The 137244-nt window shown below is 41.5% G+C and overlaps 1 protein-coding gene across 1 annotated transcript; it reads left to right on the top strand.

The window, feature by feature from the left end:
- Positions 1-34753: 34753 nt before the first annotated feature.
- Positions 34754-113732, top strand: Pth2r (parathyroid hormone 2 receptor). The gene is made up of 13 exons (XM_051153725.1): positions 34754-35093; positions 49921-50023; positions 59118-59228; positions 59344-59459; positions 66449-66546; positions 68378-68567; positions 69157-69310; positions 75437-75497; positions 80735-80798; positions 97357-97451; positions 108943-109081; positions 110962-111003; positions 113340-113732. Exons 1-13 carry the CDS (start codon positions 35019-35021, stop codon positions 113730-113732), a joined length of 1641 nt encoding a protein of 546 aa, XP_051009682.1. The 5' UTR covers positions 34754-35018.
- The last annotated feature ends 23512 nt before the right edge of the window (positions 113733-137244 follow it).

The following is a 137244-nucleotide window of genomic DNA, read 5'->3' as shown; positions in this document are numbered from 1 at the left end:
ACAAAGGCTTTTGAGTCTGGTTTGAAAAGCCAGCTCTGTTTTTTCTCTGTTTATTTTTTCTGTCTGACTGGTTAGGCTATAGGACCCCCTCATGTCCTGTAGGACTAGGAAGATGCTTTTCCCTGGCTGTGATTGCATTGTTTCTGTGTTTCTTTTTGGTTTCAGTACAACACACATAGCTGAGCTGAGCTTCAGGGGAGTAGCTCCAGCTGGTAACATGGCATGCCCATCTTCTCTTGCCCCTGACTTGGAAAGCAGTTTTGCTTTTTAAAGTATTGTTTCTGGTACTTTGGTGACTAACCTTTCTTAAGCAAGAGCTACTGTTTTGAAAGCTTGATTTGTTCTTTTAAAATTAATGTCTGGCCAGTACTAATGAAGGGTAAACGCACAGTTGAACTGTTTGGGTGGTACAAATGTGTGACTCCTGGCTGCTGCAGTTAGCCACTACCATGTATATGTACCCATATATAGTGTCTTGAGTGCTGTGGATCGAATGGCTCTTGCTCCCTTTCATGGCCTAGAGAAAATTAATGCTGAAAGTCGTGAATAGGGAAGAAATCTTATGCTCAAAATGTAATATGAATTCCAAAGTAACTGATAATAACATGAGAAAATTATGTCAACATGTTGCTTTGTATAAAAATATTATTTATAAATATGAAGTTTTTGATGACATAAAAATTTGTTTAAAAAATAGAAGGGATTTAATTTTTTCCTATCTACCGAGGGAAGAAATCAGAAATAAGCTGTTGTAAGCCCTTTTATAGTCGACTGAGTACTTTATAGATTCTCAAGATTTCCTATGGAATGTCTGAGCAGTGATTTTTTTTTTTTTTTTAAGCTTTCGCATCTGTGTAAATAATGTTATTCATACCAGCGTTGGCTTTATGGCCTGTGGTTTTTTTGGCACATTAGCCATTAGCAGTGCGCTTCTGTGGAAGTGCCAAGGAAGAGTGCCTGCTTGTGGAAAGCTAGCTGAGTTTCGAGTGTAAAAATTGTTGTGAGTGAGCCTGGTGGTGAATCTGACCAGGACATTCATTCTCCCAAAGTGGAAGTGACTTATACAGTATTCAAACCATCCTGTGCAATGCCTTTTTTTTTTTAAGTTGTTTTTATAATGGGTGCAGTTTATTATAGGAAAAAAAAAAAAAGGAAATTACAATCATGAGCAGTTTTGTTAATAATGCTTTGTCAGTTTTGTAAAAGAAAATGTACATAATGTCTTTCACAGGTTTTAAACTAGAGGAAATAACATTGTAAATCACAGTAGCATCCTAATTTAATATTAAAAGCTCAATATTAAAAACACTTAATGTATTATATGTATATATTTCTCTAACTTTGTTTCCAGCTGTTTTATATGATTGCTATGTTATTTAAAGATAACTACCCTGGTCTTTTAGAGACTTGTACTGTAAATAAAGAGGACCTGTAATAAACTGGAATTTACATACTCTTCTGAGTTTCCGGTCTGTTTGAGGCAACTAACAACGTTATTGCTGCCCCAACGTTAGTGGGGAAGTGCTGCCCAAACTGTCCTCACTTGCCTTTGTTTCTAATGGGAGGATTGCAGTGTGTGTGTGTGTGTGTGTGTGTGTGTGTGTGTGTGTGTGTGTGTGTGTGTGTAACAGCCTTGGCTATCCTGGAACTCACTCTGTAGACCAGGTTGGCCTCTGCCTTCTGAGTGCTGGGATTAAAGGCGTGCCACCACCCTTGCCATCTGTCTCGCATTTTGACCAGCAGTGGCCATGGCTGTATGAGCCTTCCATTCTTCCCGTTTGCACTTTTCTTGGTATGGCATTCAAGGAAGTGAAGCCCTTTTCTGTACTGGATTTGGAAAGTCTGTGGGTGGGGCTACCTCATTCATTACTTCACCATGAACTTGAAGGCAAATGACTGTCCTGGCTGAAGCTGAACCCATCTTTGCCTTACTCATAGTTGTGGTCTTGAGGCCATGAGGGCAAAGCTGAGAGTAGAGCTGGGTAGAAAGGTTTGCACTGAGTGTGCCCAAGACATGGCTCTGGCTAAGCTGTGTGGGGAAATCACAGACCTAAAGTGAGGGCACCTCAGGCCATGGCTGCTTTGCTCTTGCGGATGGGAGAGGTGAATGGCAGGAAGAGGCACGGGGGTTCTCAGGTCTTTAGCAACCCAATGTCTTTTTTGCTAAGATTTATAAGATTCCTGGGTTAATGCTTAAGGATATCAAGGAGTTTTTAGGTTTATCTTAGCAGTTGTATAGTATAGTGAGATATATAGAACAGAATTGACCATCTAAAACAATTTTAAATTAAAATTCAGTGGTGCGAAGCACACTTCTCCTATCCCCCACATCTCAGGTTTGTAGGAATGTGGTTACTCAAGTTACCGCATATGAATTATTTTGAGACTGTCCTGTTTCACAAATAATGTTTACCTCATATAAACCACATGTTATCCACAGTTCTAGCACAACCCAAATACCTGCTGTTCCAACATTCCAAACCCTAGCCATCTTAATTAAGGTGATGCTAAACCTGACCTACTGTTAATTCTCTTATTACAAATATCTAGTAGACTTCTGTTTTACTTAGGGTTTCTATTGCTGTGAAGAGACACTGTGACCATCGCAACTCATAAAGGAAAACATTTAGCCGGGCAGTGGTGGTGCATGCCTTTAATCCCAGCACTGAGGAGGCAGAGGCAGGTGGATCTCTGAGTTCAAGGCCAGCCTGGTGTACAAAGAGAGTTCCAAGACAGCCAAGGCTATGTAGAGAATTCTGTCTCAAAAAACCAAAGGAAAAAAAAAAAAAAAGGCACCATTTAATTGGGGGTGGCTTACAGTCCGTTGTTGTCATGGTGGAACACTTGGCAGCATGCAGACAGACGTGGTATTGGGGAAGCTCAGAGTTCTGCATCTGAATCTGAAGGCAGCAGGAAGAGAGAGTGACACTGGGCTTGCCTTGAGCATGTGAAACCTCAAAGCCCACCCACAGTGACACACCTCATCCAATTGGCCTGGGCCACTTCCTGCCAGCCTATGCAGGCCATTTTCATTCAAACCCTTTCTTAGAATGGATTTATGAAAGTGTACAGTATGCATAAAGAGAGGAAGCCACTCTGTTTTCCTGTGGTAGATTAATTTTATGCCAGGAAATGTCCTGGTATAAAAGTTCAAGGCTGGCCCTCCTCCTGGGTAAGTAAAGTAGGTTATGGGGCAGCTGATCTGTTCTGTGCCACCTGTTGGCTTGCCTGGTGCCGTGATTGTAGATGGAAGGGCACACTGACTAGTGTGGCGTGGTTGTGGAATATGACATGCCTGGATAGTTACTAAGACCAAGCCGAAGGCTCTATCCGCCAGGCATTTTGTGGCTTGCTTTCCTCTTCCAGCCTCAGGAGCATTGGAAGTGAAGATGTGCCACCGTGGCTAATGCCATTAGACCATGTAACCTGACACATCCCAGGTTCCACATTCCCTGGTCTATACACAACATTGGTCTCATTTTTATTTGATGCAAGGTATATAGAGGAGTTTCACCTAAATGGTCAGGGTGACATGGCTATTGTGTGGTGTGCCTCACCAGGCATCTCTCTTCCAGGCTTGCCAGTTATAAACCTGGGCAGGTTCCTTCATGCAAAAGGCAATGCTGCATAGAGATGCTTCTGGAAGGACATAGGCACCTTCATGCAGTGTGACTCCTCTAAGCCTATAAGGAGTGGCTCCTTGAAGAGCCAGGGAGGTTACAGCCAAGCTAAGGCCTGAGAGGGCAAGAAGGCACATTTCTGACCAGGTTCATTGTCAAATTCTGTTGAATCTAACAGTTTTCAACAGTCAACTTCCTTGTCTGCAAATTCCTGAGGAGCTTGTGATTGCACCCAGTGTTTTCAGGTTAAGGTAATTTCATGACTTTCTGGTAAGTGGTTGGTGCTTTCATTTCCTCTATTTAAAATAATCGCATGAAGCTCTTCACAAAGCTGGGGTGCTTGCTATGGAGAGAAGACTTGAGCTGGAGGTTCAGAGGGAAATCAGCACAAGTTAAAGAGAAAAGCATCAATGTGATGCCTTGAGCAAGTCCTAGAACCGGTACAGTACATGGCTGCACCTCATTTTGTCTGATGTATGGTAGGAACTGGACACCATCTGCCCTACGTGGTTTACACAGAAGGCGCCCACGCCCCTCCTTAGTGAGTCTTAGTGAGCAGTCAGCATACCTGGGACACAAGTCTCAAGTACTACAGAGGGTAACCTAACTTGTGACTGCCATGCTTCCAAGGCCTATCTGGCCAAATGGAACTCGTACACCTTTACTGTGGAAATGTCTTAGGGTTTGCTTTTTCTAAACAGTAAGTTACAGGCTTAGGGATGCAGTAGATGAATGCGGTGCCCTGGAATGACTATTAATATGCCAGTTTGGGTTTGCCTTTTTCATGCTCCCTCTCACCATGTGGTGTCCTGTGCCACCTCAGAACCCTGCAGAGTTCTAAACAGGGTAAAGACCTTAACCAGAGGCCCCTTGACTTCAAACCTCCTTCCCTTGGAATGTGAGGTGAGTAAACCATTTTTTTAAAAAATAAATTGTTCAGTCTGTATTATTCCAGTTATAGCAATGGAAAATGGCCTATGACTTTGACTAATGTATTGCTTAAAAACAAAAAGCAAAAACAAAAAAAAAAACCCGAAAAAAAAAAAAAAAAACCAAAATGCAAACAAAAAACAAAAAAATCAAAACAAAACAAAAACAAAAAGAAAAAACCAAATACCCACAAATAGGAAGGGCTGGTTATATCTACTATCACCCAAAAAACCATACTGTGAAACTCAGGGAGAACTAACACTTTAGTCAATAATTACTGGTTTTGGCAAGTATGGCCATTGTACATAAAAGAAAGGCTCAGACACAAGACTTACACACAAAGGCAAAGGTTCTTTTGTCATATGTCCTGATGGAAGCGGCAGGACGAGATGCAGACAGGAGAAGGGAACTGACAAGCCACAGATAGAAGCATGTTAACAGTTACTTTCCCAGTCTCAAAGCCTTCGCCTATTGGAAGACTCCCCAGCTTTCCCCATGTAAATCAATATTCTTGATTTGTTAATCTGTAAATAAAAACATGACAGTACTATTACTGTGGTATCCTGATTTCTTGATTGCCACTTGCTGCTTATTATGTTGGAAAGTTCTAGTTTTGCCAGGAAAAGTTCAATTTGATAGCATTGTCTGCTCTCCTGTGACACACAGTGACTTGCTATACATAAAAGCTGTCACTGCTCAGAGGGTTGCAGTGCACAAGGATTTGGTTGCATGGCCATACAGTGGCCACTAGAGGGCACTAAAGCACTTGCTTCCAGGACTTGCACATTGGAGCCTCAGGCAAAGAAAACCCTAGTAGGCCAGAGGAGCCTGTCCACAAATCCACTCAATTCCAGTCCTTATTCTTTAAGATTTTGTTCTCACGAATTTTCATTTTCATGTTGGTATGTAAGCCCCAGGTCCTAGTTTAACTATAATGCTTGACATATAAGATAGGCAGAGAGTTCAAGGCCAATCTAGGCTATATATTAAAATCCTAGCCCCAAAAGTCAAACATTAAATAAGCAAATGAAGTAAAACTGTCAGACTAAATGTGTTTCCTAGAATAGTTGTTTTTCTGCCTGCCCACTGTAAATGTAGCTACTTCTAAGAAAGGTACCCTGCATATTTTTTTTAAAACTCTACCATGTGATTTATATATTTGCTGTCTCTATAACATTGAAATAGTTGATCCAAGGCTGTGTGTGAAAATGAGTGGACTCTATTGTAACAAGAAGGGACCCACCTTTAAGGTGTTGGTTTTGAGAGTTAGTGGGCAGCAGGATCATTTATTACCCGCCATTGTTATCATACTAAAATGTTCTCCTGTTCAAAGAACCGACTGGTAGGAGGCTATAGTAAGGACTAGCTTTATGTGCTACCTGTTTCCTCATCCACTGTGGCCTGGCAAGGTCGCCCTACCAGGGGGAAGTGATCAACGTTGGGGGGCCAGGGTCTATGTCAGAAGTAGTCCCTACTCCACATATTGTGGGCCCTTCAAGGAGACTGGGCTGCTTATCAACTACATCTGAGCAGAGGGTCCAGGTCCACATTGCACATGGTCCTTAGTTGGTGCATCAGTCTTTGTATTGTAGTGTGGTTTATCCTGTATTATGTGGCTAATATCCTCTTGTGAGTGAGTGTATACCATGCATGTCTTTCTGGGTCTGGGTTGATAGGCTGAGGTCAAATGTTAGTTGAGGAGGGCTTGCCTTTCTGAGGACCAGGGAAGGGAGGGGGAGGGGATGAGGGAGGCGGAGTGGGATCAGGAGGCAGTGAGGGAGGGGGCTACAGTGGGGGTGTAAGTGAATAAATTAAAAATAAAAAAATTAAAAAGGAAAGAAAGCTTTATTGAAATAAAATTACTTTTTAGTCAAAAACTTTTTTTTTAAAAAAGACTAGCTTTAGCCGGGCATGGTAGGACACGCCTTTAATCCCAGCACTTGGGAGCCAGAGGCAGGTGGGTCACTGTGAGTTCGAGGCCAGCCTGGTCTACAAAGTGAGTCTAGGACAGCCAAGGCCACACAGAGAAACCCTGTCTCGAAAAACAAAACAAAACAAAAACAAACAGACAAAAAGCCTAGCTCTATAGGAATTTAAGGAGCATCTACAGTTGCCCCTTGGTGAGGTTGTTTCCAAGACCCTCCTACCTCAACAGAGAGCAGACTCTATAGGGCCCTAATTCTTAATGGCAGAGTGTTCACAGGGCAAGGATTTATGACCCGAGGCCAAGTGACTGCTGTGTAAATTTGTTTCCTTATAGTAAACAGTGCCGGGGGAGGGCTGTATGTATTTAGTGCAAACACAATATGTGTGATCTGTGGTGGGTCGAATCCTCGGATGTGGAATCTACAGACACAAAGCACCTGCTGTCCTTTCAGATTTAAAAAAAAAAAAAAATCTGTTTTTTGACTAGTTTCTTCATTCCTGCGACTTAATAGGATTGTCCTCACGATTCCTGTTCTGAAGGGCAGGTCCCTTCCTGGTGGCACGATTTTGGAAGGTAGTGGAAACTTTGGAGGTGGGGGTGCTGGCTGGAGGAAGGAATTTACTGGGGGCATGCCTCTGAAGGGTCTCTTGTCCCTGGGCCCTTCCTCTGTTGTATCCTGCTTCCTGGCCACTTTGAGGCGGGAAGCATGTGCCACACTATCTTGCAGCCATGATGTTTCTGCCTCACATCAGGCAGAAAGCAAGGGAGGCGGCTAATTCTGTGAAACTGTGGCCTCAAATAAACTGTTCCTCCTCTGAGTAGGCTGGGGCTGTGATTCAGTGGTAGAATGCTTGCCTGCCATGGGCAAGGCTTGGGTTTTTGGGTTCAGCCCCAGCACTGAAAGGGTGGTGGGGGGTGGAGGGGTAGGGGGGTAGGGTGGAATGGGGGGGGGGGTTGGGGTGAGGTTGGGTGGAGTGGGCAGAGGTAGGGGTGTCAATTTGTAAAAAGAGTCTAGAGAATGAGGAAATATTTGCAAATCTCAACTACATAAAATATTTATATAAAACCTTACCTCTTGAAATTGTTTTCTCAGGTAATTGTCACCGCAATATAAGGCTAGACACTTCTTAAATGGTCAGTTCCCAGCAGACCTCTGGCCATCACTGCAACTCCCATCTCTGCAGGGCCTCTCTCCCTTGAACTTGAGTTGCCGGATCTCTCAGCTCAGTCTCTGTGCCCAGGAAGCAGCAAATTTGTCTATAATTTCTCTCCTCTGTGAAGTGTAGCTGGAGACTGCTGTTTTGAGGTGAAAGGGTCAGTCTGGTTCTTGTTACTCTGTCTTGACCAGACGCAAATGACCACTGGGGATGGGATTTTGTAACGCTTATATCTAAATGTGTTGAATATTTAACGTCTTTCTCTGGCGAAGTGATAGTTCTTTTTAAAATCGATTTTTAAAAAAAATCCAGTTTCTTCTAATTGAAGTGCCGTTTTGGGCAACAAATCAGAATCTACCATAACATAATTAGATGAAACGTGCTATTGAATTTGTGTTTCCAAGAATGTCCACACAGAGTCAGGTGGCCTTTCACCGACTGGCAGCAAGGCTTGGTAGGTATATTTAGAGTTTTTTTTTTTTTTTTTTTTCTCACTTAGAACTTGATCAGTTTCTCTGCTGCGAACATACCACTTCATCTCAGAGAAGCCACCTGGACCGTTCCAGGCCCACAGACTCTAAGTGCTGTTAGCATCCTCGGGGATACCATGTAGACGGGATGCAGAAGGAAAAGCCCGTCCCATGCCCGTAAAGTGCTTCTGCTAGCATCTCTTCTGATGGGTCACATTTATGCTTAGGAGCTCAGATGTGCCTTTTCCATGCTCCACACCAAGTGCCATATGTAGGAACTTCAAGCCTTAGCCACATGTCCGAGGGTTGCTCTTCGCTGGTCTCTTGGATGAGAGGGCAGTTGCAGGGGACAGTGGAAGAGCTGGATGGGACGTTGCTGAGAAATCCAAACTCTCCTGCTATGGTAGGAGGTGGACACTTAGCCTTAACTGTGACCCGGGCGTGGCAGCTGTCAGTGACACATTCTGTCTGTGCCACAGAACAGAGTTTTGTCTGCGGCTTTCCATAAACATGGCTTGTGGTCTTTGTTTTTGGTGCTTTTCTGTCCTGCAATGTTACTAAATAGAACTTCCCCTTAGGACAAATTAGCAGGTGAATGTTTTACTTCTTTAATTCTAAATTCTTTGTTTGTTTGTTTTTGTTTTTGTTTCCTTTTTGTGTGCGATTCCATGACATTTCTCAAGCTTGTACTGTGCATGTGTGTGAGGACAGGCAAATTCACTGGGAAAATTATCCACAGAACTGCGCTTTTCAGATACATTATTTGGGGCTACACTTTGCTTCTAATGAGTGCCGTGAACCACAGAAGACCTGAGTTATGCATCCTAAAAGCTGTTCTTGGGTCAAGACTACATTCACTTACCTAGCGATATGAACAAGTTGGTGATTTTGAAATTTTTATGCCTATAGTCATGAGATATGTGTTCTAATCCTGATAGTTATTTTTGCTACATTCAATGGCTTTAAATATTGCAGATTGAGAGTTGACCGTTTCTACTTTTGCTTCAGAAAAATGTGCGTATATATGAACAGAGCTTCCTTGTTTTCAGAGGCAGAATGTCAGAATAGCAACTCAGTACATTTCATTATATCTGTGTAGTATTTCAATACATGAGTATTGAGTTTATTGGATGAACTTCATGAATTTGTCTTTCGCTGCCAGTCCCTCTCTATGGACTTTAAGGAGAGGAAGGTTTAACTTGGGTGCTTAATTTCAAGCATCTCCCATGGAACAGGTAAGTCTCTGAGGAGGAAGACCACCAACTATGGTAGGAGGATAGATAGCCAGAGTCCCTAGGGAAGACTCATTGTAATTCCACCCTAGGCTCCCATCAGTAGCTCCACCCTGTCTTTTCTATGTTAGGTCTCAAATGACCAACTGAGGTGCCTACTTAGCATATCAAAGCAGATCTGGCGGGGCTGGAGAGATGGCTTAGAGGTTAAGAGCACTGTCTGCTCTTCCAAACGTCCGAGGTCCCGAGTTCAATTCCCAGCAACCCTGGTGGCTCAACCATCTGTAATGAAATCCAGTGCCTTCTTGTTGTGGGCAGGCACACATGTGGTACAGAATACTGTATAAATAATAAATAGATCTTTAAAAAAGAAAAAAGCAGATCTGGCAGCCAGGTTCTTACAGGGCCTGACTGGCACACCCAACCCACTACTCTAACCTGCTCCAACCCAGGGGCCGGGTGCCCTTCCCCCAGCTACCCTTCCCTATCTATATAATCCAGCGATTGTGGTCACCTAGCCCTTGTTGGTCTCTATTTGACTCTCCCTTCTCTTGTCCTTCTGGACTCTCCCTTCTGTCCCTCTGCCTATGCTCTCCCTTTTATCTACAATAAACCATCTCTTTCGCCATAGCTAGAAGCAGTCATGCCCTTCCTTTTTATTTCTTTTTTCATTTATTCTATTAATCAGGAGGTTTCCTGACTCAGTTGTTGTTGTTAGTTTTTTTTTGTATGTACTAACATTTCTTTTTACCTCTTATTGAACAGGAGATAGTTATGAACCCCTAGGCTGCCTATGCACCTGTTTTCTTTTTCAAATAAAGGGCCAGCAAACAGTTCTTCTCTGTGTCCTCCATGTTGTTTGGCCAAGTTTCCTGATTGTCACGGGCATTACTGATGGACACATTCCTGCTTTATGCCTAACATAACTCAGTACAGGCGGGCTCTCCCACAGCACAGCAGTCTGAGGCCATTGGGTTCGAGGACTGTCGAGTAGTACAGAGGCTTCATATCGGATGGTGTTGATGGCTCCAGTCAACTTCCTTTTCTTGGTCGCTGTGATTTCCATAGGAGGCAACAGAAGGAGGCAGTTTGTGTATGAACTGAGACCAGCTGGGAGCCTTGAGCAGTGCTGTAAAGTATGGCTGGGTAATGTGGGGAGCCACAGCTCTCTTCTGAGCCCTGGCTAGGTGCTCATGTCCCTGGCACTTCTATGGGATACCTGACGACATTTTCTCATGAAGTCAGTTGAGGTTTTTAACTGTTCAGTCCAGAGAGTCTCCAGCCCTCCCCTACCCCATAATAAATGCCCATTCTATACCTAAGACATGGTCTGCTTTACAGTGTGTAAAATGCTAGCACACACTATTTAGTCACTAATAACCCTGAAAGGAATAAATGAATGCTTCATGGGCAATGCCCCCATGGTCACAGCATGGCATTTCACCATGACATTACCATTTATCCTTTGTTTTGGTGTTTTTTTTGGGGGCGCTGTAATGATTGAGTTTCTCAAGATAATATAATGTTAAACAATACTGGCTAAACTCCTAGGAATGTATTTTATTTTATGTTATATAAAAGGATGTTTGCCTGCCTTAGAGGTCAGAGTTAGTCAGATCCTCTGAACTGGAGTTACAGACAGTTATGAGCCACCATGTGGGTGCTGGGAATTGAACCCAGGTCCTCTGCACAAGAAGTCAGTGCTCTCAACCACTAAGCCATCTCTCCATCTATTTTAGGATTTTTTTTTTCTTTAATGATGTAAACCATTATTTTCAAAAATATTACAAAGGAGAGCTGGGCAGTGGTGGCACATGCCTTTAATTCCAGCATGCAGGAAGGCGGCATGCTGAGTTCAAGGCCAACCTGGTCTACAAAGGTCAAGGACAGCCAAGGCTACACAGAGAAACCCTGTCTTGAAATAAACAACAACAAAAAACAAAAACAAAAAAAACAAAAAAAAAACAAAAAAAAAAAAGAAAGAAAAGAAAGAAAGAGAAAAGAAAAAAAGGAAACCAAACAAGGAACCCTGAGAAGAAATTTTATTACCCATATTAATTTAGGCTAGCTCATAATTTAAACTGAAATGCTGGATTATATTTCAATGTGTTTTGTAAATATAAATAAATAAAATATGGTCTAGTAAACATGTACTTTCTATCACATAGCCTTTTTCAAAGCTGTACTGAGCAAAAGTCTATTGATTTACTGTCTCTGTGTGTGTGTGTGTGTGTGTGGTGTGTGTGTGTGTGTGGTGTGTGTGTGTCCATGTAGGAATAGAGGGGTCTGGAGGCTCAGGTCAGGGGTCTTCCTCAATTAGTCTCCATCGTATATCTTGAGGAGGCTCTTTCAGTGAACCAGGATCTCATCAATTCAGCAAGATTCTCTGGCCCACACAGCCACAAGCATCCTCCTGTCTCTGCCTCCTCAGCACTGGGATTACAGCCATGCCCTTCTGTCTGTACCTGTGCCCCTTACACAGGGCCTAGGGATCTGAACTCAGGTCCTCATGCCTGCAGAGCAAGTGCTTGGTCAACGGAAGCATCTCGCCATCTTAGAGATCCTGCCCTCAGTTGGGTGTGGTGGTGCAGGCCTGTAATCCCAGTACTGGGGCGGGAGGCAGGGGCCGAGGCCGAGGCAGAGGCAGGCAGATCTCTGAGTTCGAGGCCACCCTTGTCGACAGAGTGAATTCCAGATCAGCCAGGGCTACACAGAGAAACCATGTCTGGAAAAACAAAAACAGAACAAAAGAAATACTGTCCTTTGGGGGGAAAATGTCATCTTACCACGTGAATTGATTGATCAACAGAAATTCATTTAAAATACCTAAGTTGATTTCTGAGGGAATGCAGAGTTTTTGCTGTTATTTTTAAACTTGTTCCCAAACCCACATAGGCAATTAAGATATAAAAGAAGAAAAAAAACCCCATATGAATTGTCTGTTTAAACTAGCTTCCCCTCGACAATACATCATTTTATTTCTTGACCTCTCACAACAGCAAGCATATAATTCAGTCATCTTCCTCTATGGCGATGGCTCTCAACCTGTGGTTGTGACTCATTCTGTGGGGTCAGATGGTCCCTTCACAGGGGTCTAAGACCTTTGGAAAACACAGATATTCGCCTTATGACTCATAACAGAAGCAAAATTATACCTACAAAGTAGCAAAGAAAATAATTTTATGGTTGGTGCCACCACAACATGAGGAACTGTACCAAAGGGTTGCAGGGTTCAGAGGGTTGAGAACCACTGCTCTGTAGGCTCTGTTTGTGTGGTGGTCGGAATAGGTATGGCCCCCACGGGCTCATGTGGTTGAAGGGCTGGCCCGTAGCGAGTGGTGCTATCAGGAGGTGTGGCCTTGTTGAAGGAACTGTGTCACTGGGGGTGGGCTTTGAGGTTTCAGATGCTTAAGCCAGGCCCAGTGTGGCATTCATTTCTGTTGCCTATGAATCAAGAAGAGGAACTCTCAGGGCACACTGACATGCCTGGCTTGTGTATATGTGTGTGCACATGTGTTTTTGATACATGTGCAAGTATGTATACGTTAGTGTATGTGAGTGCAGTTGCATGTGTGCTAAAGGAGGTCAGAGGCCAGCTTGTAATGTTGACCTCCTTCCACCTTGTTTGAGACAAGGGCCTTTTGCTGTTTCGTCATGTGCTACACTAGCTGGCCTGGGAGCTACTGGGCATTCTTCTGTCTCCACTTTCCAGCTTGTTGTAGGAACACTGGGATTCAATATGCATGCCACCACGACAGGCTTTATGTATGTTCTGAGGATGCGAACTTAGGTCCTTCCTCATTCTTACCCTGCTTTGCCCATTGTCCTAAGGCCATGCTTGGCTTTCTACTACGCGGTTCTGGAGACTGAACTCAGATCCTCTTGAGTGTATGGCAGGCACTTTCTCAGCTGAGCTACCTCCTTAGTCCAGAGGCCACAGCTTTACAGCTTAGACTCTGGACTTAGTGGAGTATTTAATGGCTAGTTCATCCTTTGTTCTTGTGTAGATAATAAGTGCAGTTTTACAAACATAATTTCTTTCTGCTTATTAGAAAGCTATCTACTACACTGAATATTGTCTAAGGAGTGGATCAATGAAGTTGGATGTTATATTTTAGTAATTAAAGTAGCCCTTAAATTTCACCCACAGAGACCCATGGTAAAGGGTATTTTATACAAAGCCAAATAGAGCTATGGTTTTCAACACTGGAAAAATTCAACCCAATCAAATTTCCTGACACCACTGGAAATTTCTGCTTCTGCCTCTACTGCTGTGTGAGCATGTGCAAGTTATGTGACCAGAGAATCTCTCATTCTTTTTAAAAAAAAGATTCATTTATTTATTATTCTTATGCTGTGTTCTGCTTGCATGCACACCTGCACACCAGAAGAGGGCAGCAGACATCACTATAGATGGCTGTGAGCCACCATGTGGTTGCTGGGAATTGAACTCAGGACCTCTGGAAAGGTAGACAGTGCTCTTAACCTCTGAGCCATCTCTCCAGCCTTAATCTCTCATTCCTAACTTACAGGACAGCCGTGTGGGCCCAGTGAGCCCATGTGTAGAGTTTGCTGGCATAGAATAACTTCCAGGTGAATGTCATTTTCCATAACAAGTTCTCATTTAGCATGTGAATACATGGTTTGAAGGCGGCCTCAGGGAGGTGCATAGCAGAGGACGTGGTCCACAATGATGTAAGGCTTCCTCCATTCATAAGATGCTCGATTGCCAACGATGGCAACGATGCTATTTAATGTTTAGGCATGCCATTTTCTTTGACTTTATAAAATCTCTATCAGTAAATCAGGTAATGAGCTTTTCTCATGATTGAGAGGGTAGTACTTCAAAGGTCACTGGAAATACGCTCAACAGATTCTCCAGACACCATACATACATGCTCTTATCTGAATGATCTTTGCTTTTTCTACTTGAGCACTGCACACTTACCCTATACAGCCCCAGCCTTCTGCTCCTATGTTCTTGACCCTTCTGTTATCCAGTAACTGAAATGGGTTACTGAATTTGAGTTTATTAAGAGGTGGGACTCGTGATGAAAGCACACACATTTGTTGTCTTCTGTTCTTTTTTACCTGGCACTAGGATCATCTCTAGAATGAGCTTTCTCGCATGTACCCGACCCAGTGCCCAACCCCATCCTGTAGGCGCCATTGGCTGGTGTACCTCAGCTCCCCTCTCAAGGACTGGCCATGAATCACTTCATCCGCTGCACATGTCTTTCTTGGCCCCACATTTTGTGGAGAAAAGCAAGGATGCTCCTTGTGTTCTAGAGCTGCGGCATAATTTAAGAAACCAAGGTACTGAGGAGGTCACTTAGGAAACCGACTCCTCAGACACAGCCCTATGTCCTCTGTGGCATATTAAATAATGTATTTACCCTGCTTTCCAGTCATATGTGCTAGTTTAACACTTTTGTTACTACGTATCAGCTCTGTGATGTCAGGTCTCCTCATCTGTCCTGTACAGTTAATAGTGTCTAACACCCAGGCTTACTGTGAGGATCAATAAAGTCTATTTGAGCCTCGCAGTTATTGCTACATGTTCACTATCTCCCATTTTAGGCATTTACTAGAAACTGACATCTCTTTTTATAATTGGTAGCAATAAAATATATACTCTTATTGATTTAAAATTTTTTATAATAAAAATATTCTGCACTTAAATTTTAAATAAATCACACTCATGGATCAATATATTACCATGCCTGGAAGCACAGTATAAGGACGGAAGCCTTTATTAAGAATATCCAGAACATGGAAACAGCCTAAGTGTCCCTCAGTAGAAGAATGGCCTAAGAAACTGTGGTACATTTACACTATGGAATACTACTCAGCTAATAAAAACAAGGAATTCCTGAAATTTGTGGACAAGTGGATTGATCTAGAAATTATCATAATGAGTGAGTTCACCCAGAAGCAAAAAGAGACAAACGATATATACTCACTTATATCAAAACACTAGTCCAAGGGATACGTACCATGAACAACTTTACTTACCAAGAAAGTGGGTCAGAGGAAAGGACATCCTATTGAGACTTTAGGCGAGAGTAGCATGGAAGAATGGGGAAATAGTAGGTCCCACAGGGTCCTGGAAACCTACAAGAAGAACTTCATGACAGGCAGGTCTGGATCCTGGAGTCCTCCTCAAACTAAGGCACCAGCCAAGGAGAATATAGGCAGTAAACTTCGAACCCCTACCAAGACCTAGCCGACAAACATGATATTCTCCACCATTGAGTGAAGAGTGAGATCTGACTCTCACACGAACTCTGGTGCCCCTTTTCTGACCACGTCTCCTGGATGGGGAGGCCTGGCGGCACTCAGAGGAAGGATAGCTAGTTACAAAGAAGAGACTCGATATTCTAAGAGCATATATAGGGAGAGGAGGTCTTCCTCAATCACAGATATAGGGGAGGGGAGAAGGGGGGAAGTGGGAGGGAGGGAAGAATGGGAGGAAACAGGGGAAGGGCTAACAATCGAGATGTAATATGAATAAATTAATAAAATTAAAAAAAAAGAATGGCTAGTGTAGAGACTGGACCACAAATGCTATTCCTAGCTTGTTTAACCTTTTCCCCAATTTTATTTGGATCCCTCCAAAGGTATTATTTGTCCCAAATCAGCCAGAAGCAACCTTAAGAGAATGACACCCCATTTCCTTTAATAGGGGGGTCAAGTAGGTTTTTGGTTGCTTTCTTGGGCTATAGATGGCTATTTTCAATGGGAGTTGGTTATAAGTTATTATTGGTCTTATTTAGAGAGAAGACAAGGTTGGACTCAGGGACGTCTCTCTTTTCATTTGTCGTCCATTCTTAGGTTTGGAAATAGGTGTTGAAAAGAAAGAAGGGGGGAATTTAGAGATATATAGGGAAGATAGAACAAAAAGTAGATTAGTGAATCTACTTCTCAACTTAATGCCTCAATTGCCACTCACAAGGTTGTTATTAATTTACTGGTATAGAATTTTGTGTATAGATGCAATATAAATTTAAAATAGAATTCAAATGTAAGATTATTCTTCACACATTATATGTATTTCTACTCTGATATGAGGTATTGTACCCATATAACTCAATTATAATACCAGGTTTACTTCCAATACTTTGAAAGTCCTATTGCAGGCTGTTTAGGATAAATAAGTTATATAAGTTAATTGTTAGTTGATCAAATCATGGTCATGTCAATTACTAGTCTATTTTTATCACAAGAATATACATCTCAGATGGCAACAGATAGATATGATTCTATAGAAAGATAAAGTAAAATAGTTAGATAAGATCTTCAAAAACCTCAGAGGCATACAGAATATGGCTTTTAAAAATGTTTTTATGCGCTGGGCATGGTGGTACATGCCTTTAATCCCAGCACTCGGGAGGCAGAGGCAAGCGGATTGCTGTGAGTTCGAGGCCAGCCTGGTCTACAAAGAGAATCCAGGACAGCCAAGGATACACAGAGAAACCCTGTCTCAAAAAACAAAACAACAACAACAACAAAACCAAAAAAGAAAAGAAAAGAAAGAAAGAAAAATGTTTTTATTATTTTAAAGATTCACTGACAATGAGACAGGTTAACTCTTGGCAACACCCAGCCTACCTCAAAGAGGATGATGAGCATCAAAGAACCTCCTTACGGAGATGGCTTCAAACATGGCAAACAAGCCACTTCTACCACAGACAGAATTCTGCCTAAAAATGGGCAAGCTTAGATGCAGTCAGAGTTGACTACCAAACTCTGCCAAGACAAAGTTCTCAACAGTTCCTGCTTCACAAATATGTCTGTCAGATATATTGGGCCAGAAGGCTGAGGATGATGCTCCAATGTTATAGAGAGTTTTGGGTGACTGTTCAGGCAGCAAACTGTCTCTGTCTCATTTGGGAAGTTGCTAACCTGCACCCCCTGTATACTCAGGTAATTAATGTTATTCCTTCTCAAGTCTCTGATGGGGATGAAGACCAGATAGTTTAGTTTTACAATTAATCTTAGTTGTTTAGGGGTTAAGATGTTTTTAGGTCTAGATATATGTTTTAATTTGATAATGATGAGACATGACAGATACAGACTTACATTCAGAATTTTAGATGCACCAAGATAGGAAAGATGTTTTCTTCAAGGCTGCCAAATACAAATAGCCAAAACACTAAGAATGTAACACTTATATACTTCCTGATTGTGTCATGGTTCTTCTTGTTATAGGTAGTTTATTGTTTATATGTGCAATAATATAATGTATATGTAAAAAATATTTAATAAAAATGTGGTTAGTGAAGGTAGAATTCTAAGATGACTCCCAAAGGCTTATATTCCTTTTCAGCCAATGCCCTCTCCTTGAGTGATTTGTCCTGACCAGTTGACACTGAGGTAATCAAAGGAGAATCATCGTGGTTAGAACTAATTAAATTTTTTTCTAGAAGTGGTGGTGTATGCCTTTAAGTCTAACTCTTAGGAAGCAGAGACAGATTTCTGAGCCTGAGGTTACCTTGGTCTACAGAGTGAGTTCCAGGACAGCCTGAGGTACACAGAGAAACCAAGTCTTGGAAACAAAACAAAAGAAAACAAAACCCACCTCTACCCCAAAGAAATAAACAACTCTCAAAACTGAATCTTAATAAAACCAGGACTCTTACAACCAGAATGTGGTGGTAATGGAGTCTTATCCGTAGAACATGTGTAAGCTGATTCTTGGATCTTGGGTAGGAATTTGCCAAAAAGCACAAAAGTGAAACAAAGGTGTACCCAGTGTCTCTGTCCCATTACTAAAACAGAGATTCAGTAGAGAGGTACAGACAGCCAAGGAGACAGGGTCTCATTATATAGTCCAGGCTGGCTTTGAACTTGCAATCCTCCTGCTTCAGTCTCCCAAATGCTTTGATTACAGGACTGAACCACCAACCCCTGCAGGTCTGATCTTTTTCTAGTTTTGTTTTTGTTTTTTGTTGTTGTTTGGTTTTTTTTTCAAGACAAGGTTTCTCTGTGTAGCCTTGTCTGTCCTTTACTCGCTTTGTAGACCAGGCTGAACTCACAAAGATCCTCCTGCCTCTGCCTCCCCGTATGCTGGGATTATAGGCGTGTGCCACCTCCCCAGCTGCTCTTTTTCTAATTAGCATAATGCTCTGCTTGCGTTTCATCTGAGTTGATGTTTGTGTCTGTTTTGCTTTTGTTGCACTGTCTTGCCGGAATCCACCCAGTGTGCTTGTTCATATGTATTCACAGACATGTAGCTATTCCTATGTTTCATTGTTCAGAATAAACTTTCTGTACAACGTTCATGTGCATCTCTGTGCAGACACCGACATTCATTTCTCCTGGGGAGGAAGTGCATAGGAGTGGAGCATGCCCGCTGGAGCGTACAGGGAAGTCTAGCTGCAACGCAATAGAAGCTGCCAATTTTGTTTTCCAAAATGAGCGTTTCAGATTAGCGTTTTTAACAACAACAACAAAAAAGGAGATGCATTAACTCTTTTGACACTAGAGTCTAACAACAGTTCCTCAGAATGTCCGTGTGGGGATTGGTGGGTGACACATGGAAGGTGTGGACGAGGCAGGTCCATTGGAAACCTCTGTTTTACTTTCTCCATCCCACCGTGCTTCAGGGTTTAGTCTTCTGTTTTACTCAGAACTAGACTGATAGCCCGTGTCTCTGCTGGTCCCTCTTCTTAATTAGTGATGGATCTATCAGGACAGGGAGAATTTAAACGACACCAGGAGTTTTGAGTATTACTCAATGCCCAGGGACAGCAGTGTGTGTCACCCCAGCTGCCAACTCAATTTGGGGTTTATCAGCCTAGCACTGCACTGCACTGTTTCCCATGGTTCACGTCACGCCATTACTGTGCCCTACTTCAGAAAGCTGGGCCTTCTGCACTGATTTGACTCTGAATCCCCCGCTTGGTTTCCCCTTTGAACCCTAATGGTTAAGTGCTTTCATAATCAATCTCTTCTGATAATGGCACGTGTGCACTGGCAAGTTCACTTTTCCTTTATTACCCCAGTGGGCAGTTCTCCACCCCTCTCATTGCCTCAGTTTCCTTTTATTTTTTTTTAAACAAAAAATAAACACAAAATATTGGGTTTCCTTATGATGTGGATACTATGGACTCTGTTCCTCTTCACCCTCTTTCTCTTTTCTCTTTTCCCTTCCTTCATCTTCTTCCCTCAGTAGTCTCGTGTGTGTGTGTGTGTGTGTGTCTGTGTGTGTGTGTCTCTGTGTCTGTGTGTGCGTGCACGCGTGTGTGTGTATGTGTGTGTGTCTCTGTGTGTGTATGTGTGTGTATGTATGTGTCTGTGTGTGTATGTGTGTGTGCATGTGTGTATGTGTATGTGTGTGTGTGTGTGTGTGTGTGTGTGTATGCGTGCGCACGTGTGCACCCCATGGCATGAGTTTGGAGGTCAGAAGGTAACTTTGTGCAGTCAGTTCTCTCCTTCCATCTTTTCCCTGGTTCTGGGGCTGAAATGCAGGCTTCTGCAGTAAGTATCTTCTCCACTGAGCCATCTCACCATCCACAAGATATCTTTTTGAAGAAGACTATGCATGTGAGAGGATATGCAATGTTTATTTTTTTGAGTCTGACTTAACGTGTTTAACACAATGATGTCCAGTTCCAACTATCTTTCTGAAAAAAACATGCAATTTCACTTCTTCTCTGTGGCCAGATAGACCTCTGTTGCGCATATTATATTACATTTTCATTATGTTTGTCTGTTGGTGAATGGCTAGGCCTGTTCCATATCGTGGGTAAGTTTCCTTTGGGTATATATCCAGAAGTGCTGATGGCTCAACTTTTATAGGGAGCTGTGTATTGATAAAATAGATACATTTTCAGGCTTTGAATATTTCATTAGGATCATAAACTACTATCCAACTGCATGTGTCTTAGCATTATGATGAGTCCTGGGTCACCTTCAGACCCTTCAGTGTCTCTGCACCTGTGCTCTGCCAATGGGGAGACCTCTCATATGCTAACTTTTAGCCTTTGTACAAAGCCTTGTGGACTGCAGTCTCCACTCTCTGCTCCTGACTCAGAATGAGTTCCTCAATATCAGTTTAGTTCAAAAATATTAATTCACTGCTGTCATTATGTGCTGGCTTCTTTAAATACACACAATTTATTTGGGGGATTTTTCTTTTTAAAACAAATTTATCTGTGCCTCTTTCCCTTCCCCCTCTCGCTTTCTCTCCTCCCCTCCCCCGTGTGTGTGTGTGTGTGTGTGTGTGTGTGTGTGTGTGTGTGTGTGTGTGTGTGATGTATAAATGAGCATATGGAGGCCACAAAAGGTGTTTTCCTCTTGCCCTCCAACTTATTTGTTGGGGCATGGCTCACGGTTTCAGTTGGTTGACCCGCCAGACAGCTGCAGAATCTATGGGCCTCTGTCCCACCGTGTTGGAGTTACATGCACTGTGCCTTACTCTTCCATGGGTAATGGGGATTCTTACCTGGGCTTTCTTGCTTACATAGCAGGTGCTCTTACCTACTGAGGCAATTCCCAGCCCTGGAAACTTTCCTTAGCTGAACTGTTAAGTATTTTAGAAATCATACAGTCCCATAAAAATGAAACATAATATAGGAACTCCTCAAAGAGAAATGCTTGCCAGGCATATATAGCACACTGGATCTGTCTCCAATGCTTAAAAATGAAATAAAAATTCATAAGCAAAAATTGTACAAACATTTGAGAAGCATCTTGCTTCCACTATACCCAGCTTTGAACAGACAAAATTCTGTGCTTTAAATAATGACAGAATATTATTTATACTTGTTGGTAATAAAATTACCAACTGAGACACATATGAAGAAAGGTCTCTCTTCTGTCCTGCCTCAGACACAGACATTTGAGCATTGGTCTTCACCACATTATTTGGGCGAATTAAAAAATACTTTTATCTGTCTGTCTGTCTGTCTATCATCTATCTACCTATCAATTATCTATCTGTCTATCTATCTATCTATCTATCTACCTACCTATCGTATGTTTGTGTGTCCACGCACCCACAGCATGTTGCATTTGCAACTGTGCCAGTCAGAGGACAGCTTATGAGAGTCAGTTCTCTCCTTTCATCATGTGGTGCTGGGTATGGAACTCAGGTCCTCAGGCTTGGCAGCAAGTACCTTTACTTACTGAGCCATCTTGTTAGCCCTTGGGAAGTAATCGTAAGCTCATATGTTACTACTCTTTGCTCTTGATTTCCTGTTTTTCTATAGGCATTAAAAACTCCAGAAGAGTGGCCGGGTGGTGGTGGCACACTCCTTTAATCCCAGCACTCAGGAGGCAGAGACAGGTGGATCGCTGTGAGTTTGAGGCCAGTCTGGTCTGCAAAGCAAGTCCAGGACAGGCAAGGCTACACAGAGAAACCCTGTCTCTAGAAACCAAAAAACCAAAAAAACCAAAAACAAACAAACATACAAAAAACCAACCAACCAAACAAACAGAAACCTCCAGAAGATATTCAAATCATCAAAATTTTAATTAGCTCCATGTATCTGCTTAAGAAACTATTCTAATGTCCTTTTTCTGAAGAATGTCAGATTTTGATCAGCTTGTCACTGTACTTGTGTTGCTGATGTCGTGTTAAGTCCTGAGATATGCTCACATAACTTGCATTGCTGTGTGCACATATGAATCAACACACGCACATTCATACACACATGGGATGCAGATTGCTACATATAAAATACTGATGGAGTTACAGTGTGCTGCTACAATCAATCACATCTATGTACCATAGACATCTGGACTGTACCTATGCCAATATTACATTGTAGGCTTTTAGCGCTCCTGGCACACTGCAGTGAATCAGGAATTGTGTGTGTGTACAAGGGCAGGGATGGGAAAGAGTGACTAGGCGGCTTGTGATTGCAAAATCCCATAGACTGGATGGCTTAAACAGAGACACTTATGGAAGTCCAAGGTCCAGTGTAGCCGGTTATGTTCTTGGTCTTCATTTTGCGGGTCCTGCCTCAAAAATTGCAGCTTTTTCACTGTATCCTCATACAGAGTGCAAAGGGAGGGACAGGGCATCCGAGAGAGCATTTTTCTCATACATACCAATCCCACTATGGGAAGACTTTTTATGAATTACTTATCTCTAGAAAGTTCAACAGCCAAAGCCCATCGCAGTGGGGACGAGAGCTTCAATGTGAATCTCATGCGGACGTACATGCGTTCACTTATACAAGTTACTCTGAAGTCTTAAGAATGTGTTTGTATATGAGAGGTTATTAATAGCAAATATTTAAATTGTACTTTACAATTTATATTTAGAACAACTAGGTGCTAGGTGAACAGGCTGCACTGCCAAATGCCCATTCAGGAATGCTCACCAAAGGCAGTCACAAGCATCCCCAGTGGGCAGTCCTGATCCCCACACTTAGTGTACCTTATCCTTAAGAGTAGTTTGTTTCCGCAATGCGACTCCCTTGAAGAAACTAATTTTTTTCTCATTTGCAAGTAGTTATCAATTGGAGATTGCTTCTGGGTTAGAAATTGGGCGTGTGTCTATTCTTCCCTTAGCTCTAGGAGCCCATCTGGAGCAGGTTCTGTGCGTGCTGCCTCAGCCTCTTCACAGGCAGTTTTAACTAGCACCTATACCAGGTGAGAGAATACTCACCCAGTGTCTGATGTTCATTAAGAACCCAGCAATATAAGCAACAGATGGCACATAGGCTCCTTGGACCACATGTATAAAAAGATTATTTAAACTTTTCATGAATATGTTGACTTGAATAAGTGACTTCGGTACTCGTGTCTGTTTCCCTCTCAGAATTGAGAGATTCTGATGAATAGTAATTTGGGTGTTTCTGTTGTGAGAACATCTTTATTATTTCTGAGTTTAAGCATTAGAGTATTTATTGAGCTAGTAGAAAAGACTAAGTTTCTCACAGCTTGTTTTCTGTTGCCCAGAGCATTAGAAGTATAACTTCTAGAATATATACATATATTATATATATATATAGTATAATTTATAGAATGAGGTACATTGCACACACATACACACATGGATGCATGCACACACACAGTGTCTATTTGGGGAATGTCTCCAGATTACACATACTTCTTGATACAGCTCCCTGGTGTTACACACCATTTCATTAAATTTCTCCCTTCTCATTATTTTTAGCTCTTGACAATTGTTATGCTTAATTAACTCGATCAATTGTGGATTACTGCCAGTTACATTCGCAGGAACATAGCACTTTATTAATCTTCAAAAATGCCAAAAGATAATAGAAGTGCTGGAGGACTGATAATTAAATGCATCTTTTAATTTCTAGCCTATAAATTGAATTTAGAGTACGTTAGTTGGAAGGTTTTCATCAATGTACACACTCCAGGTTAGTGTATCTCCCCCACTGAGTCCAAGTGTGGCATGCCAGGGAAAGCAGTAAGTCATGGCTAACAGCTACGTGGTATACCAAGTGTGAGATGCTTTATCACAAGCCACTAATAAACCAAAATTTAAGAGCCTTGAAGATTTTTCAACTGCCTAAAAAAAAAAAATAGTGTGTGTGTGTGTGTGTGTGTGTGTGTGTGTGTGTGTGTGTGTGTGTGTGAGATCTTCTATGATCATTCTTCACCTTATTTTTTTGAAACAAAGTCCCTCACTGAACCTGGAGCTCCTGGGCTTGTCTTCGCTAGCTGTCCATCAGTAGCTTCAGGGACTGGGCTGTCACTTGCCTCTCTCATTCCCCAGTGCTAGGATTAAAGATGCATATTGTCACCAGCTTTTAAAGTGGTTGGTAGGGATCTGAACTCAGGTCCTTAAGCTTGTATGGCTTTATTCAGATGTACTGAATGAACAGCCTCTCTCTCTCTCTCTCTCTCTCTCTCTCTCTCTCTCTATATATATATATATATATATATATATATATATATATATATATAAAGATTTCTTTATTATGTATACAGTGTTCTGCCTGCATACACACCTGCACAGCAGAAGAGGGCACCAGAACTCATTATAGGTGGTTGTGAGCCATCATGTGGTTGCTGGAAAATTGAACTCAGAATGGTTGGATGAGCAGCTGGTGCTCTTAACCTCTGAGCCATCTCTCTAGCCCGCAGCCTCTAAATGTTTTCTTCACTAGTGTTTTGTTACATCCTAGCCAAGTATCGGTCACAATAGGTATTTGTTGGAAAAATGAAGACTTTGCTTTTAATAGTACCTATGACAGAGAATCCACATTTTCCTTGGTCTCCAGATATCACATCTTCACTTATGTAAAATGAAGAGGAATGATTCTAGATTTTATGTGTTCCTAGAGAGCAGTTTCTTCTTCCAGTCTAAAAAACATCTGCTCATGGAAGTTAATTGGGTCCTTGATTCTTAATGTACTTTAAGCTGCACAAGTCACACAAAGACTAAGTTCACCATCTTAGGTATCCCATTAAAAATGTGATTTTTAGATGGATGTGGCAACACCTGACTTTAATTACAGCACTCAGGAGGATCTTTGAAAACTCAAGGCCACTTGGTCTACATACTGAATTTCCGAAAGCTGGAGCTACAGAGTGAGACCCTGTCTCAAACAAACAAACAAAAACCAACCAAACAAACAAACCAAAACCAAACCAACCAACCAACCAACCAACCAACCAACCAACCAAACATAAAGTTAGCTTCTTTTTCTCCTTGAGTACAAAAGGCACAGAGCCAGATATGTCCCCCATTATCTTTAGTAAATGGCCATACTTTGTTGTGTTAGAACAAAATCCCAAATATTTGATTTTACAAATAAAGACTCAGGAGCCAGATGCTGGTCTGAAAACCTGCCAGCTCAGCGAGGCAGAGAAAGCACCCAGCTGACCTTCCTACTCCACCACAGTTCCAGAAGAAAGAAGCCTCTTCTCCTTCTCCATGCTGTCTGAAAAACCCTTTAAACCAAATGTCTCTTCTTTCTACTTCCTGTGTGCCTCTCTATCCATTCTTTGGGCTTCCTCTCACTCTCTATTTTTTCCTCATGTTCACTTCCTGTCAACTGGTTGCTTGGTTGCTTTCTTGGCCTCTTGACCTCAAGTTAACTTTATTTAATCCTGTTTACAGAAAGCTCTTTAATTAAAGGTGTGTCCTAGGGCTGAGCCACACCAGAACTACTTGTTTCCAATAGACAGGTTTTTCCAGTTCTCAATCTTGGAGTTCACTGTGGAATCAAATATCCTACAACAAACAATATTTATTAAGTTTTAAGAGTATTGATTGAGTCCCTGTTAATTAATGTCCCTTACAACTCTCTCCAAAGATATGATAGAGCCCTGAATGTAGAAGTTAAATATACCTCATATCAGGAAAGCAGGCATACACTCTTAGGGGCTCAGGGCCATTGGTCACAAGTGTTCTGATTGTGAGTTTTGACTTTTATAGTAGCTGCTGTCAGTGGTCCAGTTATTTCCAGTAGAGATGGTGAGTTAGTGAATGAATTAGTTGTGTTTTCAGGCTTAAAGAATCAAGACGATGGAGTGACAAGAACAATTTCATGCTTATCATTAAGGCTTTACTCTGTGTCTTAGACACATTTATGCCATTACTTATGAAGACAAATTACAACCTGTATAGAGGAGCCTGTTCTTTGGAAATAGACTGTTCTGGTAAAACTATTTGAATATAGTTCTTTCGTCCCCAAATTTGGCCAGTAGCATGAGCAAGGCCCTTGGCTGCTTCTGGAATTGAGAGTCGAGTCTTTGGAACACTGAATCCTGGGGCGTGTTTGGCCAGATGGTTTAGCTGACAGTGTGGTCCATGGTAAACGTGTGTTCTTGTTTGGGGTGAGGTGGAAATGGGATTGGACTTTGGTAGGTGAAAAGAAATCTCTAGACACCAAGGCTCTAGACAGGAGCTTTCTCGGTTGACAAGGGTTTGTATAAGTTGTCTGCCATCATTATCTTGAGAATGAAAGACCGAGGACATTTGCAACAGCATGTGGTGTGGAATAGCATGCTGCGTTTGGCACGTAAGCATCTGCCTTGGAAACCTAAGCAACGCCACCAAGAGAAGATGCAGTTAAGCCTGGTTCTTCCTGCTCTTCATCCCAGGAAAATTTCCCCATGTTATATTTACTCTATACCTTTCAGTGTGATGAACCACAGCAGTGCAGCGAGCACAACAGCTCCTGGCTGAGTTCTCGCTGATCATCCACCCTGAACGTGGTAATCCTGGGCCTTCCCAGTGCTTAGCGTTCATGGAGAGATTCCCTTGACATCATCTCCCCCTACCCCCGTAGAGAGGAGAACTACAAATGTTTATGATGATATTCCCCAGCTGCTCATATTTATTTTAGCCTCTCTTCAGCCTTAAACCTACTTTAATTGTCCTGAAGAAAATACAAATTTTCAGTAGGTTTTCAGTTTTATCGTCCTAAAACCCAAACATGTTGATTGACCTGGGGTTTTGCAGATCATGCTGAAATATAGATTAATAAAAAACGCTGTTATCATGGTTAATACACCCTGAGACTAGCCACGCACTTGTGTGTTTGAAAACAGAATAAAATATGAGTTCTAAACAGTGATGCCTCCATTCCTCAAATGTCACCTGTAGGTTGACTGTCACAGACATTTCTTTTTGTAATATGTTGCCAGAATGTCCTGAGAAATGCTGGAGTATTGCACAGTTATTACGTTAGTCATCTGTATCTCTCTCTGGGACAGAGCACAGTGACAGCGTGTGTCAGCTTACCCTTCAGTGCTGTGTGGTTATAGTTGTGGGCATAGCAAGAGCTATTTGCATTGCTCTTTAGCATGCTTGTTTAGATGGTCTATCTTGACCAGGTAAAAATTTCTATCTTGACTAGTAAAATTTGTGCTACTCAGACCACTGTGGGATGGGTTAAAGCAAATTATAGTTGTGGTTATTTTGGTATATATTTTTTATATTGCCTATGACTTTCAAATTATTTATTTATTTATTTATTGAGATAGGGTTTCTCTGTGCAGCCTTGGACTTACTTTGTAGAACAGGCTGGCCTCGAACTCACAGCGATCTACCTGCCCACCCCCTCACCCCTTAGTGTTGGGATTAAAGACATGTGGCACTGCTCCTACCTAGCACTCTTAAAGCAGCTTTCATTGCTTCATTTTAACCCAGAGAAATGTACATTAGAAATGGAAAGAATCAATCAAAAGTTTATTTATTTTGCTTTTTTTTTTAAAAACAAGGTCTTGCCGTAGAGGTTAAACTGCCCCAGAGGGCACTATGTAGTAAAGGTTAGTCTGGAACTCATTTCGTTTTTCTTCAGCCTCTCAGGGAGCCTGCTCCTATCCATAACTGAATATCACTAATTTTAATCTAAATATTTTATAGTTAGATCAGTAAGAATTTAATATATAATTTCTAGGCATCATTTCTATCATTTCTTTTATTTCTAAAGTGTGTTTATATATATATATATATATATTTTAAACTAATTTCTTTATATTTTTTATTTTTATTTTTTATTTTATGTGCGTTGGTGTTTTGTTTGCATGTTTATGTCTTGTGAATGTGTCAGATCTTCGAGTTACAGGCAGTTGTGAGCTGCCATGGGGGTTCTGGGAATTGAACTCAGGTCCTCTTGAAGAGCAATCAGTGCTCTTAAACCGCTGAGCCATCTCTCCAGCTCCCACATGTTTATATTTTCCTGGAGATATGATTTATGTACATTACTGTCAACTAATCAAGAAACCATTTTGTCAGGAGGTTTGGTGTGTAGGCAACTATGTACCCAGATGAATTTATACATTTTAAACTTTTCTCTAAAAACAGAAAAGTTTTATTTGTGTAGAAAATAAAAGCAATTTTCATAGCAGATCTCAACAGATAGTTGACAATTGTTAACCTCATAGTTTGGAGCTAGAAACCAGCTGGATTCAATACAGCCAGAAGACCTGGTCCATAAGCATTATATTCTTTGGTTCAGTGAGCTCCAGACAAGTACTTGGGAGCTGTAATGTAACACACGTTCTGGTACGATCTTCTAGACATAGGTGTATATACTCTATGGGGAAATCACCCATATTCTTTTGTTCACAAAGTTTCTTCAAGGTCTCATTATCAATTCCAAAACCTGTATTGAGCATCTATTTTCTCCTCAGTCGTCAATTTGGCAATCTCCTTCATCTTCAAGTCCTCTTTAGCTTGGCACCAGCATGTTTGATTGAGGTGAGTTAAGTAGAGCTTGTTTCCTATAAAAACCATCCTGTTTCCTCCAATGGTACCTGTTTTAACATAGCTGACATCATTCTAATTTTTTTGGTGTCTGTGCTGGCTAACTTTATGTCAGTTTGACACAAGCCAGAGTCATTTGGGAAGAGAAAACCTTAATTGAGAAAAAACACGCCCCCACCAGATTGGCCTTCTGGCAAGCCTGTGGGGCGTCTTCTTTACTAATCAATGAGGAAGGGTCCAGCTCAGTGGGCTTGGGGGGCGGGGTCAGTTCCTGCCCTGGCTCCCTTTAATGATAGACTGGGATGTGAAGGTGTGAATGAAATCAACTCCTTCTTGTCCACAGTTCTTTTGGTCATGGTGCGTTTTTTATTTTTTCAATGCAACACAAAGCTAACTAAGACAGTATGCAAGACTAACAAAGAATTTTAAACATATTGCCTTTTTTTTTTTTTTTTTTTTTTTTTTTTTAAATCTGTCATCTCTTTGACCTCCCAAACCAGCCAGACAAGTCCTTTTAGGATTTTCTTCCATATCCCTCAACTCTGCCCTGTCCTGTCTTTTCCCTCGTATCATTTTCTTTCTCAGAGGCCACAGCTGCCTTTCCTCCTCCACACCGACTGATCTCCCAGGACCCGTCACACTCGCCCAGGTTTTCCATTGGCAGGTGTTCTTCCCTGCAGCTTGCAGGGCTCTTCAGTACCCATCGCTCCACACACAGCCAGTTTCTATATTCAGTTCTTGTACTTCCTCTGGAATTCCTCCCTCACCCACATAGGAGAAAGAGGATGCCCACTGTTTCCAGGAACCCCTCTCACAGGCACACCGGGGACAGAGCAGACACATTTTCTTTGTGTTCAGCAGGTGTGTCGTGCTTATGGTTAAAATGCCTTCTTTCGGATCCCTGCTTCCTCTCCACTGGGACCCGTTGCGTTCTTTGTATTTAGTTAGTTGATCGCCCCGTCAGAGTCTTACTGTTCTAGAGCAAGCCCTCACGTATACCAAAGTGATGCTGTGTAGCCTTGCCTCCAAATAATTCCTCTTTGACCAATAAAATTCGTATACCTGGGCAGGGCAAAAGAGCGATAGGCAGGGCTAAGGTTTGTGGGCTTGGAGGACTGAAGGATCATGGGAAAGAGATCAGACAGAGATAGGAGAGGAGCAAAGAGAGAGCAGAGTGGCCATGGAGTAGCGTGAACAAATAGCACGTGGCTGGGAGGAGCCTGCTCTGGGGATCAGTGATTGATTGAAGGCCACACCTATTAACTCTTTCAGACAGTGCTACTCCCTGGTAACCATCACAACTATGAGCTTGTGGGGCCATGCTTACTCCAACCATCCCAGAAGCCCCAAACTAACCTGCCTTCACTCCGTGCCACACAGCTGGTTTTTAAGGTACAATATTTTGTTCATGTTGACAATTTATTCTTTATATTAAAACCATTAAACTTCATTGTTTATCCCTATTTACATCTTATAGTGATCTTTCGGGTCTACACAAAGTACCTCATATAAATTGTTTGGCTCCTTAAGTCTTAAAAATCAGAACCAAATTATCTTCTTCAAGGCTTCCTGAACATTTTCTTTTAAAGTGTAATAAACAAGTAGATTGTTTAGTGTTCGTTCTCAATCTGTCTTCATATTAAAGGACTATTACTTTTGTAATCTAGGTTAACTTCTCATTGCAGTGTTTTTGGGTACGTTATTGGGAGCATATGCCTGTCTGTTGCTGAAAGACTCAAAATAAATTACCCAAGATATGTCATACTGTCTGAAATGTGACTAATCCTTCAGTTGAGCGAGAATCTCTTTCTGAGAGGTGATTTGATTGGGAAATTATCTCTGTGGGGGAAATGAAAAATTGAATGAGGAGGCACTTACTACTGCTGTGAAATTCCTGACAAATGTTAAAGGCATCAGAGGGTAGGAAGTCAAAATGGTAGTGAGGGCTGAGATCTCCCCTTCCTGCTGTGCTCTGTCTGCAGGTTTTCTGCACTGAAGTTTTCCTGTTTAAATGGGTACCACCACTAAAGTAGAACCTTAGTTTACTTATATTTTATGGTTGTTTATGGATCAAGTTACTCTGTTGATATAATATTTTTCAGAGTTTATGCTTATCAAGGTAATTTTTAAGATAAGAAATCCAGAGTGTGAGATGTTATTTTGGTTAGCCATTTTATCTCTGGTATAGGCTCATTCAAACATATTTTCCACATAAACTTCCTTTCTTGGGGGATGATTCTTTATCATTAAAAGTATTTTATAACAGAAACATGCTGGGAGATATGCAGGAACATTTGAAATCTTGGAAGCTGAGTGAGTTTTTTCAAGCACTGATATTCTAAGATCCATTGTGTGTGAGGGGCTGGACCTATGTCCTCCAGAAATTCTTGACAAAGAATGAGTCAGCTCTGAGAAAGCCATAGGATTTTTGAATGTGGAATTGATACGGTGAAAAAGTGAGTTTTCTATTCGGTCAACACTGGACAGGACTCACTCCTGGCTGCAGTGCTGTAACAATTACTTAAACCCACATGACTCTCATGGTCTATGCTAGTAGACAGACAAGCTCTTTACACCATGAGGGCAAGAGTTTGGTGGTTGTTGGCATCCAGTCCTCTCTGGGGTCTAACACACTGCCTCCAAACTCCATGGCAGAAAACACAGCCATCATCCGGTTCAAAAGGCTAGGATTAGGGCAGAACTGATGCTTCCCTTGGCATTAGATGCAGCGGTTGAGGTTGACTTAGGGGATCAGTTTATTGCCATTTTGAGACACTTTATATAAACGAATGTTTTGCCTGCATGTGTCTGGTGCCCTCGGAGGCCAGGAAAGGGTTCTACAGCTCCTGGAATGATGGATGTTTGCGAACCACTAAGTGGGTGCCGGGTACTGAACTCCACTCTTGTGGAAGATGCTGCTCTTAACCGTGGAGCCATCTCTCTAGAGAGGGTCCATTGTAACTGGGCCTGTCTGTGGCTAATGGTGCCACTGGCCTGTGGATGGAGATGCACACATCTCCATGAGCGGATGGAGATGGATCAAGTCGGTTGTCTCTATTCGCTTCCTCTGTGGACATTTTCCATTTCCTTGCAGATGGCCGTGAACGTCCCATCATGAAAGTGAATCCTGGAGGTTAAAGTTGGAAGCTGATACTTTTCTAAGGCCAGGCTGAATTCCACTGCATTTTAGAGCCTGAGGAATCAAAGGGCTAAATAGTGAGGAGGCTCAGACCCCCAGGTCTCAGTGGGAAGTGTCTGTCAAAAGATTTGGAGGACATGTTTGAAAATTACACACGGAGGACGCAGAGGAAACAGCAGCTAGAGGAAGGCTGTCTGAGGAGAGCAAGCTTGAGTTGCTGGGTGGGTTGTTAGCCAGGAACAAGAGCAAGACACGCATGCAAAGTTTACGGCAAATATGGATTGAAGGGAGGGGTGCCAAATGCACTATTGTCTAACTTCTTAATTTTCCTCAGGCTTTATCTTAACTGAGGTGGTGCCCATGCTCACTGGTTATGTCCTCTAATCCCCAAGAGAGAAAACTTACGCTTTGCTACGGCTTCCTTTTCATTATGTTTTCTAGAGCTACAAATTAATTACCGAGTATTTCGTAACAGGCTTTGCAAATCCCTAATTACAAATTGAATTTGATAGCTTAAATGAAGGTATTCACAGACACCAAGCATGCTGTCATTTGTGTAATTCTGCCGAGTCTATGACAGAAGTTTTGTTGTCATGGTCATTATCTCACTTCTCACAGGGGCACCGTGAAGCAGGCCGTCATTTTTGACGGCAGCCTTTCCAGGTTAAATAGAGAGAAAGCCTGTGAGCTACACACATCAGTGTGGATCCCAGACAGAGGCTCTTCCCTTGAGGAGGCCCCTTTCCCTACGCATAGATATACCCTGCCTCTGCCTCCCAAGTGCTGGAATTAAAGGTGTGTGCCACCACCTCCTGGCTAGTCTGATATTTTTAAAATGTTATTTTTATACTTAAGAGCCTCCAGTTCATCATTGAAAGAAAAGACAGCATGTTTCTTAGAGAAATTGTGGTTCAGGTGCAAAGAATAAAATACATAAGAAAAATTACTGTCTTGTCACATCAGACAGCAAGGTAAGCATTATGAAATGCTACTGTTGGGTCAGAAAATATGTAGAAAGAAAATGAAGAGGATTTCAAATGCAAAGATTAAAAAATATATTAATAAAACAAAATAACATCTATAGGTGAAACTATATTAAATATGTTTAAACTGATGAGTTTATAATGAGACTAGAGAGAAATAACAGATCTGATGTAATGATAACAGAAAATCAAATTATTATTCTAAAACTTAATAAATGAAGATGATATAAGTAGAAAAAAAGAGCTTCCAGATTATTTGAATTTTGCTGCTTGGAAAATCATGACTTGTGAAGAGAGGAGCTGTGGTAGATCAAGAAACTGAAGTTGTGTGTATCGGCCTATGTGTCTGCATACCACAAGATAAAATATTAAACGTATAGTAGGCGTGACGGACCTCTGGCTCCCATTGCCCTTAAGAGCTTGAAAGAAGTTGGCACCTCAGTCCCACAGAAAATCTTCCCATGTCACTAAAGACAGTGTCAGAATCTTCTGGAGGACTTCCTGTCCCTTTGTGGTCTGCCTACCTGGAGACATACCTTTATGACTTAAAAGTCTTCTCTCAGAGGCCCGAATCCTTTGGGGGGAATACAGTTCCAGTTCCTTGAGTTTAATATGGAGGGTGCCACTCATATTTTGATTAATGAGAAATTATTTTGTCATTTCAGAAGTGTTACTTTCTTATGTTGACAGTTTTTTGGTGTCCAGTGTAGGGCAGCAAGGGTCCTTCATGGACATTAGGTTCCTAGTGAACCTGTTAAATTTCTATTAAATTAATACCTTAAAGATGCTAATTAAAAATTATGGACAGTATAAAAGAATGAGAAATTACATTTGGTAAACCGATTCTACATTTTTCAGTTTATGCAAAAACCAAATATGCAATATCTTGGCAAAAAAAAAATCAAAAGAAGAAACTATAAAATGACACATTAGCTCAGTGGTGGAATTGTACTTTTCACCCAGAGGCCCTGATTTGATCAATAGCATTGCAAAACACTGATAGATTAAGATACATTAAAAAGAAAAAACCTTGGCACCCATTAAAATACTAAAAGTTAAGGCGAGAATAAAGTTGTACAAGCATCACAGCCGTTATATCATATAAAGAGACAGAGTATTGTAAATATAGACAGTATTTTCTGTTCACCGCAGTTCTTTGCCCATCCACAGATTGAGGCGTCACAGCCACTGCCACTGCCGCCACCACCACCTCTACCACCTCCACCACCTCCACCACCTCCACCACCACCACCACCACCACCCTACCACCACCCCTAAGCATAACACATACACTTACTGAATTTTTCACTTGAAGGACGCTGCATTTTAACCTCAACTTCCCTAGTAAGGGACCAACTAAGGAAGTGGGAAGCAGAGCTTTGTGAGGTGGTTCAGTACTGAAAGGATCTCGCGAAGAGGAGCAGCGCTCCAGATGAGGGATCCCGGAGAGATGCCCTCACAGCTCCTGCCACCGGAAGTTAGAGTGCGAAGAACGGTGAGAGCGTCGGGAAAGAGTTAGCCAAAGAGCTAACGGTTTTGGAGTATTTGCTAAGCCTTCGTTTTGAGCGCACATTTCTTAGGGCGGCATTAAGACGATTGAAGGCAGTTCTCGACAACGGACACAAAACTCGATGTTTGAGGGCAATCACGACAGTGTTTCAGTGAGTCTCAAGAAAAGGAACTGCATTTTAATGTGCCAGCTCGTCCTGATCACAATGTGTCTTCAGAAACTAGCAAAAGACCAAACCCAAATACACACACACACACACACACACACACACCACCCATCCTATACCTGCCAGCCTCCAGCCCTCCTTACTCCGGGCATATCACTGTAGTGAGGGGAAAATGAATGAGAGAACTTGAGAGGATTGTAGGTTGTGCAGGCGCTAGCTGCAGAGACTGACCCCACAGACCTCAGCAGCCTTTCTCACCCTGGCTTCAGGGTGGCAGATGGTCAGCACGCATCTGGGCAGGAGGAAAGTTTTGGGCTACTGCTCTGAGGACTCAAGGCGTTCCCAGAGATGGTTTGGGGACTCAGAGCCCAGTTCAGGGAAGCAGACACAGTGAGAGTCAAGCCTGGCTGCAGCCCCACCTCGGGAATCGCTGCCTGGTCTCAGGGCTTCTGGGTTGCGGACTCAGTGACTAGAGAAGGACGCGCCTGCATCATCCGCCCCCCTCCCAGCAGCTGTCCTCGGTGGAAGGCGGGACCACCAGAAGCTGAGGCATTCAGGACCCGGGTTCCCAGACTCTGGGGCTCAGGCAGCCCGACCCCTGAGCATCCTGGCTAGTGGCTCCCGCGCTCTAGCTACCCACCTCTGCCTCGCTCCCCATCACAAGTTTGCCTCTTATTGGCCAAGTAGTCGAGTCTGGGATACAGACACCACTTGTGCCTTGGGCAGTTCTGGACATGGCCTGGCTGGAGGCTCTACCCTACGTCTGCGGGTGGCTGATTCTCGGTGACTGTCTCCTGGTCGGAGCGCAGGTAAGAGCTGGGGCACTGGTGCCTGCTTACCCAGCCCAGGATGCAAGCCTGGGCGCGCTGGCTCTCTCCAGTATCGCGCTGCACTGCACACGCTTGCAGCCTCTTTGGGCGGGAGGTCCCAGCTCTGGGCGTGGACCAGCGTCCTGGCATTAGGGATACGGAATGCAAGGAACGCACGGCTGGAAGTCTTCCCGGTAATCCCTGGGATACTCTTTCAACCACCCGAGTCGTTTCTTGTCTGTTGTCAATTCATCATCATGTTTGAGAACTTAAAACTTCTAGGATCGATGACACAATGTGAAAGTGTAACTGTCTTTCTCTGGTACAGAAGCGCGAGTTTAAGCAAAGGAGCTAGACAGAATAAATACAGTGTTAGATACAGCTCGGTTCTGAGTAGTGGGTGTAATTTTTCCTATAGCTATTGCCGCTTAGAGGTTTTCTGGGAGATCTTTCATAACAGACCGCTAAAAGGCACAGTTCACTATCATTTATCTTTCAAGTCAAAGAATATTTAAGGTTCATAGTTATATTGGTTAATTTTTTTCAGATGAACTATGACAGTGATGTGTGTTCTGAGGTTTGAGTCCTACGATTTAAAACCGAGGTTATAGTTCTTCTATTCGGTAGAGGGCGCACGTTGAGCGTTAAATAAAGATTCCTTTTTTTTTTTTTTTAATCGACAAATTTAAAAGCACCCATGTAAATATGTTTCCGTGGGTACTTAAAACGACGTTTTTGACTTTTAAATGACCAGCTTAAGTTTTAATTATTCAGAAAATACAGTATAAGAAACTAATCTTCCGTAGTCAAGTCGTAGCCACATAGAATCAGAAGGTATTTCTAGGAAATACTTGCCCCGAGAAACACTAGTCTTTACCTATGATCAGGATGTTCACGGAGACTTATTCTGCTACGAAACCCAAATGAGTGGTTTACCATACAGTGGGCACTTAAAAGTCGGTTCTCTTAAGTTTGAAAGAGGCTTCTAAATGAAAAGAAAGAATATGCATGGCTGGGGAACCCTTCTAGATTGGATGGTACATTTCCCTTAGTTAGAGAACCGTGGTGAGTCCCAAGGTGCCTCCTGCATGTCTATCTAACAAGGTATTTGGATACTATGTTAAAATCACTATATACGTGTGTAAGGGGAAGATCTGCTCTTTTACTCACTGTTCTAGGTTTCTTAAAAACAAAACAAAAGAGCTGGAAGTGGTGATGTACATCTGTAATCCCAGCATGAATATTTCATTTGCCTTTTTTTTTTAGCAGTTCCCGTATCCCCCAGCCTGGACACTACAGTCTTTTTGTCTAGGTACCCATTTTTTTGGGGGGGGGGTTGTTCCCTGTAGTGTAGACTTTTCAGAAGAGGCTCTGTACTCTGTCTACTAGAGGCAAGGGCCACCATCTTGGTCCTAACTATGATAGCAACAAATATTTGTAGATATTACCAGATGTCTTTGGGTGTTGAAATTCCTCCTGTTTGGTGTTTGGGAATTATTTTTTAACATTGATTTTTTTCCCCTCTCTCTTTTCCTTCCTCTGTTTCCTTCTCTCTCTCTCTCTCTCTCTCTCTCTCTCTCTCTCTCTCTCTCTCTCTCTCTCTCTCTCTCTCTTTGTGTGTGTGTGTATATAGGAATTCATAAACCTACAGCATGATAACATTATATGCTAAATTTTGAATTTTAAAGAAAAACTGTAGTTTTAAACAAGTTGTCTTTACATATTTATATACCTTTTGACCTTCAGTTTTTCATCTTGAAAAGAATTATATTGGATTATTTTTATTAAAAATTTTGGTAATTCTTGACTTATTACTTTATGAGTATTAGATATTCTGAAATTTCATTAGTTAAATGGAAGAATAATAGAGATGAAACGCATTGTGGGTATTATCTATCCAAGTGTTACCTGCTCATTTTATTTATTAGCTAAAGCACGAAAGACAATATATATGAACCTGTCTTGATTTATCTTTGGAGTGCCTAGTAAGTGACGAATATATTTCTAGCTATGCATATATTTTTAAAATTATAAAATAGTGAGACAACAGCAAAGAAGACTCATCTAAAAAGATCAGTCTGGTACAGAATAAATGTTTAAATTGTCAACTGACATTGGATCACATCACAAAATAGATAATACAGACCAGTGCTCATCAATTCTTACAAAGGAGTAGCCTTGCCGCAAGGCACAGCTCAGTTCCCACACATTCATACCTTAGATGTCATTATGGAGCCCAGCAGTGCTTGTCTTAAAGCCAGATGACCACACGCTGGCAGGACCGCCATATGAATATACTTTGTGTTTCCTCTACTGTGCCAGCGGGCCTCCCTGGAAACAGCCGCTGGAGTTGAGATAGGAGTATGGAGGTTTGCTGAGGGGGTGGGGGAGTTACGCTTGTGAAAGATGAAGGGACCAGGAACAGGAGAGTTCAAATACAGTGGTGGGGTCAGACTGGTGCACAGTGTGTGTTCTGGGACGGGGATATAAAAGATCACTGCATCTAGGAAAAAAAAAAAAAAAAAAAACCTCCCAGAAGCTCCTGCCATGGAAGGAAATATGTAAAAATCAGGACAGTACCTGCTGTGAGGAGAGAACACTGGGCAGATTCCACTTTCCCGCTGCCACTCTGAATGGGGTGCTGGCGATGCTGTGGACACCCTCCAGCGGGAACCTTCCATCACCCCGTCTGCTGTAAATCCTTGTGCTCAGACCTACATCTCTCCAGTTGAACTGTCCCCTTCTGTGTATCAAGACAGGTGTCTGTGAACTCTGCTGATCTTCCCTGAAGAGTCAGTCTTCCTGGCAAGTCAGAACAAGATAGCCCATGACTCTGTTTCATTCCCACAATAGCTCCATGAGACAGGCACCATCAATACGTACATTTTTTATAGATGAGGAAAGTGGGCGACGAGATTTCAGAGAATGTACAAATGCAGATAGCTGCCATTACAGCGCATGATCTATACTTTGGCTTTTAGCACTGCCACCCCCTGCTGGCCCTCATTGTGGGGGTCAGATGGTGCAGCTCAGCTCATTTATGCACATGCCCTGCCCCCTCTGTCCCAGAAACGGTACCTCCAGAATTTCTCACCTTGATCTAATAATGAGCACCGAAGCAGGTCGGGGCTGCTATAGAGTTGGGCACAATCTGAATGTTCATAATAGGGTACTGTGCACAGCAAAAAGCAATGGGTTAAGTATGTGCTCACCAGCAGGATGAGCTCACCACACAGGATGAGATGTCCACAGAGAAGGACAGAGAAGCCTCCAGAGAGTGAGAAGATACCATTTGCATAAGTTAAAAGGGATATAATGCAAAGCACTAATGCATACCGTGTAGACATGGTCAGACAAAAGCGTGTGTCTCACATAAACATATGCAGGAGATAGAGAAACGGGAGTGAGAGATAAGGGAGGAAGTGGACAAATCAACACAGGTGGTCACTATACCCTGTGCTCCTCAATCTCTGGGGGCAGCTGTAAGAAACGGTACTACCCAGCAGGCATCGCTGGTAGGAGGGACCATGAGGGCTATGGGCAGCTAGAATGTTCTTCCTGTAGCAAAACCAATGTGTTGATTATCTTCCCACTGTGCAGATTGCTGCACGCCCTGATGCAGCCAAGCAGAGACTAGCTGGGTTGTCCTTTTCCCTCCACCCATAGCCAGGACGCTTTTCATTTGTCTTCTAGTTACAAGGAAGCCTGGAACACTAACTCTAGGCTATTTCTTCAGCCCTAGCAGCCCAGTGTTAATTTACATCGATCTGCTGCCTCTGCCTCCTGAGTGCTGCGATTAAAGGCATGCACCACCACACCCAGCTTATTAAGAGTATTTGATTAATATATGAGTCAGAATTTTTTAGAGGAACAGAACCAATGGGATGAATGAATATTTAATAAAGAATTGTTGTTTCTTTGTTCCTTATTTATTTATTTATTTTTTTTTGAGACACGATTTCTCTGTGTAGCCCTGGGTGCCCTGGAACTCACCCTGTAGACCAGGCTGGCCTTGAACATACAGAGACCCCCCTGCCTCTGCCTCCTGAGTGCTGGGATTAAAGACCACTACCACTACCTGGCTCCTATTAAAGAATTTTAAAAGTCAGTGTATGCTAAAATAGCAGCCACAGCTGAGTCACACTGTGAGAGGCAAAGAGCCCAGTTCTTGCTTACTTCTTGAGGCCATGTGCCTCACTAGTCCCAATCTGGTGTTGAAAACCTGAAAGGTTCACGGTGTGCCCCTTGCTCCTCACGTTACTAAGGAAGCCTGGGAAACACTGCCTCTGATACCAGCAAAAGGATGGCCACCATTGACAGGGTAAATCAACTGAGCTATCTATCAGGGGGAGGTGAGTAGCCTTCCCTTGGCCACACCCTTTGTATCTGGGCTGCTATTAGAAGGTTCCACCCACAGTCAGGGTGAGTCTTCCCACAGCATTTAAGGCAATCAGGACAATACCCCACTTAAGGTTCCTTTCCAAGGTGGCTGTCATTTGTGGCAAGTTCCTATTAAACCCAACCATAAGATCGACTTACCTCTTTTATCCCGAAGAGAAGTTAGAATCATAGGGTCGTTATAAGAGTCTTGTTTAGCAGAAGTGGTATAGTGGGGATGCACTGAAGATGGCAAAGCTGAATCCCACCATCTCTACGTTCATAGTGTCTCATTCAGTGAGAGCCCATTCTATTTGCAAATTCCGCTAGACTTGCTAAGGGTTTTCTTCATGTTACACAGTTAAGTGTGCAACCAGCACAGTTTTATGTCAAAACCAATATACTTGCTCTTTGTATAGATTCTAGAAAACTGAGAGTACCTCCCCTAACTAAAATGCAAGTGACAATGGAGGACAATCCAACTCAGCAGGTGCCTCTCTTGCTCCAGTTTGTGAGAATCCTCGAGGACAAAGTCAAACACTGGACCCTGTTTCCCCAAAAGACCATGTTTAACATTTTTAGAAATGCTTCTAAATTTGAATCAATGCTTAAAGCAAACTTGAAGTGATGATACTTCAGCAGGAGGGAAAATAAACTTAAGCCATGCCTTAGTTTCTATACACAGGCTACCTCTGTGTATTGTCCTTTTGTCTATAAAAAGTCTGGGTCCCAAATCACACTTATACCTCATAATATTGTCAAATGTAACATTTTACCCTCATTTGGACCTGACTTTGCTGACAACACATAGATCTTGTCTTTCAGAAGCCCTTGCCTGTTTCTGCAACTGCTGACTAAATTGCTCAGACATAATCTATTCTAAGAATAATTTCTCTTTGGCTTCTTCCCTTTCACTCATAAAGGCTGACAGTCATATCGTATATTGGAAAATGGGGAAACTAAGGCTTAACTCCTGGGATCACTAGTTTAAGATTTTTTTAATGTATTTATTCTCTCCCTCTCACCCTCCTCCCTCCCTCCCCTCTCTCCTCATCTCTCTCCTCGCCTCCCTCTCTCTCCTCGCCCTCTCTCTCCTCTCTCCCCCTCTCTCTTCTCCCTCCCAGCTCTTCTTTCTCGCTCTCTCTCCCTCTCGCTCTCTCTCCTCTCCCTCACTCTCTCTCTCATCCCCTCCCTCTCTTTCCTCTCTCTCCCCTCCCCGCCTCTCTCTCTCCCGTCCCTCCCTCCCTCCCTCTCCCTCCCTCTCCCTCTCCCTCTCCTCGCCCTCTCAACCTCGCTCTCTCCTCCATCTCCTCGTCTCTCTTTCTCTCTCCTCGCGCCTCTCTCTCTCTCTCCCTCTCTCTGTGTGTGTTTCTCTCTGTGTGTATGTCTATCTGGGTTGAGTGTATGCACACATGTGTGTACAGATGCATTGCCCCTGGCTACACCTGTAGACGTCAGATCTCCTTCTCTATGACTCTACACATCTTCCTTTGCAGCAGGGTTCTCCTTAGACTTAGGAGGCCTTTCATTGTCTCTTCTAGGTCAAAAGCCGGCAAGCCCCACAGATCCTCTTTCCCTACTCGGAGCTGCGGTTACAGGTGTGACTAGGAGACCTCCCTTGTTGTTTGGGTGCTGGAGTCCAAACGCCAGTCATAACAGTTGCCTAGCGCACACTTTGATTGACCGCCCTAGCTTTACTTGGTTCACCTTTTTGAAAGGCTGTAGAAAACTATTCAGTTTACAAGGTCCCAGGTTAAGCTTTCTTTGCGTTCTTAATTAATGGTCTCAGTTGTTACTACAGTGGGTATGCAGAGTTTCCATGGTTATATACAAGTTTATGGTTTGGTGACCGTATCATTAATAGTGATTTTAAATCGTTGTTTCTGTTCGAAATTGACTTTCTCATCGCCTATTGATATCAGCCACATCAGGTTTTCTAGTCTCTACGTTCCCACGTGCCCTGTGGCAGATGTGTTGCTTCAGGGTGACACTAGTTACAAATGTCTTGGCCACTGGCCACTGATGCTCTTATGTGCCCATCTATAATTTTTCCCACACTCTGACTTTCTATGATCTCAAATTCTGGCTGCTAATAGCCTGAAGGAAATGGTTTTCTTGACAATTTATCATGTCTCAAATTAGGTCAACACTGTTTGGATAGTTGTAACTATTGTTTGGTTGTCATTTCCAAATGCAATGAACTCCACGGTGCATATCAGAAAATCAGAATCACCCCAAGTAACAGAGGGAGCACTGCAAAGTGTCCTGGGAGTCCGTGTCTTCCCATATGGGAACTGCCTTTCAACAAGCATGTAGCCGGCTACAAAACAAGAAACATTTTGCTCTGGCTTGTTACTAATTATTGCCCATCACATGCATGCACGTGTGCACACACACACACCCACCTACCCCCCCACACACACACAGAGACAGAGAGAGAGTGAGAGAGAGAGAGAGACAGAGAGAGACAGAGAGAGAGAGACAGAGACAGAGACAGAGACTGACAGACAGAGACAGAAAGAGGGGGGTTATAGAAGGCTGATAATTTGAAATTGTTAGATTGTGTTCCAAATGAGCTGAGGAACAGTATTTTAGATCTTGAGATGCCTTGGGCATGCTCCCTTGTGATGCCATCATAACTTCCAGATACAGCTGCCAAGAAATAGCTGTTATAGAACTTCTAGAACTAAGCCATCAGCTGACAGCCTTGGGTACAGGCAAACATCACTGATGTGCAGAAAGAAAACTTGGGCTTTTAGGAGTAAGGGTGTCTAAGAAATAAGCACTTGGGAATGGTGGAGTAAATTAGGTCAGCATGGAATTCAGTAGCAGAAGAGCCGCTCTTTAATAGCAGCTTTATTGATACACTAATTTTGAAAAAGGTTCACACGGGGAATATTGATGAGTTCGATCATGTATCACTTTCATATTTCTGAAGTGTTCTAGTACTGAAAAAAATTTACTTACCCATTTTATCTAATTAGCCACCTTGAATAATTTTCCAACTAAAACCAAAGGAACACTCACTTTACAGAGTACATTCTTGATATAAATGGTGACAGCCACAGCTAAGGACCAGTTTATAGTATATCTTATATAGTTGTGTGTCCTTATAGCATTTCCCTTAACAATTCCCTAGGCAGTAGCCATTATATGATTTTTTAAAAATATATTTTGCATCTTTCATCAGTCAGTGAAGGCAGTGCATCTTTTCTTTCAATTATTTCCACTCTAGTATGTGATTTTGAGTTGTTAGAACTTAAATTCTCAAACTTTATTTCAAAAAGTTTATTCACTTAAACATAAATTGGCAAACTGTTGTCTGACAGCCAAAGTGACCTGCCACATTCTTCTGTATAGGCTGAGAGCTAGGAAAGAGTTTTATGTTTTTAATATTTGAATAAAGATGGAAAGAAAGCCCTAGGTTAACATCAACAGAGAAGCATGTGACTCTGCGTGCTGTTGTATGGTGCTTTATGAGTGGCCCCTGATTTCCGTGGTCTTCCACTTTCAAATATGTTAGTTCAAGCCAATCTCAAGTCTTAACTAAGGATTTCATGTAAAATACCTGATCAATGCTCCTTAAAACTGTGAAGGTAATTAAAAATGAGAAAGTATGGAAAACCTAAGAAAATGTCATGTGTTGTACTGTGTATTTTGGTGAGATGCTGGAACATAAGACACTGATGACCAGAAAGTTGTGGTGAACACCTGCTGCACAAGCATGAGGTCCTGAGTTCCGGTCCAAGACATCTGTGGTAGCACATTTGTAACCATAATGTTGAGGGAGTAGAGACCGGTGGACCCCAGGAGCTCACTGACAAGGCAGTCTAACAGACACACACACACATACACACTACCCATGCTTACACATGCTTACACGTATTTCTCCTAATGTCTCCACCGCTTCCCAGCACTTCCCTTGCTTCTCCCCTAACTGGAGAACCATGGTTTCAACACATGTCAATAACATTAGCATTTGGGAGACATATGAGTTCAAACCATATGCCTTGTTCCTGGACTATGTAAAACAGTTATGTCTGACAGGGTTAGCAAGATGGAATCTTGCTGTTAAGTTAGGACAACTCATCCCAGCGTCAGCATCCCCAGAGACTGACATCAGCTCTCCTGGTTTTCAGGCCAGTAGGCTTTGGCTGAACTACAGAGTGAGTTCCAGGTCAGCCAAGGCTACCTAGAAAAACCAAGCCCAAAGCAAGCCCAAAGCAAGCCCAAACCAAACCAAACCAAACCAAACCAAACCAATACAGCAACAACAAAAAAGAAGACATTAGGTTAATATGAGAATGCTATATAAAAACATAAGAAAACCTGTATGAAGAATATGTGTGCACATGTATGAGTGTTAACTAGTAACAATATATCAATATTAATTTATCACTTATAACAACAAATATATTCTATACAAAAAGAGAAACAGCATGGGGCTAGTTAAGAACCCCATGTCAGCTTTTGTAATTCACATTTTTTTCCTCCTGATAATCTAAACCTCAAGAAATTTAAAAAAAAAAGTCTATATAAGGGCAGGGACTGGGGGGCAACCTCAGGAAGCAAAGTGACCTGGAACTCACTCTGTAGACCAGGCTGGCCTTGAACTCAGTGTTCGAAGCCTGTCACTGCCTCCTGAGTGCTGGGATTAAAGGCATTCACCACAACTTTTTGGCTCTTTAGTGTCTGATGTTCCAGCATCTCATCAAAATACACAGTACAACACATGATATTTTCTTAGGTTTCCCATCCACTGTCAATTTTAATTATCTTCACAGTTTTGAGGAGCATTGATCAGGTATTTTACACAAAGCCCTTGGTTAAGAGACGGAACATTGTAGAATAAGCACAAGGATTTGTTACCTGAGAGCCAGAGACCCAGCGGAGTCTACTGGCCTGAAAACCAGGAGGCTGAGCGTGAGATGAGTTGTCCTAGCTTAACAGCAAGGTGGGGGAAATAGGAACTCCCTTTTCCTGTCTTTTACTCTTTAGGGCTTCAGCAGGTTGTATAGTGCTGTGGAAAATAAGAAGGCTATAAATGGTTACTATTAATAGCCTATTGTTATTTTGGCAGTTATCATTCAAGCACTATCATGTCAATAAACGACACAGGCACCTGTTAGATTTTTAATAAGCCTAATTTCACCTGGGGCTGGGCAGATATTAACCCCCTCAATTACCCTGTTATCTCCCAGGCCCACATTGATGCCTCTTGCTCTAATCATTCCTACCTGGGCTACTTCCCATCCAAAATAATATGGATACGTGCGCATGCTTTCCATCTGGGTCGCTTCTCTCCAGCCACGCCGATCCTCAGAGCAGGCTCCTCCCAGCCATGTTGTCTTCCCATGCTAATCTGTGGCTGCTCTGCTTTTTCTTCTCCTCTATCTATCTTTTCCTTCTCGGTCCTCCAACTCCTCCAAGTCTGATAACCTTAGCTCCGTCTATCTCTACTTTGCCCTTCCCAGGTGTAGGTATTTTATTTTATTGGTCAATTAGGGATCATTTGAGGGCAAGGTTACACAGCAGCATTTGGGGTATGTAATAGTCTGCCCATAAAAGACAGCAAACAGACCTGGGGAGCAAAATAATTAACAATTAAATACAAAGCACCAGACCACGCTGTAACAGTCTGAGACTCACCTACCCAGGGGAGGACAGGCTACTGGGTCCACCAATTTAAATGCACCTGAACACATCTTCCCAGAGAAACCAGAAACAGTGTTTAGTTTGGACACCTCACGGCTCATTTAACTTGACAGATGCAATTAATTATCTTAACAGTCAGCAAGGGAATTAATATCTTTAGTCATTTCCAGGATTAGTCAACTTTGGAGTGTATTATAACCTTCCTAGGTTGTTATATCCAAGAACGTGAACCTTATGAGGCAGATGTTTTTGCAAAAAGTATAGAATATTCATATTTCAAACATTTCATAATCTTGCTTTAAAAATAACAGTCCTACGCCAAATTTTAATAATAGTCATGTGGCAAATGTATGAGGATGAGTCATTAATTAAAATTATTAAAAAATACAATAGTAGGGCTGGAGAGATGGCTCAGTGGTTAAGAGCACTGTCTGCTCTTCCAGAGGTCGTGAGTTCAATTCCCAGCAACCACATGATGGCGCACAACCATCTACACTGGGGTCTAGTGCTCTCTTTTGTAGTGTAGGTGTACATGCAGACAGAGTCCTCATATATATGAAGTAAATAAAATTAAAAAAACCCACAATAGTAGTAGGCATATAATGACTGTATTAGCTATAATAGGATATGGGTTTTGTTGTTGTTGTTGTTATTGTTTGTTTGTTTGTTGAGACAGGGTCTTATGTAGCCTAGACTGACTAGATGAAATCTTTGTATGAAGTCAGGATGACTTTGAACTTCTGATCCTCCTGCAGCCTCACCTGGGATTGCAAGTGTGCACCACCACGCCTGGCTGATGGCATGCTGGGATTATATCCAGGACTCTGTGCACGCTAGGAAAGCACTCTACCAACTGAACTACGTTCCTAACCCCAGTGTGATGTTTTCATACATGTATACAATATGTACTTAACCAAATCCAAGCAATTAGCATGCCATTACCTCTGATATCTGGGTAAGAACATTTAAAAATCTCTCTTCTATCTATTTTGTTTGGAAGAAATTTTATTTCTTTTTTTAAAAAAAATAACTTTTTGTGGTTATTAAAAATTTACATACGTTTTTAAAAAGTACTAAAGAAAAGCAATGTATTCTTCATCCACCTTATCCAAATGATAACAACAAAATTACAATGAGACATCACAACTGAGATATGTTCAAGACACAGAAGATACCCCCAACCAAAGAAAGAGGCCCCTGCCTTCCCTTTCCACCTCGTCTCTGATGTCCTACCGGGTCTTCTCTGTGCAGCTCATATGGTCTTGGATGTGTGAGGAACACGGTCAGCGTACCAGGGGTCACACCACTGAAGAAAACGGTTTCTCCCTTTCCCAGCATTTATCGACTGGTAGTAGCCCCTCAGATAGGAGTGGGACTTTGGACCCGCCCCTGCTCCTCTCTGGGACTTTGTCTGGCTTGAGCTTGTACAGGTCTTGCGCATGCTGTCACAACTGCTGCTGGTTTATATATATATGCAACTGAGCTGTCTGGAAGACTGTTTCTTTGTAGTCATCCACTGCCTCTGGCTCTTACACTTCCTCCTCTGCAATGGTCCCCGGTGTTGCATTTAGCGCTGAGCATCTCGTAGGTTTTCCTTCTCTGCTCCTTGACTAGTTGCACATCTCTGTGCTAGTTACCCTCTACTACAAACAGAAGCTCCGACAATGGGAGTCAAGAGATAAATTAATCTATATGTATATGTCATCAAGAGGCAGTTTAATACTAAGTACATTTAGTAGATTGATAGTAGTAGGTGTTTCCCCTAAGGCTTTGGCTTCTCTTGCCACAGGTCCCATTGATTATGCCAGATACAGGTTTCCTCTTGTGGAGTGTGCTTTAAATCCGATTGTAGAGTGGTTGGCTACCCCCCTGATGCCACTATTGCACCAGTGGGCGTGTCTTGATGGGCCTGATGTTACTGTAGCTCACAGGGTGAGTACAGAATAAGATCGGTGGTTGTTTTCCTCCTCTGTTAGTGTGCATAGAACCTCCCAGTACTGTGAAAGCAAGACAGAAGGGATGAACGTCCCAGGCGAGTTCCAGTTGGATTTCTCCGTGTTCAGCCACATACTACCTTCTGCCATAGGGTTTTACTGTCAAGCTCTGGATGGTAACCAAGAGCATTGGCAATGGCCTGTAATATGTGGGAATCTACAGGACCTTATTGGCCAACAACTCCAAAAGGGGTAACCAATTCCTGGCACTGGGCTTTTTGTTTGTCTATAGTGTCTAGTAGGGACAGTGCTGCCTCTTCTCCCCTCCTCCTCCTCCTCCTCCTTCTTCTTCTTCTTGTTTTTTGAGACAGGGTTTCTCTGTGTAACCTTAGCTGTCCTGGACTCTCTTTGTAGACCAGGCTGGCCTTGAACTCACAGTGAGCCACCTGCCTCTGCTTCCCCAGTGCTGGGATTAAAGGCGTGTGCCACCACGCCCAGCTTGCATTTCTTTCTGTACTCTGTCCTCCCTTTTTTCATTCCATTTAATGCTTCCTGCTCCTAGCTTGCCAACATGATCTTTACTGACATACAGTGTTCTCTCCTTTTCTCTCAAACCACTGTGGAAGATTGTAGGGGTGCCTCCTGAGGTCTTTGCTAGGACACATGTTAAGGCTCCCCACAGATGGCTGTTAATTGGTTGGGGTCAGACTACTAACATCTGTGAGTTTTCTGTCTCGTCAGATGCCCTTTTCATTTCTTGGATGCAGAAGCTTTTCTTGAGGCCAGTTTATCCTTGTTGGTGTTTCAGAGTTCCCAACTACTTTAACTACACACTAGTGGTGTGTGAGTCAGAAAGAAAATGCAAGTAGTTTTCCACTGTGTCATTCTCCAGGATCTGAGGTCTGGCCTGGTGTACTCTTTTCTCTGAGCCTCTCAGAAGCTTCTTAATGTTGTCTGTCTGTCTATCATCTATCTGTCTGTCTGTCTATCATCTATCTACTTATCTATCTACCTACCTACCTACCTACCTATACACCCTATCTGTTTGTCTGTCTGTCTGTCTATCTACCTACCTACCTATATACCCTATCTGTCTGTCTGTCTATCTATCTATCTATCTATCTATCATCTATCATTTATCTATTTATCATCTATCTATCCACCCTTTCTTTCTCTATCTATATCATTTATATACATCTAGCTCTATTCCAGGGGTTTTAGTTGTGGTTTCTTGGAGGAATAGGTGAATGTGTGTCTCTTTTATTGTTCCTAAAGTTCCAGAGTGATTCCTTTTGAATATATCTAGTTTATGACATCATATCTACTTGAAAATGGACTACACTTGATATTATAATTATTGTAATAATGAGGGCATTAATATTATGACATTAAGAATTGATATTTATATTGACAACTTTATGAACGTTCATGATAACAGACACTGTCAAATCAAGGCCTCTCTTAGACCTTAGGTCTGTCTCTGACATCGGAGTTCAATTTTCTTTGAAGTTACAAATGATCACAATTGCTCAGAACAAATGACTAATATTGTTTTGCTAAATGTAACACTTTGTTGTGGATGCAAGTGTTGATTTTGGAGTAATAGACTCTGGGGATGAAAATGGCTCCTCTGTTCTAGCCAAATTGTCATTTTTGTTTCACTTTAAGGCAAGGAACAATGCTTGTACAAATGTGCTCAATGTCCTGGATATTGTGTTTTTTTCTTCCTTCATAAAGCATATTATTTTTATATAAAAATAATAAGTATGGATCAAATGGTTAATAGATATGTGTATGCATATCTTACTGTTATAAAGTCCCCAGTTTTAAAGCAGGGAGATGGATGGAGATCATTTAGAATAACATATTCTTTCATAGATAAATAAACCCAAAGTCAGATGTTGCATGTTATATCTAGGTTTCACTAATAATTTTTCTAATAGAGGTAAATTTAGTCTTCTATTTCTATGTAACATAACTCCTATGTTGTAAAAGAATTAGTAATGTATTGTGCCTTCACAATATGCATTTTTAATACTTATTATTTCTTCTAGTTGCATGATCATCATCAATATCATTATTATTATTTTGGGTTTTCAAGACAGGGTTTCTCTGTGTAACAGCCTTGGCTGTCCTGGACTTGCTCTGTAGTCCAGGCTGGCCTTGAATTTACAGAGATCCACCTGCCTCTGCCTCCCAAATTCTGGGATTAAAGGTGTGTACCACCATCACCACCACCACACCTGGCTGTAGTTACATTATTTTTAACATAATTATCTAATCACATTTTAGAGTTTCTTTACATTTTCTGGTATTGCATTTAAAATTATCCAAAAAGATAATGTTGATATAGTTACCCTTTTATTACTGTGACCAAACACCTGACAGAGCAAACTTAAGGGCGCACCAGTTTATTTTGGCTCATAGTCTCAAGTGATTCAGTCTATGTGGTTACTTGATCCCTGTGCAATCTGGTAAAAGAGTGTGACACAGCCATGTGGTGGGACAGAAATGTTCACTTCAAGGCTAACTGGAAAGCAGGGATCGGATAGGAAGTGGCTCTGGTTAACATCTTACTAAGAACCTACTTCTGAAGTGACCACCTAACTCTTTCAGCTTACCGCATCTTCTAGTTTTGTTTTGTTTTGTTTTGTTTTTGCAGTGCCCCCAAGTAGCACCGTCATCTGGGAGCGAGTGCTCTGTTTGTGAGCCTATGGAAGACAGTGGATGGATATTCAATCTACAATAGTGTATTCTGAGAAGGGACTGTTTCCGATAGCTTGCTTGGAAATGGAATAACAAGAGTGTTGCCCTGCCTTTAAGATGATGGGGAATGACGGCATTTTCATTTGCTTCCACAGCTGGATTCTGATGGCACCATCACGATAGAAGAGCAGATTGTTCTTGTTATGGAAGCCAAAGTGCAATGTGAGCTCAACATCACAGCTCAGCTCCAAGAAGGAGGTAACGACGATAAGGAGCCTGCCTTTTCTTTGTGTTCTTCTCTTTTATCGTCATAGAAATTGCAAATGTTCCTCTTTAGTGTGTTTTCCACGTGGAAGGTATGCAGAAAGAACAAAGCTCTCCCACCTCTTTATGTGTACCCTGCCTTTCCTATGAAGGAAATGACTTGTTTGATTAGTGAGTTTGGGAGTAGGAACTGGGCATGTACATGTCTGGCCTCTCTTTGGATTTGTCTATTGTGGGAAACAAGCTTCTTGGCTTGCCCTTGACCGTGCAGTAGCTGGGAGGAGGAGACTGCCCCTGTGGATAGCATCCACAGTCTCTTAGGCTGTGATCGCAGCTTGGACCAGTCCCTAAGCATGTTCTACGTAAACTTTTAAAATAAAACGATAGTTTAATTTTCAGGAAATTACCATCTCCTTAGCTTTTGAGTCATTTCTCAATTATTTTTAAATTTGGGTCAGAAGTGGGTCTTGATTTACTGAGCCCCCTTAAGTCCCAATTAACTGGGTGAAGCAATGTCTTTAAAACTGTGCTTTGTATAGCAGGTTAATATCTGCTCACACAGGTTTGAAAATGTTCACAACTTTGCGACTGATCTTTTAATTTTTTACGATTAGAGAATGTAGCTGCATGATGGTGACTTATCAAAGTGTGTCGAGACTTAGTGGCCCTTGCTGTGGCCAGTCTTGATGAGTGGTCTATGTCATTTTCAAAGGAAGGTGTGCTCTCCAGTTTCCGCCACACTGTTTTGTAGAAACACCAGCATAAGCGCACCTGTTATGCGCTTCATACGTTCTGTATCCAGAATGATCACTTGATCCGTTATTTCTCAAGATACAGGCTTTTAGACTAGTATGATGGCGGCTTTGTCATTAAAAAGTTTATTGGATGTTTTTTTCGATTAATATACTTTGAAACTATGTTATTAAATATATCCATGTTTAGAAATTTATTTCCAGTGATTAAACATTTTATCAACATAAAAAAGCTTTCATAACTCTAGAGATACTTTTGATTGGAATATTAAAATTATATATATATAGTTAAACAATCATATTAAAATAATAACATTTAGTCAACACCTATTTGTTTTTTACTTTGTTAGTTTAGTATAGCGCTTCCAATCCTTTAAAAATGTTTTAGAGTGATATAATGTACACAATGTTTAAGCTTACCATTTTATCTACATCTGTGCATGCTGTTCAAATCCTACGTATGTTCACATTATTATGTATCCACTCTCCAGGAAATTTTCATCTTGAAAATTTATAATAAATAATATTTTTTAAACAAGCACTTATAATTCTCATTATTTTATTAAATTATCCATACATTTATATTTTAGGAATATCTTTTTGTTCTGTCTACATAGCCGGGGACTTGCTATGTAGATCAGGCTGGCCTCAAATACACAGAGACCCACCTGCCTCAGCCTCTCAAACATTGGCATCAAAGGTGTGTGCCACCCCCACACCCAGCCAGGAACATTTTATGTAAACAGTTCACACACACATTTTTCTTTATTTATTCTGATTATCTTTGTCTATTAAACAAATAATTTAGTCCAGATACCCAGGTTAAAAATTTTTTTTTCAAGACAAGGTTTCCATGTGTAGCCTTGGCTGTCCTAGACTCATTTCTGGACCAGGCTGGCTTTGAACTCACAGAGATCTGCCTGCATCTGCCTTCTTGAGTGCTGGGATTAAAGATATGTACTACTATGCCTGGCTTTCTGTACTTTAATATTCTTTGAATTTCTTCTTATTTTCCTAGACATGCATTTCAAATTCTGAGTTTATGAATTCGTGTTCCTACAGATTTTGCTGGTGAGCCGTACTACTACTACAATGGCACCTTATTTCCTTATGTGCCATCTGAGAAATCGTGACGAACTCAAGGTCTTGATTGATTTTCCTTTTACAAGATACCTAAGGAACCATTGCCTTGACTTTAGTTTAACTTAAACTTAATCTAAACTCAATTTAGACATCTTACTGAGTATGGGCTTATAGGTACAAATTTTTGGATTAGAGTTTGTCTCTCAATGTTTCTTATTTCAGCTGTAAATCTAGCTGAGTTCGAGAAGGGCCAATCTCTGTTGGGAACGATGGTTTTGTTTTACATTTACTCACCAGTGTTTAGGGACTTCTTACTGGCTTTATAGCAGGAACTCCCATATAATTTTATAGCCTTATCATGTCCTATGCTTATCTTCCATTATTCAAATACAACAACAACAACAACAACAACAACAACAACAACAACAATAAATAAAACTAGCAGGTTAGTGGCAGCGTCTGAGATGAAATCTAAATACGGTGATCAATGACTCTGCAGAATAATTTCTGGCCTCATGTTTACTCCTTTTATTTTATTGTACATGTTACAGGAGACAATAAGTTTATATTCGTTTGGCTTTTATATGTGTTTTACAAGAGAAGTGTTCTGAAATGCCACTTTGAGAGTACCACAAAGGGACACATTCAATTGATCTTTAAAGAACACTCAGATACACAAATCTATTCTCAAGAAGTAACACATGGAGGAACCTGGAAAGATTATTATTAAAATTCATGAGGAACAAACAAGCTGTTTCCTGTGATGACCTGTTGACCTGTAAGATCTTAGATTTCCTAGTCTATCCCAATCTTCTGTGTCTCTCTAGAAGTTGTATGAGCGTTACTGTGTGCCTTCAGGGTGGTCCTCCAGTAGTTACCACTGAAAACCACGGGTACGATGGTATTCCCTGCCCCTGTGGCTTTGATGGTTGCATGAGAGTGGAGATTGCCCTTCAGATGGTGCATAAGTTTAACAGCAGAGACATTCAGAACTGTGTGACCATGCAAACATCTCAGCCAGTGAGGGGTCAGGCAGTTACCTGGCTGCATAATCATCACTTCTTAAAAGTAAAGGAGTAGGAATTAAGTGGATATCGCAAGAAATCAGTCAACCAACCAAGCAACCAAGCAACCAACCAACCACCTCAGGAAGAGGGATTAGGGCAGCAAAGGTTAGTAAGTATAAATCAGTCACAGATTGTAGAAATGTCACACGAAGAAGTATAAATTATTTGGATGTATTAAGTTGTGCAGCTAGCACGTGGCACTTGTGAATATATCCATTATATGGACGAGTAAATAGTAAAAGAGAGTGCTCTTGCCTTAAAGTCTTTTTCATACAGAAATATTGTAGAATTAAATGTGTCAAATTTGGCTTACCTTTCAATGAAAATGCTTAATTATATGTAAAACAACTGAAACTCATTGCACTGTAAAGTTGTTAAAAACTAGACTGACATTTTGAAATTGTTAGATAACTAAAGAAAAATTTCATTTTAAATGATCTTAAAGTTGAAAGGCAGATATAAAAATATTTAGAAAGGGGCTGTTAATGCTGAGTATAATATTTATAAAACTATAGCAAAAATAAATGAACTAAATAAGTACTAAAATACCAACAGCTAGCAATTCTTTGTTATAAGCATATAGTATTCTTTTTCGTTTCTGAAAAACATTTGGGACTAATTAGATTGCCCAGTGGTTAAGAGCCACTCTTGCCGAGGACTTGAGCATCTTCACAACCATCTGTAACTCTAGTTCCAGGGCTCTGATGCTTTTTCTTACCACTGCACACATGTGGTTCCCATTCAAGCACTCAGACAGAAAGACAGACAGACAGACACACACACACACACACACACACACACACACACACACACACGAATTATTTAAAAACTTTATAGTAAGAACATAAAACTTTCCAAATGTTTATGAAAGGAAAGGGAGCTGTAAATACAAATGCCTACTCATAAAATTATTGAAAATTTAAAAACAAAACCCCAAAGGTTTCCTTCCTTTTTGTTCTCCTTCCAAGTATGATCTAATTTTGTTTTGAGTAACTCAAGAGGTAAAGGATATGACATGGATTTTTAAAAATCTAGAGCATCCTGTGTAAACATCATGACTGAACAAGCTTCAGTAATAATTAGCTTTGCTTGGGATGTAGGAGAGGGTCAGAATTATAATTAGTGGTGTTAATTTATAAAAAAAACTAGTGTGATGAGTCATTGGTAATTAGCTGTGTGCCAAATAATTGAAGTGCTTCTCACCTGATGACCAAGGAGGAGACGTTAACTGAGAGCTCCACACAGGATGTTTGAGGTCTAGCCTTCTCTAATCCTTCCAATCTTTTGTGCATATTTATTACTCCTATTGTCAAAGAGCCACCCAAGACATTAGCACGTTCTATAAGAATATTGTTTTAAGGACTGCTGGTTTTCTGAATTTGGGGGAGAGCTCTATGGCTGTGCTCATTCACCCTATGGGGCGGCATCTTGTAGAAACCATAACACATCCTCAGAACCCAAGAAAATTCCTTTTCATGACTGTTTGGATACTGAGTAATTGTGCAATATGCTGACGCATGGATGTTACAGTTATGTACAGTGTTTAATTCATCATGTGACCTGCTTTCAAATGTGGCACGGGACATTGCAGCATGCATTTTCCAGATAGGAAACAAGACCGTGCTTCCGGGTCCAGTTTGTGTTGGTTGTGAGGTGCATTATCGGCTACTTATTGATGGGGCAGTGGTGTTGGCTTTCTGAGGCAATAACAAATAACCGGGATAAATAAGCTTATGCAGAAGAAAGGTTCATTTTGGATCAAAGTTTTGGCTTTACTCCATGACTGGTGGTCTCTGTTGCTTTGGGCTCATGATGGGATAACATGGCAGAAACATATTATGGAGCAAAGCTATTCAACTCCTGGAAAGAGGAAGAACCCTGGTCCTTCTATCCCCTCCAGGGCATGTTCCCAATTACCAGAAGATTCTCCACTGAGCCTCACACATTAAAGTGACTAAGCACAGGAGACTTTGTGGGACATTTAAGATCCAAACTTTAGCAGTAGTTCAGATATGAAAAGATACATGACTTCCTAACAACAAAGTAGATTGGCAGGGAGTCATATGGAATTCTAGCACCTGTAAAAGTAACTGATGGGTGAGATTGAGTCACCAATCACTGTGAGCAACAAGAAAAGCAAAGGATTGCTACCACATCCAGCAACAGCAGTAGCAGCAATAGTAACAGTAGCAGTAGCAGTAACAGCAGCAACAGCAGCAGCAACAGCAACAACAGCAGCAGCAGCAGCAGCAGCAGCAACAGTAACAGTAGCAGTAACAGCAGCAACAGCAGCAGCAGTAGCAGCAGTAGCAGTAGCAGCAGCAGCAGCAGCAGATGCTGTAGGAAGCAGGGCAAATGCAATGGTGCATCAGAAGCCAGAGGCTGTGGACTGCAGTCCTGGGTCACCTGTGGTATGTGAGGTCAGGCTGTGATTGTGTGAGGGAAGTGAGGCTGTTTCCAGGAAAATGTTCTCTTTTAGAAGAACAGTGTGGGCGAAAGAAGACATTTTCTTTTCTCTCTCTCTCTCTCTCTCTCTCTCTCTCTCTCTCTCTCTCTCTCTTTTTCTTTTTAAAAAAAACATCTCTTCAGCAAGACACAAAACAGATCAAATGTTTGTTTCTATGTGACACGGGGACACTGACAAGTTACTTCCAGGTTGATGTTGGATTATTATAAGGGATATCAGTGTTTGCATGAAGTTGTATTGGGCAGACTTTCAAACCAAACAATTGGATATGACAGGTGTTAGCTAGTACTTGTGATAGCCCCTTATGATAACCACTGCTAGCACATAGTGGTTGTTATGTGTTGGCTCAGCTCCTTAACAATTAGGCTTTATTATGCATTTATTAAACAAAAGTATCTTCCTTCTAACCTGACTACTCTAAGCAAGAGGGAAAGGAGGTTAAAAAGAACAAGAATAAACCTTCTGAGTCTCAGTTCCATGAGATGAGTCCCTGGGTGTCTCTGGGCTTGTATGCAGATCCTCTCCTTGACCTAAGCAATCTGCCCCTCGTGGTCCTAGCCTGTGGTACTCTCTCTCTCTTTCTCTCTCTCTCTCTCTCTCTCTCTCTCTCTCTCTCTCTCTCTCTCTCTCACCTCTTCATCTCCTTCTAGTTGGTCCATAACTTCCAGAGCCTTCTCTGGTTCCCTCCTCCCATTGATGGTCGATTTGCAATACAATAATAGCCCTGTTGGAGTCCCCTGTCCTTTTTCTCAATTCCAGACCCGGGATGGCTCCTCTCAGTCCATCACAATGTTTATCTCAGTGGGGTATCCGTGGTGTTTTGGTACCTCAAAAAAGCCTACCAAGACTGCTTTCACTTTCCTTCTCCGGGCAAAGCCTGCCAAGATTGCTTTCACTTGGGCCAAGTCACATTCCTTCCACAGTTCCGTTCTCTGTGTGCTATGCTACACAGCCAAAAGGGATGCTGTAAATGGAATTAAGCTTACGCACATTAGAATGTGGAAGTTATTCTGGATTATCTATTGACACAACATAATCACCTGGGCCTTGAAAACTGGAGGAGGAAGGTGGCAGCATCAGTTGGGCTGTAAGAAAAGAGGAACAGAGTAGGATTCCAAACGTGAGAAGGATCCATCCAGTCTACGCTGCTGACTGTGACAGTGGAAGAAGGAGGGCAGCGGCCAGTTATGTGCACTGCCTTCAGAGGCTGGACAAGTGCACTGCTAACAGCCAGAAAGAAACCAGCTTTACGATGGAGGAACTGAACTCTGCCAACTACTGGAATGAACTAGAAAAGGTGTGCGCCATCAAGGTCCCGGGGAAGAGAACACAGCCCTGTCAGCTCTTGGCTCTGCCTTTGCGAGTTCACAAGCAAAGGCTTTACTGAGCCAGGGTTCAGACCTTGTTTAACACCGTGAAATTTGTCACGGAAAATGAATGCGGCAATCATAGCAAGTGTCTCTGTTGGGGACGTGGGGGTGTGATGTGGCTGACAAGCTTTCTTCTTGGCACATCAGTATATGACCAAAGGAAATGAGCCCCGGAGAGCAGAGCACTGTCAGTGAGCATTTGTTAAACTCCACTAAGTGTCAGGGGCTGTGCCAGAAGCATGGCTAATGCATGAGACAAAACAGACAAAAGAGCTCAACTCTCAGGTTTCCTCAATCTGTGAGTTAAGAAAACAATAGAAAAAAAAGACCCATATAATATTGGGAGGTGTTGAGAACTGTGAAGGAAAGATGGCAGGAGATGGGGGAGGGGTGAATTGGGATGCAGTCTTACATTGGGAAAGCTTACTCTGAAGCTGACATATGAGAAAGTCTGAAGGATGGAAGGGAAGGAGTATTGAGGAGACGAGGAGGAACAGCATTGAAACCCAGGAAGAGCAAATGGGCTGAACCTGAACAAGCTGGTGACATATCCTTGGGGAAGGCAGATCCTTGGGTCTTCAGAAGTAGACTGTGGCTCAGTGAGGTGGGTGGTGGGGAACATTGGGGACTAAAGTGATAAGAGCAAATGTGGATGTATCATTGGTACCAAGTGTTGAAATCAGGTAAGATGGAACACCCAGGCACACAACAGAGAACAGCAAGTAGCTTTACCTGCTCAACCGGCAGCAAGGACAGGAGACACCAAGGGCTCATCATGAACCTGTGGCTTGTGGCTTAGCCTTAGGAATCTTCTGCGTGTGTGTAGACTCTCTACTGAAGATCTACCATTCTCCCAAGTGCTGAATTGTAAGACTCTGATTGGGAGAGTCTATACTGGGAAGCAACAAATGAGAGAGAAGGCGAACGGGTCGATGCAAAAGCAAGAGGCTTTATTGTTCTGGCACGCTGGGGTCCACCTACACACAGGACTGAGGCGACCCCTGAACAGAAGAATTTTAGGGTTTTTATATTCTTAGGCTGGGCAGATTTTGGTCACAGTTGCTGGAGGGGAGGGATAGGTGAGGCTGTGGAAACTTTGCAGTTCCTTAGGCAGGTTGGATGGAGACTGAGTCTCTAGGGAAGTTGCTTTATCTCAGCTAATCACTCCGGTGGAGTTTCTGGAAACTGCTAGCAGGTCTAGCTTATGGCAGTGCGTGGTCATTCCTGGAACCCAGGAAGAAGTGAAGTCATCTGGAGACAAGTTCTCATACAGAACATGGTATTAATTGCAGAATATAAATTACATATAGAATATGGCATTAATTTTGCCCCTACAGAATCACCCTGGAAAGCTCCCTACTCTGGGATGGAGAAAGCAGGGGACACATAATATGTTGTGGGAACTTCCTGTGTCTGAGCAGGACCTGCACACAGTCTGGTCTTCTCTACAGTCTTTGGTTCTACCCTAACATGTCGCATTCCCACACTTTGCACAGTTAATCATCAGAAGCACAGGGTAGTGGTGGGGAGAGCTGTAGAAAACTGTGAGAGAGAGAGAGAGAAAGAGAGAGAGAGAGAGAGAGAGAGAGAGAGAGACAGAGAGACAGAGAGAGAGAGAGAGAGAGAGAGAGAGACAGAGAGAGACAGAGAGAGAGAGAGAGAGACAGAGAGAGAGAGAGAGAGACAGACAGAGAGAGACAGAGAGAGTTAGGGGTAGGGAAAGAGGAGGAAGAGAGGGAGGAGGAGGGCGAGGAGAGAGAGAAGATGGCATAAGAATGGCCTGCTGAAAACCCACCCAGGCACGCTAGCTGGAGGTGTGATGGACTTAGAGCTTGTAAGAAGGATGAGATGGCATTTGTCTTGAGAAGCATAGAGCTGCTGTGATTACTGTTTCTGAGGTGAGCACAAGACTCATACTGGTAAAAAGAACCTAAATCTTGAACCACTTTTGTGTATCAAGTTTTTCAATAACGGTTTAAAAAAAAAATCTAAGGTAAAACTGTAGCTACTAGTGAGACAGTTGGAAGAATTATACCACAGCTGTTCACAGTGCCTCCCAGTGTTTCTTATACATTGTCACTGTTTTTATAGTGAGTATCCTGGTATGATTTAGATACTTTAATTTAGCAGATCAAAGATTCCTGCTAATGTGCCCATGAAGAGACCAAGCAGGTGATTTTGGGGAATATTTGCATCTCATCTTTTCCGGTTTAGTTTCCAAACTTGTCAGATTTTATTTATTTTTTTTGTTTTGTTTTTGTTTTTGTTTTTTTACATTTTGCCCCAGGGACTGTTTTGAAGGCGTTTGTTCAATATTATTTTCTTGTCTTTATTTCCTTTTCTTACCAGAAGGCAATTGCTTCCCAGAATGGGATGGACTCATTTGCTGGCCTAGAGGAACAGTGGGGAAAATGTCATCTGTGCCATGCCCTCCTTATATTTATGACTTCAATCATAAAGGTAGTGAACTTTTCTGAGATGATTGATTGCAAGCAGACATTTACTCTTTCTTTTGGTGTTTAATAACAGAGTTTAAGGGAACTGTGCAATCTCAGCATCTTTCTTGTCTTTCCAGGAGTTGCTTTGCGGCACTGTACCCTCAATGGAACGTGGGATTTTATTCATAGTTCAAATAAAACATGGGCTAATTATTCAGACTGCTTTCTACAGCCTGATATCAACATAGGAAAGGTAATAACATTTCTATGTTTGTGAATCCCCAAGGAACTCACAGGACATTTTTACACAATTTTTGCTTCTTAGCCATTATATACAAAAATCTTTTTTATTTAATGACACAAAGATCATGAAAGATTAAAACTGCTGGTAGAATCTTTTTAGACTTGAACCTTTCTGCTGTTTTCCTTAGGTTAGCATTATCTGGTACACACACACACACATCACACACACACACACACATCACACACATGTACACACACAACACACAGTTTATTATATTACTTTGTTATATTATATTATTCTATATGTTATAGATATATACAAATAATTAGTGGTAAACACAATTCATTCTTGATTACCTGTGAATGGCAAATCCAAGCTCACTGTGAAGGATCTTTTCATTTTAGTGATGTATAGTCCATCGCAGACGATTGCCATTGATAATTTCATTTTAAGTGACAAATCAGAGATGTAGATGAATACTGAGCAAGAGTCAGCATATAGGTGTTTCAGTACAATACCTTAATTTCACAGATGGGAGTCAACTATGAGGCAGGGGAACAGTGTGGGCCCAGGAGACAGCTGATGGTGGGCTCAAGGGCTAGACTCTGGTGTCCTGGTTCTGTATTGAGTGGTTTGATGTAGCAGCCATGCGTAAGTGATCAAATGTTGTATTCAATAGTTTAAAAGTCACAGTTAAGTTCCAGTCACTTAGACATGGTGAGCAAAAGTATGTGATGACACACACCTCTGACGCTAGAGACGAGGGTAGTAAACTGATGTACAAAAGCCTTGATGAGGTCCGTAGACCAGGCCATCATGCAGAAACTCTGTTTGGAGAAAGAGCCATAGGAGGAAGTGTTGGATATGAAATTTTGTCAGCTCGGTTGAAATAGAGCTTTCTTTCTTCTTTTCCATGACAAAGTGTAACCTCCTCCCCCCAGTGAGCATGATGGTAATTTTCAACCTTTAGTTTTGTACTTCCAGGTTGAAACTTCTTAAATAGGTGATGTGAGATTGCTGTACACTTTACAAGGCAACTCATGCCGACACTGAGGCAATTAATATGGGAGACTACAAAATCATTTTCAGTCCTCGACAGAGAAACAAAAACAAACAACAAAACACCAATGCGCTAAAAGTACATTTAAAAGGCCAATAAAATGACTTGAATAAGTATGAAAAATAAAGGGGTTAGCATTCACTGACAAATCGTGTGCTTGGTGGCAATCTTTTCTTGTGCATTAAAGAATGACAAATGCACAACTTTCACAGTTTTTACATGGCCATTCATCAACATGGCTTTTATTAATACAGAACTCTAGCCTTTCAACCATGCCTTCTGATTACAGTGCATTCTAAGAAGTATACTAGTGAAGGATGGTTAATAAATCCAAGATAAATACTATTTATTTTTCTCCCATTTTCATGTGTATGTGTGCATGCGTGTGTGCAGGTGTGCACGTGTATACTTGTGTGAGCATGCATGTGGAGTCCGGAAATAGGTGTTAGGTAATCCCGGGTCACTCATCCACTTTGTACATTGAGGCTAAGCCACTCAATCAACCCGAGAGCTCTTCCATAGGTTGAGTTCTTATGCTTGTCCAGTAGGTGCTTTAAACACGAAACCATCCCTCAGTCTCCAGATATATATCCTATTTCATATAAAAATTATTTGAAAGTTTACTAAGAGATATAGAATTTTGTGAGTGTCAAACAGTTTTATTTGCTTAATAAAAATGCAGAGGACTGGGATGAGGGCCAGGCTAAAGGGCTCATGACTCCCCAGCACCCATGGAAAAGCTGGGGGCAGCAGAATGTGTCTATAACCTGAGTGCTGTGGGCTGGAGAAAAGCCAGATTCTTGGTGCCTGCTGGACAAACCACACTAGCCAATCAAGGTGAGGTCTAGGTGAGAGGCCGTCTCAAAAAGATTTAGACAAATAACATTGCCAAAGAAAAAATGTAATCAACAAAAGAATAATTAAACCTAATTGCTTGAAAAAAAATGGAGAATGCGAGAAGACGCCAGCACTGACCTCTGACACTGATGCCCACATGCATGGATGAGGTAACCCCATTAGATATACTACAGAGCAGCATCTTACAGAAAACATCCTGTCAGCCGTCTCTTGTCTAACGTCTGTATGCAGCTTAGAATACAATTAGCAACTTATATTAAACATCTCAAAGGGTTTTCACCTGTGTCGTCCATGCTACAATGACAGGGTACAGTCTCATGGCAGAGTTCCTGGTCTCCTGGCTCTTAAAATCTTTCTGCCCACTCTTCCTCCATGTTTTCTGAGCTTTAGGTGCGGGAGTTGGGCTGTAGATATATTACCTGGGGAACGGACACAAGTGGCTGCCTAAATAAAACCTGAGCAATTCCAGCACCAGTTGATTGTTACTGTAGATGGGGGAAAATCTCCTGGGGCCCCACTCTTAGATGAAGAGCTACAGCCATCAACATCTCCTGAGAGAGGGAGGATTCACCTTCCTCAGGGATGGTTGGTAATCTCATACCACATGGTCAGCCTTAGAAACATACACCTGCAGGCAACAGCACTGGATGGCACAGCAGGATATACACATACATATATATGTGATACACACACACACACACACACACACACATATATACATACATATATATATATATATATATATATATTTTTTTTTACATCAGTGGTTAAAGAAGAGTAGGCCATGAGTTTGAGGGGAAAGTGGGAGGGATATGAGGCAGGAAAGAAAGGGTAAACGCTATAACTACATTTTAATTAAAATATATATAGAGAAATAAATTCTTAAAGGGTCATATCCTTAAATGTCATAGCTTACTTCGAAGACTGATTATAAAGATTTGAAGTAGGGAAGTTGAATAGAAAAAATAATATTCACCAAATGATTAGTTGTTGTAAGGTATATTATGAATAGTTTAAGTTGTACTTCCAAATAAATAGTTTATAGAAATCCAGCAATACAAGCAATGGATAAATTTTGTTTTTTTTTCTAAAGAAAGGAGCGGCCCCTGGGACCATTTGTCTGTGGGTCTGCAGCAGAAGGAAGCAAGGATGTCACAGAAGCGGATAGAAGAAAGTAGGAAAGGATAGGAGCTTTCCAACCAACTTTTAACAGATAAGAGCTAGCATAAGAGCTTAGGATCCCGAGGACTCAGCCCTAGTGACAGTGAGGCCCCTTGGGCCCTTTACCATGAATAGCACTGAAGCATGCCAAAGGCTGGGCGCTGTGAAGGATAAGATGACAAGTCTCTTGAGATACACATAGGGCTGACACAGATAAAAAGTTCACATTATCTGAAGTCATGGGGACAGAGGACAGAAAATGAGAGAAACCCCTTGAGGCACATGAAACTCTCATTAAGTAGATGATGACTGTGTAGCAGGCTGGCCACAGAGGGGGGCGGGGAACCAGCCTTCAGCCACAAAAGTACAAGGCTGTGGCCTCACAAAGGAGCTGAAAAAGGTTGTCATTTGAAGCAAGAGTGGTTGCCCGAGAAGTGTCGCACAGCAGCAGGAAGAGAAAAAGCCCCTGAGATGCAGAAAGGATGTGAGGGTGGTGCCTTTCACTTATTTTTAGCTGTGGACATTCTAGCAGAAAAGAAAAAGAAGTAAAAAGGCAAATGATTTGGAAAATAAGCAAGATTGCTTGTAATTGTGGATGATATAATCTTATAGAAAAACCCCAGGATCCGAAGAAAAAAAATTACTAGAACTAATGAGTGAGTTCAGTAATGTTCGGGCTAAGAAAAAAAAAAAATCTTCACACTGAATGACAGCTTCCCTACATTAATAAATTAGCCAGAAAGAGCAACAAGAAAATAATCTCACTTCCATTCACCAAATGACATGAAATAATTAGAAATAAATTGCTCTAAGGGACTAAAGAACTGTACACTGAAGCTACAGAATATCGATAGAAGAAATTGAAGCTACAAACATGTAGAAAGGCAGCCAACATTTGTGGATTGTATGAATTAATATCTTTAAATGTCCATAATAACCAAATTGACCTACAGATTCATTCCAGTTCCTATAAAATTTTCAGTGTCCTTTTTTTTTTCTTTAAACAGAAATAGATGAAACTTCTAAAATTTGCATAGACTCCCAAAGGACCGCGGGCAGGCAAAACTCTTTTGAGTGATGACAGAGCTAGAGCAGTTACCCTATCCAACTTTAAAACACATCACAAAATGTAGTAACCAGGGCTGCGTGACACTGGCATCAGAGCAGACATGCAGACCTATGGAGCAGAATGGAGGCATGGAAAGCAAATCTGCATGCTCATGGCCAATGAAGTTTTGAGAAGGATGCTCAAAAATACACCACGAAGAAGAGGTGGTCCTTTCAATGAACGGCGTGGGGATGCTGCTCACCGCTGTGCTGAGGAACAGAATGACTGTTATCATGTATACAAAAAGAAAGTCAAATAAACGCGCAACACCTGAAAGAGTAAAACATAGACAATAACATCAGTATAGACAAAGGAGATCTGTGCAACCGGAGGAATTTTGGACAGAACGAATAGACGACCTACGGAGCGGGATAGCACACCTGAGAACTAGAGGAGACTGCATCCACCATGGTGTGGCAGATCTCTAATGCCAGCATTTGGGAGAACGGGATAGCAGGATTGGGAGTTCAAAACCAACCTGGCCTATGTAGTGAAGGCCCACCTCTCTGCCAAGGGTATATTAAAATACATAGCTTATTTCATAAGCTACAGATGTGAATAGACATTTCTCAAAGGATAATACGCAAACTGCCAACATATATGGGAATGTGTTAAACATTACTAATCAGAAAAATGTAAATGGTTCATCATCTGAAAATGTAAATTAAACCTACAATAACAAGCTGTGCGTGGTGGTGGCACACGCCTTTAATCACAGCCATTGGGAGGCAGAGGCAGGTGGATCTCTGTGAGTTCAAAGTGAGTCTAGGAGACTCTGTCTCAAAAACCTAAACAACAACAACAACAACAACAATCCCTACAATACAGATACCTTGTATCTGTTAGAACAATTATTACCAAAATGACAAAAAAAATTGTAAAAGCTTAATCAAGGGGACCCTGGAAGACTGTTTACTGGTAGGAGGCAGGTTAATACAATCATTATGGAAACAAGTAGGCGGTTTCTTATAAAATTATTCCAGAAGTCCCACTACTGGGCATATACCCAGCCCGTATAGTGGAGATGCACATGCCCACTCATGTGCCTTGTAGCATTATTTGATTGTCAAGCTACAGAGCAGCCTCAGAGCTGCCAGGAAGGAAACGCTGTCAAAGCTAACAAGAGAAATATCCATATTTCATCAAGCTGGATTCAAAAAGTACCTTTATCTATTTATTTATAATTTTAAATTTAACTTTAAATTAAAAAATATTTTAAAATTTCTTATGCAACAGATAATAGGTTTTCTATAGTCTATCTTTCCAACAATTGGATTAAATTGACATTTACAGAGTACTCAAATAACTCAAAAGTCATATCTTTCGGAGCACACATTGAAGTTTCAACAGGATAGAATTTACATTAGTCTAAAATGAACTCTCCATAACTTCCTTAACTGAAATCCTAGGTATGTTTCCTGATTCTAAAATTATTAATGAAAAATTAAAATAATAAGCACATGAACAACTCACAAACAGTTGAAAATTACATGACTCATGGCAAAGTTCACATTGAAGAAATAAAAGTCTGAAGTATGTGAAATGTCAAATGTGAATTTATAAAGAAAGTTATAATGTTGATGTCTTAATTAGGAAACAAGATCATTGAACAGTCCGAGTTTTTCCATGCAGGGTACAGTTTCCACATTCAGCGAGATAATGTGATACCTAAATCAAACATTGAACAAAATATACAAAATAATAAAATAGAATTCCAAAGACACTCAAATAACACACAAGAGAAGCAAGAATGTTTTTAAATGAAAAAACTACCATGTGATATAAATAATGATGTGCTTAGCTTCATTATGACAGTATATATAAAATATGCTCTATATACACAAAGCAACCGATATCATTTGTTAAAATATGATCCAGCTGTATACTATTGATAGGAAACTCACTCAAATATGACAATATACACATGCTATGAATGTACCCTGGACATTACTCAGCAATAAAAATATCAAATGAGCAATGAATGTGACAACTTGGATTCATTTCAAGGGCTCTGTGGTTAATTTTTTTAAAAGTCTCAGTCAGCTTACGCCAACACCATGAGAAGAAAAAAAATCATGTAATGGAAAACATTTTGAATTTGCCAGGGCCTTGGATGTCGGGGAAAAGGAGAGGAGGCGTGGCCATGTATGAGCAGCATCTTTGCACTGGTAGATGGCTTCTGTTCTTGATTTCAGTGGTGTCGTAAAGATGTTTACGTGTGACAGGGTCACACAGTTAAATCAGTCAGTACATTGCAATAATGTTGCACTCTCGGCTTGTGTATCTTAGTGTAATTATGGTAGATATAACCATTAAAGGGTAATGAATAGAGGGTATGTTAAACCCCCTCCTATTTACTGTATCTTTCCATTTTCTGTGATTCTACCATTTTAAATAAAAAAGTTTAACAGAAAAGGAAATATAAGACATGTAACAGTATTGAAGATTATCGACGACAGTATGTTGACAAAAGAGCATACATTTTACAATTTTTTTTTTTTTTTTTAAGTCTAAGAACAGTTTGGAAGAATATGAAGCGTGCGAACAGAGACAGCTAATTTGTGGTGACAGAAATTGAAATCACACTTGTGCGTGGGTGGACAGTGGGTGGCTTCTTCCCCACTAGAAAAGGGTACAAATGAACTTGGTGTGTCAACACTCGTCAAGCAGCTTGTCTTAGATTTGTCTGTCTTATCTCATGTAAGTTGCAGCCCATAAAAGCTAGAGTGAACCAGACACAATATTTCAAAACGGAGGAAACTGTTTTGAACTATTTCCTTTTACATGTGCTGACTGTCTCTTCCCCTACAGCAAGAGTTCTTTGAAAGCCTCTATGTCCTGTACACTGTCGGCTACTCTGTCTCTTTTGGTTCCTTGGCTGTGGCCATTCTTATCATTAGCTACCTGAGGTGAGTGGTTCCCAAGTGCTTTCTTCCAGGGGGGCTCTTGTGCCCATCTGTAGGGCACACTCAATGCACACAGCCTGCGTTCTCTAACTTTTTCCTATAGGCGTTTATTTGTGGAGTGAGACAGGGTCTCATATAGGCCAGGCTGGCTGCAGAGTCACAGTGGCTACTGATGATCTGATCTCCATCCTCCGGCCTGCACTTACACAGTGCTGGGATTACAGGCTAAATACCATACCTGGCTTATATGGTCCTAGGGACTGAAGGTAGGGCTTTGTCAGTGCTAGGTAGGCGTGCTGCCCACTGAGCAACACCCACACCCCAATTTTCAGCTAGTTATTCATCTTTAACAGTTCATTTCCATGTTTTCTAAAAACTGAAAGCATCACATGTGTGATTCCTGTAGGCTAATAAATCTTTATCCCAGTATATTTGTTTGTAAAAGTCGCTGGTGCTGCATGCAATTTAACAAAAATATTCACTCATGGCAAAGTTACTTATTTTCCCCAAATCATTTGGGTACTATTATATACATACAAACGTATGTATCTAAATTATTTGATATCAGCGCATAAAACGGTATTACATTTGTGACCAACAAAATTCTATATAACTTAAATTGGCACAAAATTGTGACCAACAAAATTGAACATCTCCAGAGAAAAGCATATACAGGGTGGTTATACTAACACACACACACACACACACACACACACACACACACACACACACACACACGAGTTGGCTGAGAGTCTAGGAATTGATGAAAGCAGTAGGTGGTGTGATAAGTGCCCTGAGGTTGTACACAGTGACTCACACAATGTGAACTGGTTTTGGAGGGTAGAAAAGGGAAAGGGAACGTCTCTTACTGAGACCTCAGTGATACCCAAGTATATGGTGGAAGCAAAGAACAGAGCAGGTAGGAGTAATCCATGCATGTTTGAGTCAAGAAGTCTTGGGTTATCTGAGAACCCAGAATGTCTTTTCATTTAGTGAGCATGTCAGAGACTCCTATTGATGGAACTCAAATTAAGAGAAGAGGAGAGAGAGAGAGAGAGAGAGAGAGGGAGGGAGGGAGAGGGAGGGAAAGGGAGGGAGAGAGAGAGAGAGAGAGGGAGGGAGGGAGGGAGGGAGAGATGGAGGGAGAAGGGGAGAGAGAGGGGGGGGAGGGAGGAAGGGAGGGAGAGGGAGGGAGGGAGAGAGAGAGAGAGAGAGAGGGAGGGAGGGAGGGAGAGGGGTAGAGAGAGGGGGGGAGGGAGGAAGGGAGGGAGAGGGAGGGAGGGAGAGAGAGAGGGGGGGGAGAGAGAGCGCACATGAATACTATATTGGCACTGTACTATAACATATGCATGATAGTTTAACACAGCAAACATTGGGCCCCAATGGTGGTAGGTCAGAATATATTTGAAATGAATACTTACAAAGTTACATTTTCATTTCAGATCCAAGTCTGTCTTTCCTTCCTTTCTTCCTTCCTTCCTTCCTTCCTTCCTTCCTTCCTTCCTTCCTTCCTTCCTTTTTCTTTTGTTTTTTTAGACAGGGTTTCTCTGTGTAGCCCTCGATGTTCTTCAACTCACTCTGTGGACCAGGCTGGCCTTGAACTCACAGAGATCCACTTGCCTCTGCCTTCCTACTGCTGGGGTTAAAAGCGTGCGCCACCATGCCACTCTCAATCAAAGTTATTCTGTTAGAAATCTAGTAATCACCTCTCACTTTTGAGTTTACCATGTTTTCCTTCAGTGGGGAGGCGTTTGGGCATTTGGGTTTATTGGGGTGTTTTCTTCCTCTGTTCTAATTTTATCCAACCTAAATAATGAATGTTTTCTCTGCACAGACGATTGCATTGCACTAGGAACTATATCCACCTACATTTGTTTGTGTCCTTCATGCTGAGAGCCATGAGCATCTTTGTCAAGGACAGAGTGGCCCAGGCTCACCTGGGAGTAGAGGCGCTGCAGGCTCTGGTGACGCAAGGTGACCTTCAGAATTTCATCGGAGGACCGTCTATGGACAAATCTCAGTATGTACGTGTTCTCATTTCTTCTGACTGCAGAATTTTTATAAACAAGTTTCACGTCATATTCCACCAAACATTTATTAACTTGTTTTGCCTCATCTTTAAATTAGTTGGGTTTAGATAGATCAGCCCAGACCAGCAGACTGATCAGCCTGTCCACAGATCCCTCAGAAGTGCGATGTTTATTGTTTTTAGTCATTAATGTTTGGTACAGTTTATTTTGTTGTGGTCACATGAAAGGTCCAGAATGAAACAAATTCATTATAGAAACGTGACTAATACTAATATTTTTCCTCATTTTTATCCTCTTCGCTGATGATTATCTTATTTTTATAAAAAGAAAGAATTATGAAATTGGGTAACTGCTGAAAAGAAAAGATGTTATTTAGAAAGCAGAATCAAGTCTGTAGTCTGGAAAGTCCTATGTTAAGACAACTTGATTCTGATCCTTTCAAGATTTTTAGCGCTCTCATGAATTAAGACATTTTTTTGATTATCAGAAGGTAATTGGAAAAATTACTTTTTAGTGGTCTCAGGGTAGCACCCCAGCACAGCAAAATGTCCTAATTCAATCAATTCTGGTTCATTTGTGACAGGTCGGATGCAAGATCGCTGTTGTGATGTTTATTTATTTCTTGGCTACAAACTACTACTGGATCCTGGTGGAAGGGCTCTACCTGCACAATTTAATCTTTGTGTCCTTCTTTTCGGACACCAAATACCTATGGGGCTTCATCTTGATTGGCTGGGGTAAGAACTCAGAAGATCACCTTCCCTTTGACTCATTCTGGGATTGAGGACATTGTGCCTTGTCCGTCACCAACGTTCCCTCAGCCATTTCCCCAAATGAATCCAGCCCATCTTACCTTATTTCTTTCTTTGTTTCATTACTCTGTTAGTGAAATACATTTATCAAAATTCATTCTATCATTCTTCTAGGAGTAACAAACTTTTCAAGCTTGAATTTTGGTTAGTATTTCTAGGCCAGATTATCTCTAGAACATTTTTAGCTGTACTTGTTCAAACCTTCCAGGCCTGTGCCTTGTGCCTTTTCTGCTCTGTCAATGATTTCCTCCTAACAGTTTGGAAGCTTGAATTTATAGGCTACAGCAGTGTATCTCTGATTTGTATTTCTAGGTCAAATAAGAAGCATGCCATAAAAGCATCTATAGCACTATTTTGACTGCATTGAACCCATAAAATTACAAACTAATTATGGAGCCTTACCATTCTTGGAAAGTGATTATTCAAATTGCTTTCAGTGGAGTAAATTTTAAAACGTGATATTTAGCTCACACAAATGATTTACCAGGACTGGAGCAATTACTGAATCAGGCAGGATCTCAACATGAGACAGAGAAAAGGATACTGTGTACTTGTTAAGGTTTCAGGGAAAGGAAAACCCAGAGGTGGTTAAGAGAGAAGCACCTGAAGATTTAACAACTGCAAAGTGACCTAAGTTGCTGCTTTACTATTTGAATTATGAGGAACTCAGTATAAGAGAAAGGCACAATTTAGTCTCAGGACTAAATTGGAACACTTTTTTCCAACAATGAAGCAGGAATATTCCTTTGTCCATTTTGACTTAAAATTGACACAGCATCTGAAATGTGAAACTTCTTGTTAACTCACTTGAAAGTCTTTAGGATGACAAAACATAGCGCTGTAGTCATTTTGAAATGATGTTTGTGGACCGAGTTTTGTTCCTGAAGCCAGCTTGCTTGCTTACTTTTTGAATTTCTCCATTGATCATGTTTATTATAAGTTCATTTTCCTCTAATTTCTTATGGCTTGATAAGAAACAGGTTCTGGCCTCCTCACTGGCTCTTTATTTGAGCTGTGAGTCCTCAGGGCAGTCTGCCTTTGCTCAGTTAAAGGCGGGGTTCACAAATTTTGGGAATTCCTCATTTTTAATAGCTGAGTAGTATTCCATAGTGTAAATGTACCACAGTTTCTTAGTCCATTCTTCTACTGAGGGACTCTTAGGCTGTTTCCCATGTCCTGGCTATTATGTATAAAGCAGCTATGAACATGGTTGAGCATATGTCCCTGTTGTGTGGTAGGGCATTTTCTGGGTATATTCCAAGGAGTAGGATGGCTGAGTCTTGAGGAAGCCCTATTCCTAGAAATTATCATAATGAGTGAGTTCACCCAGAAGCAAAAAGAGACAAACGGTATATACTCACTTATATCAAAACACTAGTCCAAGGGATATGTACCATGAAAAACTTTACTTACCAAGAAAGTGGGTCAGAGGAGAGGATATCCTATTGAGACTTTAGGCGAGAGTAGCATGGAAGAATGGGGAAATAGTAGGACCCACAGGGTCCTGGAAACCTACAAGAAGAACTTTATGACAGGCAGATCTGGATCCTGGGGTCCTCCTCAAACTAAGGCACCAGCCAAGGAGACTATAGGTAGTAAACTTCGAACCCCTACCAAGACCTAGCCGACGATCATGATACTCTCCACCGTTGAGTGGAGAGTGAGATCTGACTCTCACACGAACTCTGGTGCCCCTTTTCTGACCACGTCCCCTGGACGGGGAGACCTGGTGGCACTCAGAGGAAGGATAGCAAGTTACCAAGAAGAGACTCGATATTCTAAGAGCATATATAGGCGGAGGAGGTCTCCCTCAATCACAGACATAGGGGAGGGGAGAAGGGGGGAAGTGGGAGGGAGGGAAGAATGGGAGGAAACAGGGGAAGGGCTAACAATCGAGATGTAATATGAATAAATTAATAAAATTAATTAAAAAAATAAAGTCGGGGTTCGTCACAGAGAAACCTTGGAGACTTGATTTCAGATCTCCCTACAGGAGACAGAAAAAAAGGATGAGAGTTTCCTCTTTCTATGCCAGTATAGGTTTCTAACTACTTTTGTAATTTGCTCACAATGATTTTTGTCATTGGGATGGTGCAATGGTAAATAGGCCAGGTCCTTTGAGATCTATGTTTCATGAGGGAGGCTTCTGACACACACTAAAGAATACAGGGTCCTCACAGATGTTGATGCATAGGTATCTTTTACCTAAAATTAGACTGATTTCATTAACACAATAATACTCAATAATAAAATTTGTAGCTAGTCTATCGTTGGACTTTCTCTTTGCAACTCTAGTTTGTTTTTTTTGTTTGTTTGTTTTTTTGTTTTGTTTTTTTAGTTCATGTTGCAGCCTGATTACAGCCCCCTTCCCCCTCTTCTTTCAGTATCACCCTCACACTCCTCCCTCATTTCTTAATCTCCTTATCTCCAGGGAAGGGGAGGACACCCATGGTTACCAACCTACCGTGGCACATCAAATCAGAGCAGAACTAGGCTCATCCTTTCCCATTGAGGCCAGACAAGGCAGCCCAGCTACGTGAAAGGGATCCAAAGGCAGACAACAGAGTCAATGACAGCACCTGCTCTAATTATTAGGGGACCCATGTGAAGAATAAGTTGCACATCTGCTACATCTGTGTAGGGGGCTTAGGTCCAGCCCATGCACGCTCCTTGGTTGGTGGTTCAGTTTCTGTGAGCCCCCGGGGACCCAGGTTAGCTTATCCTGTAGTTTCTTGTGTCCTTGACCCCTCTGGCTCCCTCAATTCTTCCTCCCACTCTTCCACAAGATTCCCCGAGCTCCACCTAATGTGTGCCTGTGGGTCTCTGTTTCCATCAGCTGTAGGATGAAGCTTCTCAGAAGACAGTTATGTTAGGTTTCTGTCTACAAGCCTAGCAGAATATCATTAATAGTGTGAGGTCTCGCCCATGGAGTGGGTCTCAAGTTGGGTCAGTTGTTGGTTTGCCAGTCCCTCAATCTCTACTCCATATTTATCCTTACATTTATTTTGGCAGGACAAATTTTGGTGGAAGGTTTCATGGGTGGGTTGGTGTCCCCCCTCCCTCCACTGGAAGTCCTGCCTGGCTACAGGAGATAGCGACTTCAGGCTCCATATCCCCTGCTCCTATAAGTCTCAGCTAGGGTCACTCCCGTAGATCTCTGGGAGCCTCCCCCATTCCAGAGATTTCCCTCCATCAATTTATATTTTGTCTCCTAGACCTCCCCCCTCCTCAAACCTGATCCTTACCCCCACTCCCCTCCCCACCTCCTCTTCCACCCAGTTTTCTCCCTCCATGTATTTCAGATGTCTGTTTAATCTCCCCTTCTGAGTGAGATTACTTAGGGTCTGTGGATTGTATATTATTATTCCATGCTTTATGACTAATATCCACTTATAAGCGAGGAGTACATACCATACATGCCTTTCTGTGTCTGGGTTACCTCACTCAGGGTGATCTTTACTAATACCATCTATTTGCCTACAAATTGTATGTCTTTGTTTTAAATAGCTGAGTAGTATTCATTTGTGTAAATGTACCACAATTTCTTTATCCATACTTTGGTTAAGGGGCATCTAGGTTGTTTCCAGTTTTTGGCTATTACAAAGAAAAGTACTATGGATATAGTTGAGAAAATGTCCTTGTGGTATAGCTGGGCATCTTTTGGTTACATGTCCAGGAGTGGTATAGCTGGGTCTTGAGATAGAACTCTTCCAAATTTTATGAGAAAGCACCAGATTGATTTCCAAAGTCTATGTACAAGTTTGCACAAGCAATGGAGGAGTGTTCTCACTTCTCCACATCCTTGCATGTGACAGCATGTGCTTTCACTTGAGTTTTTGATCTTAGCCATTCTGACAGGTGTAAGATGGAATCTCAGAGTCATTTTGATTTACATTTCCATGATGTCTAATGATGTTGAGTATTTCTGGGTCTTTGACTTGATTCTATTTATCAACCTGTTTGTGTTTATACCAATACCATGTAGTTTTTATTACTATTTCTCTGTAGTATAGCTTGAAGTCAGGGATGGTAATGCATCCAGAAGCTCTTTTGTTGTACAGCATTGTTTTAGTTTCTTGTTACTTTATTTTTTTATTTTTCCATATGAAGCTGAGGATTGAGCTTTTCAGGTCTGTAAAGAGTTATGTTGGAATTTTGATGGGAATTGCATTGAGTCTGTAGATTGTTTTTGTCTTATTGCTCTAGCTAGAACTTCAAGCACTATATGGAATAGATATACAGAGAATGAGTAGTTTTGTCTTGTCCCTGATTTTAGTGGAAATACTTTAAGTTTCTCTCAATTTAATTTGCTGTTGGATATTGGTTGCTGTATATTGCCTTTCTTGTGTTTAGATATGTGCCTTTTATTCTTCTCCAGTACTTTTAACATGGAAAGGTGTTGGGTTTTGTCAAAGGCTTTTTCTGCACCTACTGAGATGATCATATGGTTTTTTTTTCTTTTAGTTTGTTTGTATGGAGGATTACATTGATGGGTTTTCATTTATTGAACCATCCCTGTATCCCTGGGATGAAGCCTACTTGATCTTGGTGGATGATGCTTTTGATATGTTGTTCTTGGATTAAGTTTGCAAGTATTTAATTAGGTATTTTTGCATCAATGTTCATAAGGGAAACTAGTTTGAAATTCTTTTTCTTTGTTGAGTCTTTGTGCCCTGTAGAATGAATTTAGCAAAGTTCCTTCTGTTTCTATTTTGTGGAATAGTTTGAGGAGCATTGGTTTTAGCTCTTCTTTGAAGGTCTGCTAGAATTCTTCACTAAAACCATCTTGCTTTGAGCTTTTCTTTGGTTAGCAGACTCTTAATAACTACGCCTTCATGAAACAGAGATCTCAAAGGACCTTGCTTATTTACTCTTGTACCATCCCAATGACAAATCATGTGAGCAAATTAACAAAAGTTGCAAAAGAAAGTTGTAAACCTACACTTGCCTAGAAACAGGAAACTTTTATCCTTCTTTCCATACTCCTTAGGAATATCTGAAATCAAGTCTCCAAGGTTTCTCTGTGATGAACCCCGACTTTAACTGAGCAAAGGCAGACTGCCCTGAGGGCTCCCAGCTCAAACAAAGAGCTGGTGAGGAGGCCAGAACCTGTTTCTTATCAAGCCATAAGAAATTAGAGGAAGGGGCTGGAGAGATGGCTCAGAGGGTAAGAGCACTGGTTGCTCTTCCAAAGGCCCTGAGTTCAATTCCCAGCAACCACATGGTAGCTCACAACCATCTGTAATGAGATCTTGTGCCCTCTGTACTTGCAGATAGAACATTGTATAACATAATAAATAAATAAATAAATCTTAAAAAAAAAGAAATTAGAGGAAAACAAACTTATAATAAACATGATCAATGGAGAAATTAAAAAAAAAAACAAACAAACAAGCAAGCTGGCTTCAGGAACAAAACTCCGCCCACGAACATCATTTCAAAGTGACTACAGTGTTACGTTTTGTTCTCTTGACATCGCTTGCGTGTGGACAGATGCCTCTGTTTGGAGTCAGAATCGGAGCCGAGGAAAGGTGAAGTCACAGCCCTTTTGGTGCTAGAACCTGCGGGCTGCTTCTCCTTACTGTCTGCCTTTAGAACGTGGCGGTGTGATGCTTTCAAGGCCACAGTTTCTCCAGCTTTTCTCGTTCCTTGTTGCCTCGCTCCTTCAAAACAGGCACCTGTGTGGTAAAAAGGTCAGAGTGTGCCACCCTCTGCATGCCTGTGGCTCTGGGGCACTTCAGTCCCCTCAGAATGTAGTTTCCTCCTCTATCCCTGCCACGAAAACGTGATCAAACATCACCATCTTCAGACCCCCAGGGGCAGTTTGCCCTTTGTGTGTCGCGCCACTCATTTCTCAACCCGATGAGATGGCATTAGGGGCACGTTTCTTATTGACAACAGTATTTTTTTGTGTATCTATTTTTTCCCCTCTCTTAACCTCTAATATTATAGTCACATGGGGAGAAACAAACAAACAAACAAACAAACAAGCAAACAAACAAACCACGAAGACAGTAAATATGGGTTCCAAATCTTTTTTTCTGGTTACAGGGTTTCCAGCAGCATTTGTTGTGGCCTGGGCAGTGGCACGAGCCACTCTGGCAGATACCAGGTTAGTGGAAATCAAAACCAGGTTGGGGGTTTCTGCGGACTCAGGCTTTCACTTGGGTTCTTTTTCTGGATGATGTGGCCCTTTTGCGGGGTGGGAAGTTGGGGTTGTGGGGTGGTGGGGTGGGGTGGGGTGGGGTGATTCTGGTGCAGTTGCCTGCGTGCAATCGTAGACTTCAGTGTAGTACCTGGAAGCTCTTTAGCTCCTAGGTTGGAGGACAGAAAGGCCTACAGAATATGTCCCGACGTTGAACTTCCTAGTTTATGTAATGAATTTGAGATCTACCACAATCAAAACATGCCTGTGCCCCATCCTTCGTAACCCCCACACTCAGCTTCTCAGGTTTGCCTTCTGTATGTTACTCTGTGTGAGGTGCTGAGGCATCGGCCCAGGGCTCGTACTTTCTAGCCACACAGTGTAGCACTAAAATATACCCTCAGCCCTAGAATAGTCTTTTTTAGAAAAGCTAGAGCTCTTGATTTTTCTCTGCACCTTGGCTATTCAGAAATAAGCATACCAGACTGACTTTCAAAAGGTACCTGGAAACACTATTCGAAGTACAAAAAAAAAAAAAAAAAAAAAATCTCTTCTAGACTTAGATTCTACCAAGTGTTATTAGTCCAGGAGAAGCTAAGCTAGTTGATAAAAATCGCAAAACCAGTACTTTCTATCACATGCTTTGGTTTACTTACAAAACCAGAAACACTTTATAGAATACTCATGACTGTTAATTTTTAAAAAAGATTTATTTATTTATTATGTATACAGTGCTCTGCCTGTATCTATGCCTACAGGGCAGAAGAGGGCATTAGCTCACATTTAGATGGTTGTGAGCCACCATGTGGTTGCTGGGAATTGAACTCATGACCTCTGCAAGAGCTGTCAATGCTCGTAACCTCTGAGCCATCTCTCCAGCCCCATGATGATTAGTTTCAATACCGACTTGCCCTAACTTAAACTCACCGGAGGAGAGAGCTCTCACTGAGGAGGTGTCTAAATTAGGCTGGCCTGTGAGCACGCCTGTGCAGGAGTCCCTGAACTGATACCGGAAGACTCTGATGACTGTGGGCAGGACAATTCCTTAGGCAGGGGTCCTGAACTATATAAGATTAGAAGAAAGCTAGCTGAGGACCTAGCAAGAAAGCAGGCAACACAGGCGCATTTGTGTCCCTCTGACCATGGATGTGCTACGACTTGGGTTCCTGCCTTGGTTTTGCCTTTACTCATGGAGTTTAACCTCAAAATGTAAGTCAAATAAACTCCTTTCTTTCTAATTGTTTCTTGTCGGGGCAGTTTCATCACAGCAACGGTAACAAAACCAGAATAATCCCTTACTACTTTATTCTAGCCCCATTTAGAGAAGATAAGGGGTGCCAGTGAGCGAGGGTGCCAGTGAGCGGGGGTGCCAGTGAGCAGGGGTGCCAGTGAGCAGGGGGGCCAGTGAGCAGGGGTGCCAGTGAGCAGGGGTGCCAGTGAGCGGGGGTGCCAGTGAGCGGGGGTGCCAGTGAGCGGGGGTGCCAGTGAGGAGGGGTGCCAGTGAGCGAGGGTGCCAGTGAGCGGGGGTGCCAGTCAGTGGGGGTGCCAGTGAGCGGGGGTGCCAGTCAGTGGGGGTGCCAGTGAGCAGGGGGGCCAGTGAGCAGGGGTGCCAGTGAGCGGGGGTGCCAGTGAGTGGGGGTGCCAGTGAGCGGGGGTGCCAGTGAGCGGGGGTGCCAGTGAGGAGGGGTGCCAGTGAGCGGGGGTGCTAGTGAGCGGAGGTGCCAGTCAGTGGGGGTGCCAGTGAGCGGGGGTGCCAGTGAGGGGGTGCATGTTACTTCTTTGTTCTACTTTAGCTTCGTCCTTCAGAAGGAAAGATGGGATGTGCAGGTGAGAAGGCAACAACAAATGCACTTACACACTTTAGGATTCGTACAATTTCCAGCTCGTCTTACCTCTTCTATTTTACTGAATACAGTAGAGAGGAGAGAGAGAGAGAGAGAGAGAGAGAGAGAGAGAGAGAGAGAGAGAGAGAGAGAGAGAGAGAGAGAGAGAATGGTACAGGTTTCCAGTGTTGGAGAAATTAATTCCTACTTTCTCGTCAAACCTTTGGGTCTGATACAACTTCATTTCTTAGAGTGTTAAAAATCTATTTAAAAACATCTGAACAGAGTCTAGTTCCTCAGCTGTGCATGTTGTGGGGCATTGAGAAATTAATCTAAAATAAGAAGTTATAGCATTTCCTTGAAAATGTCTGAAATCTCATTTGCCTCTGTTATTATATCAAAAAGAAAATTTGGATCTTTGACACTCTAACTGAAGTTTTTGATACATTTAGAGACAGCTGATTTTTGACCTACTTCCAAATATAGTGATTTTTGTAGAACTAGAATCGCATGACTGAATCTCATGTGTTAGGAGGCTCGATGGTAAAATGTCATCAAGGCAGAGAAAAAAGATTGTGAGGATATTATTAAATGCTCAAAGCTGAAATGAAAATGAATGGAATCCAAAAGCCTTGCAGCTGGTACATCAAGACTTTTGTCATAGACGAAAGATTTGAGGGCGGTGTGCTCTGTGATCTGTGCAGCTCAGTAGCAATCTCTTATATTTCCTGTCTATTGAATAACGTGAAAGACAGAGGCTTGTGCATAATGCTGGAAATGTTCAATTCGGTGTTCAACGTGCAAGCGTGACAATTCTGTGTCTTGACTTCTATGCTAGTAGGATTCCAAGGTCATTGCCTATGCAGATTTCAGCTGAGTGGGACCAGAATTAATTTCATGTAGGGGTCTGGTTGGTCTCTGTGTTACAGTCTTGGAACAGAATACATGCAACTGATATATTTTGGTACCAGCATAGAAAGCTATATATGCACTTTCATATGTCTATTCAAAAGGAGGATAAAATTGCACAGCAGCATATAAATTACATTATTTTGTGAGATGAATGTGTTAGTGTTTTTGTCCCATTTATTGCTTCTGTGACAAAATGCCAGACAAAATTAGGGTTTATTTTGGTTGATAGTCTCGAGCATACGGTCCACCATGGTCCAGGATCCATGGAGGTGGGGCTTGAGGAGGCTCATCATCACTTCTGTCTCAGGATGCAGAGAAGGATGGATGTGGGTCCTCTGCTTGCTGTCTCCTTTCTACTTAGCTCACGACTCCAGCCCATTGAATGGGTCTTCAGAATTCAGTCACCCAATTGAGAAATGCACAGATGTGACCAGAGATCTGTCTTGCAGGTGATTCTAGATCATACGAAGCTGATAACCACTATTTGTCATTACAGCTTTCTGTTACTGTGACAAAATACTCATGACAATCAAAAACAGAAGAAAGTTTATATTTGACTCTTCAGAGGTTTTAATCTATGATTGTTCAGCCTTGTTGGGCCTATGTTGTCCATCAAAGTGAGAGGAGCCACTCACTTTATGGTATCTGGGAATCAAAAAGAAGGGGGGCAGAGGCTCCCAATTTCTCCCTCAATGGCATTCTGTTAACAATTCAACTTCTTTCACTAAGCCCCACCTTGTAGAGATCCCATCACCTCCCAGTAATGCTGTACACTGTGGCAAGGCCTTTAACACACAGGGTTTTGGAGGGTAATATAAGATCCAAAATATAGCAATAAGGGAAAGTAAGAATATAATGTTTGTATTCATTTGGAAATGCATAGACACTGTCAACATATTTAACAAAATAATGAGAGGACATGGGGAAGGTGGAGGTGTTTCAGTACCTGTCTTCTAGTTTTCAAATTTGAGGTGAGAATACATTACTTGTACATTAAAACTTTGCTTTAAAAATGCATAGTTGTTAGATATGGACTGAAGATATTTTACCTTGTAAAAGATGTCAGAATAGAATTTCATTGTCTATAAGTTATAAGGTATTATTTCTTGATAAGTTCATCATCTAGAATTTGAAAAATTAATGTTATGTTCCCCCAATTTTTTTATATCACTTACTAATGGTATAATCAGTAGTGAATTTTGTCAGACAAGAAGAAATGGAAGCCTTTTATTTACATGTCTGTAAATTTAAAACAGTTGTTCAAGTGTTGCACCAAATTTTCAAGTATAAGTAATAATAAAAAAAAAACTCTCTGTACTATGTAGTCTAGTATATGACTTTTACCAGTACAAACCAGATTAGCTGAGGTTGGGTTAAACATGCTTTGGATTCAATGTAATTCAATGTAATTCAAATAGAACAAATATTTAATTGCCATCTGTTTTCTATATAGTATTCTAGGCACTTAGGGTACCTCACAATACCCCTTACCATCTCCCCATACTGATTTCTGCTCATGTATTACTTACATTTTAGTTAGAAATTAGAAACTAATTATAATAGCTAAATTGTTGGGCATTTTTATTAATGTTATTAAAATAAACTGTAAAAGTTAAATATAAAATCATGGGTCATACACAAACGTGAAATGAACACCTGCCAAAATTTCTAACACCTTATTCAATGAGGAAGTAGGAAGATGTTAAATTGGTTCAAATGAGAAATCAATGAACCACTTACATTCATGAAATTTAGTACTGAAGACTTACAAATGAATGCAGAAATCAGTCAGCATTCAATAGGACACTAATGAGTTACAGTTCATCAAAGACAGCTGAGTTTTTATTTTTATGGTAAGAACTATTTGTGCTCAATTTTTGGCTGTATTTCTATAGGTAGTAAGCTACAGAATAAAATTGCTCTTAATTATGAGGTAGGTTATTTTGGGGGACTAACAACTTTTTAATTATCATGGCTCATCTTGATGCTAATTAAAGCACAGCACTGTTGTGCCACACTTAGGCCACTAGTTGTTTTGAGGCTTTAAGAACAAGGCATTTACCCAAGCACTACAGAAGAAACCCTCCAGTGTTGTAACACTCATATGCAGGTTTCCTCACAGTGAGGACATCGGGACCTGAAGTGTTTTCACTGGCCTGGATACTTCAGGATAAGACTTTTTAAAAACTGTATTTGTGGGGCTGGAGAGATGGCTCAGAGGTTAAGAGCACTGACTGCTTTTCCAAAGGTCATGAGTTCAATTCCCAGCAACCACATGTTGGCTCACAACTATCTATAACGAGATTTGTATACATAATAAATAAATGAATCTTTAAAAAACAAAACAAAACAAAAAAGCTGTATTTATTTCTCCAAAAGAAGCTGGGACAAGAATCAATTCTCATTTATTTATTTTGCCAGATTTATTCATTAAGGTTCTTCTTCTTCTTCTTTTTTTTTAAATCTTAGGTGTTGGGAACTTAGTGCTGCAGACAGGTGGATTTACCAGGCTCCAATCTTAGCCGCTATTGGGGTAAGTTTAAAAGTTTGTGTAGCTTCAACAAATAGTAAGTGAACAAATGAAATCGCACCTGAAACCCTGGGCGAGTTTGCTTGTTGCTGTACTGTACAGTAGGTGTTAGGAACTACAGCTGGGAGAGTCAAGGCTGCGGGTCAGACCTCCTGCTTGTGCCTGATGCCAGGACTGGTGCAGAAAGTGTTTGCCATTCTTTCCTCGCCCCCATGGGACAGTTCTGAGGCTTCATTACACATAATGACTATTTACAGGTGTGGGGAATTAAAAGGCCTTAAATTAAAGCCCCGCCTCCCCGCCCTTTCACCAACCGCGTCTGGCGTTAATGCTCTCAAGATCAATGAGTAAATCGAGGTGGTAAGAAGGAAAGGGTGGAATGGCAGGGCAGAGGAAGAAGAGCATTGCCGGAAGCTTCTGTCTGTCGCACTTGTTCCATGGAGACAGGTGGTTCCCCAGCAAGAAGAACCAGTCTTTCAAGACCCCGCCTACTAGGTAAACTGAGCAAAAGGCCAGAGCTGGTGCATACTGCGTGAGACCCTATATGGTTTTTTTTTTTTTTTTTCTTTTTCCGAGATAGGGTCTCTCTGTGTTAGCCTTGGCCGTCCCAGACTTGCTTTGTAGACCAGGCTGGCCTCGAACTCAAAATGATCAGCCTGCCTCTGCCTCCCGAGTGCTGGGATGAAAGGTGTGCGCCACCACTCCCATCTGAGACCTATGTGTTTTAATGTTTCTACTGTGTATCGCCCCTGGGATGCCGAGGAGAACAAATTCACGCAGCTAAGCCAAGAAGACGCAACAAAATGCTTACTTTTCACTTTCCCCAAGACTTCACGGCCTCAGCTTCTCTGTGTTTTGATGAAGAAATTATGCTAGCTTGTATTCACTTGGTGTTCTTGCATGCGACACAGGGTGATACATATCCTAAAAACGCGAATGCTAGATAGATGTTAACATATTAGAAAGTAAATTCAGAAACCCAGTTACTACTTTTGACTTCCTCTGATCATAGTTCTCTCTCTCTGTCCCTCCCCCTCCCTCATTTCCACCCTTCCTGACCCCCTCCCTTTTCCCCTCCCCTCTCCCCTCCCCTCTCCCCTCCCCTCTCCCCTCCTCTTTCCCGACAAGTGTTACTCACTTTCTCAGCTTGTGACCAGACTGTATTCAGATGGGCAGCTGTTAGTATGTCTGAGCTCTTCTAGACAACCAATAGGAGGATTTTATTTTATTTTATTTTATTTTACTTGTAGGAAAGCTGGTGAAAGGTCAATAGCGCAGGTCAAAAAGACCTTTCGCGCAGGCCTGTGGATATCGATGTTTAGAGTGGGAAATGAAATGGTGTGGGGATAGACTCAGGAAGGCAGTTTGTACCTTGGCGTTGGGTTGTCAAATTAGACCTGTGCCTCGGAAGTTCAAACACTGTGTCAGGAATAAAGGAGCCTGGGACTTTAATGAATTCTTGCCTTTTAAAAGCAAACATAATGCTACCCTGCCAACCTAGTGACAACTCAGAGCTGTAGCTGTCTCTGGGACAGCATCTGTGAACCTGCAGAGAACAGTTGAGTGCACAAAGGGCCTGCCGTTCTCTGCTCTGATTTCTCCTCTCCCATTCACCTCTCTGCACGTCTGCCCTGACAACCTTTGTCTTCTGTATTTCTAGTTTCTCCTGTTATTGTTTGCTCCTTCAGGTCTGACTAATGTCCTTTTTAGGGTGACCATGTATATCTTACTACTTTAGTGTTTTCGGTTAATGTCCCCAAATGTCTCTGTGTTCTATATAGCAGCTATTTGATTTCCATTTTATTAGTAAGGAAGGACCTGTCAAGTCCAAAAATCCTTTGTTGATTGTCAGAATTGAAGTAAAAAACAGTAAACGATTGGGCCTTTTCTACGGCCTTTTAACCCATTGTGTTGTCTGTTTATTGACTGAAGTTGCTGATGATGAGTTTACATGAATGATGAGTTTATTTGCCAAGCTTTCTAAACTAAAATGGGAATCAGCAAATTTCGAATTCTAAAATAGTTTCATTGGTAAAAGAAAGTGGAGGGCATTTTATTCTTCAACTAAAATCACAAGGTAAACTCTCCCTGTGTGTCGTTCTGTTCTCTCTCTCTCTCCCTCTCCCTCCCTCTCTCTCTCTCTCTCTCTCTGTGTGTGTGTGTGTATGCAAGTCCTCATGAAGATATATGCACTAGGAATACAGACATGCTAAAACATGGCTTTTTATCTATAAGTTATAGGGGACTGAACTCAGGTATTCATGTTTGCAGGGCAAGGGCTTTCCTCTCCCAGCCCAAGAATTCTTGGTTACTATTTCCAATAGGATAACATTCTTTTATTCAGTCTTATACATTGTAGAGGAGATTAATATCAACTTTCTAGTCACTGAGAATTGCCTTTGGGGTTCAGTATTACAATTCAAGGATAAAAGAAACTCCTAAATTTTCATAATTTACTTAGTCTGTGAATATATCAGGAAGCTCTCATCAGACACCAAGAAATCAACATGCCCCTTATTTTTACCAATGACCCAGAGAAATGTGAGTTATAAGAGAGAAAATTTCAAAAGCCAACTTAGAAACCTAAGGGAAAGAAAAGACAAAGCTACAGAGAGAAACTCCAGGGTAGAGTTTACAATAAAATGAGGAATTATCTTGAGAGTCAAGAGATAAGCCTTATTAGACAGCTCCTCCAGCAAGGGCCTGTTTGGATGCCCATGGTGGATACATCACCTCAGGTAGTAAGATTCCTGGTGCAAATGGCCGAGAGCAACCCTGAAAGCACAGACATAAACCCTGCAGAGAAGATACCCAGCAGATCCACTTCAGTGCATCTCAGACTCTAGATCCTACAGGAAGTGATTATTTTACACCATTCTGAAGACCAGTACTTTATATGTAAAATGAGCAGAAAATGAAAGGTGATTTCATACCTATTTCAAAAGAAGGTATTGGTTAATAGTAGAAAATCACAAGCAAGAAAATTAGTGATTATTGGGGTGGCTTCATTCATTCATTCATTCATCTGTGAAGACTGGGAATGGTTCAGGGAGACATGTGCTGGTTCTGGCTTCAGGTTGTATGTGCTAGCATCAGGAACTGAGGATGAAGAATGCTGAGGACGGACCTTGAAGAGGTTTGTATGTCTCAAAAGAAACCGAGACAGAATTCTGCAAGTGGTGAGGACCCGAGGCTCTCACAGAGGACAGGCATAGAACCAGAGCTCTCATTCAGAGCCCTTGGGGCTTGGAGGAGATTGGCAGCGACACTGTCAGGTGGTAACAATGCTGAGGGTGGGGAGGTCTCAGTGGTCATGGTGATGCTGGAGGCAGGTGAGAACCTGCCAGGAGCTCCAGGAACAACTGGACAGAGGGTGGTGTCTTCGTAGAGTAACACAGGGTAGGGTCACGCATTTCTAGGCCACAGAGGTGTTAACACTTTGCACCTGGAGGGACTTTAGATGTGGAAGACCTCTCAGAGGCTAGTTTTTGTTCCTGCCCCCATGGTCCCCAACATGACATTGCGAGGGCTCCTCTGGCTGTGCAGAACTTTTTGGTGGTAGAATATCCTCTCTTTCCATATGCTTAAAGGCTGACACGCTATTGCTTTGATATTAAAAAAAAATGCCATGAAAGTGCATACCCCAGGAGGAATAACTGTCTTACAGTTATTACAATTATAATTTTAAAAAGTGAAGAACTATTTTTTTTTGTATAACCTGTTTTTGATAGTAGAAAGCTTTATTTGTCATCAAAGCATAGGCATTCAGATCTTGAAAAAAGTGAGTAAGCCTTTATTTTTGTAAGTTTTCTGGTGAGGTATTTCGTGACTCACCTTCTCTTCACTGAGGGAAAATATAAAGTAATAGTCTCACATTCACTTTCTTTCCTCCCATGTGAGGTCCCATTTCTGAAGTTAATAAATATTTCATTAAAAAGGAACTTGTTTCCTAGTTGCTCCCCATGGCAATCCAGCCAGTCAGTCAGCACCCACGCATGGAGGATGACTGACACCCTGGGTCTCTTCTCATCAGGTCTGTGTGAAGGTGTGAAGGGAGGTAGAGCATTGCTACCAACGTGCATGGCTTGTCTGTATAGCTATTTGTTTTGTATGACTATAGCTTGTTTTGAGACAGGCTAGTATGTAGCCCAGGCTAGCCTAGAAGTCTGATCCTCTACCTTTGTATCTTGAGTGCTGACTTTATAGGCATATGCCATCAAACTGAGCTTATACAGCCCTAATGTATGTATGTATGTATTTATTGCACCTGGATGTGGTATGACTCCCCTGTGGAGGGCTGGCCTGTTTTGGGTAAGCCAGAGAATAGATGCTGCTTTTGTTAGGATTCTCTGTGTTCAGATATTACTTTGCTTTCTGTGATTTGGGGGGTATATAAATATCTTTTTCTCAGACCGATGTAATGGAGCATCTTTACCCTGTTTCCCTCTGAGTTTTACAACTAAATGTTTTACATTTAAGTCTTTAGTACGCTTTAAGATGTTAATTTATGGTGTGAGACAAGGGACCAACTTCATTCTTCTGCATGTAGGTATCCAGTTTCAACACCATTTATTGAAGAAATCCTCTTTTCCATATTCTCTTCCTCTCTCAGTTGCGAATTATTTGACCATAGATGAGTGGGTTTACTTGTGAGACCTCTAGTTCCAGTGTGCTACTTGTCTTTTTAATGACATCACCACACTGTTTTGGTTACTGTGACTTTGTAAAAATAGTTCAAGTTAAAATATGTGGCCTTGTTCAATATGATTTCAACTATTTATGGTCTTAGGTAATCTCAAATGAAGTTTAGAAGTTTTTACTAGTTCTATGAAGAATATGTTTGGAATTTTGAGAAGAATTGCAGTGGGTATGGGGAGCTCTGGGCCACTATGGACATTTTTTAACAAATTAAATCATCCATCCCATTAACATGGGAGATATTTTCTCATTTATCTGTTTCCTTTAATTCCCTTCAACAATATTTATAACTTCCAGTTACAAATCCTTTTCTTTGATTGATCTCCCAGTGTCTTATTCTTTTTGTTATTAATGTGAATGGGATTTTTTTCTTATTTTCTTTTTGTGTAGCTTAGTGTTTGTGTAATTTGTCAATGTTTTAGCAGCTCTGGGCCCTCCTCTGGGAAGTAAGTGCTCAGCCGTCATATCTCCCTGGAGATGCTGTCTTTTCACAGTTTCACAGTAGCTGGTTGTCCTGTAGCTTTGCTCTCTGATCGCTTTTGCTGTTGTTTTAAATTTTCTATTTTATTTTTATTTTTTTTTGATTACCCAGCACTTTTTGCTTGTGATGATAGGAATGAAGTTTTGTAATGGAGGAAATCTCTCTCTCTCTCTCAATCTCTCTCTCATCTCTCCCTCTTCCCCTCTCTCTCTCTGTGTGTGTGTATGTGTGTGTGTGTGTGTGTGTGTGTGTATGTGTGTGTGTATGTGTGTGTGTGTATGTGTGTGTGTGTGTGTGTGTGTGTGTGTGTGTGTGTGTGTATCTGTGTGTTTCATAGCTGGTCTTGAATCGACTAGCTAGCTAAGGACAATTTCGAACCCCCAATTCTTCTGCCTCTGTCTCCCAAGTGCTGGGATGTGGATCACTACACCTGGTTAAGGAGACATAATGAAAAACCAGAACCATCTATTTCAGAAATCATGTCTATAAATTGATGTCAGGAAAAAAACCCAAATACATTTAATGTTGAATTATTGAACTAGGGTACAATGTGCTTTGTACCTGTCAAGAGATTGCAATGACAAAGAAATCTTATTATTATTATTTCTATAGCTAAGCAAAACCAAGCCATTGCAAAAGTGTTAGCTGAGTCTCGTATAAGAGAGCTCCCCAAAGCTCTTTGGTGCAGATGAGTCATCCTGATCTTTGGGAGACTGCCTGTATTAGCTAGCTACCTTTATGCAGAGGAAAAATTAAACTTTTCAGTGCTTTGTGGCAGAAGGTGGCTTTGAACCTTGAAAATGCTTGCCTACAGAATTTAGGCTCCGCCTCCTCCTCCTCCCCCTTCCTCTTCTTCCTATCCCCACCTCAGAAAGAAGAAGACAAAAGCATCTCCTTTGAAGATTGTATTTTAAAGAACTGTTTCTGAAAATCTTCAATATGATAAAAAGTCCTATCTTATCAACAAAATTACAGATACACACACACACACACACACACATTTCAAAGAGATGAGAAACTATATCATGGTTTTCTTAGGTAAGTGGTATGAAAAAGAGGAGGGGAGGAGTATCTCTTCCTCCATTTTGCCAGGGAGAATGAAGTCTCTGGCTTTTATTTGTTCTTATGCCAACTCCAAAAGGTGTTCCTGTGAGTTTGAATGTAAAAATCACTTTGCAGTGACACCTAGGAAACGCAATTTTCTCCTGGGAGTCGGGATTCTTTGGGGGATTTTCAGGCCAGGCTTCTCTGAGACACTAACACCAGCATCTGAGGGCTGTATCTGTGGAAAAGAATTAAAACCATGGAGAAATACAGATTGATTGAAGAGACCGAACAGACTTGCTTTGGGACCCTTCGAGATAGGCTCAGAGGATGTTCTTTACGGGGCAGAGAGGTGTGGGTATCACTAGAAAGCTGAGACCTTGAATTCACAGGTTAGCAGAAAGTAAAAGAAATAGATAGTATTTGCATCTCTTCATACAAGCGGCAAGCAAATGGGCTGTGCTTTCTGTGCCAGGAACAAAGGCACAGCTGCGAGCCATGTTAGAGGTCAGTTGGGAGTCAGATGGGAGTAGAGTCAGGACTGAGCATCTTTTCTATCTAATGTACTTTTCAGTTTTCCATAAAAGTATGGCAACACATGGAAAGATTTAAAGGATGTTAAGAATTGGAGTTGTGCTGTGTTCTATTTTCTTCCCAGGCTGGCTTTGAACTCACTGTAGCTGAGCATAGCCTTGAATTCCTGATAGACCCAATTCTACCACTCTAGTGCTGAGACTACAGATATGCATCACTACACCTATTTTTGTCTTTTCTAAAAGCCCATGTTTTATTTATATATTTGTGTGGAAGGCAGGCAGAGATGCACACACAATATCCTTGTATGTCTGTCAGAAGACAAGTGGGGCTGGTTCTGCCTACCCTGTGGATGCTGGAAACTGAACTCAGATAACCAGGCTAAGCAGAAAACACCTTTTTACTCATGAATCCATATTGATACCCCACCCTTTTTTATTTTATTTTATTTATTTTATTGTGATACTGGGAACCCAACCCACGGCTTTGTGTATGTTATGTGAGCACTCTTCCAACTGAGCTATATCCCCAGCCAGAGATATATGAATTTTGAGGAGAAAATTCTGGAGGCATCACGTGGGCCATCTTACGTGAACTTATTTGGAAGAGCTGATGATGCCTGTCTTAGAGAGGGGCTGATCGCTGACCTTAAACACACAGTCCTGTTTGACTGTGATGTCAGTTATGCTATTTTGAAGGCCTCTTGCTTTCTCAATGAGATCGGCTACTCTTGAAGTTTGTTCCGGAGACCTAAGGACCTAAGGGAGAAAAATCACAAACCAGGCTATGTTGCAGCGAAGGGAGCTCAAAGTGTGGCAACCTGTGGCTTGGACGCCGATGCTTTCTGGCAACCAGTCTCACACAGTCCACTCATTAAATGATTTCTTTGGAGATCACACGAAGCCTGCATATATTTCTCTGTCCGGTATGTTGCCTCACCTCTTTAGCTGAATTAGACTGTGTCTGTCCCACATAGTGAACTTTTTTTTTGAGAGAGAGACTGTGAGATAGGGTCTCTTTTTGTAGTTCCTGCTGCTCACTGTGTAGACTAAGCTGGCTTTCAACTCACAGAGATCTGCCTGCCTCTGCCTGAGATTAAAGGTATATGCTACCAGCCAAGTGAACATTTTTTTTAAAAAGGAACCAAGAAAAATAAATGTAACCAGTGCATATAAATGTGAACATATAACTAATTTATTGATGGGCCTCCGAGATGGATAAAAACTTCTTCCAGAATCTATCCTTTTTGTCTGTCTTTCCCTTTCTCTTCTGTGTTCTTCTCTCTTTCTGGATAGAGTCTCATGGCATGCCTCAGTCTGTGCCTTTGGACACACTCTCAGTCCTGGTGAGAGGGCTCAGCTGATGTGATCTTTTGTCTCCTCCTTCGTTTTTTCTCATCCCTGGAGAAATGGGCTGAAGCTGTGCTTGGGTGAATGTCAGGCATGGAATTGCCTTCAGGCAGCCCATCCTTTGTTCTGGGAGCTTGCACTGAGCAAATTGTGCAGTATCTTCCAGATCTCCAGCGACAGCACTGCCCCTCAGCATCCTGTGCCTCAGAGGGGAGAACTGCACTATTTACAGGTCCTTCAACAGGTCCACTTAGCGAGTAGGCCCAAGCTACATCCTCTTGCCCAGTTCTGTTTGGTTAATCCTGACCTTAACCTTTGTTGCCACACTTGTCTGTCTCAAAGTCAAATGCTATGTATTCATTCTCCTCAGGGGTTGTCTAAACGCAGCCCATCTACTCACATTGGCTTCTCAACATGTTGACCATGAGAAATATTTTTACTTCACTGATGTGCATATTGTTATGAATGAATGAGCTTTTAAACAATAAGTAAAAAACTCCCCATTCTAATACTACCATTTGATTTTTACAATAAATAGAAATACAGAACTTGTAGTTCATTTCTTGTTAGTCTCTAAGTCATGGGCAGCTTCTATGGACTATATTAGAGCTTGGATTTCATTTGTAGTACTGTTTTTGAGAAATTTAAAAGTTGATTTCTGGAAGGAACATTTTTCTTTAGGAAAAAAGTCAATTTGGTACTTGCAATTTTGTGAAAATTACATACTAAACTTTATTTATAGAAACTCCTCTTTTACCATTTTCTTCACATCTCTTGATTTAGGAGGATGACCCTCGTGTGATAACAACTGGGGAAAGGAATCATTGACTTAAGGAATGGGGAGTAGATAGTACTTGTTCATCATTTTTTTTATATTTTAAAAGCAATCGATATGATATTTTAAAAATTCATCATTTAAGAGTTTTCTAAAAGTTTTATTTTTTTTATGAAAGGTACCATCTTGTTCTTCTGTTAGAATTCTCTTAGATTCCTTTTTACAGGTGTGTAGAACAAAGTATTCATGAGATTAAGAAAGAAAAGCCTCGGGAGGCAGAGGCAGGTGGAGCACTATGAGTTTGAGGCCAGCCTGGTCTACAAAGTGAGTCCAGGACAGCCAAGACTACACAGAGAAACCCTATCTCAAAAAATCGGAAAAAGAAAGAAAGAAAGAAAGAAAAAAGAAAGAAAGAAAGAAAGAAAAGCCCTGAAAATCTGAACTCTGTGTTAAATGCAGACCATTAGTCATCTGAAGAGCTGGCCCATGTCAGATGCAGAGACTGGTCCATGGCACAACGATGCTGTAAATGTCTAGAAGATTGTGAATACAGTGCAATGACAGTGACACTTAAGCAGTAATCACTCCCAATCCACATTCTTCTAACTCTTAGCACCATGTACAATGTGAACTATAACCTCTGCAGCTCTCACAGTTGCTCGGCTTTATGCAGGGATACTTAAAAATGAAGATCTTTACACTTAACATTGCCAAATTACCATCAGGAAAACATCTTCTAAACGGTTCCCACCTTGAACATTTTTTTGACCCTTGGCTTATTTTTGAAGAGTTCTCAGAAAATGAATGACAGGCTGTAGAAAAACAAGCCTACAAATTGGAATATGTCAGTGAGTGGCCAGCTTTGATTTCTTATTTTAGTTCTTTGGTTTTTTTTTTTTAAATGCTAGCTGTGGGTTGCTCAAAGACTGAGTTCTACATGGTTTATTGCTTTATTGCTGCTCTACAGCATCCCTTAGCCGTACCTCCTGTATGAAAAAGTAGCTGGGAGACATGGCATATCTGTAGTCCCATTTCTTGGGAGACTGAGGCAGGTTGAGCATGCCCCCGTGGAGAGCAGCGTGAGAGGACTGTACAGGAAACACACATTGGAATGAGCGTGCTAGTGAAAAAAAGTATGCAAAAATCAGAAAGTTGGGAAGGCATGGGGGATGTATCTAGGAAGAGCTAAGGGAAGGAGTAGAGGAAAATGTGATCACAATACGTGGCATTAAATTCTCAAAAATTAGTAAAAATACTATATAAAAAAAGAAGAAAAGAAGCAAGAAATCTCTATCAAAGGGGATGTGCTGGCTCACCTCACTAAAGGCACAGAGCAGGCATACCTCACTTACTCAGGTGTTCAGTCTCACTTAGCAAATCTTGACTAAACACCAAGAATGTTTTAGGCACAGTGATGTGGTGTTTTCCCCCATTGCTTTGGCCAACATTCCGATGGGCCAAAAGCTGAGTGTCAGGGACTTAGGAATAGCTTTTGAGAAAAGACTGAGAACGCAGGGCCAGAGGAGCCAAAGATTTCATGGTTGAAACTTTGAGTACTTAAAAAATTAATTCCTAGTTCGTTAGGAATAATTATTTAAATTTGCTTACGTTTTCAAGAAGAAATTCAGTTTCTATATTTGCCTTATTATTTTAAACTTTTTATTGATTGTGAATTTCATGTAACACACCCCAACCCCACTCATCTCCCTGTTCCTTTGTACCCATCCTCCACCCCTTGCAACCTGATGCCCGAAAGAAAAAAATACTGTGGAAGCTGTAGTGTGTGGCAGTGTGTCCTTTAGTATAATCTTTTGTCCATACTTATTTACTATTTTTTTTTGTTTGCTTTTTTTGAGAGAAGGTTTCTTTGTGTAGCCTTGGCTATCCTGGACTCACTGTGTAGACCAGACTAGCCTCGAACTCACAAGAGATCTCCTTGCCTTTGCTTCCCTGAGTGCTGGGATTACAGGCATATGGCACTGCACCTGGCTTACACTTCTTTACTTGCAAATGTTCATTGCAATGAGTCATTGATCTGGTTAGAGGCCTCTGGTTTCTGCTACATTATCAATACTGGATCCTCACAGAGATTCCCTTCAGATATCTTGTTGTTGCCCTGTGTCACGGAGGTCTTGCAGCTTCGGTTCTGTAGGAGCAGTTCCTTCACAAGCTTGAGCAGTTCACAGATAGGGTAGATGTTAGGGTGGGTCAAATCGAAGCCCTGTATTCGGGCCTGGGTGGTAGCTGAGCTGGTCAGCCCACCAGCTTTCCTGCACCCACACCACCAGGGTGAGCTCTCAAGCACTGTCCTGGCTAGCTCACTCAATGCTGCAGCTGGTGAGGGGCAGGGACAGCTCTTCTGCTCTCTTGCTGTTGGGGATGACTCACCTCATCCATGCCAGCAGAGCCAGCTCGACCTTGCTGCTCAGGTGAGGTGCAGGGTCCATTTTCCTGAGTGCTGCAGCTGGTGGTGGGGGGTGGGGGTGGGGGTGGGGGTGGGGACGGAGGACTGGTTTTCCTGTCTGCCACAGATGGTGAGAGACTGGGTGAGTGGGGGATGTTATATTTACATTATTGTAAAACCAGATTTACATAATTAATTCTCTAAATTATTGGTCTAATGCATTTATTTATTATTTTTTTGTGTGTTGCATGTGGTGTATGTGTTTGTAATTAGGTGTGTTGTGCACCTGTGATTGCTTATACAGAAGTTATACATTATTATTAATATTGTTGTTGTTGTATTTCTACTATTCTTGGCATGGTGGTGCATACCTATAAACCTAGTGCTTGGGGGGCCAGAAGCAGGTGGATCTCTGTGAATTCAAGGCCAGCCTGGTGCATAAAGTGAGTCCAGGACAGCCAAGGCTACACAGAGAAACCCTGTCTCAAAAAAACAAAAACAAAAACACCAAAAAAAAAAAAAAAAACCACCCTCAGTCCCCCAAAGTATTATGATGATGATGATTATTGTTATTATTATTTTATATAGTTTCTCATTGAACATGAAGCTGTCTTAGCTAGGCTGCCTGGCAGGCAGACTCCCAGCATCTGCCTGTCTGCGTCCCCCAATCCTGGGTTACAGGCACATATAGCCCTGACCAGCTTATATGTGGACACTGGGGAGTTGAACTCAGGTCTTTTTGTTTTCACAGAAAGCACTAGTCCTTTTACACATGGAGGCATACCCACATCTCTGTGTTATTGGCTTTAATGCTTACTAGTAGTCATTTGATTCCATACCCTCTCTGTTTAAGAACACAAAACAAAACAAAAAACAGAAAACCAGAAAACTATGCTTGCACGAAATAAAGCTTCAAGCAAACATTTCCCCACGAACATTGCATGAGATGAGAAAGGACTCTTCATGATTCTCCCTTCCAGCAGTGACAGCATGACTATCATTCATTCCTATAGATAAAATTATAATAATATTATAGTCATAATAACATGACAGGTGTCACTGCCCATTTATTTTCTTTCATTCCCCATTGATTGGCACATGATGGAACTTTTCTAACTGCACATTCATATCTCTCTTTCATATAGTGATATTTTATTTGTATCTTTGTTTATAGACTTTGCATTCAGAGAGGATAATTTCCTTGCTAGTGCTCAGCTCCCTGCTCTCCATATAAGCACCTTAGCCTCCCCCAACTGGAACCCCCATCTGGAAGTGCTCTCCCAGGGTGGCCTCGGTTGCTGAATCTGTTCGCCTGCCGTAGACTTACTCCTTGCTGTTTCTAATACTGATTTAAAAACTTGGTTATACTTTAGGTCCTTTACAATCGTTTACTAAATCATCCTGTTCTCAAGGAATTTCTGTCTCCATCTTCATTTGCGCTCTCTCTCTCTCTCTCTCTCTCTCTCTCTCTCTCTCTCTCTCTCACACACACACACACACACACACACACGGCAAAACATATTTATTCAGCAACAATGATACATTTTTTTAGAATTGTAACATATAGTATATAGTTAGAAAAAAAACAGGCTTCTTAGGCTTTTTGAATTCCAGACATGTTACCTTTGGATATCCAGAGACAATAAATGCAGAAAATTCTCAGAAATTTCAAGATCGGGATTATTTTGAACATAATTCCAACAATCCTCATGTTAAAACTTTTTAAAAAATTAGGTATTATTATTCTTTTTTTCACGTTATGACTTTGAAGCTAACATTCTTGGTTTTTTTTTTTTCAAACAGTGAAAAAGGTAACTTAAAACTCATGTCTTCCAGGAAATTGATGGTCATTTTGTCATGGAATCACATGTTAACACTGTCCATTAAGGACCTAATCCTCACTTAAAATGTGTTAAACTTTGAGAGTGTACTCAAAGGGCATACACAAAGTATATTATATTTGTGACCTCATTAGTATGCACTATGGCTTTTTTTCATTGCCTTTTCTTGTTCTTCAAAAATGTTATATGATTCCTACATGTGCACTTGCTTACATATATACATGTATGCGTCATGGGCTGGGATTTTGAGGGAGAGCATTTTTTTTTTTTTTTTTTTTTTTTTTTTTTTACTCTCTGGGTGCATGCACAGGAGTGCAATAGCTGAGGCATTTGCTAGTTCTATTTTTAATCTTTTGAGAAACCTCCAAACCCATTTCCCTACTGGCTGTATTCATTTTCTTGCTGCTTCCCATGAGCAGTGAAAGGCGTTCCTCTTTTCCAATATCCTGTCCAACATTTATAGTTAGCCTGCTTGTTGGTTGGCTGTTTATTTCCTTTGTGCTTAATTTTGACGGTTCTTTGGGTCCCCTCTGTGGCCTGCCTGCTATGCTGGCTATTTCTTTTGCAACACAGACATTGTTTAGTTAGCTGTAGGCCCACCAATCAAGTCTAAGGGCTGTTCTAATGCTATTAAAGTTCTGTTCAGAAAGTTCTTGCTGACAATAATGTTTTGAAGAGTTTTTTTAATGTTTTTTTTTTTTTTAATCTAAAAGTAGAATCTCAGGTTTAAAATTAAGACCTTTGATCCATTTTGAATCAATTAAAACTTTTAGGGCATCAATTCTATTTGATGGGCAGCAACAGAATGGCCAAGAGTACACAGCAGATCCAATGGCGTGGTCTACATTAGCACTCTGTCACTCACTGGCTGGGTGGCCACAAGGAATGTCACGTGTTCTGCATCTGTGAAGTGATGCTAATGGTCAGGAAGATGATACCATCTTCGAGAATCATTGTGAAAACTAAAGAGCTCTTTTATGTAGAAGAATTCAAAATACTAAATAGTCAATAACACTTTCTAGTTACCCTATATTCTATATTTTACTAAATTATTTAGGGCAATGTCTAGAATCTCATGACACTATTTTTACATGTATCATTATGTGCATATACATATATTTACTATTTTTTTTGAAATTAACAAATTGTTCTCAGTCTTAGTTTTCCCTAATTCTTAATTTTGTTTTTTAAAATTTAATTAATTTATTCAAATTACATCTAAATTGTTATCCCACCCCTTGTATCCTCCCGTTCCTCCCTCCCTCCCGCTTTCACCCTATACCCCTGCCCTATGTCTGTGACCGAGGAGGACCTCCTCCCCCACTAAATGGTCATAGGTTATCAAGTCTCATCTTGGCAGCCTGCTTATTCTTTCTCTGAGTGCTACCAGGCCTCCCCATGATGGGGAAGTGGTCAAATATGGGGCACCAGAGTTCACATCTGAGTCAGTCTCCGCTCTCCACTCAACCATGGAGAATGTCTTGTCCATTGGATAGATCTGAGAAAGGGTTCTATGTTTACTGCAAGTGTTGTCCTTGGTGCAGTGGTTTGAGCAGAACCCCAGGGCCCATATCTGCCCATCATGATGTTCTTCTTGTAGGTTTCTAGGACCCTCTGGATCCTTTTGTTTCCCCATTTTGCCATATTTCTCTCACTTAGAGTCCCAATAGGATGTCCTCATAACTATCCCAACCTCCTGGTAAGTAAAGGCTATCATGTGACATGCCTTGTGGGCTAGTGTCCAATTATAAGTGAATATATACCATGTGAGTCTTTCTACTTCTGGGTTAACTCACTCAGTATAATCATTTCTAGTTCCATCCATCATCCATTTGTCCACAAATTTCAGGATTTCCTTTTCTTTTTTTCTTTTCTTTTTTTTTTTTTTTTATAGCTGAGTAGTATTCCATTGTGTAAATATACCATAGTTTCTTTATCCATTCTTTGACTGAGATACATTTAGGTTGTTTCCAGGTTCTGGCTATTATAAATAAGGCCACTATGAACATGATTGAGCAAATGTTCTTGTGTCGTGGAGCATTTTCTGAGTATATGCCAAGAAGTGGAATAGCTGGGTCTTGAGGAAGCCCTATTCCCAGTTTTCTGAGAAAAGCCAGATAGATTTCCAAAGTGGTTGTATAAGTTTGCATTCCCACCAGTAAGGAAGGAGTATTCCCCTTTCTCCATAATTCTTAATTTTTTAAATAATCAATTTGGCCATTCTTAAATACATCTTTTTTTCTTTACTAAACTGTTGGCTTAACTGATGTGTATCACTTCAAATCAAATTAGGGGGCAGTGTCAGAATTTATTTTGACATATGAGGACAGAGACCTTGGTTCTGGACATTTTAATATGGTATAGCTAAGGGTGCACTCCCATTACAATGAGGAAGGAGTCATAAGTGACAGTCTACAGCTGTCCGTGCTCCCATAGCACTTGTTGGCTCAATTCCCAACACACAAGCTCTTGCACAGTTGCCATGACTCTGCCTTTTCCCAGATCTCCACCTGAGACATATCGCATTATCCGGAACTGTTGTCTTAGGTGGAGAGGAAATTCTGGGATGTGCAATAAATTCAGCTGTTTAGAAAGTGACCCTCCATGGAGAGCCTCAACTCTCATGTATTGTATTGTTTTAATCCATCTGAGGAGAGAGTGGGAGAGTGTGACTATTAAAAACATCATGGAACTATGCAGACAGCTTCAAATCCCAACTAATAGCGGGGTACCCTAGGTCAAATCTCTGAAAATTTTAGGTCCTTAATAGCCCAACACAACAAAAATCTCTCATATTCATGTGTTCAAGAGATGGCAGCCATGCATGCTTAGTTTAAAGGCACCTTCCTCTTGTACTCAGGCCTCATCTCGGCACTCTCTGCCAGCTCACTTGTTTGAAGGCAGAACTTGGTCCTCTCTAGTGGTTCCCTCACCTATGACCTTCTGCACCAGGGCCCCTTTCTTATACAGCATCTCGCCTATAAAATATCCTTAATGTGCATCTTCCAGTACATTTTACACATCATAGGAGAGAATGTTACTCTCTGAAGAATTCTATTATTCCTCGTCATGAACACAGAGGCAGAAGCTGGGTATTAATTCAGTTTTTAAAAGCTAGTTCCATTTATACAATACCTATTTTTGTCCTGCCAACCTGCCATGGGGTTTCATCTGAACTTAAGAAATTGGATCTTGTTAGATTGTTCTCTGATATTTCTGGTTTCTAATGCTATTAAAATATGCAATTTAAAAATTTTTATGAAGCCGAACCATGAGTCAGTAGCTTTTACTGTCTTATATCAGACTCTACATTCAAATTTATGATATGGATAATTTTTGTCTGAATACAAAATAGTTCAAATTATTTAAATTTCTATAAATGTCTTAACGAGTAGTTTATTTTTTTTTGTGATATTACCTTCTTTTGTCTTTCAGCTCAATTTTATCCTGTTTCTGAATACAGTTAGAGTTCTGGCTACCAAAATATGGGAGACCAATGCAGTTGGACATGACATGAGAAAGCAGTACAGGTAATCCAGAGAAATGTCCATCAGAGGAAATATTTTTCTTGTACTTAAGGAATGAACGAACACCAGTTATTCTGAAATTTCATTAGGGGATTAACTCCATGAATGTGTTTTTGTTTTGTTCACATACATTTGTTGTAATATCTCTAATTAAGATGCAAATATTCTCAAGCCGTCTTACTGTGCCTGAATTCTCGGAATATTTTTGTCTGTTCTCAGCAAGTTGTTAATTTTTTATAAATTATATGAATTTACAGAAAAATCTCTTGGTGAGTATCTTAAATGGTTATCTATATTTAAATATATGTCCTTACTGAAAATAATTAGGCAGGAGTATTTCTTGTACTGCATTCGATCTTTTGGTAAATTGATACTTACCAAAGACAAATTTTAAGAACTTTTCAAGCTCACTGGTTGGAGGAGTTTCATTAGTTTGTCTTTCATGAAGAAAAGGACAAATTGAGTGCTCATAAATATAAATTATCATATAATCTATCAATCTGTTTTAAGGGGGTACCCCTTCCTTTTTGTGATCATTGGTAATTCTGAGTAATAATGGCCTCTATCCAACTGATGTGACATGCAGACTGATGTGACCAGGTAGATGCGGACTAGATTTCAAAACCCTCAGATGGGTAACAGCTTCTCCCTCAGTTTGCCGTGGAGTGCTGTGCCAAACATAGGAAGGAACAAATCATGTTCAGCATTTTGATTTTTTTTCACAAACATTCTCCAAGTTCTTTTCTGATTCCTTCTCCACTGTCCAGCAGCAAAGTCTGTAGCATTGGCTGGGACTCTATAGGATGGTTTACGAACAAACCTGCAGCTTCCAACTCCAGCTATGTTCAATGAGTTACAATGGTAGCACTGGGATATGCATTCTGCCTAAGCATCTGCAGGCTTGTCTCCTGTTACAGTCCACCAGGGAAGACATAGGACAAGAATGATGGCACAGTGGGCAGGCGGGGGGCGATATAAATGGCCCGTTAAGGGACAAGGTGTGATTGTAAATGGTGTAGATTTCTAGTTCTGCATACAGGGTGCTTATTTATGTAATTGTGAATGACATGAGGTTGGAGTCCTTTGAAAAAGTTGCCCCAGAGTTTTCAGAAACTTGGGTGGGTGGGAGGGGGATGATGAATAACATCTAAAAAAAAAAAAAAAAAAAACAAAAAACAAAAAACAAACAACAACAACAACAAAAAAACTCCTTAGGGATTGTTTCTCAGAATAAATTGAAGAGACAAATTTGTTAAGAATTTAAGCAAGCTGCTATCCAGAATGCAGAATAACTTTTAAATAGTCTGGTGTCCAGAAATATTTTAAACTTTAAAGTTATTAATTAGAGCAGGTCTTGACTCATACGACTCAGGGAAAGTGGTTTTTCGGCTAACTGGATATTTTTCCATAGCTGAAATGTATTTGGCATTCTTAATAGGGCCCAGAGTTAAGCCACATATAAATATGCAATGGAGAATTGAGAACTCCTCAGCAACAAGTTGGAAGTTCAGGCCAGTACTCTTGTTTCTGAGAGCCCAGATTACTAAGCCTTACTTCCAAAGCAGATTTGGAAAGGTGAAATTTGTTTTCTTGTCTCAGTGTTAGTCTTCACTTGAGAGTGGACTACTTAATTGTCTATGTCTAATATAGGGCTTCTGTCACTGTAAAAAGACACCATGACCACTGCAACTCTTATGAACAAAAGTATTTAATTGGGCCTGGTTTACAGCTCAGAGGTTTAGTCTGTTATGATCATGGTGGGAAGCACGGCGGCACGCAGGCAGATGTGGTGCCGGAAAGTATATGAGAGGTCTACATCTTCATCCACAGGCAGCAGGAAGAGACAGTGAGCCACTGGTCCTGGCTTAAGCTTCCGAAATCTCACAACTACCCTCCCCAGTAACATACTTCCTCTGATAATGCCACATCCACTCTAACAAGGCCACACCTCCAATAACGCCACTCCCTGTGAGCCTGTTGGCACCATATCAGTCAAACCACCGCTCCATGGGTCCCCATAAGCTTGTAACTATATCATAGCGCAAAATGCATTTAGTCCAACTTCAAAGTCCCTGTAGTCTTTAACAGTCTCAACTATGTATAAAAGTCCAAAGTTTAAAGTCTTTTCAGAGAATCCTGGCAATCTCTTAACTGTAACCCCTATAAAATAAAAATGGAGAAAACAGAACACACACTTCCAACATATAATGGCACAGAATATACATTATCATTCCAAAAGGGCAGAAGAGGAGCACAGTAAGGAAATACTGGACCAAAGTAAGACCAAAAATCTGCTAGACAAACTCCAAACTGCATCTCTATGTCTGATGTCAAAGTGCTCTTCTGATCTCCAACTCCTTTCATCTGTGTTGACTGTAACTCACTTTTTTCTCTTGGGCTAGTTCCACTCTCTGTTTGCAGCTCTCCGTGGCAGGTATCCCATGAGTCTGGCATCTCCAATATCTTGGGGTCTCTCAGGCAATCCAGGCTTCACAGTTAGAACCTCGTGCAATGGCTTTTCTAGGTCTCCATGCAAGGGCGGGCACCCTGACACATGTCTGGTCTCAGTGGCTTTCCTCTGTCGAGGAGGGAGATTCCATAATCCCCTTTTGATGGTTTCCTTCACTGTCTAAGCTTGGCTGTCTTGGAACTTGCTCTGTAGACCAGGCTGGCCTTGAACTCTGAAATCTACCTGCCTCTGCTTCCCCAGTGCTGGGATTAAAGGCGTGCACTACTGCGCCTAGCACTAAGTGTTTCTTTAATTCCTTTTTATAAGTTGGAAACTTACCTGAGTAGGGTCTTGCTTTGAGGTCACCACTCCCTTTACTCTACTGAGCATACATGACCCTTTCCTGCTGTTAGTCAGGTTTTGGTTATTTGTTCCTACTTCCATGTAAGTAACCTGGCTTGCATGTAAGCATGTGCATCAATTCCAATATACATAAAGGAGCATACGGCTGGCATTTACTAAAGCCAACATTTTAAGACATATCTTTTCAGATGAAGGGCTTTATAGGGCCAGTTCCCATAATATTCATCCTTGTTTTCCCACCTCTAAAGGCACATTATAGCTTTAACTCCTTGTCACTGTGAGAGATCCCTTCCAGGAACCTTTCATGGCAATATCCATGTATTACCAGTGTTAAGATAAGACCAATATGTTCCCCAAAATCCATAATCATTCTTTTGTCCTTTGGCCACTCATCCATAGTCTGTCACTAGCAAGGGCCATCTCCAAAAGAAAACACAGCCTATTTCACCAGTGTGGGCAGTTTCATCACAGCATGAGATCCAAAGTGTGATCAGTGGATGTGCATCCCCAGGCTCAGGAGGGACATCGGGAGGCCAGGTAGGAGCTGAGCTGTTGTCTTCATTCTGAGGTTGTTTTGAGATAGTTAATTTCAGAAGCTGGTCTGGGTCAGCTCTCCCAGTTCCCATCAGCCTTGGTGTGGGTGTGGAGCTTACTCACAGCTTGACACCTACCTGCAACTTCAAGCAGTTTTATGTGTAGTGTTAGCCAAGTCTTTCAAAATTCCCAGAATCCTACCAGGGGTGCATGCTTCCTAGTTCCTAGTTTTAGTCGGTTGAGAGGCCTAGAGGAGGCAGCATCTCTGGACTAACTGTGGTTTTGGTGAAGGAGATCTCATTGGGGCCTCCAGAGATGTTGACTGAATCTATCTGGAAAAGGCACTCTGATGCCAATGAGAGTGGTAGAGGGAAAATGTCACCAGTGGACAAAAGCCAGGACAGCTCCTGAAAGGCTTTGAGCCTAAGTCCAGTTAATAGTCTCATTTTCTACTCTAAAACCACAAGGCAGGGCAGGCAAGTATGCAAGATTTTACAGTAGTGTATGTGGCAGTCAGCAGGTTGTTAAGGGCAATGGACCCTTGTCTTTCTTCTTCTTCTTCTTCTTCTTCTTCTTCTTCTTCTTCTTCTTCTTCTTCTTCTTCTTCTTCTTCTTCTTCTTTTGGTTTTTTGAGACAAGGTTTCTCTGTGTAGCCTTGGCTGTCTTGGAATTGCTTTGGCGACCATGCTGGCCTTGAACCCACAGAGATCCACCTGCTTCTGCCTCACGAATGCTGAGTTTACAGGCGTGGTGTCTCAGCTATTTTTTTCAGGTCCTTCTGTTCCAGGTAGTTCCAGCAAGTGAAGGCCTGCTTGGCAAATAGGCAATGTATGAAAGTGTTTTAAGTAAGTCACTAAATAAATCAATTTCCAATGATTGGTCTTTTCTACCTTATTCTGATTTACTTTGGAAAGTAAGAGGAGTTGTCAGAAGCTGGAAAACACAAAGTGTGAAAGAGTTCACTGAAGAGAACACTTGGATGTTTCTTGTCATTCAGTGCTAAACAAACATAACAATTAATGTTTAGGATAGAGCCAATATAGCATGACAACAAAGCCAACAGATTTAAAGGTGGACAATCACCTATGGTGTGATTTTGGATGGTCCTTTTACTTCTTTGAGCTTCTATCCACAGCTGGAAGTGAATCATGCGCTCCAAGAAGTGAGGCAGCTACAGGATGCTCCAGTGGCATGGTGCAACATTTCTAACAGCTCCGTTTGCTACATTTCACTTTTAGAAGAAAAGAGCGGGAAAGTAAGGAAATGGGAGAAAATGACTGAAATCTTGTAGAATCTTTTTTTTTTTAAGTGAGGAAAGTACATGCAGAAATGCATATAGAAAACTCTATTTACAGAGATGGGAGAAAAAGCTTTATTTCAGGCCAGGGGTCATCAATAAAGGCTTAGACTATACTGGGTCTCTCAGCCTGTCCTCTTTTGTTTAAGCTAAACATGAGTCACTGAAGAAAACTAGAGATTTTTTCCATACTCATTTACCTGGAGAGTGATGAGGGCCAGACATTGTGAGGACTGGGCATCTATTTTCCAAATAGGGCACAGTGTCTTCAAACCACTTGACCTGTTTGCATTTCTCCTGTGCACAGAACCATCACTATACTCTCAGCAAGCCAGAAAACCCTATCAGTTGCTACATGCTTGGATCATTTCATTATCCAGCAGTGTCTTTGTAGAAAGCCAAGTGATCAGTGTGTGTGTGTGTGTGTGTGTGTGTGTGTGTGTGTGTGGTTGACTGTAGGGACACTAATAAGCATCAGTACCCAGAGCTGCTAGTGCCCAATCTGCTATGAATAGACATATAACGACCTAGGAGTGCATTTGCTCATCATATGCTCTGCAGGATAAATTCTAACAGAGGATGAGATCACAGCTCATATGTAAAAGGAAACACCGTCCTAACGTTTTACTTAATTCCACAATTAATGAAGGAGGTGATGAAGCATTTCACCCAGTTCAAAGGAGAAAATATGCATTCTGACTTTACAAATGGATCCAAACTGCAAAACTTGTCAATGCCTACAGGGCTCCAGGCAGCGGCATCTACACTATGCTGGATACAATTTGCATCTCAGTGGTTGGACTGTGGGAGATTCCTATGATGGGTCCTGGGATCCCTAGTTTTGGGTCTCCTTATATGAGTCATGTGCAACACCTGTTACCTGGACCTTGAACGTGGGCAAGACGTATGATGACTTTGTTGATCTCCCCTTGATTAGGCTATGTTATATGCCAAAGAAAGTGGGCAGTCACTCTGATGATATTTTCCACAGACTCCATCCTGGAAGCCTGAGAGGGCCTGGGCTTTGAACCTACAGGCAGCCTGTAGGAGTCAAGCGACCTTTGGCTGAAAGCCAGAAAAGAAATCTACAAATTCAGTGGAGGTCTTTAGAAATTTGTAGGTGTCTACAAAAGAACCTTGTCCAGCTTTTGCTGTAACCTTGAGTCCAGTCTCTAGAGCCTGGAGTATAAGACCTGGCTATGTTGATCTGTACTTCTACGACTGCATAGCAATAGATTGAATGGATATCACTTAAGGCAGTAACTTGGTTGTACTTTAGTAAACTGAAGATGAATCCAATTACTGTTTTTTTACAGGCAATCCTTTATCCCTACAGAGCTATAAAATAGCTTAGTCATAGTCAGAAGGAGAGAACTCGGACAGCGCTAACCGGGTACCAAATGGATTTCACTGCCTAATGCAGTTTTTCTCAGCTCTGTATGAAACTGAATGGTGACAAAAATTTTGCATTTGTGACCATTTTTAATATATGCTCTGATTTAATTTTATGTTTGAACCTAGTTTTTGGTTCCCAGCTACAAAAGTAGGAGCAATCAGGTTAGCTTGATTTTGAAAGCACTCTCCAGGGGGATTTACACTGCATCTTAAGGAGAGAATGCAATTTTCTTTTCAGGGAGACGTTAGACAAGAGTTTGAAGGCTGTGCAAGTGCAGTTAATGCGATTCCTGAATCTAACTAGACCGTATTAAAATGCCTTAGGTGTTCACAGCATCACTCCTAGTCTTATAATAGTCACAGGAACTCGGGGCTCACTGCTCAGCCTGCAGAAGGACAAGTCCAGGCAGCTTCTGAGAGCTGAGAGTGTTAGTCAGGTCCAAGAGACCCACTGCTTATCACAGTGATGTCTTGAACAAAATGGCCTAAGGCAGAATTCTAATACTGAAGGAAGGAATTGTAGGCAAGGCCAGTGAGGACTCAGACCAGTGGATGACAAGATCACGGATACAGGGGAAACCAAGTGAGAGGCAGGTAGCTGAGCACTACTGACTGAGACACCACAGGCAACGAGGGAGCTAGACAAACTCCAGACACGTGAGCTAGACAGACACTTCCATGAGAACCTGTGGCCACTCCAGGCCACGATGGAAAGTGTGTTGGTAAGGAATGATGATTCCCAAGAAAGCCTTGAAATAAGAGCCTTTCCAGGCTGATTGACCCCCACCTCACTTATTTCTAAGACCAGACAAATGGATCAGAATTCCATAGGTGGCGAACATCAAGCATAGATTCTGAATCTAGTTCTCTTTAGTCTCAGCTAGTGCGATCTTGGCTCACGCACACAGCTTGTTTCCAAGAAGAAAAATAATAAATAAATAATGCAACTAGAGGAGAGACTGGTAAGGACAGAAGGCTAACTTCTTCAAGATTCTTGGGTGTGAATTACTCACGAAAGGCGGGAATTTGAGAAATGAGTGAGAAGTTGGTCATGTTTGGCAATTTTTTGGATTGAAAATACAAACAAAGCAAAAGTAACTGCAAAACTGGAAAATGGTGCACTTGGTGTCCTGGTGGCAGGTGAAGTGCTACAAACTTAGTGGCTTTAAACAGCACACTTTGCATTTTATCTTCTGTAAGTCAGGAATCTGGGTGCTGCTCCCCTGTTTCTGGCTGACACATGGCTGCAATGGAAACACCAGTCAGGGTAGTGATGCCATGGGAAAGTTTGACTGGGGAGAATATATCTGAATGCATGAGATTACTGGTAGGTTTGGGTGCTCATCGGCTGATGTCAAGATCAACTGCTTCTTGCCACATGAGCTGTTCAGTGGAACAGCTCACGGCTCATGGTAGCGTGCTTCTCTATAGAAAGCCAGGAAGATGGCAGTTAGAATCTTAGGCAATACAGTCACAGAAGAGCATGCTAACATTATTAACATAATCTACTAGAGGAAACTCCTCAGCCTGACCATGTTCTGGGTAAAGACTGACAAAGACGCAAGTAGCAAGAGATAGCATCAGTGGGGGCCATTTTAGACCAAACCTGTCTGTACTGGACAGGGTTCTCTTGGGACAGAATCAATAGGGCTGTCCAAAGGTTCACAGGTGTACAGACAGACTCTTGAGTGGAGAGGTAGCTACAGAGAACTGTGTATATGAGACAGCACTTGGTAAACTGGTCCAGTCTGAGAAAGCCTGTGGCAAGCCTTCAACAAGCCACAGTTCTAGGACTCTAAGTCCAAATTCTTACAACTGAGGAAACAAATGGTGCAACCCCCTGCCCCGGAAGGATACCTGACAGCACAGCAGCCTATTGGTGTAAGTCCCAGATGCAAAGGCTGCAGAGCCTGGAAGGCTGAAAGCAGAGCACTATTCCAGCCACAGAAGAGAAAAATCACACAGACCTGTCAGAGCTGTCTGTTCCTTTGGTGCAGCTACCTGCCTGTCACCCACACTACAGCCGGGGGCCGGGGGAGTGGTGGTGGTGCACTTTTTGGCCATTGGTCTGAGTTCTCATCACATGCCTTGCCCACAGTTCCTTAGAATTCCACATTAGTACATTGCACTCAAGACAGCACCGCTGATAAGCAGTGGGCCTGTTGGACCTGACTGGTGCTCTACACTCTCGGAGCCTGCCTGTGCTTGTTCCGCTTCTCAGTACTAAGTAGTGGGCCTCTGGTGGTTGGTAGTGTCTGACCCACTGAGGGTAGACCTTCCACATTGAGTACAGTCCCTCATGTACCCATCTCCTTTGGAAGCACCTTTGCAGACACATCAAAGTGATGCCCTACCAGTTTTATAGGCCATCCTTAGGCAAGCTGATACCTAGAAGTGAACATTGTGCCATCACATTGGAAAACCCAAGATTGCTTCAAATATACAAGATCATTAGGATGAGGCCAGGGAAGGGCAGGGATGGCTCATGCCTTTTATTGTAGCATTGAGGCAGCATTGAGGCAGAGGCAGCATTGAGGCAGAGGGCAGAGGGCAGAGGCAGAGGGCAGAGGCAGAGGCAGAGGCAGAGGGTAGAGGCAGAGACAGCATTGAGGCAGAGGCAGAGGCAGCATTGAGGCAGAGGCAGCATTGAGGCAGAGGCAGAGGCAGGAGGTGACATCCCTGTGAGTTCGAGGCCAGCTTGCTGTACATAGTGAGTTCTAGGCCAGCCAGTGATACACAGTGAGATCCTTTCTCAAAAGGGAGATAGACAGATAATTAAGTAGAACTACAGGTAGTTTGAAACAAAGCGTTTGACAGTAAATAGTCAGATCAAGAGGAAGGACTGACCACATGCAGCTCATAAGGAATTGTGAAATATCTCAAAGAGTAGTTGATGTTTTAAAAAAATTAAGCCAAAAATTAAAATTGTGCTGCATATACATCCTTCTCCCCTTCCTCTCCTTCTTATGTTCCTCTCACTCCATCTCAAATCATAGCCTTTTCCTTAATTTTTATTGTTAATTATCATTAATATTTCTTAATTCTTATTGCATATAAGCAATAAATATATAAATACAACCTGATAAATTGGTTTATTGTTGTTCATGTGCATATGCTTTTAGGATTGACCCCTTGGTATTGGAGAACCAATCAGAGGGCTCATCCCTGGGAAGATTGATTTTTCTCTCTCTTAGCAGCCATTAATTGCCTGTAGCTCTTCATCCAGGGGTAGGGCCCCATGGGCTTTCTCCCCATCCACATTGGGATGTTAACTGGTGTTGGACTTATTCAGGCCTTGTTTGGGCAGCCATGTTGTTGAGATTTCATGGGCGAGCTTCCCTGTCTTATAGGGCAGGCACAGCCTTGCAGCCGACTTCCTGGTCTTCCAGTCCTTAAAATCTTCTGTCCCCTCTTCCCTGATGTTCCCTGAGCCTCAGGTAAATGCTTGTTAAGTCTCAGACACAAAGTTAAATGTGACTTAGGACAGTGACAAAGGGCATTTAACAACTTTATAAACACAGCATCCTGTCATCATGAAGAAGAGACAGGAGACTAGAGAACTTAAGGGGGTACTAGTGATGGGAAGTGAGAAGTGATGACCTGACTTTCTGTAGGCGATGATAAAAAGTGGTGCCGAGGAGATGGCTCACTGGAAACACTTGTAAGCATGAGGACCTGGGTGTGAATCCCCTGCACTCGTGTGAAGCTGGACATGGCTGTACAAACGTGTAACCACAGCATTAGGGAGTAGACAAAGATAGATGCTTGAGAACTCACTAGCTAGCCAGCTTTGCTTTAATGGTGAGTTTTACATTCCGTGAGAGACTCTGTCTCAAAACAAACAAATAAACAAAGAAAACAAAACAAAACAAAAATAATGTAAGAGAGAATGAGAGGAAGACACTAAATGTTCTATTTGGGTTTCTGCATGCTAGTGTCAGGGCCTCTGTACCAGCACACTCATGTGCATGCATTTCATAGATTGTATACACACACACACACACACACACACACACACACACACACAAACACACACAAACACACACACACACACACGTATCTTATTGTGTGCTTGAAATCTTCATACTTTATTTTTCTCTTATTCTTTTTGTAGCACTTAAGACAAACATTTTTCTATGTAAGAAAAAAGACCACCCCATAGCCATAACTTACACATTCTCCAAAAACAATCACCAGAAAAATATATTATTCAAAAACAGATTAAAGTCATTACACAAAGGGAAATTAGAAGATTAATAATTATATACTCTTCTTTTGAAACCCACACCTAACGGAACATTTCCTATCTATCTTTCTTTTCACAAATTCACCCTAACCTGAAGGCAATAATTCTCTTGCCATGGGCTAACAGTTTAAGCAAGCCTATAGTAGTCGGTCTTTCTCTATGCTAGCTGGGGACAGTTTGTATTCACCAAGCAACACTTTATCGTATGTCTTATTTTTATTTTTTTTTTTTTGAAGCCTTATTTTGCTAACCCGGCCAATTCTCTATTCTCTACTGTCATAATCATAATAGGATCATTTAGTCTTTGTTCATAACCCTACCGTTTCATGGTGCACAGAGAGACCTGTGACCACAGCCCTAGACCACAAGATCCAGGAACTCAGACCCAAGCTAGAGGGAATGTTTTCTTTAATCATTAACTTGTCCCTAGCCTCTTTTCCTTCCCATAAGTGCAGCTGTGCTGCTGTAACCCGTGAGCGCTCACTGCGCTCTTTTTCTAGCCTCTGCAGCCCTCACTGCTCTACCAAGAGGGGCCCATTCTACTCTTTGCTCTATCTTTGCTGTATCTTCCTGGTTAAAAACAAAAACAAAAGCAAACAAACAAACAAAACACCAAACCATCTTTTTCATCTTTCTTATCAACTATCCTAACTTCCTAAAACTATGTAAATCAAACCAGAAATTCCGCAAAGCATCCAACCATCATTCATCTAAACAGCATTATTCTATGAAAAGTTTCTCTTCATATTGGTCTGCAGGAAAATTGCCCATGAAGCAATCACACCAGACTATAGGCAGTGAGGGTCTCCCCCCGCGTCCACTCCCACCATGGTACATATAGGAGGAATATAGCAATGACAGACATGAGAAGGCGCAGCAGCAGCAGCATGACACAATCCAGGGACGAACCCCGTGGGAGCTGTGCCTCTCTGAGGTAGGTCTGTTGCAGCTGGATCATCTCCAGGAAGCTCGCTTGCCCACCACAGTTCTTCCTACATGGCGTCTGCCAACACGCATGCACGCACGCACTCACGCACACGCCCCAATCCATAGAAAACACCCCCAGAAGTGGAGGAAGGAGAAGGAGAACAGACAACAGCAGCCGAGGACTCTGCTCCCCTAAGCCTCGCTAATGCTTATTTCTCCAGTAAGCGGCTTTTCCTGAAGGCATCTGAGGTCGGTTAATAGGAAACCTTGTGTTTTCTTCCAGGAAACTGGCTAAGTCAACGCTGGTCCTGGTGCTGGTGTTTGGCGTGCATTACATCGTGTTCATCTGCCAGCCGCACTCCTTCTCAGGGCGCTGGTGGGAGATCCGCATGCACTGTGAGCTCTTCTTCAACTCCTTCCAGGTGACCAGCAGTGCCTCTGGGGTGGTGATTGTGATTTCGCTTCCTCTATTCCCTTTACCCCTTTCTCCGCCCTTCTCTTTGGCTTGGCGAGCTGTCTTCCGAGGGCCAGGAGAGGACACCATTTTCTGGTTTTTACTGTGTTCCTTCCCAGGGGGCCAGGTTAATTCTAGGACCTCAGCAAGAGCCTGCGTGGAGCTGTTTGGCACAGGGACAAGCCTGGGTAGCAAGACTGAGAAGGTACATTGTTGGAGAGCACACCACTGTTGCAGCGCAGAGTCAGTCATTTTGGTGTGTGCGCAAGGTGAAGGAAATTAAAAGAAGACAAAGCCAGGAAAGGGAGACTAGGAAAGGAAGGTAAAGAGAAGAGGTTGCAGTCACCCGCTTTGTCTCCTTGTAAAGAAGACGGCTGTAACCTCTTAAATGTACCAGTCTTCACTCTGGTCCCCCCAGCCCCCAATACACCTTGACTCTAGTGACATATTTACTTCAGAGGGAGTAACAGAGTCTGAGACAAATATTAGTCACCACGGCCTGAGATGGAAGTGATCCCGTGAATGCTTTGTAATCACACAATGAAAGGAAGTCACAAATCAATGTGTTCATCAAATATGTTGGTGGGGACATCAGTTAGGTGAGTTATGACCAAGATGAAAGCTCTCCACTCTGGCCTTCAGATGAAACCTGATGGTGCTCTTAGCTCTTGGTTACTGGGAGCAAATGGTTTGCTAAATCAGTACACTCTAGAGGTTTTACCCGATGATGGTTGAAATGAGACAGGTGTGCTACAAGGTGGCCAATGAATGGCTCTTCAGGGAGTTTAAGGCATATTTTACCAAGCAGCCTGAGGTGATCTGGGCTCTTAATCGGCAACATTCTAACTCCCCACAGCCACAAAGTTCTAATAAGGCTACAGAATCTGTAACACAGGGGCCTGCAGTTCACAACAACCTGAACAACTGGGATTTTTACACTTGATGGGATTACTTACTTGTCAAAATAGCCAAAGGTTTCCTGTTGCATTCAAGTCTCGAGTAAGTGTCATTTTCCGCCACATATGGCCTTGCATGGGCTGAAGCCTGCCAACACTCATCAAATCTTCCACGGAGCTTGTGGGACCTGGCTTCACCACTTACGTCTAGGGCGGGGGGGGGGGGGGCAGGGGCAAGGGTGTTACACTATGCTGTCTTTTCCCTGAATCACCCCTGCCCTTCATCCATTTGACATCTTGCTTTTGCCACTCTGACCAGCTTATATGTCCCCAAATAGAAGTCTTAGCTGAGTTTCTAATCTAATGCACCCACCCTGTTGTTCCCCGTAACATTGATTTTACCCATAAAGCCCCCTATCACCTTGCATTTCTCTTGTGGTCATTGGCTTACGTTTTATCCTGGTCTCGTCTCTTCCAGAACTGTCTTGTTTAACACTCTCACCCCCTGTCATGCCGAGTGGCTCTTAGCACAGAGTTTGAGCCTAACAGATATTTTGGAGTGAAAGAAAAGGTTCTTTGTGTTCTTACCATATAATATTCTGTGCTGGTGGCTCCTGGCATTTAAGGCATATTTTACCAAGCAGGAGAGAAGCTGTATGCGATCCTCGAGCAGCAATATAAACAAAACCACACAGTAGGAATCAGTTCTTCGTGCACCACCGATTATTTTACTCAGTTATTTGTTTGATTTGCTGAAACCATGGGGGAGGCCGCAAACAAATGTAATAGAAATGCACACATTTGGAAATACTAGGAGAAAATAGTTTGTGTAAATTTCTGAAGAAACCATTAAAAGCCAGCTTTTCGGTTGGTGAATTTTGACACAGGGCGCTTTCCTGCTTTCAGCTTCATGACTTGTTGGGGCGGCCTCATAGCCTCTTTGTCTCCACAGGGGTTCTTCGTGTCAATCCTGTACTGCTACTGCAATGGGGAGGTAAGTCCGAAGACGCCAGGGGCCTCTGAAGAGAAGCTCCAAATTAAACTTGGTTTTTAAACCCATTTTTGTGCCTTTATGGCAGAGCACAAGAAACTTGAAATTTATAAAGAGTAGAGGTGTGTTCTTTACAGTTTTAAAAGTGGAGCTGCCCACTGTCAAGGAGGCCATATCTGACCAGGGTCTTCCCGTTACATCATCCCATGACGGAGGGCAGAGCAAGTGAACTCACATCTCTAAGAGCAAGAGACCAAACCTCCAACCGCGAACTCTTTCCTAACAGGCAGGGTGGTTCTTATTCTAGTTATTTCTAAATCAATTCTGGTTAATACTATAACTTTTGGTCCACACCGAGTTCTGTAAATAGTCAATAGCTCTCCCAAGGATGAATCTAAATGAAACTAAGTTAAATTCAATTAAGACAGACAAGTTTTACACTACATGCTGAGGATGGGGCCGTCTCAGTCCATTTGGAGGTCCTCAGAGAGAAGTAACTACACCTTACATCAGCATGCGGATGATGCATGCGATCCTGGGCCTGTCAGCATGCCCTGCTGTTGTGTGCGTGTGGTCTCCTTTCTCTCTCTCAAATTTCCAACTTGCTCCAAGTCCCAGGAGGACAAGGATACTTGTCACAGCAGTAGCTCACCAGATGTTTCTGAGCAAATTGGTTTCTCTGGGATGTTGGCCTCTGTATAAGGGGCTTGGGTGGCGACTTGTGAACTCTCTGATTTACTGCTGTGTTGTTTTTTTGACCTTAATTTGCTGGGCTAAGTGCATCGGTTCTCTCTCTCTCTCTCTCTCTCTCTCTCTCTCTCTCTCTCTCTCTCTCTCTCTGTCTCTGTCTGTCTGTCTCTCTCTCCTTCTTCCATCTTTCTTTCTTCCCAGAAGAACAGATGAGAGTGTGTTGTTTCAGGTGACACTAACTTACAGCTTTTGCTTCCCTTGGCGCTCTCGGGAAAGAATCAGGAGAAAGCACACTTTGGTAGCCAGCATGGAGGACAGAGCCCCATCTAGTTGGGTGCAGCCAGAGCGCCTGTTTTTCTTTCTGCCTCCCATCCCTCCCTCCTGTTTGCTCATGCAGCTTTACAGCGTGACAGTTTCCTGGCAAGCCAAGTACCTTCCTTGCCATTCCTCTGCCTGGGGTGCTGTCAGACATCAGACACCAAGTGCTGAGAACAGAGTTTATTCTGTAGCGACTTGAGAGTAGGGAGCTGAGCTCTGTTCTCATTTGGGCAGAGGGAGTTTTAGAAGGGGAACTTGGAAGATTGGAGGCTCAGAGACCAAGGCAAAAAAGCATAGATAAGAGCTAGTCTGGTAAACAAAACAAAACAAAACAAAACAAACAGAGCTAGTCTGGCTGCAGCGGTGGCAGCTGCAGCTGTGCCAGCTCAGTTAAGACTCCATCCTCCAACAGTGACAGGGAAGCAAAAGCCTCAGCCTCTTTAAGGCTACAACACAAAGGAACTTGGTGGTGGTGCACTCCTTTAATCCCACCATTCGGGAGGCAGAGGCAGGCAGATCTCAGTGAGTTCAAGGCCAGCCTGGTCTATAAAAGTGAGTCCAGGACAGAAACCCTGTCTGGAAAAGTAAACAAAACAAAACAAAACAAAACAAAACAAAAAACCATAGGGCCCAGGAGCCCGAGAGGGAGAGAGGGAGAGAGGGAGAGAGGGAGGGAGAGAGGGAGGGAGGGAGGGAATTCTGAATGTTAGGACAATTTGAGGGTCCTTTGCGGTAAATGTTTGAAGAAAGGAGGCAGGAGATTTTATCAGGTATGATGGCTACAACAACCAGTGGAATTTCCCCGCATCGTTAAGTTTTCTCAGACAAATGCTCTTTAGAAGGGTCAAGGCTATCCTTGGGATGTGCAGGAGGCCTGAGGTTATCCCTGGGGTGTTCAGGAGGGCTGAGGTTATCTCCGGGGCATACGTGCAGGATGACTGAGGTTGTCCCAGGCGGTTAAGTCAGACTTTATGTTGCAGACAGCTCTGAAGCGTTGGCCTCTTCAGTACAAGGTTCAGATAGACATGTCTTATGCAGAGTCCTGGGTTCCCCAGTGCCACCGTCCATCTGTCCATCTCTTATTTCTCCTCCAACCTGGAATTCTCTTTCTTCCTTTGGATAGGACTGTTGTTTGTATCAGTGGCACTTCAGTTCTCATCGAAATACTAAAAGTAACACTGATTGGGAAAGTCTTTTTGAGGTGTACAGAAGACACAGAGGGACCTCAACAAATGGCTATTATTATTATCAATGAAATCTAAGCTTTTCATAACACGAGTTCAGGGCTCCTTTATGGTTTTCTGATATGATGCTTGTTTCTTGCGCTGTAGGTGCAGGCTGAGGTGAAGAAGATGTGGACAAGATGGAATCTGTCCATCGACTGGGAACGGACGCCACCTTGTGGCGGCCACAGGTACGGGTCGGTGCTCACCACCGTCACGCATAGCATCAGCAGTCAGTCACAGATGGGGGCAAGCACGCGCCTGGTGCTCATCTCTGGCAAAACCACAAAGAATGCCAGCAGACAGATCGACAGCCATGTGACTCTGCCTGGCTATGTCTGGAGTAGTTCGGAGCAGGACTGCCAGCCACACTCCACCCCCGAGGAGACTAAAGAAGATCACGGGAGGCAGCAAGATGATATTCCAGTTGGGGAGTCTTCCAGGCCAGTGGCGTTGACCCTAGACACCGAAAGATGCAAAAGAGAAACTGAGTGTATCTAAACCACCATTTGCGGCACCTGAGGATTGGCGGATCTGGCAGTACGGGAGGACCTAGGATGGAAGGCTGGAGTTTTGGAATAAGGCGTCGTTTAAATGTTTTCAGTTTCTACCAGTTAGCTCCTATAAATAGTAATGCACAAAGGGTATGACTGGGGTAGTTTATTAACATGTCGGCACTTTCCCCCAAATTAATACTTTCTCAGTGGTTATTATTATTTTTGGTTCTTTTGGATAGAAAAGGTTTCAAACACTTGGTTCTACCTTTCTCTCATAAATATCACCCTGAATATGATAAAGATCGTTTAGTTTGCATCATTTTTCTTTTAGGAAATCACTAATCTTTATCTTTCTTATTTTGTTGATTTTCTGCGGTCACATTCATTTTGTCTATGTTCTGGAGCAATTGATGAATGTACATTGGAAGACTAAAAGTCTAAGACCAACTACACTGGGAAATCAGTTGACTGGACGTTAATAAAGTGATGCATTTCTGACAGCTATGATTGATTCTAGGAACAAGGAAAACCACTCTACTCTTCCATTGAGTGTCCCTTGTGTGATGATCCAACACGTGCACATTGCTTTTCTTTGTAAACCACGACAAGTCTAGAATTTTCTCAGTCAGTGACCTCCTGTTTGAGGGCTGATTCTGTGTGGCCTCGTTTACACTGATGCTAACCCAAGCTGCATCTTTGTCTTTTCCTTTGTTCTGATGTTTGCTATGCTACAGATGGTGTGTGGGTTAAATTAAAACTGTGTTTTAAAGACGCATGTTTCCAAAGTGGCTGTACTAGTTTGCATTCCCACCAGCAATGAAGGAGTGTTCCTCTCTCCCCACATCCTTGCCAGCATGTGGTGTTGCTTGAATTTTTGATCTTAGCCATTCTGATGGGTATAAGATGGAATCTCAGAGTTGTTTTGATTTGCATTTCCCTGATGACTAAGGAGGTTGAGCATTTCTTTAAGTGTTTCTCAGCCATTTGATATTCCTCTGTTGAGAATTCTCTGTTTAGTTCCAAGCCCCATTTCTCAATTGGGTTATTTGGTTTGGTGGTGTTTAATTTCTTGAGTTCTTTAACCCAGAAGCAGAAAGACTCAAATGGTATATACTCACTTATATCTGCATACTAGCCCAAGGGGCATGTCCCACGAAAGCCTTCACTTACCAGGAAACTGGGACAGAGGGGAGGACATCCTATTGGGACTCTAAATGGGAGAAGCATGGGAGAATAGCAAAGTAGAAGGATCCAGAGGGTCCTAGAAACCTACAAGTAGAACATTATGATAGGCAGATTTGGGCCCAGGAGTCCCGCTCAAACTATGGCACCAGCCAAGGACAATACAGGTGGTAAACTTTAAACTCCTACCCAGATCTAGCCAATGGTCAGAACATTCTCCACAGTTGAGTGGAGAGTGGGATATGACTTTCTCACATACCAAGAAGAGACTTGATACCCTATGAGCATATATAGGGGGAGGTAATCCCCCTCAGGAACAGTCATAGGGGAGGAGAATAATGGGAAAATGGGAGGGAGGGAAGAACGGGAGGATACAAGGGATGGGATAAACATTGAGATGTAACAAGAATAAATTAATAAAAAAAAAAAAGTAAAGACGCATGTTTGGTCATTACAAAAATGCCCAGTTGTCATTGCACATTCTTCTTGTGAAGCAACCAACTGTTCTCTCTGAAAGTCTGCAGCAGCTCTTGGCACATGGCTTCCATGCTTTGCCAAATCTGACGTTTCAGTGAGGAAAACATTTATTGAGTACATATACTACTGAGCAGGCATTCCGCTGGGGCTTTACAAGTACTGACTCACTGTGAAATCTGGAGTAAGTTTTTTTTTTTTTTTCCATTGTCACTTTTTTACAATGACTCACAAGGTGGATCAACTTACCCAAAGTCATTGAATGAGCCTGGTTTCAGATGTAATCTATTGACTTGCAGTCTCATGTACTCATAAGCGTTCTCTCTCTCTCTCTCTCTCTCTCTCTCTCTCTCTCTCTCTCTCACACACACACACACACACCATTAACCAATGAGATAATTTAATGAATTCTTTCTGGGTAGAGAATGCTTCAAGACCTTGTACTATAATGTATCTTAGTATTATAAAGTTATAAAGACTCTTATGAAGTTTCCACTCATGTAAAAGACAAATCTATGCAGGAGGCATCAGAACAGTGCAATCTGAGCTAAAGCAAAACAGTCTAGTGAATGGTTTCAACAGTGTTATCCTGACTTAGTTAATCTGATACTTACAGCTCGCCTGTCCTTTTTTCCTTTTCTGGGTCATACAGTGGAGTCATTTCCTTTCCATTCAGCTTGTGAAGATGCCACTGTCCTTATTCAACCCACCCAAACCTATATTGTTGCCTCCCTGAGCTGTCTGCCTGTGAGAGAACTATCATAGGCCGACTCAGAGATGAGGTTCAGTTCTATGGCTAACTTTATCTAGATTTTTATGTCTTAGCTTCTTTGATAATTCAGTTGATCCATGTTAAAAATGAAGGAACTTTTATAATTCATTTAGGCCACTAAAAGTGTAGGAACCATTAGTCTACTTAAAAGAGATGCTATGATAGATAAGAAAAGGCACACATTAAAAGTATTTTGTGACATAAATATTCTACAGAAATGCTTGGTTTATGTTATTCTTATCATTACTTTAAGTAGCATTTTTTTTTTTATTTTGCCTTCTTATAAACGGCCTTAGTGGTCACTGTGATACCATAAGGGATTTTTAGAATATATATACTTAAAGGAACATGGAAAATAATGACTTTCCAGCCTGCTCCACATCCTAAGGCTGGACCACAGCTTCTTTATATAACAGGCATGAGTATAGGAAAGCCCATCTTTACACTTCAGATCCCCAGCACCTGCTGCCACACTTCACTTTCTAAATTCATCACCATAAGGTGACGCATGCTTATGCTCCAGAGGCTTGTCAATCTGGAAATACAAGAAGCTCCAGATGCAAGAGGCTTAAACGGTAGGATATGACTTACTGAAATGAACATTAATACTACATTTTTCTTGCAGTCAAATAAGAGCCTGACATTGGAAATAATACTTATGGCCCAAAGTAAACACGGATAGTTTGGACCACGTAAGTGTTTATTACACTTGTTAAGTAACATTAAAAAATACATTTGTTTTACAGCAGGAAATGTTGTAAACATGTCTAAATACCCAACAACTTTGATTTTGAATCTTAGGAAGATTAGTAATATGTGTGAGTGTTTGTATATTGCTTGCACCCACAGATTGATATTAAATACTTTAGAATGAATCTTGTATTATGTGGGCATATAAATGACACTAAAAATGTTCACACCACAATCCACACAACTGATGATTGTGTTAAGCTCCGTGGTGAAGTCAAACAATGGTTACAAGCAGAATTAAGATTTGCTGATCACACCACATGCTGGCGAGGATGTGGGGAGAGAGAGGAACATTCCTTCATTGCTGGTGGGAATGCAAACTAGTACAGCCACTTTGGAAATCTATCTGGTGCTATCTCAGAAAAATGGGAATAGGGCTTCCTCAAGACCCAGCTATTCCACTCCTTGGAATATACCCAGAAGATGCTCCAGCACACAACAAGAAAATTTGCTCAGCCATGTTCATAGCAGCCTTATTCATAATAGCCAGAACATGGAAACAGCCTAAGTGTCCCTCAGTAGAAGAATGGATAAAGAAACTGTGGTACATTTACACTATGGAATACTACCCAGCTATTAAAAACAAGGAATTCCCGAAATTTGTGGACAAATGGATTGAACTAGAAATGATCATAATGAGTGAGTTAACCCAGAAGCAGAAAGACTGAAATGGTATATACTCACTTATATCTGGACACTAGCCCAAGGGGCATGTCCCATGAATGTCTTCACTTATCAGGAAAATGGGACAGAGGGAAGGACATCCTGTTGGTACTCTAGATGAGAGAAGCATGGGAGAATGGAGAAATAGAAGGATCCAGAGGGTCCTAGAAACCTACAAGAAGAACATTATGACGGGTGGATCTGGGCCCAGGGGTCCCGCTCAAACTATGGCACCAACCAAGGACAATACATGTAGTAAACTTTGAACCCCTACCCAGATCTATCCAATGGACAGGACATTCTTCAAAGTTGAGTGGAGAGTGGGGTCTGACTTTCACATGAACTCTGGTGCCCCCTATTTGGCCATGTCTCATGGATGAAGAGACACTCAGAGGAAGGATAGCAAGCTACCAAGAAGAGACTTGGTACCCTATGAACATATACAGGGGGAAGAGGTCCCCCTCAGTCACAGTCATAGAGGAGGGGAGTAAGGGGAAAATGGGAGGGAGGGAAGAATGGGAGGATACAAGGGATGGGATAACAATTGAGATGTAATATGAATAAGTCAATAAAATATATTAAAAATAAATAAAATTGCTTTAATAAAAGACAAAAAAAAAAAAAGATTTGCTGATCAGCTGATGTCAAACCTGGAAGAGTTCTCTTAGATCATCTGGGCAGAATCTACTTAATCACAGTGGTCCTTAAAAGTGGAATGAACGTGAAGGCCAAAGAGGGAGGCAGAGTGATGTGATATGAGGGCCTGACCTCTCCTTCCCAGCTTTGGCTGTGAGGAAGGAGCTCTTAGCCAGGAGATGATCAGAACTTAGAATGGCTGGAAATGGCTGAGTGCCAGCTTCCCCTGCAGAGCTTCCAAGAGGGCAGGCAGCTCCAATGATGCCAGCCAGACTTCTGCTGGCTTCCCACCTACAGAAGTGTAGAATAAAATGGGTTGTTTTCAGACGTTGGCTTTGTGGTAATTTATAATGGTCACCATAGAAAAATATTACAGATATTTATATAAATTTCTAATAAGAATTGAAATCACTTATATTGTGTCTTGGGAATCAATTTTTGTGCCAGTTTTTAAAAACTGTATTGCATATGTTAACTTATAATGAAGACATTTTTCTTATTTTCCATCTTACTGTAGCGTACATGTTTCAGCAATTGTTTTATCCTGGAAATTCAATGATAATGTTGTTGGACAAGACATTTATACTCTATCTAGGTAACCTGTTTATGTACTTAAAGACCAGAAAGACTGCACCACAAACTCAGCATTTTGACAGACTTTCATTAAAATGGCAGGATACAAAATCAACACAGAAAAATCAGCAGCTTTTCTATACACTAAAACCAAACTTGCTGAGAAAGAAATCAGACCGACAACAAACAAACAAACAAAAACAAAAACAAAAAAAACTTAAAGACAAACCAAAACAAAACCCTACTTACAGTGTCCTGAAGCCAGCAAACAAACCAACCAAAACCCACAGAAACATAAGGAAAAAAAATCTAACCAAGGAGATCATGGAGCTCTGCAAGGAATGTTTGAAAACATTAAAGAAGTGAGTATATTACGTGATGAAAAGATCCCCAATACTCAGGGATTGTTAGAATTGGGATGATAAATGTGGCTGTATTACTGAAAATGGTCTATAGATGCAGGGCAATTCCAATGTTGTTCTGCACAGAACTAGAAAAACAATCCTGAAACTCATACGGAGCCATAAAAGACCCTGAACAGCCAGTGTAGTCCTGAACAGAAAGGACAATGCTGAGGGTGTCATAATATTGATCTCAAACAATAGCCCTGAGTCACAGTTACAAAACCAGCATGGTGCTAAATGCAGTGTAGACCAGATGAGAATAGCAGTTCAGGACAAAGACCACACAGGTACGTACAGCCAACTAATTTTTGAAGAGTTTAAAAATAAATGGAGGAAAAAAACATTTTCTTCAGACAATAATGCTGGGGAAACTGCATATCCACATGTAGAAGAATAAAGTTTTATCTCGATATCTTACCCTGTAATACAAGCCAGCTCAAAATGGGTCAAACGCCTCACTGTAAGGTCTAAAACCCAACCCTGGTAAAACAAAAACATAAGAGAGGCATTTCAGGACAGAAACACAGGCCAGGGCTTTCTGAAAAGAATCCAGAAGCACAGAAAATTATGCCAAGAACTGACAAGCAGGATCGCATGAAGTTAAAAAATCTGTGGACTGATGGAAGCAGCACAGGGAAGAGACGAACGAGAGGATGGGAGAAAATCTCTCCATACTACGTATCTGATAAGAGGCTAGCAGAAGAACCACATTAGCAACAATTACTTAAAAAACTTTAAACCCCTACCCAGATCTAGTCAATGGGCAGAACATTCTCCACAGTTGAGTGGAGAGTGGGGTATGACTTCCACACGTACTCTGGTGCCTCATATTTGACCATGTCCCCTGGAGGGGGAGACCTGGTGGCACTCAGAGGAAGGATAGCAGGTTACCAAGAAGAGACTTGATACCCTGTGAGCACATACAGGGGGAGGAAATCCCCCTCAGGAACAGTTATAGGGGAGGGGAGTAAGGGGAAAATGGGAGGGAGGGAAGAATGGGAGGATACAAGGGATGGGATAACCATTGAGATGTAACAAGAATAAATTAATTAAAAAAAAAGCTGTTCACCATCCTTAGCCACCTGGGAAATTCAACTTTAAGCTGCTTTTTGAGTTCCTCTCACTCCAGTCAGAAAGGCTGTTATCAAGAAAACAAATGATAAGAAATATTTATCTGGCTGTTGGGAATGTAAACTGCAGAGATTACTATGACAATTCCTCAGAAATCTGAAAGTTGAATTACCATTTGACTCAGCGATACCACTTCTGGATTTATGTCTAATGGGGTCTAAGTCAGCATACTACAGAGACACCTGCACACCTGTGTTTGTTGTTGCACTATTTACAACAGGCAAGACGTGGAGCCAGCCCCTATCCTTTCATTGTCACATATATGATTTGAAAGTAGGAGAGAGACTTTATGGGAGGGGAGGCTTTTAAAGTGAGAGGTAGGGAGAATAAAAGAGGATAGTGTAAGAAAGACTAAAAATATCCTATTTTCTTCCACACACAGAATCTAGATTTAAACGCACACACACAAATACAAATACATATGTTGTGACAAGAAAGCAGAAGGCTATGCAGATGGGGGAAACTGTGAGTTAGGATGGGGAAGGCAATGGAAGGTACATAAGAATTCAACGATATAAATATAAGATGTCGCAATAAAACTCACTATTTTGCACGTTAATTGAAAGTTAAAAATAATTGTAAGCATCTGATTTTATAAGATATATAAATATCCATCTTTTTTTCTTATTAGATTTGCTCTGACAGCTTTCTGCTTTTAGTTTCTCTGAGAACTGTGAACTCCGTTGCTCAGTCTTATCTGTGCATCTAGAGAGGTTCTTGATCAAAAGGACGGCTTCTCTACACTGATAAATCATCACAATTCAAAAATGCTTTTGAGACACTTAACAGATAACAAAAGTATTCAGAACACGTAACCTTAGCCAATTATTTGGGTGGAAACATCAGTCTTAAGTTTTCTATTGCTGTGGTAAATCAGCATGATCAAAAGGAACTTGGGAGGAGAGGGCTTATGTCAGCTTATAGCTTGTGGTTCATAACTGGAGGAAGTCAAGGCAGGAACTCAAGACAGGAAGCTGGGGGCAGGAATTGATATAGAGACCATAGAGGAATGTTACTTACTGGTCTGCTTCACATGGCTTGCTCAGCCCATTTCCTTACAGCACCCAGAACTACTGGCCTGGGAGTGGTGCCACCAACTGTGAGCTTGGCCCTCTCACATCAATCATCAATCAAGAAAATACACCACAGGCCAATCTTGTAGAAATATGTTCTCACTGGAGGCCTCCTCTTCCTAAATGACTCTACCTTGTGTCAATTTGACGTAGAATTATCCAGATTACATCTAACAGCAAACCTACTTTACAAGAGAGTGTTGAATGTATTATGTATTTCCTTAAAATATTATACTGAAAATGAGAAACAAAATAAAACAAAACAAAACATCAACAACCCTAGAATGGCTCCACGGAAATGCCAAACTACAGTCAGAAGGTTGATGAAATCCTATCCATCAAGTTGGGGACCATTTGTGCTCATTGTTACACACTATGGCGTTATTGTCCCCACTTCAAGGACTCAGAAGCAGTTATAGACACTTCATACTTTGCTGCAGGTCAACGGGAAGAATCAGTTGTATTTCACCTCCTTGATTGTCCTTTCACTATTAAGGTCTTTTAAAACTTACTTTAGCAGACTTTAATAGTGAACCAAATCAATAGTGAGTAAAAATAAGTGAGAATCAAGCCATTCTGATGGTAGAAATACTAATCATTTTAAGACTTTGGAAAATCAATAATAATGGGACTATAGTTTTATATAAAAGCTTTTTAAAAAATGTCACAGTATCTCATGACTGTGAGGATAAAAAAAATAACTTTTGAATATAAGTTCTCTTGAATCCCACCCAGAATATGTAAGTAGATATAAACATATAAATTTTGTTCATGGACTACTGCATGAAAGCCCCCAAAATTTGCCCATTGTATTGTTGTAAAATGGCTTTGAACCATTTTATCTTTTGATTACTCACCCCTGTGACATGGAAAGATAATGTTTATATTGGCTTCTACTCCTTCACTGTTATAAAAGCTACTCAGTGGGGGTATCTATAAGTGGCAGAAGCTAGGTGCAGTGGGTAAGCATCTCACTCTTCACCGACTCTTAATTTAATTTAATTTAATTAATTTAACTTAAGTCCAGCTCTTCTTAGGCCTAATTTCCTTCAAACCCACATCTGATTTTGAGAGCTTAGGTGGATCATTCGATTAATGATTTAAATAGGAATGAAGAAAAACAGATGGAGTATTGGAGGATGTGAGTCCTTATTACTTTTCCTCACATCTTTACTGACAGAAGAAGGGGGATAGACAGAGGCACCTTTATATCTAAGTGCTGGGAGCACTTTCTGCTGAATATTGTACTATGGGGCCTGCACGGACATGTCAGTAATAGCTTAGCATGGAAATACTGTTAATGGCTAGCCTGGTTCTGAGTTAATTCTCCAGCCCACTTGACCCTGGAGGGGTATAAAGGTTGATTTTCAGTAGGCATGATCTAGATTAGGGATTTCAAGGAATGCCTGAGCCCAGACATGGTGAGAATGGGGGGAAGAGTTCAAAGCATGATAACAAAAAGTCATAAGCAGCATAAGTCCAGAAACATGACTGGCTGCCTGACTGGAGGGACTCAGCACCAGAATGCTTGGCTGCCATTGTCCTACCTCCCTGTATGGCCTGCTGGCTAGAGGTGAGATCTCAGGCATGCCTTTGTTTTCCCTTAGGGGTTAAACTGGCTTTTGTTGTTGTTGTTATACTGCAAGCTCTCTAAATAAAGCAAAAAAAAAAAAAAAAAAAAAAAAAAAAAAAGGTCCAAATCTTGTTTCTACTCATTTGTGTCTGTGGTGATGGGCCCCATGAACTTCAGCATTCTGGTTGTGTTAGGGTGTTCAGCAGATTCTTATTGACCAACAGATTATCATGTTCCACTGGTAAATCAGGTCTGGGTTAAAGCTTAGGAACTTGCTTGTGCCACATCCATTCCAGGTGCTTCCTATGAGGACCCTTTAGTTAATATTTGCTCTTAAGAAATAATGAGCCAGAAGAGTCACACCAAGCATGTTAGGGTTCTGACAATCGGGAAAGACTTTCTCAAAGACTAAAGACTCAGGATAAGCACCGTTGAGTAAAGACTCCAGGGGCTCAGATGTAGCTCACTTGTAGAGTGGCTGCCTAATGTGTCAAGACACTGGTTTCAATTCTGGCACCAGAGAAAGTAGTAGAAACTTCTGCTAGGTCTAAATAACCAGTACACAGTGACACTCACTCTGTAGAAAAACGTGCACTGACCTAAAACTCCCAAGATGTAAGGATCTTGGAAAATTTGGAAAATTTGTCCAAATCATTATTTGGTGCTTAGCAAGTTAAATAAGGGATACTGACACATGTGTAATTATGGTAATCTTTAAAAGAATTCATTCTCTTGAAGAGAAAAATATCAAAACTGACTACACAACCAAAAATACTTTTAACACCCAAATGAAGGTTATTTGAAGAGAGGAATTGAATTTTTCAAGGCATGTCATTGCAACCCGAGGGAAGATCTAACCACGTGTCCTGTTATATTTTCTCCCACAACTTTCATGTAGGGATAACAGACAGGATAGGGTGTGTTTCTTCTGTTTCTGAAAAGACACTGTCACTTACAGTGATATGTAAGTCAGAAGATAGTCTAAGCTACTGTCAAATGATGGGCGAGCTTGTATCAGTGCATTTAGAACGCTAGCATGAGCAGAAACCATGTCAAATGTGTAATTAACTTCGGAGTAGGTATGTCCTATGCAGTTACTTTTGGAACAGGTATGTCCTGTGCTAAAACCTGAAAGGTAATTACAGTGTCAGGCACAATTGTGGGTGACAGGTTGTGGGAAATGTCAAACACCATCACTTTATGCTGTAATTAGACACTTGAAACCTCGAGTGCTGCTGTATTGCCACAAACTGCCCAAAAGCATAGCTCAAAGAGCCAAAGATTACCTAACAACCCCCCCCCTCCAGTACCGGAGATGTGATGTCCTCTTTTGAGTTCTTGTCTAGGGCTGTTTAAGAGACTTTCAAGACATACAGCATGTGGCTGTTGCCTATGGTTACTCCCAAGAGGCAGGAGTTAAGTCTCTATTGCTGAAGACCTCATATAAACCAGAAACAGGGTCCAGGGACTCCTGAGCTGGAAATGGCCTGAATGCCCTCTTCCTGGGGAGTAGCTTTCTTGGTGCCAGAAAGCATCATGCAAGTTTCTAAAGAAGGGAGATGACCAAAAGACCTACCTGGCTATTATGTGTATGAATCACACCAACAAACAGCATGGCACCATGACCCTATGGGTACAGTAGTGGCACACATGTCTTGTCAATAACCAATAGATCTCTAGTTGCACTAAAAACCCTCTCAACAACAGGGATACCTAAGACATCAGTGCTAGTGAAATCACAGAGGAGAATAAATTAATTAATAAACACTAATTTATGAAACCAGCACAATCCTTAACATCAATCTATAAACACTTGTAACATTTATCCTTCTAACCCCACAGACAACAAAACTCCTCTTTACAACAGAGACCATTACAAAAAAATAATATCCAATCAAAATGCAGAGTTGTGAAGCCCAGTCTTAATGGATAAATTTACAAAACCTCGCACCACGTAAGGCTCAGGGAACATTGTGGAAGATGGGTCAGAAAGGCTGTAAAAGGCAGAAGATCAGGGAGTTTTCTCTGAGAGATTGTGACTCCTAGTAAAATCAGAAGCTACACCTGTAAAACCTCACCAGCATGTCTGATAAAACGCTAAATTGAACAAGGATGACACCAATGAACATGCCAAACTGATCAAGGAAAAGTCTACAAAGTCTTGATCCTACACAAAGAACTACAGGGAACTGAGGACAGATGGGAGCACGCGAGGTAGTCCTCCCCACGGAAGGGCACACTGATTTACTATCCAGGCCAAATGGTCAGCCCTAAAAACAAGTAACATTAGTTGGACTCAACAGGTTATATTTACAAATAGATATGTATATAAAAATACATAGATGCATGCGATAACAACTATAATAACAACAACAACAACAACAAAAAGACCATGAATTCCATGAATTTAAAAGAGAGTAGGGAATGGTTTATGGGAGGGCTTAGAGGGAGAGAGGAAAGGAGGAAATGTAATTAAATTAGAACATCAAGAGTAAATAAAAGGAAAAAAGCATAGCAAGCTATGATGCCTACATGCCCAGTCTAAGCTTCTTGTGAGTCCTTATTCTGCCAGCAGCTTCTCACCATAGTGACTGTTGGCAAAAGTCAGGACAGGAGGTAGAGAAGTGTTGTCCCACATGACAAAGTGCTTCTCTCACTTAACGCCCATGTAACTGCTTAGGAGTGCTATAAGAGAGCCTGTAAGCATTGTAGTAATGGACTCTAAACTAGTGAGAACTTAAGGCAGATACAAAGGAAAAAAGTGTAATCCTTTCCTTCTTTCCAATTTCACACTGTGTAAAGTGTATGTGTGCACATGTGTAGGTCTTAGGAGTGTGTGTATGTGTTTTATTTGTTTATAAATGAAGTCGGTAGGAGTCATGGATAGAGATGATGCAGCTTTGTCTGGAAGGATGGCCAAGGACTCTAAGTTATTGTGGAGATGATATAGCTGTGCATAATTTCAATGCTAATGAGAAAAAAGGATTATAATATAGTACATTAGTTAATAGTTGAACCAAGAAGTTGAATTAATATAGAAATACAGTCTCATTAAAAAGCTGTCGTTGCTGGGCCTGGTGGTGCACACCTGTAATCCCAGCTCTAAGGGAGGCAGAGGCAGGCAGAAATCTGTGAGTTCCAGGCCAGCCTAGTCTATAAAGCAAGTCTAGGACAGCCAAGGTTACACAGAGAAACCCTGTCTCAATAACCCCAAACAAACAAACAAACAAACAGTTTGCATTTCTCCAGTCTCAACTTCCGTTGTGACTTTGATTAGCTTTTTAAGTATCTACAGTCCCAGTGGCCCCATCTACAATGCAACTTTTGTACCCAAGGCCTAGAAAATATTGTGGAAGAAGAGGCAGAAAGATTATAAATGCCAAAGGAACAGAATGGTTGCTGTGAGACAGTGTCTCTTCAGAATGTCAGAAGCTACACCCATGAAGTTTCACCAGCACAAGGTGCCTACACATGAGCTGAACATGAACATTAGACTTGCTAACATGGATTAAGGAAAGCCCAAAAGACCACAACCCTACCTAAAGAGCTACAGGAAACCAATGAATGCTGAAAGCCGGAGAAATAGCTCTTTCTAGGGAATAGCACATCAACTGGTTATCCAATACCAAACAGCCCTGAGAACAAATAGACAAGCAACATTATATGGACTGGGAAGGTGTACTTATGCTTATGGAAATATGTGTGTGCTTGTGTAATAAAAATTAATAAAAAAAAGAGGCTGTGAGTTTGAAAAAGAGCAAGCAGGGGTAGATAGGTGAGTGTGTATGGAGGAAAGGAAAGAAGGAAATGGTGTAATTTATAAGAATAAAAATGGCATAATGATAAGAATAGAAAATTCTTCATAGATTTAAATATTTGAAGCAGGTGGCATATAATAACATTCATTGTAAAATAATATGTCCTTATCAGATAGATGTTCATAAGTTTAAATTAATATCTTTTGAAAGATACTGTTTAAGTATAGAAACAAAATGCTATAATATGTATTCATGTTCACATATAGTAGTGTTAAGAATCAAATAAAAGATAGCTATTGTCCCTGAGTCAGAGATGGGGTATTTAGCTTAGCATTTCAGAAGAAGGAAGATATGAGGAGAACTGTAGGTAACCATTCTTTTCTTGATCCCTCACTCAAGAACATGATCAGGCCTTGGTGTGATGAGCAGGTGTAAGCCAGATGGGAGTAAAATAGAAAATATATTTGAGAGATGCCATAATAGAAACAAACTGTCAACAAGTTAATAAAAAATAAATTAAGAAAAACTATGTAAGCAGTGAATACGTACCAGATGTATGCCTAAATCAGGTGTCCCGTGGAAAGGGAAAATACCATTTTCATCTTGGGGAATTTAACCAATTCTAGTGAGTTCTCTGTGGGTTCACAGTTCAGATCTATATTATACACAAACATGGAAGTTTTTAAAGGATTTACATCAGATACAGAAAATATTGCATCATTACTGTTTCTAATAAATGCCATTGGATAAAATAAATATGTTTTATGAACTATAGAACTGCTTATTGGAAACTGTGTAGAAGCAAACTACTCAAGCCTTAACAAGCATTGTGGCCATCTCTCCCACTTTACCACAGTGGATTTCTTCCTGCAATGTAATAGCACTATTGGAAGCTCATTGTCTATTAGAGTTAATGTCTAATGTTTGTATTGATAATTTATATTGATTATTAACATGGCTATTTTTGGTTATCAGCTTGACTACACCTCAAATTAACTAAAACCTAAATGATTGGGCACATTTGTGAGGGAGTTTTCCCCCTAATGAAATCATTTGAAGTGGGAAGACCAACTTCTAATCCATATCTTTGCAGTAGGAAGACAAACCTTTAATCCAGATTTTTTTAAAGTTTTATTAAAAATTTTAAAAAATTCTATTTTAAAATTAACTTACTTATTGTAATTTATTCACATTATTACATCCCGATTGTTATCCCCTCGCTCTTATGTTCCGATTCCTATGACCCCTCCCTCTTCCACCCTATTCCCCTCCCTAGACCTCTGACCCTCTGATGGGAGTGCGTGGTGGGTGGTGGTGGGGTTCCTTTCCCTCCACGAACTGCTCATTTGCCACATGCATGGGGAGCGGGGAGCGGGGAGTGGGGAGAGCAGGGACTGCCTCTGACACGAACTCTGGTGCCTGCGATTTGATCACTGCACCTTGGAGGGGCTGCCATGAGAGCACACAGAGGAAGGGGATGAGAGCTACCCTAATCCAGATCTTTTGAGATGGGAAGATCCACCTTTACCTGGATCACACCTTTTGCTGTCAGCCTTTATAAAGGACACAGATGAAGGAACCTCTCTCCTTTTGCCTGATTTCTCTCACCCTCGCTAGCATTAGAGCACAATTCTTCAGGATTCTGGCTGTAAACTAAAGATTAGCTGAGAAATCCAGCCTTGAACAAAACAACTACTGGATTCACAGACCTTCTATTCTAGCCATTTTTGTATTATCTGGACCACAGCCTATAACAGAAAAAGAGGAGAGAGAGAAAGAGAAAGAAAGAAAGAAAGATATATACATAGATAGATAGAATAGCTATATATTCATTATATAAGTTCTGGTACTGTAGAAAACCCTGACTAATACAGATTTTGGTACCAGAAGTTGTTCTAGAGCAACAGAACTATTTAACTTTTGATTTTATAAAAGCCCAGAGCTGAGAGACCAAAACTTTAAAGAGATTTTAATTTTTTTCTCTGTGTAGCCTTGGTTGTTTGGCTGTCCTGGACTTACTTTGTAGACCAGGCTGGCCTCGAAGTCATAAAGACCTGCCTGCCTCTGCTTCCACAAATGCCGGGATTACAGCTGTGCGCCACAGCGCCCAGCAAGATTTTATATTTTAAAAGAGACTTTGGATTTTATGGAGATTGAATGTTTGGATTTGTAAAGACCGTGGGGCTTTTGAAGTTTGTAAAATGTTTTACACTGTTGTGTTGATATTAATGTGTGATTTTGAGGATGAAAAAGAAAGGAAAGGCTGTGGCTTACCAATGATGAATTTGTGTGCCAGAATGACAAGGAGTCAATTGTGCTGGATAGTTTTAGTTCAACCTGACACAATCTAAAACCATCTGAGGGAAGGGAATATCAATAAGAAAATGCCTGCACAAGATCACACCGTAGGCAAGCCTGTAGAGCATTTTCTTAATTAGTGATTGATGGTGGAGGGCCTCATCTAATTTGGATGATGTCAGATATGGGCTAGTGTTCCTGGGTTCTGTAATAAAGCAGAATGAACAAGCCGTGAGGAGCAAGCCAGTAAGCAGCACCCCACCATGACCTCTGCATCAGCTCCTGCCTCCAGCTTCTTGCCCAGTTTGAGTTTCCTGTCCTGACTTCCTTTGATGCAAAACAGTGATATGGAAGGATAAACCAAATAAACCCCTTCCTCCCCAAGTTGCTTTTGGTCATGGTTGGCTATGGTATTTTATCACAGCAATATTAACCCTAACTGGAACAATTTTCAAGTTGCTGTAGTTGCTTGTCACCTGTTTTGTAGAAGTCAAACTAGAAATCAAAGCAACTATCCACATGAAATGTAGAATCTGGATAGGGCTGGGAGCCAGAGGCCTTGCTATGCTCCTAGCTTTAAGGCAAGCTTCAATAAGCTTCCAAGGCATTCCTTTCTAAGATAAGAGAATCCATGCACCAGTTTTCTATGTGCCTTCATGTCTAAAACATGTCGGGCTGTATTTACTCTTTCCATGTGGAAAAAGTTGAGAAGATATAAAAATTTAGCAATGGATATTCTAAGTCTTTTTTGTTGTCAATGTTAGCATACCTGCATCCATGATGCTTAGCAACCCATGGTGTCATCACCTGCCTGCCACTAGCTGTGCTGGGTTCCCAGGATATAAAAGGGCAAACACACTTTGTCTTTCTTTCTCTATTGTTCTCCTGCTCTTTTGTTCTCTCCCTCTCTTGCTGTCTCTGTCTGTCTCAGCCTGGTCTCCCCATATGGGCCAACAATGTTAAATAAGATGCCACCCAACATGTATGATATAAGATTTATTGTAGGAAGGGAGAAGGGAGAGAGGGAAGGAGGAGGGGCTCCTTAGGGGGGTGGGGAGAGAGAGAGAAAAAGAGAGAGAGAGAGAGAGAGAGAGAGAGAGAGAGAGAGAGAGAGAGAGAGAGAGAGAGAGAGAGAACAAGAGAGGGTAATAGAGTAAAAAAGAAAGATGAGGTGGGTTTGCTCTGTTTTATATCCTGGGCAGGGGCACACACCTGGTGGTGGTTGGCTTGTGATGACATCATAGGTTGCTAGGCAGCCTGCGGACAGCCTTGTGAAGCTGCTAATAGTCATGCTCTCTCAGGTGGGTCACTATCTTACCTCTTGTCTTTATTTTCTATAACATTTACCACAGTGAGGGGATACTGAATAGAATAAAAGCTCCCCAGCAACTTCCGCTGCGCACGTGGGCATTATATTATAGCTCTCTACACTCCTAGGGATCAACCAGGAGCACTCGGCCTTGGTTAGTCCTCACACAACAGCACTGGAGGACTGACAACTGAATTTCATCAAGTAGTAATTGGCTTATGTTGAAACATTGATAGGTAACAATTGAACGCGTCAAAAATACTTGGTTTCCTTAGATCAAAAAGTTATACCCTACATATTTAACTAGGACATTTGATAGGGAAAAAAGCCCTAATGTTTTTTGGGCTACAAATGTGATGTCATTGTAAGGACCAGACAAACTCCATTTTGAAATAGGAACTCCATTTTGTGTTAAACCTGGCCAAGGGCGGAACCAAGGAAAATCACAAACTAGTCTAAACAGAAAAAATTTCCCTAGCAACACAATCAGCTCACCTTGGAAAAGTCCAAATATACTCTTTGCTGGTCAAGCTGACCAGCAGGTGGTCTGGCACATAGCAACAACCAATTAGGAGAAGCCAGACCAAAGTTCCTAACGCCCCCATGACTGCTTCAACCAATCTCTTCTATAGGTCAACTTGCCTCTACACCTATTACCCAACCATGAAATGCCAAGGCTTATAACTCCCTGCTTGCAGCTTTTCTGCTCAAATGTCATCCAATCATATACTGTAAAGCCCATTTCTTTGTTTAAAATCTATTAAAAAAACTCCTCTCAACTGAGACTCAGGGCCACTTCCCTGCATCTGCTGTCAGTCCATAGGAGGTGTGGCCTGGGCTCTAGCCTGCAATAAAGACTTCCTTGGGATTGCATTTGGACTCAGCTGTTGGGTGGTCTGTTCGGGGAGTCTCTGCAATTTGGGCATGACATCATTATATAAACGGCTAACAGCATTTCTGAAAAATAGTGAATCTATTTTATTATCCATAAGTAGAAAATTGATTTTTCTTTGAAAATTCACCGTTAATCCCTCTGATACCAAGTCATAGTTTATAGGGCCATCCAAGTACCATTTTGAAACAAAGGAGTAATCAGAGTTTTGGTTTCTTTTGGTTGATCAGTTTGAATGAGATCCCAGTCACCACTTAACTGGCTTCTCAACAAGAGCTCAGAATTTCGTAGTTGGTAAATACGAGACGACAGAGAAGACTATTGTTGATGGAACACAGCCACAGCCTCACAGTTGTCTCAGTCACGGTTTTATTGCTGTGAAGAGACACCATGACCGAGGAAACTTTTATGAAAGGAAGCATGTATTTGGGGACTTGCTAAATAGTTTCAGAGGCTTAGCCCATTATTGCTATGGCATGGCGATGGCAGCATGCAGATAGGTGTGACAGCAGTAGCTGAGAGCTACATCCTCACCTGTAGGCAGAGAGGCAGAGAAAGACTGGGTCTGGCATGGGCTTTTGAAACCCCAAAGCCCACCCTCACAGTGGCACACTTCCTCTGGAAAGGCCACACCTACTCCCACATGGCCATACCTCCTAATCCTCAAGTAGTGCCATTCCCTGGTGACCAAGAATTCAAATCTATGATCCTCTGGGGACCATTGTATTCCAATCCCCAAATAATAAAGGCCTTCTCTTGATAAATTAAATGATATGTCATACACAGTAAGAAGCACACTATACGCATCTGTAGGCTACTAAGAATTATCATTGGTTTTGTACCATATATAACTACATAGTTTTCTGTGACTGGAAGTATCACCACAGAACCATGAGTAATTCACTGTGCTTTGACAGCGTGATAGCTACAAAGTCACTAGACAGTAGGAACATTTCAGCTTGATGATAGTCTTAGGGGAGCCCTATTGGATCTATGGCCCACTGATGACCAAAGAAATTGTTACATGTCAGAGAACCATATATACTGTAAAGAAGTCTGTATTTTGATGTTGCTTTCCTAAGTAACGTTTTATTATAAAAAGCAAAGGAAGCCCACGTGTATTCTTGGTATTCTAAATGAAGCAGATCCATTTTCTTGGGTAAGTTAAAGAAAGAAGTGATTTCAAAACAAGAAGACAAATGCAAAGTGCCTTGGAAATAAGATGTGAGGGCAGAGGCTTTTAGCACTCATTTGTCTAAGTGTGTGTCAGTGTTTTGACTTTTCTTACTCTGAGTCAGTCGCAGACCTCTTAGGACTAGTGTAATTCATCACATCGCTGTCAGCCTAAGTCACTTCATTGAGAGGTCACAGTGATAGCAGGGCTGCTTGTGCCATAGCATAAGCCCACTGCAGCCTTTCACCATGCTCCAAAGTGCACGTCCTCTAACAAGATAACTCAACTTATAGGTTACATTTTCTTGCTCCATAGATTTTTTTTTGTTTCCGTGTACATTTATTCAGCTTATCTTTGTATATGCATGGCAACATTGCTTTTTGTCCCTATGAAACTTGGTGAAATATGAAAGTGCATTCAAGTTCTTCTTTAGTGGGCATTTTTACTAATAAGAATATAAAAAGTTGGTACCACCCATTTTTTGCTGTAGCTAACATAGTCCATTTAAATGGTTAGGTAGAAGTAGAGGGACAGGAGGCATCAGACTGTAGGGAGCAGGTCCTTCATCACAGCCGCTCTACTGAAGAGTAGACGTCCCTGTAGAGTTCCTAGGATTCTGGGTGAGGCCAGGATTCCTTCAGAGACTTTGATCAAAATAGCACACCACAATAAATTGATCATATAATCAGTTTGAAAAACCCAGCTGTCTTCTGGGAAGACATATAGCTTTTTCAAAACTGGAAGACAATGATGTCTCACTATACATTTATGCTTAAAAAATACAATTGTTTTTTTTTTTTTTACAGAAGTCTAATGTCCTATGTATTATTCACAAGATGTATACTATTGATATTTTTCAGAAATTTATAAATACTTATACTTATAAGTGTTACAGTATTAATTTCTAATGTAAATATTGATGGGTATAACTGGAAAAACTGAAAAAAAAGTTGTTTGGTGTTCTCAGTTCTCTTTCCTATTTTCATGTCATGTGTGAGAGACTCACTGAGTGTAGACAGGGCTGGTGCATAGATATGGGGAGGAGAAGTTGGTTAATGAAGAATAAAACTAAGTAGTAATTACACCACTGAATAAAGTGATACCCTTTCCCTCATCCCCCATCCCCTGCTACCAGCATACCTCGACTTCACTAAACCAGCACCATCCCTCACTGTAGTCTAAGTATTTATTCTTATACTGGCAGGTGAGCATAGTTCTCACTTACTCATTCACAGTTCTTAAATAGGTTCAATGCTCTCTTTAAAGACTTAGAAATGCAAAACTTCTGTTACTAATTAAATAACTTATGCTTCTTATTTTTCTTTTCATGGACCTATTTTAAAAAGGAAGGAAAAAGAGAGCGAGATAAAGAGAGAGAGGGCGGAGGGGTGGTGGTGGTGGAATTCGGAGAGGTCAGTTTTAGAAAAGCTAAGTTTTGTAGAAAAAGTTCAACCAGCATGGGAACCTCACTAGTTAGAAGGTGACAGACTAGATCTTCTCTCTTTTTTATCTGACAAGGATTTAGCAACTTGGCCCCTTGTCACCTAAGCTAAAAAGGTTTAACTCCACACTAAACACGTTTGCAGAGTTAGAGGAGGAGTGACAAATTATATCTCTGTGGAAATGAAGTGATGTGAGTTTCTAACCCGAAGCTAGATAGGAATACTGTTAGCCCAGAAGCATCACTGAGAAGAACCAACCAGAACCTGTACCCAGACACAAGAGCCACGGGGCGGGGATCTCTGGGTGAAGGAAAGGCGAAGCCACCTGGGAGGTTCATCTTCACAGCTACATTGGCTGGACTTGGAGTCAGCTAGGAGATTAGTGGCATACATCTGTGGTTGTGTCCATAATGGCATTTCTAGACACGATTCATTGAGGGGTGAAGAGCCATCTTGCATGTGGGTGTCACCATCTCATGGACCTAGAAAGAGTTTAAAGGAGAGAGAGAGAAAAATCCAGTTAAATGTCAGAATTCCCCTGTCTTCTTTCTGCTCTGTGAAGACATGAGGCTCTTTGCTTTCTCACTCCCCCTCCACCTGGTAGACTGAGCCCTTGGAAGCACAGGAGACAGAGATCATAGGCTTTTATTATTGTCTAAACTCATAGTTTTCTAATTTGTTTATTTTCTTCATGGGAATACAACAAGCATCAAAATTTCTCAACTTGTCTTAATCATGTTGTGAGATCAATATAGTTAATCGCTATTATTTATACAGCCATCTCCTAGCATTTTCAGTCAGTCGTTTTCACTAAATACTAACAAAAAAATGGATTAAGTCATTCACATCCATTGCCGTAACAGTACTGCATGTTGAATTGTTCTTTGGTAAACATATTATGAAGTATATAGTATGAAATGCATATTCATGAACACGCAATAAACTTGTTATTTATAACATGACATAACTTTGCAGCAGTGTAAAAGAGATAATAAATTATTGGAAATTGACTGTAAGTACGGTAAAACAGAACCCTGAAATTCTGTCAACCATCACTGACCCCTCTGTAGGACACAGAACTTGGGCTCCTGTCTCATGTGTCACAGAATACATTCAGAATAAGTTACATAGGTATAGAAAAAAACTAAAATATAAAAGGAGTATAAATATATGAGAAAATTCCTGTTTTACTTGAGCATAAATGGGGAATTCTAACTCTCTAACCAAAAAGCCAGAATGCCTCAAAGATAAGATTATTTGATTTTTAAAAAATCTGTACTAGAGAATTCATGAAAAAGTAGAAAAATGGATATTTGGAACTAATATTAAAACAACTAATATCTATAGTTAGTTTTATATTTTCCATAATATTGGAAGACAAAAGAATGCTTCAATAGAAAGGTAAGCTAATGATAAAGATGCAGCTTGAATGGGAGGAGATGTTACTTTCACTTCTAATAGAGAAGTCACTGTTTCCATAAGATCTCCCCTGGAGCCCTCACTGCATCAGCTGCAATTACACAGAGACAATGTGCCATTGTGGGGCCAGTTTGATACCTGAGTGCAGTTGGACTATCAACCTTACTGACTGCCTCAATGGCTTGTGCTTGGAGTCAAAAAGGAAAGACAAATATAAAACAACGTATAATCTAATTCTCTAGTTGTTAAAAAAAATGATCTATTTTAATAGAGAAGAAACTATTGTTGCCATAATGTTTTAAAAAAAGATTTATTTAATGTATATGGATACTTTGTCTACATTATGTCTGCACACTTGAAAATGGCATCTGACAGTTGTGAGCTGCCGTGTGGGTACTGGGAATTGAATTTAGGACCTTTGGAAGAGGAATGAGTGCTCTTAACCACTGAGCCATCTTTCCAGCCCCATTTTTGCCTTAATTAAATGCTAATTTTCAAGGGGCTTGCCTTAAGCTTCTGAATTAGGATCTTCACCAGCTACTGGCATTACAAGCACACTACAAAACAGAGTACATAGTAGAAACTGTCACAAGATATGGGGGAGACAACAAAAGTCTGTGACCAAGACTGGGGTTCTCTGATAATAAATAACATACTTCAAAGTAAAGGCAAATGTATCACACAAGCAATGGAAACAAGTAACTCAAGACAGCTGCCTCATATGTAAACCATTGTAGTTTGCTCTTTGACTGTAAAATGATAAGTAGTAAATCACAAAACATTTATCTGCTTGATCTGACTGGCACATTAGTTAGCTGTTTCAGATCTATGTAAAGATGTGACAACTAATTTAAAAGTTAAAAGTCTCATCAGTAAAAATTACATATCCTATATATTATATGAAATTCTCAAATAATCAATAAAAGTTGCAAGGCCGTGGGGGAAAGAATCACACACCCATCTTTTCAATTTACCTTGTGTTATCCTGAGTGCTGAACCATCCTAGATGACCAGAGTTTATAGGAATGTAACAACTGATGCGATAGAAATGTGAAAGAGATCTAGGAGTTATTTACCCTGATTTTTTTTTATGTTACATAAGAGAAAGTTTCACAGATATTTCCCCCTTATACGCCGCAATGGCATCATAATTTTATAGACGAGTAAGCTGAGATTACGGAAGTGAGAAACCTGTTGTAGAGGAGCCCACGTCCTCTCTGGAACCCCGTGGCGCGGCGTCTATGTGGAAGCACATTCAATGGCTTGCTACAGACTTCTCGCAAGCTGGAAGTGCGTGGGAGTAAAGTCCTCCAGGGAGCCGCGCTTACACAAGATGGCCAGGCACTGGTGGATATCCACTCTGCACCTTCGTCTCTCTGGTAGAATGAACACCAAGGCATTTCCCCCCCAGTGTCCCGGAGTCTTTCCTTCTTTCCGGGATGGTTTTAGCCGCTCAAAGCAGCAGCCTACTCACTGACACTCCCTTTGGTGGCTTTCTTATCCTTTTATTCACATTTCTCCACATGTCAGGGTTACCTTGGGATTGCTGTTGGTACTCCTCATTTCAAATATTTTTTCCTCGGGGTTTGATTCCAGAGGAACTTAATTTAATAACCCGAGAACATACATCTTGCACGAATCTAAGCCAGCAGGAAAATGCCCACCCAGGTCTGTTGATGAGTGATCTATAGGTTGTGGGAATTTGAACTCAGTTTTATTGCAAAGCAAGAGAGGGTTTAGAGGGTCCAGGTATTATTGCTTTCTTTCTTTCTTTCTTTCTTTTTTTTTTTTTTTCTTTTTCTGTTTTTTAAACCAGGCATGACAAGAGACCTCATCAGGTAAAATGCTTGCTGCACATACCTGCTGACTCAGTTTCAGTCTCTAGGACCATGGCTGAAGAAAGAACCAATCTGGGAGGAGGTAATCGATTCCTGACTGGGGTCCTCTGACCATCCCCCACCCCCATCCCCATCCCCTACTCCCATCCCCACCC

The sequence above is a fragment of the Acomys russatus genome, chromosome 12 (assembly GCF_903995435.1).
Source record: "Acomys russatus chromosome 12, mAcoRus1.1, whole genome shotgun sequence".
Classification (NCBI taxonomy): domain Eukaryota; kingdom Metazoa; phylum Chordata; class Mammalia; order Rodentia; family Muridae; genus Acomys; species Acomys russatus.
The sequence above is the reverse complement of the archived record's forward strand: the minus strand, read 5'-3'. Positions and strand labels throughout refer to the sequence as shown.

What these genes read in the sequence shown, in the direction of transcription:
- Pth2r (XM_051153725.1), top strand. Translation starts at nt 35,019, where the DNA reads ATGGCCTGGCTGGAGGCTCTACCCTACGTCTGCGGGTGGCTGATTCTC. An exon ending in CTGATATCAACATAGGAAAG is followed by an intron (nt 59,460 to 66,448) that starts GTAATAACATTT and finishes CTTCCCCTACAG; the next exon opens with CAAGAGTTCTTTGAAAGCCT. An exon ending in CAATCTTAGCCGCTATTGGG is followed by an intron (nt 80,799 to 97,356) that starts GTAAGTTTAAAA and finishes TTTGTCTTTCAG; the next exon opens with CTCAATTTTATCCTGTTTCT.